The 135,420-nt window shown below is 53.1% G+C and overlaps 7 protein-coding genes across 15 annotated transcripts in view; 4 read left to right on the forward strand and 3 right to left on the reverse strand.

Moving 5' to 3' along the window:
- Positions 1-1,836: 1,836 nt before the first annotated feature.
- Positions 1,837-7,673, reverse strand: TYW3 (tRNA-yW synthesizing protein 3 homolog). The gene is made up of 6 exons (XM_068163881.1): positions 7,450-7,673; positions 6,874-6,954; positions 6,042-6,140; positions 5,164-5,235; positions 4,395-4,528; positions 1,837-2,838 (listed from the first exon to the last, which is right to left on the reverse strand). Exons 1-6 carry the CDS (start codon positions 7,621-7,623, stop codon positions 2,619-2,621), a joined length of 780 nt encoding a protein of 259 aa, XP_068019982.1. The 5' UTR covers positions 7,624-7,673; the 3' UTR covers positions 1,837-2,618.
- An 82-nt stretch (positions 7,674-7,755) lies between these two features.
- On the forward strand, positions 7,756-17,432 carry CRYZ (crystallin zeta). 3 transcript variants are annotated; one of them, XM_068163880.1, is made up of 9 exons: positions 7,756-7,851; positions 9,122-9,246; positions 10,233-10,385; positions 13,261-13,424; positions 14,159-14,210; positions 15,425-15,574; positions 15,960-16,061; positions 16,150-16,245; positions 16,828-17,432. In XM_068163880.1, exons 2-9 carry the CDS (start codon positions 9,136-9,138, stop codon positions 16,987-16,989), a joined length of 990 nt encoding a protein of 329 aa, XP_068019981.1. In that variant the 5' UTR covers positions 7,756-7,851; positions 9,122-9,135; the 3' UTR covers positions 16,990-17,432. The 3 variants fall into 3 exon arrangements, with proteins under 3 accessions (XP_068019981.1, XP_068019979.1, XP_068019980.1); XM_068163878.1 differs by lacking the exon at positions 7,756-7,851 and adding an exon at positions 8,135-8,240; XM_068163879.1 differs by lacking the exon at positions 7,756-7,851 and adding an exon at positions 8,158-8,220.
- Positions 17,433-21,977: 4,545 nt separating this feature from the next.
- LOC137454014 (A-kinase anchor protein 12-like) lies at positions 21,978-50,598 on the forward strand. The gene is made up of 15 exons (XM_068163841.1): positions 21,978-21,993; positions 22,274-22,715; positions 25,921-26,014; positions 27,122-27,247; positions 28,173-28,244; positions 29,914-30,042; positions 30,374-30,577; positions 32,412-32,540; positions 33,826-33,909; positions 36,727-36,930; positions 37,040-37,220; positions 38,209-38,395; positions 39,753-39,859; positions 41,221-49,228; positions 49,365-50,598. The coding sequence occupies exons 1-14, from the start codon at positions 21,978-21,980 to the stop codon at positions 48,087-48,089; spliced, it is 8,844 nt and encodes a 2,947-aa protein (XP_068019942.1). The 3' UTR covers positions 48,090-49,228; positions 49,365-50,598.
- A 1,571-nt stretch (positions 50,599-52,169) lies between these two features.
- LOC137454027 (glutamate-rich protein 3-like) lies at positions 52,170-62,738 on the forward strand. Of its 4 annotated transcripts, XM_068163872.1 has the most exons (11): positions 52,170-52,289; positions 52,958-54,522; positions 54,854-55,066; positions 57,196-57,413; positions 57,523-57,703; positions 57,799-57,861; positions 58,495-58,707; positions 58,817-58,997; positions 59,986-60,172; positions 61,732-61,838; positions 62,383-62,738. In XM_068163872.1, exons 4-11 carry the CDS (start codon positions 57,349-57,351, stop codon positions 62,601-62,603), a joined length of 1,218 nt encoding a protein of 405 aa, XP_068019973.1. In that variant the 5' UTR covers positions 52,170-52,289; positions 52,958-54,522; positions 54,854-55,066; positions 57,196-57,348; the 3' UTR covers positions 62,604-62,738. The 4 variants fall into 4 exon arrangements, with proteins under 4 accessions (XP_068019973.1, XP_068019972.1, XP_068019975.1 ...); XM_068163871.1 differs by lacking the exons at positions 52,170-52,289; positions 52,958-54,522; positions 62,383-62,738 and having other exon boundaries at positions 54,739-55,066; positions 61,732-62,374; XM_068163874.1 differs by lacking the exons at positions 52,170-52,289; positions 52,958-54,522; positions 54,854-55,066; positions 57,196-57,413; positions 62,383-62,738 and adding an exon at positions 55,073-55,316 and having other exon boundaries at positions 61,732-62,374.
- Positions 62,739-70,514: 7,776 nt separating this feature from the next.
- Positions 70,515-110,439, forward strand: LOC137454015 (glutamate-rich protein 3-like). Its single transcript, XM_068163842.1, has 17 exons — positions 70,515-70,569; positions 70,932-71,069; positions 75,750-76,191; positions 79,352-79,445; positions 80,547-80,672; positions 81,598-81,669; positions 90,210-90,338; positions 90,670-90,882; positions 92,445-92,573; positions 94,985-95,197; positions 95,307-95,487; positions 96,480-96,666; positions 105,632-105,903; positions 106,622-106,759; positions 107,604-107,813; positions 108,388-108,525; positions 109,145-110,439. Exons 1-17 carry the CDS (start codon positions 70,515-70,517, stop codon positions 110,437-110,439), a joined length of 4,032 nt encoding a protein of 1,343 aa, XP_068019943.1.
- Positions 110,440-111,168: 729 nt separating this feature from the next.
- Positions 111,169-135,420, reverse strand: part of LOC137454025 (glutamate-rich protein 3-like) — a 29,699-nt gene continuing 5,447 nt past the window's right edge. Inside the window, exons 4-15 of one of the 4 annotated variants that reach the window (XM_068163867.1) lie at positions 135,046-135,117; positions 133,248-133,376; positions 132,713-132,916; positions 131,020-131,148; positions 129,649-129,732; positions 126,628-126,831; positions 126,338-126,518; positions 123,695-123,801; positions 113,027-113,176; positions 112,540-112,641; positions 112,356-112,451; positions 111,169-111,773 (exon numbers count right to left, since the gene is read on the reverse strand). In XM_068163867.1, the coding sequence (XP_068019968.1) occupies positions 111,612-111,773; positions 112,356-112,451; positions 112,540-112,641; positions 113,027-113,176; positions 123,695-123,801; positions 126,338-126,518; positions 126,628-126,831; positions 129,649-129,732; positions 131,020-131,148; positions 132,713-132,916; positions 133,248-133,376; positions 135,046-135,117 (1,620 nt within the window). In that variant the 3' untranslated portion in view covers positions 111,169-111,611. Of the gene's footprint in view, positions 111,774-112,355; positions 112,452-112,539; positions 112,642-113,026; positions 113,177-121,952; positions 123,802-125,158; positions 125,346-126,337; positions 126,519-126,627; positions 126,832-129,648; positions 129,733-131,019; positions 131,149-132,712; positions 132,917-133,247; positions 133,377-135,045; positions 135,118-135,420 lie in introns of those variants that run through there. The other 3 variants (XM_068163870.1, XM_068163869.1, XM_068163868.1) reach the window with 3 other exon arrangements.
- LOC137454004 (enolase-phosphatase E1-like) lies at positions 114,004-121,935 on the reverse strand. Its single transcript, XM_068163826.1, has 3 exons — positions 121,498-121,935; positions 116,196-121,329; positions 114,004-114,092 (listed from the first exon to the last, which is right to left on the reverse strand). The coding sequence occupies exons 1-3, from the start codon at positions 121,933-121,935 to the stop codon at positions 114,004-114,006; spliced, it is 5,661 nt and encodes a 1,886-aa protein (XP_068019927.1).

The raw sequence follows: 135,420 nt of genomic DNA on the forward strand, positions 1-135,420 counted from the left end.
GAGTGGTTGGAGTTATGAGGGATGGAGGAAGCAGATGGCCAATGTTAGGCTCACTATCCTAGGTTAAGGCTGTCACAAAATCTTTCTGCATTTGGTACCATTTTTTAAGAGAGGAACTCAGGGTGTTATCACAGACTGGTTTCTGACCAACTGTATTTCTAAGACTGCTGTTACAGACAGCCAAGGTTTGGGCAATTATTGCAGCGCTTGGGGTGCACTTCAAAAAAGGAACAGAAAGGTAAAAGAGAATGAAGCAGCTGCATTCAATGCCCTTTCCTCCCAACACATTAACCCCACAGCTCTGCCCCCTGAAAGCAGTCCTGGTTTATACACTAAGTAGTGTCTGTGATCCCTCTGCCACCTCAGGCAGGTGCACCTGCAGCTGGAGGTTAACCTCCTCTGAGTTCTGAAGCCAGCTTCAACTCAGGAACATGGAGTCTTTGGGCTGGGGTTGAAGTCTGGTGTGGTTTCTTTGCAGCTCTGCTTTGTAAGTGCTGAATTTTCTCTTCCCACATGTGGTGGAAGATTCATGGCACTGCAAAGCACGTGGAGACTGCTCACAGTCAACATCAAGCCACCCTGTGGCTTTCCAACAGACCAGAGTCAGATCTTCTAGGACTGCTTTAAATGCAATGTTCAGATGGTTCTGAAGAAACCCCTCTGAAATCTACCCTCTACAGCCCTTTAAAGGGATCACCTGCCCCTTCTGCAGACAGGATCCATCCTGGGTGGTGAGGGGAACCTGTGGGATGTTGGGAAGCCCTCAGCAGGAAGGGGCAAAGGGACAGCCAGCTGGTGGAAAGGAAGGTCTGCAAGGAATTCTTCCTGCCAAGACCTGACACAAGCCCCTGCTCCAGTGCTGCTCAGCAACATGTGGCAGAAGCCATGGCTTGTTGAGAGACCCTCAGCTGTCCCCACCTGCTGCTGTGGTAGCCTCATGATGCTCCACATGCTCCTGCCAGGTGACAGGGGCTTGCTGCCCACCCTCTGGCCAGCAGCCAGAGGTGATCTCTCCATGTTCAGTTAGTGATCAGAAGTGATCTCTCATGTTCAGTTAGACTTCAACAAGGGTTAGTCCCCCCAACTACACAGGAGGCCTGTCTGAGGGCATGGTGTAGAGTATGATTTTGGAAGGTTTCTTGTGGTGCTTTGTCACCTCCCAAGCTGATGTTCCTTTAGCTTCAAACTTTGTCACCAGTGCCTTGCTCCCTCCAGACAGGAGGAAAGTAGGAAAACCTTCCTGCTGTTGGCTCAGTTTGTGCTTGCAGCCAACAGCTACTGACAGCATCAACCACCCAGCACTGCACCTGACATGACCATGATCTTCTTACAAGCATGGAGGCATGTTGGCCTCTCACCTTCTCGTGCCCCAGCCAGGTGCTGATGTCTTTCAAGCCCCTGGCAGCAGGATGACAACAAGGACACCAAACTGTCCTGGCTGTAGGTCAGTAACACAGACAGGGCACACCAAAGGCTCAGGTTTATTTGTTCTGGCACATCTGCTCCTGGAAACAGGCCCAGCAGGTCCTTCAGAAGTAATTTAAGCCCTCACTTGCTTTTCCCTTTGGCTACCTCTTTGCATGTCAGATTTTTACAGTGGAATGAAAAAGTCCCCAGGAGAGATGCTTACAGAATGGACACAAGGATCTATCTGAACTGGGAGTTCTGCTACCAAAGCCATTTCCTCCAGCCAAGGCCTTGCCTGGCAGTGTTGGCCATGAGCAAGGGCACAGAACTCATCATCACTGAGGTTTAGAAACTCAGCCTTTCCCTGACAAATCCACCAGGAACACAGTGTGACTGTTCTAGTGGCACGACACAGGGGTGCACAATTGCTGCAGCTTTATGTTTTTATTGCATGTCAGTGGCTCACAGGCTGGTGAGGAAGCCCCTCACTGTACACTGGGGTTGACTTGCTGCCCCACTGCTGGGACCAAGGCTGGGTCCCACACAGAACATTGTGTGAGTGAGCTAAGGAACCATCAGACCAGAGCTGGCTGAGCAACACTGAACAGATGCTTGCTGGGAGAAGCAGAACACTGAGCACAGTGGGACTGAAGCCAGGAGCAGGGAGGTGCAAGAGAACAGCACCAGTGCTGTTGCCTGGCACAGGCTGGAAAGGTCCTGGAGGCCCCCAGATGAAGCCAGCAGAGAGCAGTAGGAGCTGCTGCTTTTCCATTCCAACCTCCAACCTCTCAGCTGACCAACGTTTGGCTGTGTGTTTTCTGAGAGGGACCACTGGAGTGGTGCATGCTGCTTTCAGAGGTCCTGCAGGGATTAAGAGCCCTCAGGAGTAAGAGCCCTTCCAGCAAAAATCAGAAGGGTTAAACCCAGTGCTGGAAGTGACACTTCCACAGGCCAAAGGCTGGGCCAAACCAGGCTGTGGTAAGTGGCAGAGTAAAAGATTGTTAACTCACTAGTGCTGTTAAAAAACCCTCACAACATTCTGAAGCTTTGTTCTCTGTGCTTCTGATGCTAAACCTGCTCACAGCTCTGTTTAATTCCCTTTTTCCTGGTGGATGTCCCTGAGAGTGCTGCTCCCTAGCACAGAGCAGCATTTGTGTCTCTTCCAAAGAGCACTGCAGTTATCACCAGGTTTTGCTTTCAGGTGACTTAGTCTATGTCAGGACTTCAGCAAAAATGTCAAAACTGTTTTCTGTGTCCTCCTCAGGCCTTGAGTCTTCACTGTGGTCCTCTGGAGGGGTGTGGACATCTTGCTCTTGGCTGGTCCTCCTCTTCCTCCTGTGAAGGTACACGGGATGACTCTTCTCCCTCCCTTCAGCAGAGCTGCTGACACTGGTGCTGGTTGCCAGAGCCAACTCTAAGCCTTTGTAGAACCTAGAAACAAACAACTGGGTAGCTGTTACTTCTGTAGGTTTGCTCAAGACATAAAAAACTCCCCTGAGAAATTAAAGCTTCTGCAGGGCAATGGAAATATGGTAAGGGAAGAGAATTGTTACTAGCATTGAAATTTCTAGCTAATACTGGTAGGAAAATGAGCAATGTCAGCAGGTGTCCCTGTGCAGAACATGCCAGCTCTCTCTACATCTGCATGTCAGAACTCAGTCAGTGATGTGCTCACAGGCAGAATAGAATAGAATAGAACAGAATAGACAGGGTTGGAAGAGACCTTGGAGATCATGGAGTCCAACCTCTCACCCAACACCATCTAATCAACTCAACCATGGCACCAAGCACCCCATCCTGTCTCTTCCTAAACGCCTCCAGTGATGGTGACTCCACCACCTCCCTGGGCAGCACATTCCCATGGCCAATCACTCTTTCTATGAAGAACTTCTTCCTAACATCCAGCCTAAACCTCCCCTGGCACAGCTTGAGACTATGTCCTCTTGTTTTGGTGCTGACTGCCTGGGAGAAGAGACCAACCCCCAGCTGGCTACAACCTCCCTTCAGGTAATCTTACAGAAACTATAAAATGGTTATCAGGTTGAAGGTCTGTTGAACCAAAGCATTATGATCAGATGGACTGCTACCAGGAGCAGCTACTTTCAACAGGGTATTTAATGGACTTATAAAAAGAATTAATCTATGTCAGAGTGTCTCCAGTATCCTTTTTGATCTACCTGAAAGGAGGTTGTAGCCAGGTGGGGCTTAGTCTCTTCTCCCAGCACCAGAACAAGAGGACACAGCCTGAAGCTGCACCAGGGAAGGTTTAGGCTCGAGGTGAGGAGAAAATTCTTCCCAGCAAGAGTAATTTGCCACTGGAATGTGCTGCCCAGGGAGGTGGTGGAATTACCATCCCTGGAGGTGCTCAACAAAGGCTTGGATGTGGCACTTGGAGCCATGGGTTAGTTGTCAGGAGGTGTTAGGTATTAGGTTATAAGTTGGACTTGATGATTTGTGAGGTCTTTTCCAACCTGGTTGATTCTATGATCCTTTGGCTCCTCTGCCTGTTCTGCTCTCTTCACATGGAGACACAAATAAAGACCCCCACGTGTGTGTAACCTGCCACCACCTTCACTAATCATCAGTTTTGGGAGCTATACAAAACATTAACTGGGTTTAAATGTGCACTGGATCTGCACACTCCTGAGATGGTTGCTGTGCTTAGAAGAACAAATATTGTTTTCATTAGAAACAGAAACTTGATCACAGAATCAACCAGCTTGGAAGAGACCTCCAAGATCATCAAGTCCAAAGCCCCACTCAGTGTCAAAGTTGGCAAACTCTTATTCCTTGTAGGGTTTTGATTAAACAGTTTGTAGTCTCCAGAGGTCAAAAAATAATTGGATTTGTATTTCAGACTTTGGGAGGGAGTTGTCTTTTTTTTCCCCTTGTTTGTTTGTTTCCCCCTCCCTTTTTTTTTTTTTCCTATAACCTCTCTGAGTTTTGAATTTAGATGGCACAAATAGGGCTGCTGTCCTCTTACAGACCTGTCAATCCTCCTTGTGTTTTCTTCCATCTTGCCATTAGCTATGTGCACCAGAAATTCAATGTATTCTTCAGAGACCAGCAATTTCCCCTGGTGGGTCAGTGGAACTTCCAAGCAATGAGTGCTCCGGACAGCCTAAAACACAGCCAGAAGGAGGAGGCTTTAGAATGCAATGAAGTGGATTTTGTTCTATAAAGGTGAGTTAAATAACAGGGAATTTTTATTACAGAAAACCAGTATTTCACAGGATCACAGAAATCTGGTTGGAAGAGACCTCAAAGATCATCCAGTCCAGCTCTTGACCCAGCACTGAGGGGCTGACACTAAACCATGTCTCTGAGTGCCAGGTCCACACACCACTTGAACACCCCCAGGGATGGTGACTCCCCCACTGCCCTGGGCAGCCCATTCCAGTGTTTGAGAACAGTTGGCTACACAGTTGGCTGGTTTGCTGTCAACTACAGCAGAAAAAGCTCTCTTTGCTGTTAGTCACATTACAGTTCACATCTTGGCTCACATACACACAAAATATTCAAGGTTAAGAGCAGCAACACTAGAAGAGAATAGAATAGAGAATAGAGAAGAGAATAGAATAGAGAAGAGAATAGAATAGAGAAGAGAATAGAATAGAGAAGAGAATAGAATAGAGAATAGACCAGACCAGGTTGGAAGAGACCTTCAAGATCATCGTGTCCAACCTATCATCCAACACCCACCACCTAATCAACTAAACCATTGCATTCCTTACAGGTAAGCAGCAAAGTCCTTACCATCATAACTTTTCCTCCTCTGCCAACTGTAATGCCAGAGTTCCTGAACCCAGAATTGATTGCCACTGAGTGCTGCAGAAAAAGGAAAGGCTTGAAACAGGTCTCTGGGACACTTTCACAAGCAGGAACAGTTATGGGTTGGTTGTGATGCAGTTTTTAAACCCAGCTGTGTGAAAAAATTCAAAGCCATCCCCCCAGATTATTGCAGTTACATTAAGAAGTTTTTCAAGATCAAGCCCAGGTAGTATCAGAAGTTGTGGATGGTTTTCAGTGAGCCCCAGCCAGTCTTGATCTATTAGTGCTGATGGGAACGTTCAGGTCTCTCTCTGGGCGCTGCACCATCTCTTCCTGAAGAGCTGGCACCATCTTTTCAGCTGATGACCAGTAGTGTGGCACTGTTAAAGGTGCAGCAGTGCTGTGAAAGAGGCTGATCAGCTCTCTCCCATGTTAATGAAGAACAAACCCATCAGGCATTACCCTCTAGAGACATTCTGGAGAAGCAGAGGGCAAAGGCAGTACTCAGTCAGCTGAAACACTGGGGCCAAACGGCATGGCTGGTGGCAAAATGATGTCTGAAAGTCATCACTTCAGGCAGCAACAGCAACCCAGGCTCACTGGGGAAAATGTTCAGCCAGCAGCCTGCTTCAGCTCAAACATCAAGTTGTAGGTGAGTCACTCTGAACAGCACAGCAAAGCCTCTGTAAGTCTACAGCAGTGTTTTCTCCATCAGCTTACTTTACTGCCCTAGTTATTAAACACACAGCACATATGGGACCATGCTGAAGTGCTAAAGCTTTCTCAGGAACCAGCATTTGCACTTTTCCAGCAAGGACCATAAGAGAACAACAATGGAACACTGTTACTTGATGCCATGTTACCAGGAGCTGGGCGTCCTGCAGCTCTTGACACAGCACGTGGAGGACAAACGGTTCAAACTTGAGCACGACGTCACCGGTGGATTTCTCTAGAGCTGCCAGCTGGAAAACACACCAGAAGAGTTACATGAATGCTGCAAGGGGGGAGAATTACTGAGGAGAGAAGAGGGAGAAAAGATCATCAAGTCCAACCTGTCACCACACATCTGCATTTAAGGGAAACAAAGGAATTCATTTTGGCTGCTTCTGCAATTGATGACCAAAACAACAGAGCAAGAAGGGCCACAGCTTACAGGACAGCTAAATGGGGTGCACACAAACTGACCCAGCTCTGACAGAGGTGTCACTGTGCTAATGTCACACTCCAGCTGAGCAGATAAAAAGCTGCAGAACTGAGGAGTACTGCTACACTAACAGCAACCTTTTAGGAAAGGAAGAAGACAGAAAAGCATCATTTCCACTAATTCTGAATAAGAAAAGGGCTCTAAAAAATAAGAATCACTCTGTCTTAGATTTTCAGAACTGGCTTCCTGAATGACAGGTTGTTTTTTCTGCTACAGAAACTTCTTGTTGAGCTGTTGTGGTCTGGAGGAAGGTATTATTCAAGTTTCACATTAACTGCATTCACAGGAAATTTGTCATCAGCTTAAGAGCATTCTCCTGAAAACAGCTCTTAAGAATTTATTGGGTAGGACTCCTAGAGAAAAGCTCATCTTGAAACTCAGGAAGAGAGATTAAAAAAATCCCTCTACACATGTCTCTGTATCTTCCATGACATGTTTTCCATGACATTGCATTCAGCAGAAATCAAAGCTGTGTCAGATTGTCCTCTTACCACGTCGTCTTTGGCACACGTTTCATGTGTCACCATGAGCCACCTGCAGTCTTTCTTCTGGATCTCACAGCTGTTCGTGTCCTAGGAAGGAAGACGAACTGTTAAAACTCCTGTGACAGGTAGGGGATGCTCCAGCTCGGTGCCTCAAAACGAACAGCATGGCTTGCAACACAAACACGTTTGGTTAACGCACAGAAACACTTTTTGCATCCAAGCGCTTTTAAACGGACCTGCCTGTGTTTATGTGTCAGACAAAGCTCTCGGGGTCCGGCACTTCAAATATTGATGACCCTGCCCCGAAAGCCTGGAACAGAGACACCTGGTGCTGCCGTCGGTCCGGGCGGCCTTCTGCCGGGATGGCTCCGGGGTCTCCCGGAGCTGCCAGGGCACTAAGCCCTCCGCCGGCGAGCGAGGCCAGACCCCGAGATCCACGCTGTACCGACACGGGTCTCCCTCGCCGAGACAGGCACCGCCGTCTCGGCTCGGCCAGCTAGAAGGGCCTCCGGAACCAAGGCTTCAACCGTGGTCCTCCAGAGTACCGCTACAGCGGCGGGAGCGCCGGTGCCCGGGACTCACCGCGGCGCTGCTTTGCATCAGGACGAGGCGGCCCGAGCAGGAGCTGGTGGTGCAGAAGCGGGCCCGCTCGTTCAGCAGCTGCACGACAGCGGCGGCACCTTCGTCCACCGCGCCCTTCCTGCTGGCGTCCGCCCGCGCCAGCCGCTGCGCCTTCTGCCGCTGGAAGGACGCCATTGAGCGGCAGTCACGCCGGCCCCGGCACTACAGCTGCCGGCCCCGGCACTACAGCTGCCGCCGCGCCAGCCCAACGGCGGCCCGCCAGGGCCAAACCTCCCCAGGCGCAACCGAGGGGCGGGGTGTCAGGGGCACCGTCACCGCCCCCCGGCTGCCACCGCCCCCGCTCGCCCTCCGCCGCCGCTCATCCCGGGCCCCTCTCCTCCTCCTCCTCCGCCGCCGCGGCAGGTAAGCGGTGGGCGCCAGGGCGTTCCGCTGGCCACCGGAACTCGCCTCTGCCCTGAGCAGCGTGTCGGGGCCGGCGCCGGTCCCCGGTGCGCAGGGCCGGGCTCCGCAGGCTGGGACGGACAGGGCCACCCTATTCCAGGCTGCCGCGGCCGCTGCGAGCCCCGGGGCTCTTGGGAGGCAGCGCTGGCCGGTAGGGCGGGGACTGGCGCGGAGGGAGGTGTCAGAGGGGCGACAAGGGGCGGGCCGTGACCCCAGGGACGTGCCCGGGCAGCGGCCGTCCCGGCACAGCTCGGGGGACTGCGGCTTGTTCTGTGCCCGGTTCGTCCCGCTCTGTGCTCCCTGCGGCCACGTTCCCTTCCGAATTTTCCGGTGAGCCTCCCAGGAGCCAGGTGAGGTTCCGCTCCCTTGGCCGTGCCCTGCTCCGCTTGCTCAGTGCCGCGCGGTGCAGCCGCTCGGAGCCGCTGTTTCTCCCCCAAGCAGCAGGAGCAGGGCACAGCGCTCTCGGGAGCTGCCCCAGGAGCACCTTCCACGGATGAACTGTTAGCCTGTGATTCTCTTAACATCCCTAACGTCACGCAAATGCTTGGCCTAGTTTGCGCCTTTTGTGTGACTTTGGAACAAACCCCCAAACCCCCCAAAGTGTAACTGGAGTCCTGCCTCCAGTTACTGGAGCCCCTGTCACAAGAGGGATATGGATGAGCTGGAAGGTGTCCAGAGAAGGGCCACGAGGATGAGCAGAGGGCTGGAGCACCTCTCCTGTGAGGACAGACTGAAGGAGTTGGGGCTGTTCAGTCTGCAGAAGAGAAGGCTCCCAGGAGACCTAATTGTGGCTTTCCAGTCTCTGAAGGGGGCTACAGGAAGGCTGGGGAGGGACTTCACAGGGTGTCAGGCAATGATAGGACTAGGGGGAATGAAATGAAGCCGGAGGTGGGGAGATTCAGGCTGGATGTGAGGAGGAAATTCTTCCCCATGAGAGTGGTGAAGCCCTGGAATGGGTTGTCCAGGGAGGTGGTCGGGGTGCCGTCCCTGGAGGTGTTTAAGCCCAGGCTGGATGAGGCTCTGGCCAGCCTGATGTAGTGTGGGGTGTCCCTGGCCATAGCAGGGGGGTTGGAACTAGATGATCCTTGTGGTCCCTTCCAACTCTGACTGATTCTATGATTCTAAATGGGGAGCAAGGCTCCATTTAATCAGTTGCTTGTTAGACAGTTGTGTGATTATTGTGAAGATACACAATAGGAAGGCAACATAAACATTGTGTTCCTCCCCCCAGACACTCTGATTGCCATGGCAGCCACCAGAAATGTGATGAGAGCTGTCAGGGTCTTTGAATTTGGGGGCCCTGAGGTGCTGAAACTCCAGTCAGATGTCGTGATCCCCAGTCCAAAGGAACACCAGGTATGTGTGAGCTGCACCAAGGCTACTGAATGACACCGGGGCACTCAGAGCAGGGTGAGGAGTACAGGACAAAAAGCTCCCTCTGGAATGTGTAGTTCCTGGTCAGTGCATTCCTACATCCTGAGTTGTACAAATGTGGCTCTTTAGTGTGATAGGGGCTGCAGTAAAGGAGCTCCTGGAAGTGGCTTCAGGTCAAGGCTGTGTTTTTGCTGACTCTGCTTAAGAATCCAGTTAAAATGCCATGATACTGCCCTGAGAATTCAAGTATTAATTCTTTATCACTACTGCTCAAGAAGCATCCTGAGCTCTTGACGGAGGTTCTTCTGCCCCTCTACTCTGCCCTAATGAAGCCTTATCTGGAGTATTGAGCTCCCCAGTTTGAGAGGGACAGCAAGCTACTGGAGAGGGTCCAGTGGACTGGAACAGGCAGGTGGGGGTTGGTCTCTTCTCCCAGGCAGCCAGCATCAGGACAAGAGGACACAGTCTCAAGCTGCCCCAGGGGAAGTTTAGGCTCAAGGTGAGGAGAAAGTTAGTCAGTCAGGTGATCTCTGAGGTCTTTTCCAAACTTACTGATTCTGTGATTCTATAATCTGTCTGATGAGGCAAGACTGAGAGGCATGGGGCTGTTTAGTCTGGAGAAGAGAAGGCTGAGAGGGGGTCTGATCAGTGTTTGCCAATACCTTAACACTGGGTGTCAAGAAGATGGGGCCAGTCCCTTTTCAGTGGTGCAAACTGGAAGACAGGAAGTTCCATCTGAGGATGGGGAGAAGCTTGTTGGCTTTGAGAGTGCTGGAGCCCTGCAGCAGGCTGCCCAGAGAAGTTCTGCAGTCTCCCTTCTCTGGAGACCTTCCAAACCCAGCTGGCCATTGTGATCCTGGGCAAGCTGCTGTGGCTGCCCCTGCTTTAACAGGAGGGTTGGAGTGGAGGATCTCCAGAGGTCCCTTGCAACCCCTGCCATGCTGGGATTCTGTGATCTTTTCTTTTAGGTGCTCATTAAAGTCTATGCCTGTGGGGTGAATCCCGTGGAGACCTACATTCGTTCTGGAACCTACGCTCGCAAGCCAGCTTTACCCTACACCCCTGGCACAGATGTGGCTGGGGTCATAGAGAGTGTTGGGGAGCATGTCACAGCCTTCAAGGTATCTATGCTTTACTCCATTATGGTTTGTTGGGTCCTCATGGTGTGAGTGCTGCTCCTGGTGCATTTCCTCTGCTCAGAGCAGTGGTGCTGGGCATAGGAAAGTTGTGCTGCAGAACTGCTCTTGTGGCGTCGCAGAAGCCTTTGGTGTGGGATGCTTCCTGTCTGAGGTGATGGTTTCATGCAGGAGTGAGAAATGAAAGGTTGGTTTGGAAATGGAAATAGCTTTAGAAAGCACCATAAATTGCACATTTGTCATTAAAAGTGTTAAAAATGCTTCCATTAACTCCAGTGTAGTCATTTCACTGAGATTTTTCCCCATCGCTGTCCCTGGAGGTGTTCAAGAAGCATGTGGCCATGGCACTTTGGGGCATGGTTTAGTGGCCATGGTGGTCTTAGGTTGAAGATTGGACCCAGTGATCTTAGAGGCCTTTTCCAACCCAAACAATTCAGTGATTCTCAGAGTGAAAGTCTTGGGCAGGAGAAGGCAGTTGTCAGTTTGCTAAAAGACATCAGGGAAGTTAACTTAGTTTTTACATCTGTTCTTGCCTTCAGATCACTAGGCTGATGGTCACAAAACAGCAGTTAAAATTGTGTTGAGGGTTCCTGACTTGGAAGTGATGTGTCTGTTGCAGGAGAAATGAGAATGTGGTCATCTGGAGAGAAGAATCCTGTTTATTCATACAGGCACTTGGTGCCATGGTTTAGTTGATTAGATGGTGTTGGGTGATAGGTTGGACTTGATGATCTCAAAGGTCTTTTCCAGCCTGGTTAAATTCTGTATATTTTCTTGTCAGTAGTTTTCCCTATCTGTTCTGTGTGCTTCTTGTTCCTGATGGCAGTTATGATGCTCTTTGCTTGAAGGAGAGGGACAGAGAGTTGATGAGCTTGGTGCATGCAGGAGAGGTGCCCTGAAAGCTCTGAGTAGCCCCTGCATTTGCACACTCATAGTGCTTGAGACACAGCCCTCTGCACTGTGGGTCATACTCTAGTTGCCTGAGGGTCTGTTAAGAGTGTTCCTCCAGCTGGAGGCCAGTCACTAGTGGTGTCCCCCAGGGATCAGTGCTGAGCCCAATCCTATTCAGTGTCTTTATTGATGATCTGGATGAGGGCATTGAGTCCACCATTAGTAAATTTGCAGATGACACAAAGCTGAGGCAGGAGTTGATCTGTTAGAGGATAGCAGAGCTCTGCAGAGTGACCTTGCCAGGCTGGACAGATGGGCAGAGTCCAGCAGGATGGCACTTAACAAGTGCAAGTGCTGGGTGCTGCACTTTGGTCACAATAACCCCAGGCAGTGCTACAGGCTGGGGTCAGAGTGGTTGGAGAGCAGCCAGGCAGAAAGGGACCTGGGGGTAGTGGTTGACAGCAGCTGAACACAAGCCAGCAATGTGCCCAGGTTCCAAGAAGGCCAATGGCATCCTGGCCTGCAGCAGGAAGAGTGTGGCCAGCAGGAGCAGGGAAGTCATTCTGCCCTGTGCTCAGCACTGGTTAGGCCACACCTTGAGTCCTGTGTCCAGTTCTGGGCTCCTCAGGTTAGGAAAGATGTTGAGGTGCTGGAAGGTGTCCAGAGAAGGGCAAGAAAGCTGGGGAGGGGTCTGGAGCACAGCCCTGTGAGGAGAGGCTGAGGGAGCTGGGGTTGCTTAGCCTGGAGAAGAGGAGGCTCAGGGGAGACCTTCTTGCTCTCTCCAACTCCCTGAAGGGAGGTTGTAGCCAGGTAGGGGTTGGTCTCTTCTCCCAGGTAAGCAGCACCAGAACAAGAGGACACAGTCTCAAGCTGTGCCGGGGGAGGTTCAGGCTGGAGTGCTGCCCAGGGAGGTGGTGGAGTCCCTGTCCCTGGAGGTGTTCAAAAAAGGCTTGGATGTGGCACTTGGAGCCATGGTTTAGTTGTCAGGAGGTGTTAGGTATCAGGTAATAGGCTGGACTTGATGATCTCTGAGGTCTTTTCCAACCTTATTGATTCTATGATTCTGTCCATGTGTGTTTGTAAAAGCTTTTCAGGTTTGGCACTTGGAATCTGTGGATGGAATTCTACAGTGCTCAGGTTCACGAAGGGGAATATTAATGAGGCAGTAGGTTTGTGTGCTAGGCTGTAGCTCAGGGGTTATAATTATGATGTGGCTTGTGCTGCAGTGATTGTATACATTAGCATTTAGAAAAATCTCCTCTGTGACAAATAGAACTGGTTATTTTTAATAGGAGAGCTGCTAGGAATAGCCCAAGCTCCTGTGAGCTGGTTCTCCATGTACATAACGAAAATGAATAGGAGAGAATAGCATAGAATTAACCAGGCTGGAAAAGACCTTTGAGATCATCAAGTCCAACCTATCATCCAGCACCATTTAATAACTAAACCATGGCACCAAGTGCCTCAGGCTCTTCCTAAACACCTGCAGGGATGATGACTCCACCACCTCCCTGGGCAGCACATTCCAATGGCCAATCTCTCTTGCTGGGAAGAATTTCTTCCTAACCTCCAGCCTAACCCTCCCCTGGCACAGCTTGAGACTGTGTCCTCTTGTTCTGGTGGTGGTTGCCTGGGAGAAGAGACCAACCCCCACCTGGCTACAACCACCCTTCAGGGAGTTGGAGAGAGCAAGGTCTCCCCTGAGCTTCCTTTTCTCCAGGCTAAGCAGCCCCAGCTCCCTCAGCCTCTCCTCACAGGGCTGTGCTCCAGACCCCTCCCCAGCCTTGTTGCCCTTCTCTGGACACCTTCAAGTGTCTCAATGTCCTTCTTAAATTGAGGAGCCCAGAACTGGACACAGGACTCAAGGTGTGGCCTAAGCAGTGCTGAACACAGGGGCAGAATGACTTCCCTGCTCCTGCTGGCCATAAGGCAGGTGATGAATTTGTCTCTTTCTTTCCCTCCTTTCCAGAAAGGTGACAAGGTTTTTACCACTGACACCATCTCTGGAGGATATGCAGAGTATGCAGTTGCTGCTGCTAACAGAGTCTTCCCTTTGCCAGACAAACTGGACTTCAAGCAGGGAGCAGCCCTTGCTGTCCCCTATTTCACTGCCTACCGGGCTCTGTGCCAAAAGTAAGGGGCCACGTCCAGGTTTGTGCATGTGGCTTCTCAGTATTGAAGCTGTTGAGGCCCATGTTTCTGTTCTGTAAAGAAGGTGCTGGTGGGGAGATCACGGAGTGGGAAGTGTTTGAAACACATTTGTTGTGCTGATGGAACCGTCAGATAATTGCTACCTAGAAGCTGGTGCCTGTGTTTTCCCTGTTATTTGTTTCTTCTTAAGTGAACAGACCTGGAGAGGCTGCTTTGGTTAAGTGCCATGTAATAAACCATGTAACTCTCTTTCAGTGCTCACGGGTGGTTTAGCTGGGGGAGAGAAGCAGTAATTAATTTCTGAATTAAAGAGGCAATGTGGTGCAGAGCAGACCCACCTCTTCCCTTCCCCAGCCTCTCCCTGCCAGAGAGACTCTGGGTACAACATAACAGTGAATGCTAGGCTGGGTGAGAGCTTAGCACTGGGGAGCTGGCTTAGTTTGGTAGAACAAATGACTGGAGCCAGTGGGGTTTGTGTTGGGATCTGTGACAGCTGAAGACCTGGAACTGAGGCTCAGTACCAGTCTGCTACCTGTTGACATAATTGCATAGTACTGACATTTTTGAGTGCTACAGTTGATTTTGCCTCCAAGGAGGCTGATTCTACCTGGTTAGCCATAACATACATTGGAACTGCTGGGTGACAGATGAGATTTGATGTCAGGATTTGCAGTCTGGGGCTTAATTAATGCCAGTGTTTTCTGTTCTCCATGCAGAGGGCGTGCCAGGGCAGGGGAGAGCGTGCTGGTGCATGGTGCCAGTGGAGGAGTAAGTACTGCCAGAGGGAAAGCTGTAAGAAGTGCTGCTGTGTCTCCTTGTGCCTGCAATGGGATTCATGGTTAATATCAATTAAGGGATTCACAACATTAGGTTTTTATTTCAGAACTGAGGTGGCTTTCCTTGGGGCAAACCCCACTATTCCAAATAACTCTGGAACTGCAACAGGTGATTGTGTAAGGCACTGAATACTGAGGTTCACATGAGAAAAGCCACCTTGCTGCAGTCAGAAGTTAATCCAGAAGCTTTATAACCCATCTCCTGAGGCACAACCTGAAAAGCTGTAACTTTAAAATGTGTGCAGGTTGTTGTCACTTCTTGGAGCACTGATCTGAGAGGTTCTTCCCTCTTAGCACAGAGACATACTGGAATGTGTCACTTCATTCCTGCATGCTGTGTGAAACTGAACATAGGGTTTGCTTTGCTTTTACAGGAGCAGCTAACTTCACATCTATTTCACACCACCTCCTAGTTTAATCAATCCTCACAGAATCCCAGAAGGCCAGGTTGGAAGGGACCCCCATGGATCATCTGGTCCAACCTTGCCAGGTGATAGTGTGGTTGAAATGAGGTGGCCCAGCACCCTGGCAAGCTGAGTCTGCCCAGCATAGGGGAATCCATCATTTCCCTTGGGAGATGATTCCAATGTCTGACTGTTCTCAGGGAGAAACATTTTCCTCTGCAGAAGTGGAAGACTGCTTCTGGAGTCCTTCATACTCTGCACCTTGTCACTCAGCTTCTGTCAATGCACCAAACAGCTGCTATAAATGGGCAAAGTTTCCTTAATTAGAAGGTGATTATGACAGCCTGGTGTGAGCAGCAATTGAGATCTCATTCTGTGACAGCAAAATGACAGCAGCATAGCCTCCTTGGATTTTTCCTTCAACTGGATGTAGTGTTGGACTAAGTGACCTTTAGATGTCCCTCTTTTTAAAGGCTATTTGGCAATTTTTAACACCCCAGCCTCTTACTGTGGCTAAAAAAGAATTGTTACCAGGCCAGCCTTTTAGGTGGGGATTTGTCAAGTTGTGGTAGAATATTTTCAATTTCAAATGCTGAGAAAGTCAGAGGGGGGAAAAAAGGACTTTCTTCTTCCTGCTTTCCCTCTCTCCTCCCTCTGTCTGCTTTCCCTCTCTCCTCCCTCTTCCTCCTTCTTCTTTTCTATTTTGTTTTGGGTTTTATTTTTCTTTTTCCCTTCTCCTCAGGTGGGAATAGCAACCTGTCAGATTGCCAGAGCTCGTGGTTTAAAGGTTTTGGGTACAGCAGGAACTGAACAAGGCATGAACACGGTTCTGAGGAACGGTGCCCACCAAGCATTTAACCACAGGGAAGCTAATTACATCAATAAAATCAAGGTAAGCATGCACCTAGGCTAGGTGAAGTGTTTTTCTTACTAACAGAACAGGTGGTTGTGGAAGGGTTTTAGAGCAGATTTATGCAGGAGCAATAATGCCCTGCCTCTTTCATTCTCACACAAGGAAAAGCTTTTCCAGGCTGGGAGAAGCTGAGCCTTCTGCACAGGCAGTGGCATCTGTGATTTAGAAGCTCTTGCATCCCAGCAAGATAGCATCAGTCAGCACATCAAAAATCTGCTGAAATTAAACTGCTTAGCTGTCAGCCTTGCACAAAGGTGCATTTAAAATGTAGGCTGTAGAGATGTCCATTATCTGTAGCACATGAAATAGAGTGGAACCCAAGCACTAACTGGGGTGGTTTTACAGCCTGTTGTGTCCTCTGCAGGAATACACAGGAATGGAAGGAGTTGATATCATCATAGAAATGCTCTCCAACATCAACCTGGCTACTGACTTGCAGCTGCTGTCCTGTGGAGGAAGGGTGATGGTGAGCACTTGCTGTCACTGACTTCACCTTGTGCATTTAGTGACACAATTCAGCCAGTAGAGCTTCTCTCTCAACTCCTTTGTAACAGATTGTGGGCTGCAGAGGTCCCATTGAGATCAATCCAAGGGACACCATGAGTAAAGAGTCCAGCATCATTGGAGTTGGTCTGTTTCTTGCAACTGAGGTAAGAAGCCTGTTTGTTGTAAAGAATGTTTTGTTGGGATGCCAACACCTCTCTGTTTCCTGTTAGAATCCTGTAGAATCATTTGCAGGGGTGACTGCAGAATTTCACTGTAAGGAAAGAGGCTCAGGGGAGAACCTTATTGCTGTCTACAACTCCCTGCAGGGAGGTTGTAGCCAGGTGGGCCTTGGTCTCTTCTCCCAGGCAAGCTGCACCAGAACAAGAGGACACAGTCTCAAGCTGCACCAGGGGAGGTTTAGGCTGGAGGTTAGGAAGAAATTCTTCCCAGCAAGAGAGATTGGCCACTGGAATGTGCTGCCCAGGGAGGTGGTGGAGTCCCCATCCCTGGAGGGGTTTAGGAAGAGCCTGGCTGAGGCACTTGGTGCCGTGGTTGAGTTGATTAGATGGTGTGGGGTGAGAGGTTGAACTCAATGATCTCTGAGGTCTTCTCTAACCTGGTTAATTCTATTCTATTCTTTCTTAACATGATAAAACCATTTTGGGTGGTGAAATTTGGTTTAACACTTGGCACAAGTAGCCAGTGCTGCTCTACAGTGTGGTAAATGTTGCCTTGATTGCACGCAGGAGGAGAGGCGTGAGTGTGCCACGGCAGTCTTTGATGGCATAGAGGCTGGCTGGCTGAAACCAGCTGTGGGCTCTGAATATCCCCTGGAGAAGGTGGTGAAGGCTCATGAAGACATCATTCACTGCAGTGGTGCTCGAGGGAAGATGGTGCTGCTTCCATGAAGTCCTTTGCCATTTGCTTTGTGGCTGCTGTAGCTGCACCTTTGCTTCCACCATTCATCGAATGGGTGTTACCAAGCATCCTTGGATCAGGTGTGACAGTGACAGCAAAGGCCACCTCAGGTGAATTAATTACATTAATGACCAACATTTGCTGATGATCAGGGTTGCACATACTTTTAAGTGATTTTGGCAGCTGCTTTTTTGTCTGATGTGTCTGCTGGTGTGGCTTTGAGGTGCGGGGAAACGAATATCTTGATCTTGTGCTCAATGTGAAGTGAGAGGGAGGCCACTGCAGGTAGTGCCACCTGGTTTGTAAGCACATACAGATAGAGCTGGCCATGTGTGTGCCCCTAGGATAGAACTATGTGCATTCTGTAGCCACAACATTAATCTTGTTCATCATTTGTCACATCATTTACTTGGAATAAAAGCTTTTACTGACAGCCTTGTGCACTTTCCAGTTCAAATGACAGCCAAAGAATCTCTCAAGTGTGAGCTGTTGGCAAGCAGAAGCAGTTCTGCTCTGCCTGCCTGAGTAGCTGGGGTGAAAGTGCTGCAGTTAACCCCAAGCCGCCATAACCCTGAAGTTAATATTTGCTACTTTGCAGCTGAGGATATTGGCAGGAGCAGCTGGTTCCTGGATGGGAAGTGGCTGGCTGGAGAGGACTGCAGTTCTTCCTGTGAGCTTTGTTGAATTTAAAGTCACCTGAAGCCCTGGCTGTGCTGAGAAGAGAGAGGCTGCACTGCTCCCATGGGTGCTGAGAAGTCTTGTTACTCCCTCCATGAGAGTGTGTGCATTGTTGACTTGTTCCAAATACAATCCCATCAAGGAAGGGCAATTCTCTGGGGTGTGTTGGCAGCCTGTGCCCTCAAAGTACTGTTTGTTGTTTCAGGCACTGCTTTTAATGGTGTGATTCTCTAATGAGCAGTGAAGTCATCACTTGCAGAAGGATTTTCTCAGCTTCAGAGGCAAGCTTTCCTGTTCCTTTGAGGAAAAGTGAGTCCTTACTGAACAGAAGCTCTTGAGAAGTATTTTTGTCTGTGGAGGCTGCTTGCTTTTTACCACTGAGGCTGGATTCAGTGATGTCACCATGTTGCAGACCAGCACACATGCTTTGAAGGCATGCACAGCTTCCTCAGGGTGCTGTCTGCATCACACTGCCCTGCTCTGAGGTGTGGTTTGTCTCTGGACAGGCATTCTTGTCTGCTGGCATTTGGCTTAGTCTAAGCTCAGCAAAGAATTGGCAGACTCTTTGGCAATGTCTGGATTTCTCCTCTCTGTTTGTGTTCCCTTGGTAAAATATTAAGGTAAGAGAGGGCCCCCATGATCTTCCTCATGAGAGGTTTGACAATCAGGTCTTAGCACTGTGGTTTAGTGCTTAACTGACCAGGATGTGGCTGGCTGTGGCTGGCAGAAATCAAATCCTGTCACTCAACTCCCTGGAGCCTGAAATGGATTCATTGACCTGCATGTCCTCTAGGAACAACTGGCTCCTTTCAGCAAACAGAGTGCTCTTCTGCTGAACCCTGGCTGATGTTACTGTTAGAGAGTAGAATTAACCAGGTTGTAAAAGACCTTCAAGATCAAGTCCAACCTTTCACCCCACATCATCTAATCAACTCAACCACGGCACCAAGTGCCTCAGCCAGGCTCTTCCTAAACACCTCTGGGGCTGGTGACTCCACCACCTCCCTGGGCAGCACATTCCAATGACAAATCTCTCTTTCTGTGAAGAACTTCTTCCTAACCTCCAGCCTAAACCTCTCCTGGCACAGCTTGAGACTGTGTCCTCTTGTTCTGGAGCTGCTTGCCTGGAAGAAGAGACCAAGCCCCACCTGGCTACAACCTCCCTTCAGGTAGCTGTAGACAGCAGTTCCTGCTGTTCCTGCTGAACCCTTGCTGGTGTTCAATTGCCTTTGTTGTACTTGGCAGACAAGTCCAAAACCAGACCAAAACCTGAGCCTGGTCTCTGGCTTTGCACAGAGGGTTTGTTGTTGAGTTCAAAGTTCAGGTTTGCAGTGGCAGGGCTTTGCCAGGCAAAGGTCTCTTTTAATGCCATGTTACTGTTTCTGGGGCTGCTGCTCAGCTGGGAATTGAAACCCCCAAGTGAATCACTGTTGTAGCATAGCACAAGCAGATACACATATATCTGCAAAGACAGAAACCCTGTCCCCAGCAGTCTTAAATCATCAGGATTTAAGTGAGGGTTTGCACATTGCCTGCTTGGAAATACTGAATTCTTTTAAATGTGGCCTTTGGGCAGAGGGCTTTCTATGACTGAGAGGCTTATGATTGACAGTGCCTCTTCTCTTGCCTAGTGCTGCCCCTATGCACTTGTTCCAAAGGCATGGAGTGACAGGATGAGGGGTGATGGCTTCCAACTGGAAGAAGCTGGAGGTAGATGACATATTAGGAGGAAATTCTTCCCCAGGAGGGTGGTGAGGCACTGGAACAGGTTGCCCAGGGAGGTTGTGGATGCCTCCTCCCTGGAAGTGTTCAAGGCCAGGCTGGATGGGACCTTGAGCAACCTGGTCTAGTAAAAGGTGTCCCTGCCCATGGCAGGGGAGTTGGACCAGGTGACCTTTAAGATGCCTTCAACCCAAAGCAGTCTGTGATTTGTGATTCTAATTCAGAGCAGCTCTTTGCATCACTGCTGCTGAAGGTAGTGCTTGCTCTGGGGCTTCTCACCAGAAGGTGTCAGAGTGGCTCTGCTGGTTTGGTGGCAGTGCTGCTTCTCCCTGCTCAGGCAGAGCCCAGCAGAGTCAGCACAGCCCGGCCTGCTGTGCAAGGAGATGGCACACAGCATGCAGCTCTTCTGTGGCTTTGGTGGTGCAGATGGAAGGGTTTGGTTTGCTTTTGGCAGCAGCTGTGTGAATGGCACCAACCAGGGAGTGCTGGGCAGGAAGATGTGGAGCTGCAGTGGTGCTGTGGGCAGCAGGGAGGTGTGTGAGGTGGGGAGCTGCAGTGGTGCTGGGGGCAGCAGGGAGGTGTGTGAGGTGGGGAGCTGCAGTGGTGCTGTGGGCAGCAGGGAGGTGTGTGAGGTGTGGAGCTGCAGTGGTGCTGGGGGCAGCAGGGAGGTGTGTGAGGTGGGGAGCTGCAGTGGTGCTGGGGGCAGCAGGGAGGTGTGTGAGGTGGGGAGCTGCAGTGGTGCTGTGGGCAGCAGGGAGGTGTGTGAGGTGGGGAGCTGCAGTGGTGCTGGGGGCAGCAGGGAGGTGTGTGAGGTGGGGAGCTGCAGTGGTGCTGGGGGCAGCAGGGAGGTGTCTCAGAGGATGAGTGTGTGGCTGCTGATGCTGTAGAAATGGGGCTGGGCTCCAGCTGGTGGGAGCATAAGGTCTGGTCAGCACTGTCATGCTGAGGGAGGGGGGCACTGGAGTACCCCTGACTTGGCTGTAGCAGTGCAGCCCTTCTGCATTAGTGCAAACCCACTTTAACTGTGATGTGAGGGGCAATGATTGGGATGCAGAGGGGGGCTGCAGGCTGTGTTCTCTGTCAGTCACTGGTGTCCAGTGCAGGAAGAATCACCCTGGCAAGGTGCCTGCTTCAGCTGCTGCAGCTTTATTTCTGAGAGCTGTTATTTGGCACATTTGGGGCTGGTCTTTTGGCTGTGTCTGATCTGTGCAAATCACTCATCCAGAGTGTCTGTCACCCCAAAGAGCCCTTGGTTCAGCTCTCCTTGTAGGATATGCTGTCCCCTCAACAGGGCAGGGAAGGATGCAGGGAGGGTGAGAATCCCAGACAATTGAATTAGAGTAATTAGAATCATAGAATCAATAAGGTTGGAAGAGATCTCAGAGATCATCAAGTCCAACCTATCCCCCAGCACCTCATGACTAACTAAACCATGGCACCAAGTGCCACGTCCAGTCCCCTCAGGGATGGTAACTCCACCACCTCCCTGGGCAGCACATTCCAACAGCTAACAACTCTCTCTGGGAAGAACTTTTTCCTCACCTCCAGTCTAAACTTCCCCTGGCACAGATTGAGACTGTGTCCTCTTGTTATGGTGCTGCTTGCCTGGGAGAAGAGACCAACCCCCTCCTGGCTACAGCCTCCCTTCAGGGAGTTGGAGAGAGCAAGAAGGTCTCCCCTGAGCCTCCTCTTCTCCAGGCTAAGCAACCCCAGCTCCCTCAGCCTCTCCTCCCAGGGCTGTGCTCCAGGCCTCTCCCCAGCCTCGTTGCCCTTCTCTGGACACCTTCAAGTGTCTCAATGTCCTTCTTAAATTGAGGAGCCCAGAACTGGACACAGGACTCAAGGTGTGGCCTAAGCAGTGCTGAGCACAGTTGCACAAACCCCTGTTAGCTATTTTATCCCTGGGAGGTTTGTCTTGATTTAAGCAGATGGGGTTTCTGAAGCAGCTGTTCCCAGTGAGGGTCTGCTTGGTGCTGCTGTGGGTGGTGGGAGAGAGTGCAGAGGCTCTCAGTACTGTGCTGGCCTCTGTGTGCAGGCAAGGTTTGGAATTCAGAGGGTGCTTCTGTGTGCACACACCATGGTCTGGGAACTCGTGCTGCAGAGGTTTCTGTCTTGAAAAGCAGCTGCTCATTGTTCCTATCAGTGTGTCCAAAAGAAATGCTGCCTGTGCTTTCCAGTCATTGAGAGCATCCTTCCTCCATTGCCATCATGTGGTCCCTGCATGTGCTCCTGACTTTGTGTGCTGCAGAGAGGTACAGTAAAGAGTTGCTGCCTTTACAAAAGAGAAATGAATATGAAGTGCAGGCAGATCATGGGAACAAAGACCCTGTGGGCAGTGGAAGCCCTTTGACACTGTGGAGCAAGTACAAGAGGTGGAAGGCAGTCCCTGTCCTTGAGTGCCTGCACTCAGTGCCTTGCGCTGTGGCCCCTGTGTGTCTGTGCTTCAGCCTGACCCACAGCAGCGAAGCGAGAGGGGAGCCAGGAGCATGGCTGGGCCATGGCATCTCCTTCCTTTCAGGACATACAGAGGGCACTGAGGTGCACACCTTGCTGCCTTCCTGCCGTTTGAACAGAAGGAATGGCAATTGGGGTGGGTATGTGAGAGCATAGTGCATCTCAGCACTTGCTGTGCTGCAGTGCTAAGTCCATGGGTCTGCGTTGGAGAAAAATCCCTTCTCCCTCCTTTTTACCTGTTATCTCCTTCTGCCCTCCCCCCCTTAATTCCCTTCCTCCTTTCTTTCTCTCCCCTTCCTTTCCCGTTTCTCTCCCCTTCTTTTTCTTTTCCGTTTTACTCCCCCCGTCTTTTCCCTTTCTCTCGCTTTTTTACCCGCGTTTCCTCCCCTTTTGCCCCTTTCCCTCTCCCTTCCCCTGGAGACACAGCAGCTCAGCGTGTTCCCTCCCTGCGGCCCGTCCTGACCGCGCGGAGCCGGGGCTCTGCCAGGCCACGGGCTGCGGCTGCAGGAAGCGGGCCCGGGCCGGAGAGCCGGGGCGCTTGCCCCGACGTTTTGCGTGCCCGGGCTGGTGCCCGTGTCCGGCTGCGGGCAGAGGCTGACAGCCGTGGCCGGCCGGGGAAGGAGCAGCTCGGGGCTGAGGGACCCCCGAGGTGGGTGGGTCTGGCCCCGGGGCCCTCCGTGACGTCACAAGTGGCGGGGGGAAACCCTCGGCGGCCATTGGCGGAGGGAGCCTCGGCCACGCCCCTCGGGTGTCCTAGCGACACTACGAGACGCGGTCTCTGTGCCTGGACGCTAGCTCCGAGCGCTTCCTCGTCGCCGTTCGCCCCCGGTCTCGCCGTCGCCATGAGCCGCCCGCAGTCGGGGTGAGTGGGGCGGCGGGGCAGGAGGGGACGTGGGGAGCGGGGCTGCCGGGCCGGGCCCTTCCCCGCGGCGTCGCCCTTCGTCCATCGCGCTCCCGCCTGAGCTGTCCTGCGGGCTGGTGCCGGGGGGGCGGTGGGTGGCACGGAGAGCCCGAGGGGAATCGCTGCCTCGGTGCCCGAGCGGTTTCCGTCCTGCCAGCAGCCCCCGGCCTGCCCGGGGTTCCGGAGCTGTGCCGCTGTGCTGCTCTGAAAGGCTGCCGGCCGCCTTCTGTCACAAGAGCGATGCAGAGTTAGCAGTGGTTGAGGCCACATCTCGGACACTAGGAGCACAAAAAGGAGACTGAGGGGCTGGAGCGGCTCCAGAGAAGGGCAGGAAAGCTGTGGAAGGCTGTGGAGGACGGCTCTGGTGAGGGGCGGCCGGGGGAACTGGGCTGTATGGAAGCCAGAGCAGCTTTGCTGGTGTCCCCAGCAGAAGCAGGGCAGGACACTACAGGTGGTTCAGGTGAGGAACAGTCTCCATGGGGCACAGGACTGTTTGTGTGGCTGGAGGGGCCATTCACATCCTCCAGCTGTGCAACACAACGGGCTGGATTTGTCAGTGACCGTTGAGAACTGAAGATCTGGGGCTCTCTTTGGTCATTTCCTTGGGGAGCAGCCACTGGTTTGATTGCACTGTAAGTTATTAATGGTGAAGCTCTGCTGTACAAAACTGATGTCAGGTGCCTGCTGTAGCTTTGTCTTGGGATCCTTGGGCATGAGCAAGAGTGGTCTTCAAACTGATGGTGGCTGGGAATAGTGTGCTGTCAAGTGGGAAAAGCAGGTGCTGGTGGCAATGCTCATGCAGTGACAATCCTGTGGGATAGAGAGCTGCAAGTGGACAGTGCCTTCATTGACATCCTCCTCATCAGCTCAGCATGTTGTGTGCTTTCCATACTCTGACACCCATCTGGATTTGAGAAAGAATTGGTTGGATGATCACATGCAAAGGGCTTGATGTCCAGATGGAGATGGGTGACAAGTGCTTGGAGGTTTAGGTTGAACATGAGGAAGAGTTTCCTTCCCTAAATGGGTTGTCCAGCTGGCCCATGCTGCCCAGGTCAGAGGTGGAGTCCCCATCACTGGAGGGCTTTCAAAGTCTTGTAGGTGTGGTGGTGGCCATGGTTTAGTGGTTAGTGGTGATCTGGCAGTGCTGGGTTAAGTATTGGACTCGATGATCTTAAAGGTCTTTTGCAACCCCAACGATTCTATGACTCTTTTCTCTCTGCTGGGAGAGGGAGGACTGGCCAGCTGGATTAAGCAGGAACACTGGCAGAAGCTCCAGATGAGCAAGGGCTTGCAGGACCAGCCCTTCTTACTGACTGCAGTGTGAGTTTGAGTTGGTGCCCAGGTGTGCTGTGAGGACTGTTTGTTGCAGCAACAGAGGTGCTCACCCATGCAGAGCTCAAGCTTCTCTCGCTGGGGTGGCTCTGACAAAGCCCACTGCCTCCACTTGCATTCTTTCCAATGGCTTCGTGGGTGCTGGGTCAGGCCCAGAACATTTCCTTGTTTCCTCCAAAGCCCTTCTGAACTTTGCACTTAATTCAGCATCTTTGAGGGCCGGCCTGTCCACATCTGGAACGGGAAGCTGAGGTTGCTGCTTCACTGGGCTCACCTGGGAGTTGCATTTTAAGCAGTGACATGGCCCATGAAATATTAGCTGGGAAGAAGTCCATGACAAGGAGTTGGATTGAGTTTCTCCTCTGCCTCTGTGCCCAGTTGCCAGGTGATACCATCAGTCAATGCTCACCACAACCATGTGATAAAGCATTTCATCTGCTGGTTTCACGTGTGAGTGCAGACACTGGAGTGAAAAGGTGGGGTGGAGAAGTTGCTGTAGTACCAGTGTTTGAGCAGCATGATTGGTAGGGCAAGGGAGATTGGGTAAAATGTAAGTTACTGTGGGTAAGCTAGCTGTGAGATGAGTGTGAAACCCCAGACACCATCCCTGTGGATCCCCAGTCCCTGGTGTTTTGGATTTGTGGTTTGTTGGTCCTTGTTCTTTCTTTCCCTGAGCACTTTTGTGTGTGGCAACCCAGTGGAGCTGTAGAGATTTCCCTTCAGCTCTAAGGAGGGTGTGGGATATGTGGTGGGGCAGTGGGAAGTATGCTGTAGAGCAAAGGTTCTGGGCCATCTCCCTCTTTGTTGAGGGGGGGATACCTCCAAGAGCTGGGTCTGCACCTGCTGGACTCAAGCAAGCATGCAGCTGCAAATGTTGTGTAGCAGTCTCCCAGTATTGGAGGGGGGCTACAGGAGAGCTGGAGAAGGACTTTTGACAAAGGCATGGAATGACAGGATAGAGTAGAATAGAACAGGATAGAGTAGAACAGGATAGAGTAGAACAGGATAGAATAGAATTAACTAGGTTGGAAAAGACCTTTGAGATCATTGAGTCCAACCTCTCACCCAACACCATCTAATCAACTCAGCCATGGCACCAAGTGCCTCAGCCAGGCTCTTCCTAAACACCTCCAGTGATGGTGACTCCACCACCTCCCTGGGCAGCACATCCCAATGGCCAATCTCTCTTTCTATGAAGAACTTTTCTTGACATGCAGCCTAAACCTCCCCTGGCACAGCTTGGGTCTGTGTCCTCTGAGGGTGATGGCTTCAAGATGGAACAAACTGGGTTTAGATTAGACATGAGGAAGAAATTCTTGCCCATGAGGGTGCTGAGGCACTGGGACAGGTTGCCCAGAGAAGCTGTGGAGGCTCCAAGCTTGGAAGTGTTCCAAGCCAGTCTGGATGGAGCCTTGAGCAACCTGGTCTAGTGGAAGGTGTCCCTGATGATGGTGGGGAAGGTTTGGAACTAGGTGATCTTTAAGTTTCCTTCCAACCCCATGCAATGTAGGATTCTATGTGGTACTGACCTGCTGAAGGTCAGAGCTTTTATCTGAGGAGGCTGTGGTGGGAGCTGGTGTTGGAGGAAAGCTTCAGGGCTGAGCCCTGGTGGAGCCTGTGCCTTGGTGGTGCTACACTGCTCGATGCAAAGCTGCTATATCTCACTGCTTGTTTCTGATACCAATCTTCTGGAGGCCTTAAGGGGTTACCTTCACATCATCTAGTGGGCATTTCTCTGGCAGAAGGCTGGGTGTGATCCATCCAGAGGGTTGAAGATGTGATGATGTGGGTGTCAAGAGGCTTCTGTGCATCTGCCTTGATTCTCTTTCAGGTTCATTCCTACCTACAACAGCCTGACAGACAAACACCTGGCTGGATATTTCAGCAACACCCGGATGAGACGACATCTGCAGAGATCAGGACTGGTGAGACTGAGAACTTTCCTTTTTCAGAGGGTTGCTTTGAATGCTGCACCAGCCATGCACCCAGGTCTGTGGTTTCTCTCCCAGCCATATGTGTTTTGATGGGTAAGAATGTGAGGAGCCAGGCAAACACGTGGGCTTGTGCTGTGCCAGAGCAAAGCCACACAGTCACACCACGGCCGGCTGTGTTTAATCACAGCACGTCCCCCTGTGTTATTCTTGACCCTGGGTCAGGTACCCATGAATGCAGGGCTCAGCCTGCTCTCTTTGGGGTCAGAGTTACAGGAGGACAGGTAAAACTGGGCTGGGAGCTTTGCTGCATGTGCCAAGTGGCTTTTGAAGACACTAGTGGCCTTTTCCCATGAGCTTGTAGTGTTAAGACAAGAGGAAATGAGGTGAAACTTGAGGAGGGGAGATTTAGACTGAATATCAGGAAGAAAGTCTTTCCAGTGAGGGTGGTGAGACAGTGAAACAGGTTGCCCAGGGAGGTGGTGGATTTCCCCTCCCTGGAGGTGTCCAAGAGGGGATTGGACGTGGCACTTGGTGCCATGGTTTAGTCATGGGGTCTGTGGTGACAGGTTGGACTTGATGATCTTTGAGGTCTCTGCCAACCTTGGTGATTCTGTGATTCTGGATGGTGAGAGCACACTGTAAGTAATATCCTCACACTCAGTTTGGATCCCATGCACCACAGATAGCATGCTGCAGTGCAACAGTCATCATGTGCATCTGCATGGAAGTGGGAGCAGTGGCTGACAAGGGCTGGTGGTTTATGTCTTGGAGAGCTTTGGCTGAGCCCTGAGCTTCTCAGAGTGGAGGCTCAGTCAGTGATTACATATGGCATGGTCACAGTGATGCCAGTCTGCTATAGCTCACATGCAGGCAGATGATCTTCAGGGAGAGGCTTTGATAAGTTCAGAGTGGTTTGCTGCTTTTGCTCCCTATTTCTTTCTGCTCATTGGAGTTGGCCTCTGCAGGATCTTTCTGTTTGTGAATGTGCAGAATCATGTTGGGCCTGTGAGAGGTTTTAGCCTGTGAAATGGGAGCACCTCTGAGCCTCCTGCTTGTTTCAATAGCTTCAGTGGTGTTTTTCAAATGTGCTTCTTGCAGATCTCAAGGAGTGGCAGAATAATCTCTGAGAAGGAATACCAGAGAAATGAAGTCAGGAAGAATCACCTGAGACACCTGAAGGAGACCCTGACTCGCACCATATTCTTTAAGATCCTTGACTTGAAGGTATGCATTCACTAAGGATGTCCAGGCCTCTTCAGATCCTTCCCTACTGACAGCCAGTGCCTGCTAGCTTGTCCCAGGCTGCTTTATGGAGCTGTGCCCTCACATTGCCCTGAAATGCTCTCCCCTGCTGAGAATCATAGACTCCTGGAATGCTTTGGGTTGGAAGGCACCTTAAAGATCATCCAGTTCCAACCCACTGCCATGGGCAAGGACACCTTTCCCTAGCCCAGGTTGCTCAAGGCCTCATCCAGCCTGGCTTTGAACACTTCCAGGGAGGGAGCATCCATGACCTCCCTGGGCAACCTGTGCCAGTGTCTCACCACCCTCACTGGAAAGAATTTCTTCCTAAGCTGTTCCCCAAATCCAGCTTCTTGTAGTTTGAAGCCATCACCCCTCATCCTGTCACTCCATGCCTTTGTCAAAAGTGCCTCTTCAGCTCTCCTGTAGGAAATGGGACAATTTCTCTGCTTGAAAAATGGAAGCCTCCACATGAAGCCTCCACTGGCCTCGAGTTGTTCACCGACAGTGTCATCAGGGCACAGGCTGTCCTGAATCCATTACTGCCCTTTGGTAGCCATCAGATTCTGGGGTGATGTTCACAGGGTTAGTCTGCTTACAAAAAAAATCTTATCAGAAGCAAATAGTTTGAACCAAATGTTATCTGAGTGCAAAATTTGGGCACATCTGCTGAATGGAGCTGGTGCCCACCCCTGCACACAGACTCCGTTCTTGCCTTGCCGTGCTGATGGACGCAGACGGGATGCCAAAGGGGTTGCATCAATCCTGGCTTCATAAGAGGGCTCAGGGAGGGTAACACCCAGGGAGCAGCAGGTGGGGGAGAGGCAGGACAGGGGCAAGTGTTCTGGCATTCAGTGCCATCTCATAATGTCCATTACCGAGACCTGCCTTTCCCTTACATTGGTAGCGTCGTCAGCAGCTGGAGTGGATGAAGAAGCCTGAGAGCTCAGTGAGGATGGAGAAGTGGCAGAAAATCAAGGTAAGGCTTGAGTGCTCTTGAGTAGTGGTGAGAGCTGGCAGCTGTGCTCTGTCATTTGACAGGGCTTCACTGAGCCACGTGTTCTGACTCTGACGTTTATGGAGGAAGTACAGGAAATAGGTAAGCAGAGGATCCTGGCCCAGCTTGCATCTCCCCCTTCCTCTGCCCAGCAGTCCAGGGACTTCCATTCATGCATCTCCTTCCTTTTGTTTTGGTTGTGCAGTGTCTTTGGTTGTGGGATTTCATTCTGAGTGATCCTTCCTTGCATTTCTGTGCAGTAATTAATGTCTCTGCTTCCTGATGGCTCTGTTGGATGCTCCATGGTTCTGCTTGTGAAGGCTGTCACTGACTGTCCTCCTTTGCAAGGCCTCTGTGGGTTTGCTTTTTCATACATTTTTCATGCTGCTTCTCAGTTTCCCAAACTGAAGCCCCACAGCCTATTGAATCTGTCATACCTGAGGCATTCCAGGCTTCTCAAGGCTGTTGCCATGTTTTGACCTTTCCCTGTTTTGAAACGGGGATCCAGAAGGGGATGAATAATTCAAGTCACACTTTGCAGTTCTCCTGGTAACTCTAGACACTGCTGCTGAGTGCTGCTGAGCCCTGAGCTGACATCTCCAGCTGTTTGCCTCCCCAGGTGATAGCTAGCAGAACCAGCATGCATGCAGTGACAAGAGGTTCTGCAGTCTTCACTTTGGTGTCATTTAGGTAGGGCTTGATGCTGTGGTTGTTGGAGTCCTGGGAAAGCAATGGTTCTTCTCCCCATGAAGTCACTTGGATTCACATGGGGAAAGTTGTTCTCATGGAAGGAGGCTGGACCTAGAGGACTGTTACAGTCCCTTCTGACCCAAACCAATCCATTGCTTTGTGCTCATGTGGCTGCCTCCTGTTACTGCTACGTAAGCTGCACCTCTGGTGCCCAGAGGCTCCAAGCCAGCAGGTGGACACAGGAAGCAGCATATTTCATACCCATAATATCCTGCACCCCGTAAGTCCATCTGCAAAGTCATTCTCTTCCTCTTCTTTCCCTCTCTTCCTTCCCATGGGAGATGGTGGGGGAGTGTCTCAAGGTCTCTTAGGCCTGGCTAGGCCTAATGCCAGGAGGAGAAGGGGAAGGGCAGTCTCAGACCTGGCCAGCCTGAGGCTAGCCTAGCAGTGGGGGAAGGAAGAGCCCTGGGGGTTTTGGGTACCCCCTCAGGTGGGGAAAAGGGAAGTGTTGGGAGGCTGTTGGGTGTGCTGGAGGGGACTCTGTATGCTTTTAGATGGTGCTGGCTGATAGGTTGCACTTGATGATCTCAGAGGTCTTTTCCAACCTGGGTAATTTTTTCTTTCCCCCCTTTTCCCGCCTTTTCCCCCTTCTATCCCTATCCTTCCTTGGGATTCTTTTCTCTCTGTGCTTTGTATCTTCTAAACACTTGCTGCTTTTCCACTTAAACTTCCCACCACTTTTGCAATCCATTTGTGTGAGTGTCATCCTTTTGCCCCTCTCAGGGGGCAAGACAGGATCAGCCTGGCCTATTTCTTATGCAGGAGCCTGCCGTGATGTCTTCTCCTTCCTTAACCAGCTGTTCCATGAGGTCCATCCAGGGAAGGGCAGACAGGAGGCAGGCTCAGATGTTGCTGTTAGAGGACCTAGCACCTCACAGAGACATAATTTATGCTCTTTCAGATGGAACACTCCAGAAAGCTCCTGGGAGGTGGCACCCCTGCCTACATGCCACATCCACCCAATTGCCGGAGAAATCACCATGGCCTCGATCTTTCAGTGCCTGGAGAGCCTGCTGGCCAGTCACACCTGGTGAGTCTCAGCACAGGCTCCAAGTGCTGCAGTGTGAGCACACAGAGCTGGCCCTTTGCTGGGAGTTCCATGGGACTGGAGGACTTTGGAATGGACCTTGACCTGCTGCCCCTGGCTGGCAGAGCCTGCATGAATTGTTCCCTTTTGCTGGGCATTGGCTCTGTGTGGTGCTGATCACCTCCCTTGCTCCAACAATATGATGGCTGCTCAGACTTGTTCTAGAAGCCTGTGTGTGTTCCTCAGTGTGAGCAGCAGCCAGAGGGTGATGAGGCCAAGGTGCTTGGGAGCTGGTTTTGCCAAGCCTCTTGAACCTGTTACACTCTTTTTGCAGGGGGAGAGGATTGGGGTGAAGGCAAAGGAGAATGTGAGTGACAGATGCCTGCCTCGCCTCTCTCTGGGTGGAGACTCACTGATGCCTGTGCCACATCCTCCTGGGCCAAAAGACCCCAAAAGTACAGCTGCTCTGAAAAATGGGATGCCCAGATGGAGGCAGGTCCATCCCATCACAGCCCCAGATGGGCAGCTTTCAACAAAGGTGAGCTCTCTCTGCCTGCTGCTGTCTGTGGAATCATGGAGTGAGTCACAGAATCATTTGGGTTGCAAAAGACCTTTGAGATCATCCAGCCCAACCATACTCTAATTGTGCCAGGGCTGGTGCTAAATCCATGTCCCTCAGCACCACTTCTGTGGCCCTTTGAAACACCTCCAGGGATGGGCATTCAAACACTTCCCTGGAGAGCCTGTTGCAGTGTTTTGAGAACCCTTTCAGTGAAGAAGTTTCTTCTAACATGCAGCCTAAACCTCCCCATGCTGCTACCTTGGTGTGCTGCTGAAGGATGTGTAGACCTGGTTTGCATAAAGATGGAATTTTTGAAAGAAGGAAAATGTACAACTATTCAAACCAGTAACTGCCACCCAGCTACCTCTAGGGAAACCTTTAGTGGTGGAGAAAAAAGGTTGCTTGTAGAAAGAGCCCCATAGCAAGTCTTAGAGTAAAGCCTTCCCTCTGAGCCTATCTAGCAGGAGTTCAGAGGGCTACATGAAATGCCTGTAGTGTATGAAAAGTCTTATCTCTCATGCCCTATCTGCAGCCAGTTTGGACTCCTGTGAAGGAAGTTACAGGAAAGCAGGATGATAAGAGCCATTACACATGGCCCCTGCAATTTTGGGCAATTCCATGCAATGGATTTTCAGCTCAAAGCATTTTTCTGCCCTTCTGCACATTGCAAACTACTTTGCAGTCTGGGCAGCTCGATGGCTGCCTTCAAAGACAGGATCCCTCTGCAGAGGGACCTGGACAGGCTGGACAGATGGGCAGAGCCCAATGAGATTGAACACAGCTGAGCGCCAGGTTCTACACATTGGTCACAAGAGCCCCATGCATCTACAGGCTGGGGTCAGAGTGGCTGGAGAGCAGCCGGGTGGAAAGGGACCTGGGGGTACTGCTTGATAGTAGGCTGAACAAGCTGTGCCAGGGGAGGTTTAGGCTGGATGTCAGGAAGAATTCCTTCCCAGCAAGAGAGATTGGCCATTGGAATGTGCTGCCCCGGGAGGTGGTGGAGTCCCCATCCCTGGAGGTGTTTAAGAAGAGCCTGGCTGAGGCACTTGGTGAAATGGCTGAGTTGATTTGATGGTGTTGGGTGAGAGGTTGGACTCAGTGATCTCAAAGGTCTTTTCCAAGCTGGTTGATTCTGTATTCTGTGTGCACAGCCATGATCTTTGTGTCCAGCTGCAAGCTGAATGCACTTTCTGTGTGTTCTGTGTTGGGAGACTTTTGGCTGTGCTATAGGGGACTCTGTGTGCTTTTAGATGGTGTTGGGTGATAGTTTGGACTTGATGATCTCAAAGGTCTTTTCCAAGCTGGTCTGGCCTGGTCTGGTCTATTCAATTCTATCCTATTCTGGTCTGGTCCATCCTATTCTATTCTATCCTATTCTATTTTATCCTATCCTATTCTATCCTATCCTATTCTATCCTATCCTATTCTATCCTATTCTATTCTATTCTATTCTATTCTATTCTATTCTATTCTATTCTATTCTAGTCTAGTCTTTGGGGTTCTTTTGTCCCTATGCTTTGTAGCTTCTGCAAAACACTTGCTGCTTTCCCATTTAAACTTGCCATCATTTTTTCAATCCATTTGTGTGAGTGTCATCCTTTTGCCCCTCTCAGGAACAAGAGAAGATCAGCCTGGCTTCAAACCAGGACAGCTCAATTCTTATTTGATTAGCAGCCTGCCATGATGTCTTCTCCTTCCTTAACCAGCTGTTCCATGAGGTCCATCCAGTGAAGGGCAAACAGGAGGCAGGCTCAGGTGTTGCTGTTAGAGGACCTAGCACCTCACAGAGACATAATTTATGCTCTTTCAGATGGAACACTTCAGAAAGCTCGTGGGAGGTGGCATCCCTGTCTACATGCCACACCCACCCAGTTGTGCAAGAAATCACCATGGTCTTCATCTTTCCGTGCCTGGAGAGCCTGCTGCTCAGTCACACCTGGTGAGTCTCACCACAGCCTTCATGTGCTGCAGTGAAGCACACAGAGCTGAAGGTGTGCAGGTGCTGCTTGGCCTGCAGCACTGACTGAAGAACTCTGAGGAGCCTACAAGATAGCTTGAGGAGGGATTTTTCACAAAGGCTTTCAGTGACAGGCTGAGGGGCAATGGCTTTGAGCTGGAAGAGGGAGAGTTAGACTGGAGACCAGGAAGAAATTCTTTCCAGTGAGAGTGGTGAGACACTCAACAGGCAATCGCCCAGGGAGGTCGTGGAGGCCTCCTGCCTGGAGGTGTTCAAGGCCAGCTTGGATGGGGGTTGGGTAAGCTGGTTTAGTGGAAGGTGTGCATGCCCATGGCAGGGGGATTGGAAGCAGATGATCTTACCAACATCTATAAAGAGCTGAAGGGTGAGTGTCGTGAAGGTGCCAGTCTCTTTGGTGGTGCCCAGTGATGGGGACAAGGAAGAGTGGGTACAAGCTAGAGCACAGGATGTTCCACCTCAATGCAGGGAGACACTTCTTGTCAGTGAGGGTGATGGAGCACTGGGACAGGCTGCCCAGGGAGGTTGTGAGTCTCCTTCTCTGGGAACTTTCCAAACCCACCTGGATGCCTTCCTGTGCAGCCTGCCCTAGGTGATCCCAATGTGCCAGGGGTGTTGGACTCGGGGATCTCTGGAGGTCCCTTCCAACCCAACCCATTCTGTCAGTCTATGATTAGGGCCTCACCCTTCAAGTCCTCTGGTTTTGGTTTGTGTTGCCTGTCAGCCTTCAGGTCCTCTGGTTGTTTCCTGTCTGCAGGATTGTGTCCCTGAAGAGAAATCTTGAGAAGCTGATGTTGCAGGAATGGCACATCAGAACCTAGGGGGGCGAAAAAAAGTGTTGCTCTGGGATAAATCTTTCTAACCTCTGTCCCTTTTCTCCCTTGTCTCCCCAGGCCAGGCTGGTGCCAGTATCTTGAGTATTGTCAGTGTAAACTGTGGCTTTAGGCAAGTTTCCCTGTGCAGTAGAATTCTGAAAGCCATGGAGGTCTTGCAGAAAAGAGCTGCAGGGCTGCAGTAAGACTCAAGGGCATCCCAGAAGGCTTTGGAGCTCTGCTTAGGAGCCTCTTGGCTTTCTGCTGACAGGCAGAGAAGGGATGTTAGTAGGCCCTTGAAATATAGTGATACTAAAGTCTAAGCTGAAAGGTCAGATAGATAGTGCAATTCTAACTGGTTCTCCACTTACTAATGATAATGGGTGCAGACTGAAGAGAGCCTTCAGTCTTGAGTGACCTTCTCCTCTCCAACGCAGAGGGCACCTGGCCCCGCAGCTCATTCCAGTGGTGGACATCGTTCCCATCCACACCAGTCCAAGGAGCCTGCCTGTTCTGAGGAGGTGAGTTAGCTCAGCTGAACACTTGCTTTGGGTTTTAGCATTTTAACTTGGCATTCTGAAGGGGGTGCAAGGAAAAGGGGAAACCAAGAAGTCAGGAAGTTGCAGAGCATGGTACAAAAGCAGGCACGCTTCTGTCATGCACTCTGTGTGTGTGCTGGAGGCACCAAAACACAGCCCAGGGCTGCTGTTTCTCTGGGTTCATGTCCAGAGAAGGGCAACAAGGCTGCTGAAGGGGCTGGAGAAGAGGTGTGGTGAGAAGCAGCTGAGGGAACTTGGGTTGTTTAGGCAGGAGAAAAGGAGGCTGAGGGGAAACCTTCTGGCTCTCTACGGCTCCCTGAAGGAGGCTGGAGCCAGGTGGGGGTCAGTCTCTTCTCCCTAGTGTCAGGTGACAGAATGAGAAGAAATGGCCTGAAATTACCCTAGGGGAGGTTTAGGTTGGCTACTGGGAATAATTTCTTTCCTGCAAGAGTGGTCAGGCTCTGGAAGAGGCTTCCCAGGGAGGTGGTGGAGTCACCACACCATCCCTGGAGGTGTTGAGGAGCTGTGTGGCCGTGGCACTTGGGGACAGGCTTTAATGGCCATGGTGGTGTTAGGTCAATGGTTGGACTCAGTGATCTTTGTGAGGTGTCCCTGCCCATGGCAGGGGGGTTGGAACTAGATGATCCTTGTGGTCCCTTCCAACCCTGGCTGATTCTATGATTCTCTGATCTCAGAGGTCTTTTCCAGCCAAGCCAATTCTATGCTTCTATGACATTTGCTTCAAGATTGCCCTGTAAAGACACAACAATAAAAGCTGTATTTATGGCCAAGAGTCATTTTCAGTGCTCCAGTTTTTGGATGCTCAGAGATGCCTGAAGGGATCTGGCTCTTTGGAGGCAGACTGCAACATTTCATTTCCTGAGGGTACCTGAGACTCACTCATCACTCCCAGCATCTTGATCAGTTGCTCTTGGCTTTTGTTTTGTGCTGCTGCTCTGCTCTGGAAGCTGCACACTGGGTTTCTGTAGCTTTTTCCTTTTGTAGGCTTCCTGGCAACCAAACACATCTGCAGGAAAGAGCCAGCACCACCTTTGCAACCTGCCACATCACAGCTGTGCAGTGGCAGGGTCTGCACCAAAGACTTCCAGCTCTAACCAGAAGTGCCATGCACGTGAGCATGGGGAGCCTTTGAGCACTGGGGTGAGGCCATGCTTTGTTCTGCAAATAAAATGTTAGGGACAGCTTTGGAGCACTGCTTGAGTGCTGTAGCTCTCAGAGCTGCTCCCTGCAAGCAACACCTTCTGCACAGTCATCAGCTTTGAGTCTCCTTTTTAACCTCCCTGTAGTTTTCAAGACATTGCCTCCTTGGTCTACCACCCAGCTCTTGGTCACAAGCAGGAAAAATGGGGGGACCTGCCTTTTGTAGCACAAAATTCCTCTGCATGCAAAATTCTCTCCCTCTAGGAAGATTTTCAGCAGTGTGGAGAGGGAGGCAGCCACCCAGTCCCTGCCAACAGCTCAGAATAGCTTTGCACAGTCTGAAAGTTTTCATCTGCAGATACCAAGGAGCAAACCAAAAGCCTGCTCAAAACAGGGATTGCCTTACTTCATTTAACTCATTGGTTATTTTTACCATTCCTCCTACTAAGCCACAGTAGCAGGTTCATAGAGCAAGAGCTTTCTGGGGTAGCCACAGATGGCCTTGATCAGTAGACAGTTACTTTGAGGTGAGGTTTGGACTTCTGTTCTAGAGGAGCAGGATGCCCTTGGCCCTTTGCTGGGAGTTCTGTGGGCCTGGAGGACTTTGGAATGGACCTTGACCTGCTGCCCCTGGCTGGCAGAGCCTGCATGAATTGTTCCCTTTTGCTGGGCATTGGCTCTGTGTGGTGATGATCACCTCCCTTGCTCCAAGAATATGATGGCTGCTCAGAGTGGAATGGAATAGAATGGAGTAGAATTGAATTGAATTAAGCAGGTTGGAAGAGACCTTTGAGATCATTGAGTCCAACCTATCATCCACCACCATCCAATCAACTAAACCATGGCACCAAGCACCCTATCCAGGCTCCTCCTAAGTACCTCCAGTGGTGGTGACTCCAGCATCTCCCTGGGCAGCACATTCCAATGGCCAACCTCTCTTTCTATGAAGAACTTCTTCCTAACATCCAGGCTGAACCTCCCCTGGCACAGCTTGAGGCTGTGTCCTCTTGTTCTGTTGGTGGTTGCCTGTGAGAAGAGACCAAGCCCCACCTGGCTAGAGCCTCCCTTCAGGTAGTGGGTAGGGGTGATTAAAATGGTTTCTTTAATGCTCACTGCTGCCAGAAGACTAAATCAGTGCCAGATTCTGAGGGCATGATTCAGAGCTTGGATCCAGAGCATGCAATGCATGCAAAGTCTTTCTCTAGAGGTGTCTCAATTTTCATGGCTCTAGTCCCCTCAGTTTCATCCCAGGGGAGGACTAAACCTCTACCAGAAGGGTTCTGAACCACTTCTTGTATGACTGATGCCAACTGACTTTAGGTTGTGGCTGCTCTGGAGTTTGCTTGCCAGCTGGGGGAAGGCAGCAGTGCTGTGGGGTGGTGCAGTACCCAGTCTGCTTGTGATCAGGACTGTCCATGCCCAGAAGCAATACATGGTTTAGTGTTCTGTGTCTTACAGTATGCTTCTTGCTTTGCAAATGGAAAGAAAGAGAAATGTTTCCATGAGCAGAACTGAAAGACTTGTTCTAGAAGCCTGTGTGTGTTCCTCAGCGTGAGCAGCAGCCAGAGGGTGATGAGGCCAAAGTGCTTGGGAGCTGGTTTTGCCAAGCCTCTTGAACCTGTTCCACTCTTTTTGCAGGGGGAGAGGATTGGGGTGAAGGAAAAGGAGAGTGTGAGGGATAGATGCCTGCCTCGCCTCCCTCTGGGTGGAGACTCACTGATGCCTGTGCCACATCCTCCTGGGCCAAAAGAGCCCAAAAGTACAGCTGCTCTGAAAAATGGGATGCCCAGATGGAGGCAGGTCTGTCCCATCACAGCCCCAGATGGGCAGCTTTCCACCAAGGTGAGCTCTCTCTGCCTGCTGCTGCTTAATTCTGTATTCTGTGTGCACAGCCCTGGTCTTTGTGTCCAGCTGCAAGCTGCATGCACTTTCTGTGTGTTTCCTGCTGCAGAGCTCTGGAGGACTCCACAGGCCCTCAGTACACCCCAACGTGTGTGTCACAATGGTCTTCCTGGGGAAGAATCTGCAGTTGGCACACCCTGACACCCAGCACAGGGATGAAGTCAGAGTGTATCAGCTGCACTGTGGAGGAAGAAACCATTGTGTCTACACAGGCATGCTACTGGAGAAAGGTAAGGGTGGTCAGAAAGTTCATCCTGGCAGCATCTTTCTTTATCTCTTGGTTTTTTGGGGGCTAAACCAGTGCTGTGGCAGTGAAATGACTTCAACAAGAAGGTTGGAAAAGACCTCAAAGATCCTCAAGTCCAAGCTGTCAGCCCAGACCTCATGACCAAGTGCCACAATCCCCTCTTGAACGCCTCCAGGGATGGGGACTCCACCACCTCCCTGGGCAGCACATCCCAATGGCTAACAACTCTCTCTGGGAAGAATTTCTTCCTCACCTCCAGCCTAAACCTCCCCAGGCACAGCTTGAGACTGTGTCCTCTTGTTCTGGTGCTGGGTGCCTGGGAGAAGAGACCAAGCCCCTCCTGGCCACAACCTCCCTTCAGGGAGGTGGGGAGAGCAAGAAGGTCTCCCCTGAGCCTCCTCCTCTCCAGGCTAAGCAAGCCCAGCTCCCTCAGCCTCTCCCCTCACAGGGCTTGTGCTTGAGGCCTCTCACCAAGATGTGCTCATCCAGGGCTTTTGTCGAATCTGCTTCCACACTCAAGCTGCCCCTACTGTCCCATGGGTGAAGTGAGGCTACAATGACTTCTGCAGACTATGGCAGAAAGGATTTAGAGAAGGGATTTAGCCAAATGCTCTGGTCCCTGTTCTGCTGTGGCAGTGAGTGGCCAAACTGAGCCTGTGTTACCTGCTTGCAGCTTGATACTGAGGGCTTGGGAAGGACACAGGACTCAAGGTGTGGCCTAAGCAGTGCTGAGCACAGGGCAGAATGACTTCCCTGCTCCTGCTGGCCACACTCTTCGTGCTGCAGGCCAGGATGGCCTTGGCCTTCTTGGCCACCTGGGCACTCTGCTGGCTCATGTTCAGCCTGCTCTCACCCAGGCCCCCCAGGTCCCTTTCTGCCTGGCTGCTCTCCAGTGGTGATGCAGAGGAGATAACAGCAATGGCAACGAGCAGAACCTTTTCCTCTGAACCCTTTCACTTCTGCACCTACAGAGGCCTTCCAGTTCACCTCCAGGAGGCACCATGGCTTCCCCTTCAGCCTCACCTTTTTTCTCAATGGGATGCAAGTGGACAGGCTGAGCTGCTGCTGTGAGTTCAAACTGCAGAAGCGCTCCAGGCTCGGGGGCAGCCGTGGATACTTTGGGTTTCTCCACGTGGAGGGAGCATCTCCTTGCTCCAGGTATGGTCACAAGGACTCAGCAGCCCACTTGTAACAGACTTTATCTCTAGTTTCCCCTATTTTCATCTTTACAGATTAAGCAGGTTGGAAAAGACCTCAGAGATCATTAAGTCCAACCTCTCACCCAACACCATCTGATCAACTCAACCATGGCACCAAGTGCCTCAGCCAGGCTCTTCCTAAACCCCTCCAGGGATGGGGACTCCACCACCTCCCTGGGCAGCACATTCCAGTGGCCAGTCTCTCTTGCTGGGAAGAATTTCTTCCTCACCTCCAGCCTAAACCTCCCCTGGCACAGCTTGAGACTGTGTCCTCTTGTTCTGGTGCTGGGTGCCTGGGAGAAGAGACCAACCCCCACCTGGCTACAACCTCCCTTCAGGGAGTTGTAGATGGCAACAAGGTCTCCCCTGAGCCTCTTCTTCTCCAGGCTAAGCAAGCCCAGCTCTGTAGCACCTGGTCTGTTTCTCAGCACCTCTTGAAATGTGCACAAGTGAGCTTGGCTTTCACAGGCCCACAGCAGAGCTGGTGGAGAGCAGGTCTGGTGAGGAGCAGCTGAGAGAACTGGGGTTGTTTAGTCTGGAGAAGAGGAGGCTGAGGGGAGACTGCACTGCTCCCTATACCACCTAGGTGGGGTGAGAGCCCACCTGGAGTACTGTGTCCAGGTCTGGAGCCTCTGTGACCGGTTGAGGCTGTCCCCTTAAGAAAGGGAATACGGTGGTGGGAAGTTGGTAAACGAAAAAGACAGATCTAAACTAATTTCATTGGTAGGTTGGGAGGAAGCACCTTCTGAACTGGGAGTGCAGGAGGGTATCCTGGGCATTCCAGCACTTTTATCTTCAGTCTTTCTTCCGCTCCTCCGCCGAGCAGCAGCTCTCTCTGTGCTGGGCTTCTGGCCAAGGCTTGGCCTTGAAAACCTGAGCCTTGAGGTCCCTTCCAGCCCTGACAATTCTGTGATTCTGAAGGAGGCAGGAGTGAGGTGGGGGTTGGTCACTTCTCTCTGGTATGATGTGATAGGACAAGAGGAATTGGCCTGGAGTTGTGCCAGTGCTCTTCAGAGGTGATGCTTGGTGTAGCTTGAAGCTGATGGACACTTGCTGGTTTGGATTTTACTCTGTTTGTGCTGCACTTGCCTCCTTTAAGCATGGACAGTGCAATCCTTCCTGAAGGAAGAAGTGCAGCACTTGAGAATGTCAAGGTGCTTCTCTGAGTTCTTCTCAGTCCTCTCATGGTCTGAGGGGCAATGCAGAGGCAGGAGCCTGGTTTCACTGCTGGCAATGAGCTGAAGAGCTCCCTGGGTCTGCTGCCTTTCCCAGCAGTGAGAAATGTGGCACTTCCCATTCCCCATCTTCTTTCACAGGTGTGATGTTGACTCCAGCCTGGACCAAAAGCCATCCCCTCCCAAGAAGAAAGCAGAGAAGAGCCATGAGGGAAAGCCTGTGGGGCCCTTGGGAGATGGAGTGCAGGGTGAGCCAAGTCAAGGCAGTGCTGAGCAGAAGTCAAGCAGAGCTGCAGTGTTGGTCATCTTAGCAAGTGCTGAAGAGAGTGAGGACAAAACAGAGACTGGAGAGGAGTTGAGAGAAGGAGAAAGGGGAAAAGTGTCTGATGATGAGAGCACAGAGAGACAGGAAGGCAGTGAGAAAAGTGGTCCAGTATTCCAGAGCACAGGCAGGGGAGGAAAAATGGGAGAGAGAAAGACACCTTCTGGTGTGGGATTGTGGGCCTGCAGTGCATGGCCTGGGGTGTCCTCTCTCAGGACAGCTCTTGTGTGAGATCTGTGGTGCTGCCTGTGTGCAGGCAAGAAGATCACTGAGGCTCCTTTGGGGCAAGCATCAGTGTGAGAGGCAAGAAAATGAGTAAAGAAGGTTTGGGAGCCAGAGGAGGATGGGAAGGCAAGAGGGGAGTGGGGCACAGTGAAGGGCCAAGAGTGCAGAAGGAGGATGGCAGCAGGTGGAGGAGCAGTAGAAGAGAAGGAAGAAATGGGCCTGGCTGTGGGTAGGCACAGAGCAAGTCTGAGGCATGCTTCTATGGGAGACAGGCCATCAGCATCAGGTGAATGGGCAGAAGGTGCTGGCCATTGGAAGAGGAGGTGGGAAAGCCTCCTGCTGTGTGATTAGAGCTGGATGGGAGGGAGAGGGGTGAAGTGTGGAGGGGAGGAGGCTGGGTGCTGGGGCAGAAGGGGAGGTGGGAAGAGCACACAGCAGCAAAATGTCAGGAAGATTTGGCACCAAGGTGAAGTACTGGGGGTTGGAGTGGATGATCTCTGGAGCCAACTGAGCCCCCAGAGCATGGCCTTGGTGTATTGTGTCCTGTCTGCTGTTGCCAGTGTTAGGCTTTGGCTGGTCCTGTTGACTCCAGGAGCTGGGTTTCACCCATCCTGTGATTATTATCAAGCCCAGAGATGATTTATTGCCTGCAGGAGAAGCTGTGTGCCAGGCTGGTGGCCTCTATCCAGTGTCAAAGCACTGGGCTCCAAAAGAAACCCCAGAGAGCATCAGAGGCAGCTGGTGAGGAGAAGCAGCACAGGAAGTTTTCTTCTCTCACCATGCTGATGTCCCTTGGTTGGCTGGGAGAGAATCATAGAATCAATGAGGTTGGAAAAGACCTCAGAGGTCATCAAGTCCAACCTGTCACAGCACATTCCAATGGCAGATTTCTCTTTCTGGGAAGAACTTTCTCCTCCCCTAGAGCCTGAACTTCCCCTGGCACAGCTTGAGACTGTGTCCTCTTGTTCTGGTGCTGTTAGGATCTTTAAGGACAGCTCAAGAGCCTCAGCCCCGACACTGCTCTCACAAAGTAATGCTCTGGTTATTTTTTGCTGGGAGCAGATGGAGCTCTCCTGGCAGAGGGAAGGAGAACACCTGATGAGCAGAAGGCAGCAGGCACCGAGGAGACGGGAGAAGAATTGGCCCTGCTGCCCAAGGAAGATGTGGTGGCTCTGCTGCAGGTGGAGGAAGCTGCCCCTGGGCAGAGCAGCGAGGCAGGAGAGCATGCGAGAGAAATGGGAGCGGAGCCTGATGTGGGAGTGCTGCCTGGAGAGAGTGAGGCAGCAGGGGAAGGGCAGGCCCCTGGGGCAGAGGAAGGGGCAGGGGCACAGGTGGGCAGGGAGGTGGGTGGAGCTGTGTTAGAGGGGAAAGAGGTGGCTGGGGAGGTCTCGGAGGGAGAAGAGGCTGTGGAGAAGACTGTGGGAATATCAGAGCCTCCAGAAAAGGAAGTGGTGGATGAGATGGGGGCAGAGGGTGCCGTGGAGGCGGTGGAGGGTGTGGTGGAGGTGGCAGAGGGTGAAGTGGAGGAGGCAGAGGGTGGGGTGGGGGAGGCAGAGGGTGTGGTGGAGGCGGCAGATGCACAAGGCGCCGTGGAGGAGGCAGATGCACAGGGCGCCGTGGAGGAGGCAGAGGGTGTCGTGGAGGCAGCAGAGGCATGGGGAGCTGTGGAGGAGGCGGAGGGGGCGGTGGAGGCGACAGAGGGCGCCGTGGAGGACGCAGAGGCAGAGGGCGCCATGGAGGACACAGAGGGAGAGGGTGTGGTGGAGGAGGTAGAGGGTGGGGTGGGGGAGGTAGAGGGTGGGGTGGGGGAGGCAGAGGCAGAGGGAGCTGTGGCGGAGGCGGAGGGGACGGTGGATGCGACAGAGGGTGCCGTGGAGGACGCAGAGGCAGAGGGCGCCGTGGAAGACACAGAGGGAGAGGGTGTGGTGGAGGAGGCAGAGGCAGAGGGTGCCGTGGAGGCAGATGGTGTGATGGAGGAGAGGGAGGCAGAGAGTCCTGTGGAGGTGGCTGAGGGTGTGGTAGAGGCGGCAGAGGCAGAGGGTGCTGTGGAGGCGGCAGAAGCAGATGGTGCAGTGGAGGAGGTGGAGGGTTTGGTGGAGGAGGCAGAGGGTGCCGTGGAGGCGACAGAGGGCGTCGTGGAGGAGGCAGAGACAGAGGGTGCGGTGGAGGCGGCAGAGGGTTTGGTGGGGGAAGAAGTGGGTGTGGTGGAGGAGGCAGAGGGTGTGGTGGAGGAGGCAGAGACAGAGGGTGCGGTGGAGGCACCAGAGGGCGCCGTGGAGGAGGCAGAGGGTGTCGTGGAGGCAGCAGAGGCATGGGGAGCTGTGGAGGAGGCAGAGGGTGCGGTGGAGGCACCAGAGGGCGCCGTGGAGGAGGCAGATGGTGTGATGGAGGAGAGGGAGGCAGAGAGTCCTGTGGAGGTGGCTGAGGTTGTGGTAGAGGCGGCAGAGGCAGAGGCAGAGGGGGCTGTGCAGGCGGCAGAAGCAGATGGTGCAGTGGAGGAGGTGGAGGGTTTAGTGGAGGAGGCAGAGGGTTTGGTGGAGGAGCCAGAGGGTGCCATAGAGGAGGCAGAGGCAGAGGGTTTAGTGGAGGAGGCAGAGGGTGCCGTGGAGGCAGCAGAGGCAGAAGGTGTGGTGGAGGAGGCAGAGGCAGAAGGTGCATTGAAGGAGGCAGAGGGTTTAGTGGAGGAGACAGATGGTTTGGTGGAGGAGGCAATGGGTGCCATGGAGGAGGTAGAGGCAGAGGGTGCCGTAGTGGAGGGAGAGGGTGCGGTGGAGGAGGCGGAGGGTGCAGTGGCGGAGGCAGACACAGAGGGCGCTGTGGAGAAGGAAGAGGCAGAAGGTGTGGTGCAGGAGGCAGAGGGTTTAGTGGAGGAGGCAGAGAGTTTGGTGGAGGAGGCAGAGGGTGCCATGGATGACGCAGAGGCTGAGGGCGCCGTGGAGGAGGCAGAGTCACAGGGTGAAGTGGAGGAGGCAGAGGGTGCGGTGGAGGCATCAGAGGGCGGCATGGAGGAGGCAGAGGCCGAGGCCACTGTGGAGGAGGCAGAGGCAGAGCGTGCCGTGGAGGAGGCATACGGTGTGATGGATGAGAGGGAGGCAGAGAGTCCTGTGGAGGTGGCTGAGGGTGTGGTAGAGGCGGCAGAGGCAGAGGGGGCTGTGGAGGCGGCAGAGACAGAAGGTGCATTGGAGGCGGCAGAGGGTTTGGTGGGGGAGGCAGAGGGTGCCATAGAGAAGGCAGAGGCAGAGGGTGACTTGGACGAGGCAGAGAGTGTGGTGGAGGAGGCAGAGGCAGATGGTGCAATGGAGGAGACAGAGACAGAGGGTGCGGTGGAGGCGGCAGAGGCAGAAGTTGTGGTGGAGGATGCAGAGGCACAGGGTGCTATGAAGCAGGCAGAGGGCGCCGTGGATAAGGAAGAGGGTGTCGTGGAGGAGGCAGAGGCAGAGGGCGCTGTGGAGGAGGCGGAGGGTGCGGTGGAGGCGACAGAGGGCGCCGTGGAGGAGGCAGACGAGACAGAGGGTGTGGTTGAGGCGGCAGAGGCAGATGGCGCGGTGGAGGAACCAGAGGGCGCCGTGGAGGAGGCAGAGGGTGTGGTGGAGGGTGCCGTGGAGGCACCTGAGGGCACTGTGGTGGAGGCAGAGTCCGAGGGCGCCGTGGAGGACGCAGAGGCAGAGGGTGCGGTGGAGGAGGCAGAGGGTGTGGTGGAGGAAGCAGAGGCAGATGTCGCGGTGGAGGCACCAGAGGGCGTTGCGGTGGAGGCACCAGAGGACGTCGCGGTGGAGGCACTAGAGGGCGCCGTGGAGGAGGCAGAGGCCGAGGCAGCCATGGGGGAGGCAGAGGCAGAGGGTGTGGTGGAGGCGGCAGAGGAAGAAGGTGTGGTGCAGGAGGCAGAGGCAGAAGGTGCATTGGAGGAGGCAGAGAGTTTAGTGGAGGAGGCAGATGGTTTGGTGGAGGAGGCAATGGGTACCATGGAGGAGGTAGAGGCAGAGGGTGCCGTGGAGGAGGCATACGGTGTGATGGATGAGAGGGAGGCAGAGAGTCCTGTGGAGGCAGCTGAGGGTGTGGTAGAGGCGGCAGAGGCAGAGAGGGCTGTGGAGGCGGCAGAAGCAGATGGTGCAATGGAGGAGGCATTGGGTGCGGTGGAGGAGGCAGAGGCAGATGGCACGGTGGAGGCACCAGAGGGCGCCGTGGAGGAGGCAGAGGCCAAGGGCGCCATGGAGGAGGCAGAGACAGATGGTGCCGTGGAGGCGGCAGAGGCAGAAGGTGTGGTGGAGAAGGCAGAGGCAGACGGCACGATGGAGGCACCAGAAGGCGCCGTGGAGGAGGCAGAGGCCGAGGACGCTGTGGAAGAGGCAGAGGGTGTCGTGAAGGAGGCAGAGGCAGAGGGCGCGGTGGAGGCAGCAGAGGGTGACGTGGAGGAGGCAGAGGCCGAGGGCGCTATGGAGGACGCAGAGGCAGAGGGTACGGTGGAGAAGGCAGAGGAAGAAGGTGTGGTGCAGGAGGCAGAGGCAGAAGGTGCATTGGAGGAGGCAGAGAATTTAGTGGAGGAGGCAGATGGTTTGGTGGAGGAGGCAATGGGTACCATGGAGGAGGTAGAGGCAGAGGATGCCGTGGAGGAGGCATACGGTGTGATGGATGAGAGGGAGGCAGAGAGTCCTGTGGAGGCAGCTGAGGGTGTGGTAGAGGCGGCAGAGGCAGACGGGGCTGTGGAGGCGGCAGAAGCAGATGGTGCAATGGAGGAGGCATTGGGTGCGGTGGAGGAGGCAGAGGCAGATGGCACGGTGGAGGCACCAGAGGGGGCCGTGGAGGAGGCAGAGGCTGAGGGCACCATGGAGGATGCAGAGACAGAAGGTGCCGTGGAGGCGGCAGAGGCAGAAGGTGTGGTGGAGGAGGCAGAGGCAGAGGGCGCGGTGGAGGAGGTGGAGGGCGCAGTGGCAGAGGCAGAGGGTGTGGTGGAGGAGGCAGAGGCAGATGGCGCGGTGGAGGCACCAGAGGGTGCCTTGGAGGAGGCAGAGGGTGTGCTGGAGGCAGCAGAGGCAGAAGGTGTGGTGGAGGCGGCAGAGGCAGAAGGTGCAGTGGAGGAGGCAGAGACAGAAGTTGTGGTGGAGGATGCAGAGGCACAGGGCACCGTCAATAAGGCAGAGGGTGTTGTGGAGGCGGCAGAGGCAGAGGGTGCTGTGGAGGAGGCAGAGGCAGAGGTTGCAGTGGAGGAGGCAGAAGCAGCGGGTGTGGTGGCGGAGGCAGAGGGTGAGGTGGAGGTGGCAGAGGCAGAAGGTGCGGTGGAGGATGCAGAGGCAGAGGGCCCCGTGGATAAGGCAGAGGGTGTGGTGGAGGCAGCAGACGGAGAGGGCACCGTGGAGGAGGCAGAGACAGAGGGCGCCATGGAGGAGGCAGAGACAGAGGGTACGGTGGAGGAGGCAGAGGCTGAGGGCCCGGTGTCGGACGCAGAGGAAGAAGGTGCCGTGGAGGAGGCAGAGGCAGATGGTGCGGTGCAGGCACCAGAGGGCGCGGCAGAGGCGGCAGAGGCCGAGGGCGCCGTGGAGGCACCAGAGGGCGCCGTGGAGGAGGCAAACGCAGAGGGTGCCGTGGAGGAGGCAGAGGGTGCGGTGGAGGGGGCAGAGTCAGATGGCACGGTGGAGGCACCAGAGAGCGCCGTGCAGGAGGCAGAGGCCGAGGGCGCCATGGAGGAGGCAGAGACAGATGGTGCCGTGGAGGCGGCAGAGGCAGAAGGTGTGGTGGAGGAGGCAGAGGCAGACGGCACGGTGGAGGCACCAGAGGGCGCCGTGGAGGAGGCAGAGGCCGAGGACACTGTGGAAGAGGCAGAGGGTGTCGTGAAGGAGGCAGAGGCAGAGGGCGCGGTGGAGGCAGCAGAGGGTGACGTGGAGGAGGCAGAGGCACAGGGTGAAGTGGAGGCAGCAGAGGGTGCGGTGGAGCAGGCAGACGCAGAGGGTGTGATGGACGAGGCGGAGGGTGTGGTGGAGGCGGCAGAGGCAGAAGGTCTGGTGGAGGAGGCAGAGGCAGAGGGTGCAATGGAGGAGGCAGAGGCAGATGGCGCGGTGGAGGCACCAGAGGGTGCCTTGGAGGAGGCAGAGGGTGTGGTGGAGGCAGCAGAGGCAGAGTGTGTGGTGGAGGAGGCAGAGACAGAAGTTGTGGTGGAGGATGCAGAGGCACAGGGCGCCGTCAATAAGGCAGAGGGTGTTGTGGAGGCGGCAGAGGCAGAGGGCGCTGTGGAGGAGGCAGACGCAGAGGGCACCGTGGAAGAGGCAGAGACAGAGGGTGTGGTGGGGGACAGAGAGGCAGATGGCGCGGTGGAGGCACCAGAGGGTGCCTTGGAGGAGGCAGAGGCCAAGAGTGCCGTGGAGGAGGCAGAGGGTGAGGTGGAGGAGGCAGAGGCAGAAGGTGCGTTGGAGGAGGCAGAGAGTTTAGTGGAGGAGGCAGATGGTTTGGTGGAGGAGGCAATGGGTACCATGGAGGAGGTAGAGGCAGAGGGTGCCGTGGAGGAGGCATACGGTGTGATGGATGAGAGGGAGGCAGAGAGTCCTGTGGAGGCAGCTGAGGGTGTGGTAGAGGCGGCAGAGGCAGAGGGTGCAATGGAGGAGGCAGAGGCAGATGGCGCGGTGGAGGCACCAGAGGGTGCCTTGGAGGAGGCAGAGGGTGTGGTGGAGGCAGCAGAGGCAGAGGGTGTGGTGGAGGCGGCAGAGGCAGAAGGTGCGGTGGAGGATGCAGAGGCAGAGGGCCCCGTGGATAAGGCAGAGGGTGTCGTGGAGGCGGCAGACGGAGAGGGCACCGTGGAGGAAGCAGAGACAGAGGGTACGGTGGAGGAGGCAGAGGCTGAGGGTGCAGTGGAGGAGGCAGAGGCCGAGGGCCCGGTGTCGGACGCAGAGGCAGAAGGTGTGATGGAAGAGGCAGAGGCAGAGGGTGCGGTGGAGGCGGCAGCGGAAGAAGGTGTTGTGGAGGAGGCAGAGTCAGAGGGTGTGGTGGGGAAGGCAGAGGCAGAGGGTGCCATGGAGGAGGCAGAGGGCGCCGTGGAGGAGGCAGAGGGTGCGCTGGTGGCGGCAGAGGCAGAAGGTGCCGTGGAGGAGGCAAACGCAGAGGGCGCCGTGGAGGAGGCAGAGGGTGCGGTGGAGGCATTAGAGGGTGCCGTGCAGGAGGCAGAGGCCGAGGGCACCATGGAGGAGGGAGAGACAGATGGTGCCGTGGAGGCGGCAGAGGCAGAAGGTGTGGTGGAGGAGGCAGAGGCAGAGGGCACGGTGGAGGCGGCAGAGGGCACCGTGGAGGCAGCAGAGGGTGCGTTGGAGGAGGCAGAGGCAGAGTGCTTGGTGGAGGAAGTAGAGGGTGCCATGAAGGAGGCAGAGGGTGTCATGGAGGAAGTAGAGGCAGGGGGTGCATTGGCGGAGGCAGAGGGCACGGTGGAGGAGGCGGAGGGTGCGGTGGAGGTGACAGAGGCAGAAGGTGCTGTGGAGACGGCAGAGGCACAGGGTGAAGTAGAGGCAGCAGAGGGTGTGGTGGAGGCAGCAGAGGCAGAGGGTGAAGTGGAGGAGGCAGAGGCTGAAGGTGCCATGGAGGCAGCAGAGGATGCGGTGGAGGCACCAGAGGGTGCCGTGGAGGAGGCAGAAGGTGCTGTGGAGGTGGCAGAGGCAGAAGGTGCGGTGGAGGAGGCAGAAGGTGTGGTGGAGGAGGCAGAGGATGATGGTGCGGTGGAGGAGGCAGAGGGTACGGTGGAGGCGGCAGAGGCAGAGGGTCTGGTGGAGGGGGAAAGGGTGGGGTGGAGGAGGCAGAGGCAGAGGGTGCGGTGGAGGAGGCAGAGGGTGCGGTGGAGGAGGCGGAGGGTGTGGTGGAGGAGGCGGAGGGTGCGGTGGAGGAGGCGGGGGCAGAGGGCGCCGTGGCGGAGGGGGTGGTGGATGGAGCATGGCTGTCTGTCCCGGGGCTGTGTGTGAGCAAGTGTAATGGGTTGGGGGCAGATCCCCTCCCCACCCCGGGCAGAAAGAACAACTCAGAGAAAGGGCTTGGAAAAGTGATGGAAAGTGTAAATAGACAAACAATAAACAAACAACACTGAAAGCTTTGCAGAGAGCCACAAGCGCTGTGACAAAGAGAGAAATCCCAGAACATGCCCAAGAACATCCCATCCCCACCTGGGGGTACACCCACACCCCCCAGGGCTCTTTCTTCCCCCCCCAACACAGCCTTGGGCCTGGGCAGGCCCAAGGGAGGCGGCTCACGCCATTTTACCGAGGCAGCAGCAGGGGAGGAAAGAGGAAGTGAAGACCCCGCATGGACATTTTACAGGGGAGCAGGGCATTATGGGAATGCAATACCTGGTCTCCTGTGACCACCCCCTGGGCTGGGCCCACCCCTTGGGACCTCCCAGGTGTGGTCTGTGCAGTGGCATCCGGGCCAGCACCCAGCCTAAACCACCACAGCAAGGCAGGGCTGGTGGCTGTCGTTGTGGTGGGTGGCCAGGCAGGGGCAGGGGCCGTGGCCAAGGGGCCAGCAGGAGAGGTAGAGCTGGCAGAGCAGGAGATGGGGCAGGAGGTGGCGGTGGCTACCGATGGCAGGGTGGATGACAGGGTGGGGGCACAGGAGGTGGTTAGAGGAACAGGACAGAGGGGGACTGGTGGGGTAGGGGTGGCAGAGGAGGTGTCAGCTGAGGGCAAGGCAGAGCAGGAGTGGGGCACAGCACAGCTCATGTCCCCAGGGCATGGGGGACTGTGTGGAGCCACATCCCCTGGGGAGCAGCCCGTGGCAGAAGCCTCCCTGAGCAGCCCTGCAGATGGAGATGAGGGAGTGGAGCTGGCTGCAGGAGGGCAGGGGCTGTGTCCAGCCAGCCAGCTGCAGCTGGCAGCTCCTGGGGCAGGGGCAGGCAAGGACGGGCTGCAGGAGAGGCCTGAGCAGATGGGAGGGAAAGCTGGGGGAGAACAGCCAGAGCCTTCTCTTCTCCCAACTCCCTCAGTCTGTCCTCAGAGCAGAGCAGCTCCAGCCCTCTGCTCATCCTCGTGGCCCTTCTCTGGACACCTTCCAGCACCTCCAGATCCTTCCTGCAACAGAGGCTCCAGAACTGGACACGGTGCTCCAGGTGGGGTCTCAGCAGAGTGGAGTACAGGGGGTGAATCACCTCCCTCGACCTGCTGGCTGTTCTTCTCTTGATGCATGCAGCCCAGGATGTGAGCAGACTGATCTCATCTGCTGTCTCTCCTGGCTCTTCCTGACAGCTCTCTTTGCAGGATGGGCCCAGGCAAGGTTGGATGGGAACCAGCCCCCACCCCATCCTTACCTGCTGCTGTGCTGCAGGCAGCTCATGGGTGCAGCATGGCTGTGGGGTGATGTGAGAGGTTTGGAGTTTGATTTGGAGCTCCTGTGTTGCTTTTGGTAAAGCCAAGTGTGAAGGAAAGCTTACGCTCTGTGTGAAAAACACTCCAAGGAAGTGGGTAAGGAAAACAAACCTCTGGAAGGGGAGGCTGAGGTTGGCCACCTAAATATCTCTTTATTCTCAGTGAGCAGGAAAGAGCCAAAGCCCAGGGCCCTGAGGAGCTGCAGCTGTGCTAGGGAGCTGAAAATGAGACACAGGATGTGTCTGGGACTGTGGAGAAGTCCAAAAGAAACCAGGTCAGGTTCAGGAGCTGGGAACAGGAACAGCTCAGGCTCCAAGGTGGCCTGGGTGGTGGTGTGGAGTTCCAGGATGCTCCTCCTCTCGATGGGCTCTTGACTGGCACCTACCAGTCAGAGCTGACAGCCCCTTAGTGCAGGCCAAGCTAAGGACATCTTGGCCTGGAGCTCTGGCCCTACAACAGATGCATTTTTCATCTTGTCACACTCCTAAAGGTGAAGATGGGAGCAGAGCATTTGTTACAGAACAGCTGCACACCACCAAAACCCCCAGCCCTCAAGGGGGCCAGCAGAGGAGGGCATGAGAGCAGAGCTCAGGCTGGGGACCTGGCACCACCAGCAGCTCAGTCTGTTCACTGTGGAGCTGAGGGTCAGGCTGGCACGGTGAGGACTCTTGCTGCTGGCTGATGGTGAGACTCTGGAGCTGGACAGTTGCTGCCCTCAGCTCTTCTCTTCAAAGCTGCCACTACTGCTGCAGGAGTGGAACCTCATGGTGCTCATGGGGTCCGACACGTAGCCTGCAAGAGGCAGGGGGAAAGTCAGGTGCAGCTCAGCACAGCAGCAACCCTGCCCCTCAGTTCCCTGCAGTGATGACATCAATAAAACCAGCTTGGGATAGACAGGCTCCCAGCCTAAACCTCCCCTGGTGGAAAAAAAGGACTTGTTCTTTCTTTCCCTTTCTCCTCCTCCTTCTTTCTTTCCTTTTCTCCTTCTTCTTTCTTTCCCTCTCTCCTCCCTCTTCCTTCTTTCCCTCTCTCCTCCCTCTTCCTTCTTTCCCTCTCTCCTCCTCCTCCTTTTCTGTTTTGTTTTGGTTTGGTTTTATTTTTCTTTTCCCCTTCTCCTCAGGTGGGAATAGCAACCTGTCAGACTGACAGAGCTCGTGGTTTAAAGGGTTTGGGTACAGCAGGAACTGAACAAGGCATGAACACGCTTCTGAGGAACGGTGCCCACCAAGCATTTAACCACAGGGAAGCTAAGTACATCAATAAAATCAAGGTAAGCATGCACCTAGGCTAGGTGAAGTGTTTTTCTTACTAACAGAACAGGTGGTTGTGGAAGGGTTTTAGAGCAGATTTATGCAGGAGCAATAATGCCCTGCCTCTTTCATTCTCACACAAGGAAAAGCTTTTCCAGGCTGGGAGAAGCTGAGCCTTCTGCACAGGCAGTGGCGTCTGTGATTTAGAAGCTCTTGCATCCCAGCAAGATAGCATCAGTCAGCACATCAAAAATCTGCTGAAATTAAACTGCTTAGCTGTCAGCCTTGCACAAAGGTGCATTTAAAATGTAGGCTGTAGAGATGTCCATTATCTGTAGCACATGAAATAGAGTGGAACCCAAGCACTAACTGGGGTGGTTTTACAGCCTGCTGTGTCCTCTGCAGGAATACACAGGAATGGAAGGAGTTGATAGCATCATAGAAATGCTCTCCAACGTCAACCTGGCTACTGACTTGCAGCTGCTGTCCTGTGGAGGAAGGGTGATGGTGAGCACTTGCTGTCACTGACTTCACCTTGTGCATTTAGTGACACAATTCAGCCAGTAGAGCTTCTCTCTCAACTCCTTTGTAACAGATTGTGGGCTGCAGAGGTCCCATTGAGATCAATCCAAGGGACACCATGAGTAAAGAGTCCAGCATCATTGGAGTTGGTCTGTTTCTTGCAACTGAGGTAAGAAGCCTGTTTGTTGTAAAGAATGTTTTGTTGGGATGCCAACACCTCTCTGTTTCCTGTTAGAATCCTGTAGAATCATTTGCAGGGGTGACTGCAGAATTTCACTGTAAGGAAAGAGGCTCAGGGGAGAACCTTATTGCTGTCTACAACTCCCTGAAGGGAGGTTGTAGCCAGGTGGGCCTTGGTCTCTTCTCCCAGGCAAGCAGCACCAGAACAAGAGGACACAGTCTCAAGCTGCACCAGGGGAGGTTTAGGCTGGAGGTTAGGAAGAAATTCTTCCCAGCAAGAGAGATTGGCCACTGGAATGTGCTGCCCAGGGAGGTGGTGGAGTCCCCATCCCTGGAGGGGTTTAGGAAGAGCCTGGCTGAGGCACTTGGTGCCGTGGTTGAGTTGATTAGATGGTGTGGGGTGAGAGGTTGAGCTCAATGATCTCTGAGGTCTTCTCTAACCTGGTTAATTCTATTCTATTCTTTCTTAACATGATAAAACCATTTTGGGTGGTGAAATTTGGTTTAACACTTGGCACAAGTAGCCAGTGCTGCTCTACAGTGTGGTAAATGTTGCCTTGATTGCACGCAGGAGGAGAGGCGTGAGTGTGCCACGGCAGTCTTTGATGGCATAGAGGCTGGCTGGCTGAAACCAGCTGTGGGCTCTGAATATCCCCTGGAGAAGGTGGTGAAGGCTCATGAAGACATCATTCACTGCAGTGGTGCTCGAGGGAAGATGGTGCTGCTTCCATGAAGTCCTTTGCCATTTGCTTTGTGGCTGCTGTAGCTGCACCTTTGCTTCCACCATTCATCGAATGGGTGTTACCAAGCATCCTTGGATCAGGTGTGACAGTGACAGCAAAGGCCACCTCAGGTGAATTAATTACATTAATGACCAACATTTGCTGATGATCAGGGTTGCACATACTTTTAAGTGATTTTGGCAGCTGCTTTTTTGTCTGATGTGTCTGCTGGTGTGGCTTTGAGGTGCGGGGAAGCAAATATCTTGATCTTGTGCTCAATGTGAAGTGAGAGGGAGGCCACTGCAGGTAGTGCCACCTGGTTTGTAAGCACATACAGATAGAGCTGGCCATGTGTGTGCCCCTAGGATAGAACTATGTGCATTCTGTAGCCACAACATTAATCTTGTTCATCATTTGTCACATCATTTACTTGGAATAAAAGCTTTTACTGACAGCCTTGTGCACTTTCCAGTTCAAAAGACAGCCAAAGAATCTCTCAAGTGTGAGCTGTTGGCAAGCAGAAGCAGTTCTGCTCTGCCTGCCTGAGTAGCTGGGGTGAAAGTGCTGCAGTTAACCCCAAGCCGCCATAACCCTGAAGTTAATATTTGCTACTTTGCAGCTGAGGATATTGGCAGGAGCAGCTGGTTCCTGGATGGGAAGTGGCTGGCTGGAGAGGACTGCAGTTGAGACAGTGTGCTCTTGTTCTGGTGCTGTTAGGATCTTTAAGGACAGCTCAAGAGCCTCAGCACTGACTCTGCTCTCACAAAGTAATGCTCTGGTTATTTTTTGCTGGGAGCAGATGGAGCTCTCCTGGCAGAGGGAAGGAGAACACCTGAGGAGCAGAAGGCAGCAGGCACCGAGGAGGCTGGAGAAGAAATGGTACTGCTGGGAGGTTTGCTGCCCAAGGAAGATGTGGTGGCTGTGCTGCAGGTGGAGGAAGCTGCCCCTGGGCAGAGCAGCAAGGCAGGAGAAGATGCCAGAGAAATGGGAGCACCACAACCATTTGTCTCCTTGGACTGAAGGAGATGGTCAGGGAAAGGAGCCTGCAGGTGCCAGCTCTCCTCTGCAGTGCTGGGACTTGGCACTGTGGCTGGAGGTGGTTAACATGGAAGGGGTGTGAGATGTTTGTCAGTGAATAAAGCCTTTACTGTTGCAGGTGTCTGTCAGGAGTCACTCTGGGAGCCTGGGGGTCTGTGCTGAGATGGCAGGAGAGGGGCTTGGGGTAAGGCTGGCCCAGCCCAGCACTGGCTGGCAGGCTCCTGTTTGGCTCCCTCCACCCCAAGGGCTCCCCAAGAGCCAGGCAGGCCACAGTGCCCTAGCAGCTGGGGGCTGCAGATGCTCAGCCCCTGCAAGGAGAGCCCCTGGCTGTGTGTTCCAATTGGGAATGGAGGCAAGAGGAGCAGGCCTTTGGGGGGTTGCTGCTGTCAGTTGTGGCACTGCCAGCGACGAGCAGGGTGAGCAATCTGGCAGTGCAGGCCTAGAGCCTGACATGGTGGTAGGCCATGCTCAGCAGAAATGCAGAGCCAGCTAGCAGTGGAGCAGAAGAGTGCTGTGCCTGCAGCATGGAACTAAACTAAGGCACTGGTAGCTCTACAGATGGAAAGTTCTCTTGGGACAACAGGACATGCACCTGCATCACCAAACCTTGCGTGTCATGAGTAGTTGGAGCACTAATCTGTACTGCTGCGATGGGAACCAAGGAAGCCATGCCAACGAGGCACTGCCAGTTGATAGAAGTTGTAGCAGTTCCCTTGCTACGCACTTCTGCCTTTCCTGTCTCTTCTGCTGCTACACTTTGCTGTGCTATAGCTGCACCACAGGCCTGCACCACAGGCCTGCACCACTGGTGCACTTGATGATCTCAGAGGTCTTTTCCAACCTGGGTAATTTTTTCTTTCCCCCCTTTTCCCGCCTTTTCCCCCTTCTATCCCTATCCTTCCTTGGGATTCTTTTCTCTCTGTGCTTTGTATCTTCTAAACACTTGCTGCTTTTCCACTTAAACTTCCCACCACTTTTGCAATCCATTTGTGTGAGTGTCATCCTTTTGCCCCTCTCAGGGGGCAAGAGAGGATCAGCCTGGCCTATTTCTTATGCAGGAGCCTGCCATGATGTCTTCTCCTTCCTTAACCAGCTGTTCCATGAGGTCCATCCAGGGAAGGGCAGACAGGAGGCAGGCTCAGATGTTGCTGTTAGAGGACCTAGCACCTCACAGAGACATAATTTATGCTCTTTCAGATGGAACACTCCAGAAAGCTCGTGGGAGGTGGCACCCCTGCCTACATGCCACGTCCACCCCACTGCCCAGGAAATCGCCATGGTCTCCATCTTTCAGTGCCTGGAGAGCCTGCTGGTCAGTCTCACCTGGTGAGTCTCAGCACAGGCTCCAAGTGCTGCAGTGTGAGCACACAGAGCTGGCCCTTTGCTGGGAGTTCCATGGGACTGGAGGACTTTGGAATGGACCTTGACCTGCTGCCCCTGGCTGGCAGAGCCTGCATGAATTGTTCCCTTTTGCTGGGCATTGGCTCTGTGTGGTGATGATCACCTCCCTTGCTCCAAGAATATGATGGCTGCTCAGACTTGTTCTAGGAGCCTGTGTGTGTTCCTCAGTGTGAGCAGCAGCCAGAGGGTGCTTAGGTCAAAGTGCTTGGGAGCTGGTTTTGCCAAGCCTCTTGAACCTGTTACCCTCTTTTTGCAGGGGGAGAGGATTGGGGTGAGAGCTGTGAAGGCTGAGGAGATTGGGACTGGTAGATGCCTGCCTCACCTCCCTCTGGGTGGTGACTGTGTGATGCCAGTGCCACATCCCCCCGGGCCAAAAGAGCCCAAAAGTGCAGCTGCAGTGAGACATGGGATGCCCAGATGGAGGCAGGTCCGTCCCATCACAGCCCCAGATGGGCAGCTTTCCACAAAGGTGAGCTCTCTCTGCCTGCTGCTGTCTGTGGAATCATGGAGTGAGTCACAGAATCATTTGGGTTGCAAAAGCTGGGGGAGAAGAGCCAGGCCTCCATCAAACCGTGAGAGAGGGAGGGGCAGGGGCTGTGCTGGAGAGTGCAGGGAGTGCTTCACGGCACAGGGAGCCCAGCAGGCAGAGCGCCGCCGCAGCCAGCCCGGGCGCCCCGCCAGACACCCTCGGGGGCCAGAGCAGCCACGGTCCCCAGGAGGTGAGTCCTGTCTGCAGCCAGGCTGGGGCACTGAGTGGGAAGGGACCCTCCAAGTCATCTTGTCCAAGCCCCTGCAGTCAGCAGGGACAGCTCCAACTAGAGCAGGCTGCCCAGGGCCACATCGAGTCTGCTCTTGAATGCCTCCAGGCATGGGTCCTCAGCCCTGGATGGAAAATTGGTTCAGGAGCGTATAGCATGGAAGTTATACACCACGGTCGAACAGGTAACCTGGCAATGTGAGGTGTGTCTTAAGGCTCACCCCAAAGTAAGAAGAGGAGTTAGACTGGGACAAATTAGCAAAGGAAATGATGCAGGACAAGAATGGCAAATTGATTATACTGAGCTGCCAAGAAAGGGGGGATACCGGTACCTGTTGGTACTCACTGGCACCTTCTCTGGCTGGCCAGAAGCATTTCCCTGTCGCACAAACAAAGCACGGGAGGTTACTAAGGCAGTGTTACAAGAGAGAATACCTCGTTTTGGGGTACCTGCTCGGACAGGGGACCTCATTTTGTGGCCAAGGTGGTACAACAAGTGACCAAAATGTTAGGGATTGATTGGCAACTCCACACCCCCTGCAATCCACATTCGAGTGGGCAAGTGGAGAAAATGAACCATTGAATCAAAAACCAGATAGTAAACATTGGACAGGAAGCAAACCTGCCTTGGCCACAAGCATTACCAACTGCCCTGTTGCCAATTCGAACTAAGCAAAGAATAAAGGAAGGGTTGAGCCCATTTGAAATCCTGCTTGGAAGACCTTATGTAGTAGGAACTCTGGACCCTTCTGAAGCAGGGCAATTCAGAGAGGAAATGTTGAACAAGTATGTTCAGCAAATTTATAAGAACCTGAGCATTGCTAACAAAGAGGTGATTGGAACCAATGTGAGAGGGTTAGACAGACCAGTGCATGATGTGGAACCTGGAGATTATGTCTAGGTCAGATCTCTTTCCGAGAACCCTCTGGAGCCCAAGTGGACCGGACCATATCAGGTGTTACTGACATCCTTCACAGCCATCAAAATCAAGGAGCAAGCTGCTTGGATTCACCACAGCAGAGTCAAGAAGACCTCAGCAAAAGAATGGAAACTCGAATCCCAGCGACCCCTGAAGCTCAAGCTGTATCGAGACTTGAGATTTGTTTGTTGGGTGTTACTATTGAGGGATGGGAAGGCAATGTGTACTTAAATGTTAGACAAGAACTGGCTTTGCAAACTCATCTCTCTAACTGTTGGATAGGCACTGAACTTCCTCGAGGCCAAATGAGGACCCCTTTATTTGGGGTAGCCTCAAGGAATTGGACTTGGGGGCCATCAGACTGGGTGACTACATCTGATAGTAACTTCCACAATTGTCAGCATGGGAAAGATAGTTCAGAAAGCCTGGGTCCAAAGTTTGACTTAAGAAAATACAGTATAGGAATATACTGTTGGCTGTAAGAAAGGGGGGAATGGATGAATAGAAAATTCTCATTAGCAGAACAACAGAGTTGATAAAGAACTTTCCGCTTGTTAGCTGAAATGCTGGAATGCAGGGAGGGGGAGAGGGGTTGGCAGACAGCCTTTGGATAGATCAGGAATAACAGGATTTGCCAGTGATGCACTTCTGTGAGTCTTGGACAAGATGCTCTTTTGTATAAGATAAAGGACACCTGCATGATGTATACTTCTGCTAGTTTTAGATAGACAAGCTTTGTATAGATAGGAAGCATCTGGACCTCTGTCACTATAGACAGATAACTTTTTGTATCAAAGTTTGCCCAAAACTCTCTGAAGACACACAGGTCTCTTGACATTATTCTGCCTATGTCAGGCACACCAGAACAGGAGCATGATACAAGAAACTGACTGAGTCTCTTGTGTGTCATTCTCTAAATCAGTGCAGGGGGAGAGGATTGGGGTGAGAGCTGTGAAGGCAGAGGAGATTTGGACTGGTAGATGCCTGCCTCACCTCCCTCTGGGTGGTGACTCTCTGATGCCAGTGCCACATCCCCCCGGGCTGAAGGAGCACAGAAGTGCAGCTGCAGTGAGGCATGGGATGCCCAGATGGAGGCAGGTTTGTCCCATCACAGCCCCAGATGGGCAGCTTTCCACCAAGGTGAGCTCTCTCTGCCTGCTGCTGCTTAATTCTGTATTCTGTGTGCACAGCCCTGGTCTTTGTGTCCAGCTGCAAGCTGCATGCACTTTCTGTGTGTTTCCTGCTGCAGAGCTCTGGAGGACTCCACAGGCCCTCAGTACACCCCAACGTGCTTGTCACCATGGTCTTCCTGGGGAAGAATCTGCACTTGGCTCACCCTGACACCCAGCACAGGGATGAGATCAAAGTGTATCAACAGCACTGTGGAGGAAGAAACCTATGTGTGTACACAGGCATGCTACTGGAGAAAGGTAAGGGTGGTCAGAAAGTTCATCCTGGCAGCATCTTTCTTTATCTCTTGGTTTTTTGGGGGCTAAAACAGTGATGTGGCAGTTTCTGTTCACAGGAGCGGATCATGGGACACCCCTGTGACTCATATCCCCCGGTGGCAAGAGAAGATGACGAGCTGGCAAGTGTCCTGTCCAAGCTTGGGAGTTCCGCACTGGCAGAATCCAGAGAATGGGAAAATAGCCTCCGCAGAGGGGGGCTGTGATGCCTTGAGCCGGCTAAAGAATGTTCCCATGATGTTGGTAGAACACCAGCAACTGCTTTAAGAAAGTATTTCCCCAGCGTTATCCCCAGTTATCCTTAGTTACCTCAAGCTACACCCTGTTGTTATCTCCCTAATTTCCACCTGTTCGCTCTGCCTTACATTTTTTATTCAAGTTTATGATGGATACTTTCAAAATTGTTACATTTCTCAGGATTGTTATACTTTAGCTAATTTGCTTATGCATAGGGAGGGGGAATTGTAGGTCGCTAGGACCCAGCGGGCGGAAGCTCTGGCGCTGTACGGGAAGCTAGGGCCCCTCCCCTGCTAGCCAATAGCCTTCAGCTCACGGTGCCAGCAGCCGGCAGTGACGCACACCTCAGTTATATAGTGCAGCGTCGTGCGCTAGCAAAGGCCATTTGCCGTCCAGCACATTGGTGTCTGCGAGCTGATGGACCGAGCGTCCTGGGGTTGGCCGCCGTGCCGTTCCTGCACCAGGTCGCCGCGCCTAGGACAGGCAACACTCTTTAACCTGTTACCCTCTTTGTGCAGGGGGAGAGGATTGGGGTGAGACCTATGAAGGCAAAGGAAAATGTGACTGCTAGATGCCTGCCTCAGCTCCCTCTGGGTGGTGACTCTGTAATGCCACTGCCACATCCCCCCGGGCCGAAGGAGCACAGAAGTGCAGCTGCATTGAGAAATGGGATGCCCAGATGGAGGCAGGTCTGTCCCATCACAGCCCCAGATGGGCAGCTTTCCACAAAGGTGAGCTCTCTGTGCCTGCTGCTGCTTAATTCTGTATTCTGTGTGCACAGCCCTGGTCTTTGTGTCCAGCTGCAAGCTGCATGCACTTTCTGTGTGTTTCCTGCTGCAGAGCTCTGGAGGACTCCACAGGCCCTCAGTACACCCCAACGTGTGTGTCACCATGGTCTTCCTGGGGAAGAAGCTGCAGTTGGCTCACCCTGACACCCAGCACAGGGATGAAATCAAAGTGTATCAACACCACTGTGGAGGAAGAAACCTATGTGTGTACACAGGCATGCTACTGGAGAAAGGTAAGGGTGGTCAGAAAGTTCATCCTGGCAGCATCTTTCTTTATCTCTTGGTTTTTTGGGGGCTAAACCAGTGCTGTGGCAGTGAAATGACTTCAACAAGAAGGTTGGAAAAGACCTCAAAGATCCTCAAGTCCAAGCTGTCAGCCCAGACCTCATGACCAAGTGCCACAATCCCCTCTTGAACGCCTCCAGGGATGGGGACTCCACCACCTCCCTGGGCAGCACATCCCAATGGCTAACAACTCTCTCTGGGAAGAATTTCTTCCTCACCTCCAGCCTAAACCTCCCCAGGCACAGCTTGAGACTGTGTCCTCTTGTTCTGGTGCTGGGTGCCTGGGAGAAGAGACCAAGCCCCTCCTGGCCACAACCTCCCTTCAGGGAGGTGGGGAGAGCAAGAAGGTCTCCCCTGAGCCTCCTCCTCTCCAGGCTAAGCAAGCCCAGCTCCCTCAGCCTCTCCCCTCACAGGGCTTGTGCTTGAGGCCTCTCACCAAGATGTGCTCATCCAGGGCTTTTGTAGAATCTGCTTCCACACTCAAGCTGCCCCTACTGTCCCATGGGTGAAGTGAGGCTACAATGACTTCTGCAGACTATGGCAGAAAGGATTCAGAGAAGGGATTTAGCCAAATGCTCTGGTCCCTGTTCTGCTGTGGCAGTGAGTGGCCAAACTGAGCCTGTGTTACCTGCTTGCAGCTTGATACTGAGGGCTTGGGAAGGACACAGGACTCAAGGTGTGGCCTAAGCAGTGCTGAGCACAGGGCAGAATGACTTCCCTGCTCCTGCTGGCCACACTCTTCGTGCTGCAGGCCAGGATGGCCTTGGCCTTCTTGGCCAGCTGGGCACCCTGCTGGCTCCTGTTCAGCCTGCTCTCACCCAGGCCCCCCAGGTCCCTTTCTGCCTGGCTGCTCTCCAGTGGTGATGCAGAGGAGATAACAGCAATGGCAACGAGCAGAACCTTTTCCTCTGAACCCTTTCACTTCTGCACCTACAGAGGCCTTCCAGTTCACCTCCAGGAGGCACCATGGCTTCCCCTTCAGCCTCACCTTTTTTCTCAATGGGATGCAAGTGGACAGGCTGAGCTGCTGCTGTGAGTTCAAACTGCAGAAGCGCTCCAGGCTGGGGGGCAGCCGTGGATACTTTGGGTTTCTCCACGTGGAGGGAGCATCTCCTTGCTCCAGGTATGGTCACAAGGACTCAGCAGCCCACTTGTAACAGACTTTATCTCTAGTTTCCCCTATTTTCATCTTTACAGATTAAGCAGGTTGGAAAAGACCTCAGAGATCATTAAGTCCAACCTCTCACCCAACACCATCTGATCAACTCAACCATGGCACCAAGTGCCTCAGCCAGGCTCTTCCTAAACCCCTCCAGGGATGGGGACTCCACCACCTCCCTGGGCAGCACATTCCAGTGGCCAGTCTCTCTTGCTGGGAAGAATTTCTTCCTCACCTTCAGCCTAAACCTCCCCTGGCACAGCTTGAGACTGTGTCCTCTTGTTCTGGTGCTGGGTGCCTGGGAGAAGAGACCAACCCCCACCTGGCTACAACCTCCCTGCAGGGAGTTGTAGATGGCAAGAAGGTCTCCCCTGAGCCTCTTCTTCTCCAGGCTAAGCAAGCCCAGCTCTGTAGCACCTGGTCTGTTTCTCAGCACCTCTTGAAATGTGCACAGGTGAGCTTGGCTTTCACAGGCCCACAGCAGAGCTGGTGGAGAGCAGGTCTGGTGAGGAGCAGCTGAGAGAACTGGGGTTGTTTAGTGTGGAGAAGAGGAGGCTGAGGGGAGACTTCATTGCTCCCTATACCACCTAGGTGGGGTGAGAGCCCACCTGGAGTACTGTGTCCAGGTCTGGAGCCTCTATTACAGGAAGGATCTGGAGGTGCTGGAAGGTGTCCAGAGAAGGGCCATGAGGATGAGCAGAGGGCTGGAGCTGCTCTGCTCTGAGGCCAGACTGAGGGAGTTGGGGCTGTTCAGTCTGGAGAAGAGAAGGCTCTGAGGAGACCTCATTGTGGCCTTCCAGTCTCTGAAGGGGGCTACAAGAAAGCTGGAAAGGGTTTTGTTTAGGGGGTTGGGTAGTGATAGGACTGGGGGGGATGGAACAAAACTGGAAATGGGTAGATTCAGACAGGATGTGAGAAAGAAGTTGTTCCCCAGGAGGGTGGTGAGAGCCTGGCACAGGTTGCCCAGGGAGGTGGTGGAAGCCTCCTGCCTGGAGGTGTTTGCAGCCAGGCTGGAGGTGGCTGTGAGCAACCTGCTGTAGTGTGAGGTGTCCCTGGCCATGGCAGGGGGATTGGAACTGGCTGAGCCTTGAGCTCCCTTCCAGCCCTGACAATTCTGTGATTCTGAAGGAGGCAGGAGTGAGGTGGGGGTTGGTCACTTCTCTCTGGTATGATGTGATAGGACAAGAGGAATTGGCCTGGAATTGTGCCAGTGCTCTTCAGAGGTGATGCTTGGTGTAGCTTGAAGCTGATGGACACTTGCTGGTTTGGATTTTACTCTGTTTGTGCTTCACTTGCCTCCTTTAAGCATGGACAGTGCAATCCTTCCTGAAGGAAGAAGTGCAGCACTTGAGAATGTCAAGGTGCTTCTCTGAGTTGTTCTCAGTCCTCTCATGGTCTGAGGGGCAATGCAGAGGCAGGAGCCTGGTTTCACTGCTGGCAATGAGCTGAAGAGCTCCCTGGGTCTGCTGCCTTTCCCAGCAGTGAGAAATGTGGCACTTCCCATTCCCCATCTTCTTTCACAGGTGTGATGTTGACTCCAGCCTGGACCAAAAGCCATCCCCTCCCAAGAAGAAAGCAGAGGAGAGCCATGAGGGAAAGCCTGTGGGGCCCTTGGGAGATGGAGTGCAGGGTGAGCCAAGTCAAGGCAGTGCTGAGCAGAAGTCAAGCAGAGCTGCAGTGTTGGTCATCTTAGCAAGTGCTGAAGAGAGTGAGGACAAAACAGAGACTGGAGAGGAGTTGAGAGAAGGAGAAAGGGGAAAAGTGTCTGATGATGAGAGGACAGAGAGACAGGAAGGCAGTGAGAAAAGTGGTCCAGTATTCCAGAGCACAGGCAGGGGAGGAAAAATGGGAGAGAGAAAGACACCTTCTGGTGTGGGATTGTGGGCCTGCAGTGCATGGCCTGGGGTGTCCTCTCTCAGGACAGCTCTTGTGTGAGATCTGTGGTGCTGCCTGTGTGCAGGCAAGAAGATCACTGAGGCTCCTTTGGGGCAAGCATCAGTGTGAGAGGCAAGAAAATGAGTAAAGAAGGTTTGGGAGCCAGAGGAGGATGGGAAGGCAAGAGGGGAGTGGGGCACAGTGAAGGGCCAAGAGTGCAGAAGGAGGATGGCAGCAGGTGGAGGAGCAGTAGAAGAGAAGGCTCTGGTAATGCTCTGGTTATTTTTTGCTGGGAGCAGATGGAGCTCTCCTGGCAGAGGGAAGGAGAACACCTGAGGAGCGGAAGGCAGCAGGCACCGAGGAGGCTGGAGAAGAAATGGCACTGCTGGGAGGTTTGCTGCCCAAGGAAGATGTGGTGGCTGTGCTGCAGGTGGAGGAAGCTGCCCCTGGGCAGAGCAGCGAGGCAGGAGAAGATGCCAGAGAAATGGGAGCACCACAACCATTTGTCTCCTTGGACTGAAGGAGATTGTCAGGGAAAGGAGCCTGCAGGTGCCAGCTCTCCTCTGCAGTGCTGGGACGTGGCACTGTGGCTGGAGGTGGTTAACATGGAAGGGGTGTGACATGTTTGTCAGTGAATAAAGCCTTTACTGTTGCAGGTGTCTGTCAGGAGTCACTCTGGGAGCCTGGGGGTCTGTGCTGAGATGGCAGGAGAGGGGCTTGGGGTAAGGCTGGCCCAGCCCAGCACTGGCTGGCAGGCTCCTGTTTGGCTCCCTCCACCCCAAGAGCCAGGCAGGCCACAGTGCCCAGCCCTAGCAGCTGGGGGCTGCAGATGCTCAGCCCCTGCAAGGAGAGCCCCTGGCTGTGTGTTCCAATTGGGAATGGAGGCAAGAGGAGCAGGCCTTTGGGGGGTTGCTGCTGTCAGTTGTGGCACTGCCAGCGACGAGCAGGGTGAGCAATCTGGCAGTGCAGGCCTAGAGCCTGACATGGTGGTAGGCCATGCTCAGCAGAAATGCAGAGCCAGCTAGCAGTGGAGCAGAAGAGTGCTGTGCCTGCAGCATGGAACTAAACCAAGGCACTGGTAGCTCTACAGATGGAAAGTTCTCTTGGGACAACAGGACATGCACCTGCATCACCAAACCTTGCGTGTCATGAGTAGTTGGAGCACTAATCTGTACTGGTGCGCTGGGAACCAAGGAAGCCATGCCAACGAGGCACTGCCAGTTGATAGAAGTTGTAGCAGTTCCCTTGCTACGCACTTCTGCCTTTCCTGTCTCTTCTGCTGCTACACTTTGCTGTGCTATAGCTGCACCACAGGCCTGCACCACAGGCCTGCACCACTGGTGCACTTGATGATCTCAGAGGTCTTTTCCAACCTGGGTAATTTTTTCTTTCCCCCCTTTTCCCGCCTTTTCCCCCTTCTATCCCTATCCTTCCTTGGGATTCTTTTCTCTCTGTGCTTTGTATCTTCTAAACACTTGCTGCTTTTCCACTTAAACTTCCCATCACTTTTGCAATCCATTTGTGTGAGTGTCATCCTTTTGCCCCTCTCAGGGGGCAAGACAGGATCAGCCTGGCCTATTTCTTATGCAGGAGCCTGCCATGATGTCTTCTCCTTCCTTAACCAGCTGTTCCATGAGGTCCATCCAGTGAAGGGAGACAGGAGGCAGGCTCAGATGTTGCTGTTAGAGGACCTAGCACCTCACAGAGACATAATTTATGCTCTTTCAGATGGAACACTCCAGAAAGCTCCTGGGAGGTGGCACCCCTGCCTACATGCCACATCCACCCCACTGCCCAGGAAATCGCCATGGTCTCCATCTTTCAGTGCCTGGAGAGCCTGCTGGTCAGTCACACCTGGTGACTTGCTTGGCCTGCAGCACCGACTGAAGAAGTCTGAGGAGCCTACAAAAAAGCTTGAGGAGGGATTTTTCACAAAGGCTTTCAGTGACAGGCTGAGGGGCAATGGCTTTGAGCTGGAAGAGGGGAGAGTTAGACTGGAGACCAGGAAGAAATTCTTCTTGGATCCAGAGCATGCAATGCATGCAAAGTCTTTCTCTAGAGGTGTCTCAATTTTCATGGCTCTAGTCCCCTCAATTTCATCGCGGGGGAGGACTAAACCTCTACCAGAAGGGTTCTGAACCACTTCTTGTATGATTGCTGCCAACTGACTTTAGGTTGTGGCTGCTCTGGAATTTGCTTGCCAGCTGGGGGAAGGCAGCAGTGCTGTGGGGTGGTGCAGTACCCAGTCTGCTTGTGATCAGGACTGTCCATGGCCAGAAGCAATACATGGTTTAGTGTTCTGTGTCTTACAGTATGCTTCTTGCTTTGCAAATGGAAAGAAAGAGAAATGTTTCCATGAGCAGAACTGAAAGACTTGTTCTAGAAGCCTGTGTGTGTTCCTCAGCGTGAGCAGCAGCCAGAGGGTGATGAGGCCAAAGTGCTTGGGAGCTGGTTTTGCCAAGCCTCTTTTGTAGGTCGCTAGGACCCAGCGGGCGGAAGCTCTGGCGCTGTACGGGAAGCTAGGGCCCCTCCCCTGCTAGCCAATAGCCTTCAGCTCACGGTGCCAGCAGCCGGCAGTGACGCACACCTCAGTTATATAGTGCAGCGTCGTGCGCTAGCAAAGGCCATTTGCCGTCCAGCACATTGGTGTCTGCGAGCTGATGGACCGAGCGTCCTGGGGTTGGCCGCCGTGCCGTTCCTGCACCAGGTCGCCGCGCCTACGACAGGCAACAAGTGGTGCTGAAACCCGGAATTCGCCTGGAACCGGGTGAACGGCGGCCGGAGCGGCTGGAGCAGCCCGGCGGGGAGGACGCTCCCGGAGCAACAAGGAGGATGGAAGCCCTTGTGAAGGTCGTGTCGCAGTTACATGAGCAGTGGGGTGTTGGTTGTGAACCCGAAGATTTTATTGTCGCAGTCGCGAGGCTGTTACAGCTTGGGGCCATAACGCAGCCGGGGGACATTCTCCACCCAGAAGCGTGGAAGAAATGTACTGAAGCACTAGCCGAGGAGACGATGTCCTCAGGCTGTGGGAAGGAGCTTAGGTGGTGGGGGAAAGTTGTGCGGGCTCTGCAGAGGGCCAGGCAGAAGGGGATCTGGAGGGCGATAGGAGACTGTTTGTCGGCCATCCCGAGGCGGGGAGTCGGGGCATCCACGCGGACTTCGCGCCCCCCAGACGATGGCAATTCTGCCGAGCCTGAGGAATTGCGGGAGGGTGATGCGCCCCCCGAATCCCCGAGCCCCGACCCGCTCGCGGAGGGACAGAGTCAAGCCAAATCCTTCTGGGGTGAGTTAGCCGAGGAGGCCTGGGGTGCCGCGGGGAAATCGGAGTCTGAGGGCGTCTGGGCCAGAGCACCGCCATATGTGCCCCAAGATGGCGTCAAACGAAAAGGGGAAGGGCGGCGCGAGCATGCCCCCGGCGGGAAGCTAGGAAGGGCGGAGCGGCCCGCCCGTGAGGGAAGTGGGCGGGGCCAGAGCGTGAGCGAGGGGTGGCAAGCCAATCAGAGAGACCATTTGGAAGAACTCCCTCACAGGGCAAACCCCCCGCCGAGCACAAGGCAGAGAGAGCCAAGGGGGAGGGAACGGTCCGCCGGCGAGGGAGGTGGGCGGGGCCAGAGCGTGAGCGAGGGGTGGCAAGCCAATCAGAGAGACCATTTGGAAGAACGCCCTCACAGGGCAAACCCCCCGCCGAGCACAAGGCGGAGAGAGCCAAGGGGGAGGGAACAGCCCGCCCGCGAGGGAGGTGGGCGGGGCCAGGGCCCACCACAAGAGTCTTGGCATTGAGAAGCAGCCGGTCAGTCGAGTTCCGACCCTGGGTCAGACACTAGCCGGGCCGAGTGGCTCGCAACTGGGCTTTCACGCTGGAAACTGGAAGATGCCCCCGTGGTGGGTGGAGTTGGGGGATTGACCCGAGCTCGGGAGAGCGCTCAGTTGGTAAAAGCATCTCCCTTTTTCCATATGTCATGTCAGGAGTCCCACCCCTGCTGGGAAGGGACGCTCTAGCCCTATTAAAAGCCAGGGTAACAAATTTCTTCTAAGGGCCACTGCCGCACACCCACTTCCACCAATGAAACTGACGTGGAATAAAACCAGTGAAAGCCGTGAGTTTCTGTTCACAGGAGCGGATCATGGGACACCCCTGTGACTCATATCCCCCGGTGGCAAGAGAAGATGACGAGCTGGCAAGTGTCCTGTCCAAGCCTGGGAGTTCCGCACTGGCAGAATCCAGAGAATGGGAAAACAGCCTCCGCAGAGGGGGGCTGTGATGCCTTGAGCCGGCTAAAGAATGTTCCCATGATGTTGGTAGAACACCAGCAACTGCTTCAAGAAAGTATTTCCCCAGTGTTATCCCCAGTTATCCTTAGTTACCTCAAGCTACACCCTGTTGTTATCTCCCTAATTTCCACCTGTTCGCTCTGCCTTACATTTTTTATTCAAGTTTATGATGGATACTTTCAAAATTGTTACATTTCTCAGGATTGTTATACTTTAGCTAATTTGCTTATGCATAGGGAGGGGGAATTGTAGGTCGCTAGGACCCAGCGGGCGGAAGCTCTGGCGCTGTACGGGAAGCTAGGGCCCCTCCCCTGCTAGCCAATAGCCTTCAGCTCACGGTGCCAGCAGCCGGCAGTGACGCACACCTCAGTTATATAGTGCAGCGTCGTGCGCTAGCAAAGGCCATTTGCCGTCCAGCACATTGGTGTCTGCGAGCTGATGGACCGAGCGGCCTGGGGTTGGCCGCCGTGCCGTTCCTGCACCAGGTCGCCGCGCCTAGGACAGGCAACACTCTTTAACCTGTTACCCTCTTTGTGCAGGGGGAGAGGATTGGGGTGAGACCTATGAAGGCAAAGGAAAATGTGACTGCTAGATGCCTGCCTCAGCTCCCTCTGGGTGGTGACTCTCTGATGCCAGTGCCACATCCTCCTGGGCCAAAAGAGCCCAAAAGTGCAGCTGCATTGAGAAATGGGATGCCCAGATGGAGGCAGGTCTGTCCCATCACAGCCCCAGATGGGCAGCTTTCCACAAAGGTGAGCTCTCTGTGCCTGCTGCTGCTTAATTCTGTATTCTGTGTGCACAGCCCTGGTCTTTGTGTCCAGCTGCAAGCTGCATGCACTTTCTGTGTGTTTCCTGCTGCAGAGCACTGGAGGACTCCACAGGCCCTCAGTACACCCCAATGTGCTTGTCACCATGGACTTCCTAGGGAAGAAGCTGCACTTGGCTCACCCTGACACCCAGCACAGGGATGAGATCAAAGTCTATCAACAGCACTGTGGAGGAGGAAACCTTTGTGTCTACACAGGCATGCTACTGGAGAAAGGTAAGGGTGGTCAGAATGTTCATCCTGGCAGCATCTTTCTTTATCTCTTGGTTTTTTGGGGGCTAAACCAGTGTTGTGGCAGTGAAATGACTTCAACAAGAAGGTTGGAAAAGACCTCAAAGATCCTCAAGTGCAAGCTGTCAGCCCAGACCTCATGACCAAGTGCCACATCCAATCCCCTCTTGAACGCCTCACGGGATGGGGACTCCACCACCTCCCTGGGCAGCACATCCCAATGGCTAACAACTCTCTCTGGGAAGAATTTCTTCCTCACCTCCAGCCTAAACCTCCCCAGGCACAGCTTGAGACTGTGTCCTCTTGTTGTGGTGCTGCTTGCCTGGGAGAAGAGACCAAGCCCCTCCTGGCCACAACCTCCCTTCAGGGAGGTGGGGAGAGCAAGAAGGTCTCCCCTGAGCCTCCTGCTCTCCAGGCTAAGCAAGCCCAGCTCCCTCAGCTTCTCCCCTCACAGGGCTTGTGCTTGAGGCCTCTCACCAAGATGTGCTCATCCAGGGGTTTTGTCGAATCTGCTTCCACACTCAAGCTGCCCCTACTGTCCCATGGGTGAAGTGAGGCTACAATGACTTCTGCAGACTATGGCAGAAAGGATTCAGAGAAGGGATTTAGCCAAATGCTCTGGTCCCTGTTCTGCTGTGGCAGTGAGTGGCCAAACTGAGCCTGTGTTACCTGCTTGCAGCTTGATACTGAGGGCTTGGGAAGGACACAGGATTCAAGGTGTGGCCTAAGCAGTGCTGAGCACAGGGCAGAATGACTTCCCTGCTCCTGCTGGCCACACTCTTCGTGCTGCAGGCCAGGATGGTCTTGGCCTTCTTGGCCAGCTGGGCACCCTGCTGGCTCCTGTTCAGCCTGCTCTCACCCAGGCCCCCCAGGTCCCTTTCTGCCTGGCTGCTCTCCAGTGGCGATGCAGAGGAGATAACAGCAATGGCAACGAGCAGAACCTTTTCCTCTGAACCCTTTCACTTCTGCACCTACAGAGGCCTTCCAGTTCACCTCCAGGAGGCACCATGGCTTCCCCTTCAGCCTCACCTTTTTTCTCAATGGGATGCAAGTGGACAGGCTGAGCTGCTGCTGTGAGTTCAAACTGCAGAAGCGCTCCAGGCTGGGGGGCAGCCGTGGATACTTTGGGTTTCTCCACGTGGAGGGAGCATCTCCTTGCTCCAGGTATGGTCACAAGGACTCAGCAGCCCACTTGTAACAGACTTTATCTCTAGTTTCCCCTATTTTCATCTTTACAGATTAAGCAGGTTGGAAAAGACCTCAGAGATCATTAAGTCCAACCTCTCACCCAACACCATCTGATCAACTCAACCATGGCACCAAGTGCCTCAGCCAGGCTCTTCCTAAACACCTCCAGGGATGGTGACTCCACCACCTCCCTGGGCAGCACATTCCAGTGGCCAGTCTCTCTTGCTGGGAAGAATTTCTTCCTCACCTCCAGCCTAAACCTCCCTTGGCACAGCTTGAGACTGTGTCCTCTTGTTCTGGTGCTGGGTGCCTGGGAGAAGAGACCAACCCCCACCTGGCTACAACCTCCCTGCAGGGAGTTGTAGATGGCAAGAAGGTCTCCCCTGAGCCTCTTCTTCTCCAGGCTAAGCAAGCCCAGCTCTGTAGCACCTGGTCTGTTTCTCAGCACCTCTTGAAATGTGCACAAGTGAGCTTGGCTTTCACAGGCCCACAGCAGAGCTGGTGGAGAGCAGGTCTGGTGAGGAGCAGCTGAGAGAACTGGGGTTGTTTAGTCTGGAGAAGAGGAGGCTGAGGGGAGACTGCACTGCTTCCTATACCACCTAGGTGGGGTGAGAGCCCACCTGGAGTACTGTGTCCAGGTCTGGAGCCTCTGTGACCGGTTGAGGCTGTCCCCTTAAGAAAGGGAATACGGTGGTGGGAAGTTGGTAAACGAAAAAGACAGATCTAAACTAATTTCATTGGTAGATTGGGAGGAAGCACCTTCTGAACTGGGAGTGCAGGAGGGTATCCTGGGCATTCCAGCACTTTTATCTTCTGTCTTTCTTCCGCTCCTCCGCCGAGCAGCAGCTCTCTCTGTGCTGGGCTTCTGGCCAAGGCTTGGCCTTGAAAACCTGAGCCTTGAGGTCCCTTCCAGCCCTGACAATTCTGTGATTCTGAAGGAGGCAGGAGTGAGGTGGGGGTTGGTCACTTCTCTCTGGTATGATGTGATAGGACAAGAGGAATTGGCCTGGAATTGTGCCAGTGCTCTTCAGAGGTGATGCTTGGTGTAGCTTGAAGCTGATGGACACTTGCTGGTTTGGATTTTGCTCTGTTTGTGCTTCACTTGCCTCCTTTAAGCATGGACAGTGCAATCCTTCCTGAAGGAAGAAGTGCAGCACTTGAGAATGTCAAGGTGCTTCTCTGAGTTGTTCTCAGTCCTCTTATGGTCTGAGGGGCAATGCAGAGGCAGGAGCCTGGTTTCACTGCTGGCAATGAGCTGAAGAGCTCCCTGGGTCTGCTGCCTTTCCCAGCAGTGAGAAATGTGGCACTTCCCATTCCCCATCTTCTTTCACAGGTGTGATGTTGACTCCAGCCTGGACCAAAAGCCATCCCCTCCCAAGAGGAAAGTAGAGGAGAGCCATGAGGGAAAGCCTGTGGAGCCCTTGGGAGATGGGAGTGCAGGGTGAGCCAAGTCAAGGCAGTGCTGAGCAGAAGTCAAGCAGAGCTGCAGTGTTGGTCATCTTAGCAAGTGCTGAAGAGAGTGAGGACAAAACAGAGACTGGAGAGGAGTTGAGAGAAGGAGAAAGGGGAAAAGTGTCTGATGATGAGAGCACAGAGAGACAGGAAGGCAGTGAGAAAAGTGGTCCAGTATTCCAGAGCACAGGCAGGGGAGGAAAAATGGGAGAGAGAAAGACACCTTCTGGTGTGGGATTGTGGGCCTGCAGTGCATGGCCTGGGGTGTCCTCTCTCAGGACAGCTCTTGTGTGAGATCTGTGGTGCTGCCTGTGTGCAGGCAAGAAGATCACTGAGGCTCCTTTGGGGCAAGCATCAGTGTGAGAGGCAAGAAAATGAGTAAAGAAGGTTTGGGAGCCAGAGGAGGATGGGAAGGCAAGAGGGGAGTGGGGCACAGTGAAGGGCCAAGAGTGCAGAAGGAGAATGGCAGCAGGTGGAGGAGCAGTAGAAGAGAAGGAAGAAATGGGCCTGGCTGTGGGTAGGCACAGAGCAAGTCTGAGGCATGCTTCTATGGGAGACAGGCCATCAGCATCAGGTGAATGGTCAGAAGGTGCTGGCCATTGGAAGAGGAGGTGGGAAAGCCTCCTGCTGTGTGATTGGACCTGGATGGGAGGGAGAGGGGTGAAGTGTGGAGGGGAGGAGGCTGGGTGCTGGGGCGGAAGGGGAGGTGGGAAGAGCACACAGCAGCAAAATGTCAGGAAGATTTGGCACCAAGCTGAAGTACTGGGGGTTGGAGTGGATGATCTCTGGAGGTCCCTTCCAAGCCCTGACATCCTGTGAGCTGGCCAAAGATGGCTGTGGTGTCTGTCACTCATGCTGGCACCTGTCACTGACCTGCAGCCAAGGCCACTGGAAGAGCAAGTGTGGGCCAGCCAGAGCAGACCTTGCTGAGCTGTTCAGCTGCAGAGTCCTTGCAAAGCATTGTGACAGAAGTGGAGAGCAGCAGTGAGGAGTGTGCTGGGAGTGAGGAAGAAGAAGGTGAGTAGAGTGGCTCTGCAGAGGGTGGCTGGCTGGGCCACAGGAGTGTGGCTGTTTCCCTTCACAGCAGGGCATGGTGCAGCATGGGCAGAGCAGCTGCTGCAGTCCCCTGTGCTGCAGGGAGCCAACTGAGCCCCCAGAGCACTGGGCTCCAAAAGTACACCCAGAGAGCATCAGAGGGAGCTCAAAACTCAGGCAGCTGGTGAGGAGAAGCAGCACAGGAAGTTTTCTTCTCTCACCATGCTGATGTCCCTTGGTTGGCTGGGAGAGAATCATAGAATCAATGAAGTTGGAAAAGACCTCAGAGGTCATCAAGTCCAACCTGTCACCCAATCCCTCCTGACCACTAAAACCATGGCTCCAAGTGCCACATCCAAGCCTTTCTTGAGCACCTTCAGGGATGGTGACTCCACCACCTCCCTGGGCAGCACATTCCAGTGGCCAATTTCTGGGAAGAGCTTTCTCCTCTCCTAGAGCCTGAACTTCCTCTGGCGCAGCTTGAGACAGTGTCCTCTCGTTCTGGTGCTGTTAGGATCTTTAAGGACAGCTCAAGAGCCTCAGCCCCGACACTGCTCTCACAAAGTAATGCTCTGGTTATTTTTTACTGGGAGCAGATGGATCCCTCCTGGCAGAGGGAAGGAGAACACCTGAGGAGCAGAACGCAGCAGGCCAAGTGGTACAAGAAGGGCAGATTGAAGGGGAGCTGGAGCAGAAAAGTCTTGCTGCTGAGAGAAGATGTGTGCACTGAAGAGGCTGGAGAAGAAATGGCACTGCTGGCAGGTTTGCTGCACAAGTAAGGTAAGAGAGGGCCCCCATGGTCTTCCTCATGAGAAGTTTGACAATCAGGTCTTAGCACTGTGGTTTAGTGCTTAACTGACCAGGATGTGGCTGGCTGTGGCTGGCAGAAATCAAATCCTGTCACTCAACTCCCTGGAGCCTGAAATGGATTCATTGACCTGCATGTCCTCTAGGAACAACTGGCTCCTTTCAGCAAACAGAGTGCTCTTCTGCTGAACCCTGGCTGATGTTACTATTATAGAGTAGAACTAACCAGGTTGTAAAAGACCTTCAAGATCAAGTCCAACCTTTCACCCCACATCATCTGATCAACTCAACCATGGCACCAAGTGCCTCACCCAGGCTCTTCCTAAACACCTCTGGGGCTGGTGACTCCACCACCTCCCTGGGCAGCACATTCCAATGACAAATCTCTCTTTCTGTGAAGAACTTCTTCCTAACCTCCAGCCTAAACCTCTCCTGGCACAGCTTGAGACTGTGTCCTCTTGTTCTGGAGCTGCTTGCCTGGGAGAAGACACCAAGCCCCACCTGGCTACAACCTCCCTTCAGGTAGCTGTAGACAGCAGTTCCTGCTGTTCCTGCTGAACCCTTGCTGGTGTTCAAATGCCTTTGTTGTACTTGGCAGACAAGTCCAAAACCAGACCAAAACCTGAGCCTGGTCCCTGGCTTTGCACAGAGGGTTTGGTGTTGAGTTCAAAGTTCAGGTTTGCAGTGGCAGGGCTTTGCCAGGCAAAGGTCTCTTTTAATGCCATGTTACTGTTTCTGGCTGCTGCTCAGCTGGGAATTGAAACCCCCAAGTGAATCGCTGTTGTAGCATAGCACAAGCAGATACACATATATCTGCAAAGACAGAAACCCTGTCCCCAGCAGTCTTAAATCATCAGGATTTAAGTGAGGGTTTGCACATTGCCTGCTTGGAAATACTGAATTCTTTTAAATGTGGCCTTTGGGCAGAGGGCTTTCTATGACTGAGAGGCTTATGATTGACAGTGCCTCTTCTCTTGCCTAGTGCTGCCCCTATGCACTTGTTCCAAAGGCATGGAGTGACAGGATGAGGGGTGATGGCTTCCAACTGGAAGAAGCTGGAGGTAGATGACATATTAGGAGGAAATTCTTCCCCAGGAGGGTGGTGAGGCACTGGAACAGGTTGCCCGGGGAGGTTGTGGATGCCTCCTCCCTGGAAGTGTTCAAGGCCAGGCTGGATGGGACCTTGAGCAACCTGGTCTAGTAAAAGGTGTCCCTGCCCAGGGCAGGGGAGTTGGACCAGGTGACCTTTAAGATGCCTTCAACCCAAAGCAGTCTGTGATTTGTGATTCTAATTCAGAGCAGCTCTTTGCATCACTGCTGCTGAAGGTAGTGCTTGCTCTGGGGCTTCTCACCAGAAGGTGTCAGAGTGGCTCTGCTGGTTTGGTGGCAGTGCTGCTTCTCCCTGCTCAGGCAGAGCCCAGCAGAGTCAGCACAGCCCGGCCTGCTGGGCAAGGAGATGTCACACAGCATGCAGCTCTTCTGTGGCTTTGGTGGTGCAGATGGAAGGGTTTGGTTTGCTTTTGGCAGCAGCGGTGTGAATGGCACCAACCAGGGAGTGCTGGGCAGGAAGATGTGGAGCTGCAGTGGTGCTGGGGGCAGCAGGGAGGTGTGTGAGGTGGGGAGCTGCAGTGGTGCTGGGGGCAGCAGGGAGGTGTGTGAGGTGGGGAGCTGCAGTGGTGCTGGGGGCAGCAGGGAGGTGTGTGAGGTGGGGAGCTGCAGTGGTGCTGGGGGCAGCAGGGAGGTGTGTGAGGTGGGGAGCTGCAGTGGTGCTGGGGGCAGCAGGGAGGTGTGTGAGGTGGGGAGCTGCAGTGGTGCTGGGGGCAGCAGGAAGGTGTCTCAGAGGATGAGTGTGTGGCTGCTGATGCTGTAGAAATGGGGCTGGGCTCCAGCTGGTGGGAGCATAAGGTCTGGTCAGCACTGTCATGCTGAGGGAGGGGGGCACTGGAGTACCCCTGACTTGGCTGTAGCAGTGCAGCCCTTGTGCATTAGTGCAAACCCACTTTAACTGTGAGGTGAGGGGGAATGATTGGGATGCAGAGGGGTGCTGCAGGCTGTGTTCTCTGTCAGTCACTGGTGTCCAGTGCAGGAAGAATCACCCTGGCAAGGTGCCTGCTTCAGCTGCTGCAGCTTTATTTCTGAGAGCTGTTATTTGGCACATTTGGGGCTGGTCTTTTGGCTGTGTCTGATCTGTGCAAATCACTCATCCAGAGTGTCTGTCACCCCAAAGAGCCCTTGGTTCAGCTCTCCTTGTAGGATATGCTGTCCCCTCAACAGGGCAGGGAAGGATGGAGGGAGGGTGAGAATCCCAGACAATTGAATTAGAGTAATTAGGATCATAGAATCAATAAGGTTGGAAGAGCTCTCAGAGATCATCAAGTCCAACGTATCCCCCAGCACCTCATGACTAACTAAACCATGGCACCAAGTGCCACGTCCAGTCCCCTCAGGGATGGTAACTCCACCACCTCCCTGGGCAGCACATTCCAACAGCTAACAACTCTCTGTGAAGAACTTTTTCCTCACCTCCAGTCTAAACTTCCCCTGGCACAGCTTGAGACTGTGTCCTCTTGTTCTGGTGCTGCTTGCCTGGGAGAAGAGACCAACCCCCTCCTGGCTACAGCCTCCCTGCAGGGAGTTGGAGAGAGCATGAAGGTCTCCCCTGAGCCTCCTCTTCTCCAGGCTAAGCAACCCCAGCTCCCTCAGCCTCTCCCCACAGGGCTGTGCTCCAGGCTTCTCCCCAGCCTCGTTGCCCTTCTCTGGACAACTTCAAGTGTCTCAATGTCCTTCTTAAACTGAGGAGCCCAGAGCTGGACACAGGACTCAAGGTGTGGCCTAAGCAGTGGTGAGTACAGGGGCACAAACCCCTGTTAGCTATTTTATCCCTGGGAGGTTTGTCTTGGTTTAAGCAGATGGGGTTTCTGAAGCAGCTGTTCCCAGTGAGGGTCTGCTTGGTGCTGCTGTGGGTGGTGGGAGAGAGTGCAGAGGCTCTCAGTACTGTGCTGGCCTCTGTGTGCAGGCAAGGTTTGGAATTCAGAGGGTGCTTCTGTGTGCACACACCATGGTCTGGAAACTCGTGCTGCAGAGGTTTCTGTCTTGAAAAGCAGCTGCTCATTGTTCCTATCAGTGTGTCCAAAAGAAATGCTGCCTGTGCTTTCCAGTCATTGAGAGCATCCTTCCTCCATTGCCATCATGTGGTCCCTGCATGTGCTCCTGACTTTGTGTGCTGCAGAGAGGTACAGTAAAGAGTTGCTGCCTTTACAAAAGAGAAATGAATATGAAGTGCAGGCAGATCATGGGAACAAAGACCCTGTGGGCAGTGGAAGCCCTTTGACACTGTGGAGCAAGTACAAGAGGTGGAAGGCAGTCCCTGTCCTTGAGTGCCTGCACTCAGTGCCTTGCGCTGTGGCCCCTGTGTGTCTGTGCTTCAGCCTGACCCACAGCAGCGAAGCGAGAGGGGAGCCAGGAGCATGGCTGGGCCATGGCATCTCCTTCCTTTCAGGACATACAGAGGGCACTGAGGTGCACACCTTGCTGCCTTCCTGCCGTTTGAACAGAAGGAATGGCAATTGGGGTGGGTATGTGAGAGCATTGTGCATCTCAGCACTTGCTGTGCTGCAGTGCTAAGTCCATGGGTCTGCGTTGGAGAAAAATCCCTTCTCCCTCCTTTTTACCTGTTATCTCCTTCTGCCCTCCCCCCCTTAATTCCCTTCCTCCTTTCTTTCTCTCCCCTTCCTTTCCCGTTTCTCTCCCCTTCTTTTTCTTTTCCGTTTTACTCCCCCCGTCTTTTCCCTTTCTCTCGCTTTTTTACCCGCGTTTCCTCCCCTTTTGCCCCTTTCCCTCTCCCTTCCCCTGGAGACACAGCAGCTCAGCGTGTTCCCTCCCTGCGGCCCGTCCTGACCGCGCGGAGCCGGGGCTCTGCCAGGCCACGGGCTGCGGCTGCAGGAAGCGGGCCCGGGCCGGAGAGCCGGGGGGCTTGCCCCGACGTTTTGCGTGCCCGGGCTGGTGCCCGTGTCCGGCTGCGGGCAGAGGCTGACAGCCGTGGCCGGCCGGGGAAGGAGCAGCTCGGGGCTGAGGGACCCCCGAGGTGGGTGGGTCTGGCCCCGGGGCCCTCCGTGACGTCACAAGTGGCAGGGGGAACCCTTCAGCGGCCATTGGCGGAGGGAGCCTCGGCCACGCCCCTCGGGTGTCCTAGCGACACTACGAGACGCGGTCTCTGTGCCTGGACGCTAGCTCCGAGCTGTTCCTCGTCGCCGTTCGCCCCCGGTCTCGCCGTCGCCATGAGCCGCCCGCAGTCGGGGTGAGTGGGGCGGCGGGGCAGGAGGGGACGTGGGGAGCGGGGCTGCCGGGCCGGGCCCTTCCCCGCGGCGTCGCCCTTCGTCCATCGCGCTCCCGCCTGAGCTGTCCTGCGGGCTGGTGCCGGGGGGGCGGTGGGTGGCACGGAGAGCCCGAGGGGAATCGCTGCCTCGGTGCCCGAGCGGTTTCCGTCCTGCCAGCAGCCCCCGGCCTGCCCGGGGTTCCGGAGCTGTGCCGCTGTGCTGCTCTGAAAGGCTGCCGGCCGCCTTCTGTCACAAGAGCGATGCAGAGTTAGCAGTGGTTGAGGCCACATCTCGGACACTAGGAGCACAAAAAGGAGACTGAGGGGCTGGAGCGGCTCCAGAGAAGGGCAGGAAAGCTGTGGAAGGCTGTGGAGGACGGCTCTGGTGAGGGGCGGCCGGGGGAACTGGGCTGTATGGAAGCCAGAGCAGCTTTGCTGGTGTCCCCAGCAGAAGCAGGGCAGGACACTACAGGTGGTTCAGGTGAGGAACAGTCTCCATGGGGCACAGGACTGTTTGTGTGGCTGGAGGGGCCATTCACATCCTCCAGCTGTGCAACACAACGGGCTGGATTTGTCAGTGACCGTTGAGAACTGAAGATCTGGGGCTCTCTTTGGTCATTTCCTTGGGGAGCAGCCACTGGTTTGATTGCACTGTAAGTTATTAATGGTGAAGCTCTGCTGTACAAAACTGATGTCAGGTGCCTGCTGTAGCTTTGTCTTGGGATCCTTGGGCATGAGCAAGAGTGGTCTTCAAACTGATGGTGGCTGGGAATAGTGTGCTGTCAAGTGGGAAAAGCAGGTGCTGGTGGCAATGCTCATGCAGTGACAATCCTGTGGGATAGAGAGCTGCAAGTGGACAGTGCCTTCATTGACATCCTCCTCATCAGCTCAGCATGTTGTGTGCTTTCCATACTCTGACACCCATCTGGATTTGAGAAAGAATTGGTTGGATGATCACATGCAAAGGGCTTGATGTCCAGATGGAGATGGGTGACAAGTGCTTGGAGGTTTAGGTTGAACATGAGGAAGAGTTTCCTTCCCTAAATGGGTTGTCCAGCTGGCCCATGCTGCCCAGGTCAGAGGTGGAGTCCCCATCACTGGAGGGCTTTCAAAGTCTTGTAGGTGTGGTGGTGGCCATGGTTTAGTGGTTAGTGGTGATCTGGCAGTGCTGGGTTAAGTATTGGACTCGATGATCTTAAAGGTCTTTTGCAACCCCAACGATTCTATGATTCTTTTCTCTCTGCTGGGAGAGGGAGAACTGGCCAGCTGGATTAAGCAGGAACACTGGCAGAAGCTCCAGATGAGCAAGGGCTTGCAGGACCAGCCCTTCTTACTGACTGCAGTGTGAGTTTGAGTTGGTGCCCAGGTGTGCTGTGAGGACTGTTTGTTGCACCAACAGAGGTGCTCACCCATGCAGAGCTCAAGCTTCTCTCGCTGGGGTGGCTCTGACAAAGCCCACTGCCTCCACTTGCATTCTTTCCAATGGCTTCGTGGGTGCTGGGTCAGGCCCAGAACATTTCCTTGTTTCCTCCAAAGCCCTTCTGAAGTTTGCACTTAATTCAGCATTTTTGAGGGCCGGCCTGTCCACATCTGGAACGGGAAGCTGAGGTTGCTGCTTCACTGGGCTCACCTGGGAGTTGCATTTTAAGCAGTGACATGGCCCATGAAATATTAGCTGGGAAGAAGTCCATGACAAGGAGTTGGATTGAGTTTCTCCTCTGCCTCTGTGCCCAGTTGCCAGGTGATACCATCAGTCAATGCTCACCACAACCATGTGATAAAGCATTTCCTCTGCTGGTTTCACGTGTGAGTGCAGACACTGGAGTGAAAAGGTGGGGTGGAGAAGTTGCTGTAGTACCAGTGTTTGAGCAGCATGATTGGTAGGGCAAGGGAGATGGGGTAAAATGTAAGTTACTGTGGGTAAGCTAGCTGTGAGATGAGTGTGAAACCCCAGACACCATCCCTGTGGATCCCCAGTCCCTGGTGTTTTGGATTTGTGGTTTGTTGTTCCTTGTTCTTTTTTTCCCTGAGCACTTTTGTGTGTGGCAACCCAGTGGAGCTGTAGAGATTTCCCTTCAGCTCTAAGGAGGGTGTGGGATATGTGGTGGGGCAGTGGGAAGTATGCTGTAGAGCAAAGGTTCTGGGCCATCTCCCTCTTTGTTGAGGGGGGGATACCTCCAAGAGCTGGGTCTGCACCTGCTGGACTCAAGCAAGCATGCAGCTGCAAATGTTGTGTAGCAGTCTTCCAGTATTGGAGGGGGGCTACAGGAGAGCTGGAGAAGGACTTTTGACAAAGGCATGGAATGACAGGATAGAGTAGAATAGAATTAACTAGGTTGGAAAAGACCTTTGAGATCATTGAGTCCAACCTCTCACCCAACACCATCTAATCAACTCAGCCATGGCACCAAGTGCCTCAGCCAGTCTCTTCCTAAACATCTCCAGTGATGGTGACTCCACCACCTCCCTGGGCAGCACATCCCAATGGCCAATCTCTCTTTCTATGAAGAACTTTTCCTAACATGCAGCCTAAACCTCCCCTGGCACAGCTTGGGTCTGTGTCCTCTGAGGGTGATGGCTTCAAGATGGAACAAACTGGGTTTAGATTAGACATGAGGAAGAAATTCTTGCCCATGAGGGTGCTGAGGCACTGGGACAGGTTGCCCAGAGAAGCTGTGGAGGCTCCAAGCTTGGAAGTGTTCCAAGCCAGTCTGGATGGAGCCTTGAGCAGCCTGGTCTAGTGGAAGGTGTCCCTGATGATGGTGGGGAAGGTTTGGAACTAGGTGATCTTTAAGTTTCCTTCCAACCCCATGCAGTGTAGGATTCTATGTGGTACTGACCTGCTGAAGGTCAGAGCTTTTATCTGAGGAGGCTGTGGTGGGAGCTGGTGTTGGAGGAAAGCTTCAGGGCTGAGCCCTGGTGGAGCCTGTGCCTTGGTGGTGCTACACTGCTCGATGCAAAGCTGCTATATCTCACTGCTTGTTTCTGATACCAATCTTCTGGAGGCCTTAAGGGGTTACCTTCACATCATCTAGTGGGCATTTCTCTGGCAGAAGGCTGGGTGTGATCCATCCAGAGGGTTGAAGATGTGATGATGTGGCTGGCAAGAGGCTTCTATGCATCTGCCTTGATTCTCTTTCAGGTTCATTCCTACCTACAACAGCCTTACAGACAAACACCTGGCTGGATATTTCAGCAACACCCGGATAAGACGACATCTGCAGAGATCAGGACTGGTGAGACTGAGAACTTTCTTTTTCAGAGGGTTGCTTTGAATGCTGCACCAGCCATGCACCCAGGTCTGTGGTTTCTCTCCCAGCCATATGTGTTTTGATGGGTAAGAATGTGAGGAGCCAGGCAAACACGTGGGCTTGTGCTGTGCCAGAGCAAAGCCACACAGTCACACCACGGCCGGCTGTGTTTAATCACAGCACGTCCCCCTGTGTTATTCTTGACCCTGGGTCAGGTACCCATGAATGCAGGGCTCAGCCTGCTCTCTTTGGGGTCAGAGTTACAGGAGGACAGGTAAAACTGGGCTGGGAGCTTTGCTGCATGTGCCAAGTGGCTTTTGAAGACACTACTGGCCTTTTCCCATGGGCTTATAGTGTTAAGAGGAAATGAGTTGAAACTTGAGGAGGGGAGATTTAGACTGAATATCAGGAAGAAAGTCTTTCCAGTGAGGGTGGTGAGACACTGAAACAGGTTGCCCAGAGAGGTGGTGGATTTCCCCTCCCTGGCGGTGTCCAAGAGGGGATTGGACATGGCACTTGGTGCCTTGGTTTAGTCATGGGGTCTGTGGTGACAGGTTGGACTTGATGATCTTTGAGGTCTCTGCCAACCTTGGTGATTCTGTGATTCTGGATGGTGAGAGCACACTGTAAGTAATATCCTCACACTCAGTTTGGATCCCATGCACCACAGATAGCATGCTGCAGTGCAACAGTCATCATGTGCATCTGCATGAAAGTGGGAGCAGTGGCTGACAAGGGCTGGTGGTTTATGTCTTGGAGAGCTTTGGCTGAGCCCTGAGCTTCTCAGAGTGGAGGCCCAGTCAGTGATTACATATGGCATGGTCACAGTGATGCCAGTCTGCTATAGCTCACATGCAGGCAGATGATCTTCAGGGAGAGGCTTTGATAAGTTCAGAGTGGTTTGCTGCTTTTGCTCCCTATTTCTTTCTGCTCATTGGAGTTGGCCTCTGCAGGATCTTTCTGTTTGTGAATGTGCAGAATCATGTTGGGCCTGTGAGAGGTTTTAGCCTGTGAAATGGGAGCACCTCTGAGCCTCCTGCTTGTTTCAATAGCTTCAGTGTTGTTTTTCAAATGTGCTTCTTGCAGATCTCAAGGAGTGGCAGAATAATCTCTGAGAAGGAATACCAGAGAAATGAAGTCAGGAAGAATCACCTGAGACACCTGAAGGAGACCCTGACTCGCACCATATTCTTTAAGATCCTTGACTTGAAGGTATGCATTCACTAAGGATGTCCAGGCCTCTTCAGATCCTTCCCTACTGACAGCCAGTGCCTGCTAGCTTGTCCCAGGCTGCTTTATGGAGCTGTGCCCTCACATTGCCCTGAAATGCTCTCCCCTGCTGAGAATCATAGACTCCTGGAATGCTTTGGGTTGGAAGGCACCTTAAAGATCATCCAGTTCCAACCCACTGCCATGGGCAAGGACACCTTTCCCTAGCCCAGGTTGCTCAAGGCCTCATCCAGCCTGGCTTTGAACACTTCCAGGGAGGGAGCATCCATGACCTCCCTGGGCAACCTGTGCCAGTGTCTCACCACCCTCACTGGAAAGAATTTCTTCCTAAGCTGTTCCCCAAATCCAGCTTCTTGTAGTTTGAAGCCATCACCCCTCATCCTGTCACTCCATGCCTTTGTCAAAAGTGCCTCTTCAGCTCTCCTGTAGGAAATGGGACAATTTCTCTGCTTGAAAAATGGAAGCCTCCACATGAAGCCTCCACTGGCCTCGAGTTGTTCACCGACAGTGTCATTAGGGCACAGGCTGTCCTGAATCCATTACTGCCCTTTGGTAGCCATCAGATTCTGGGGTGATGTTCACAGGGTTAGTCTGCTTACAAAAAAAATCTTATCAGAAGCAAATAGTTTGAACCAAATGTTATCTGAGTGCAAAATTTGGGCACATCTGCTGAATGGAGCTGGTGCCCACCCCTGCACACAGACTCCGTTCTTGCCTTGCCGTGCTGATGGACGCAGACGGGATGCCAAAGGGGTTGCATCAATCCTGGTTTCATAAGAGGGCTCAGGGAGGGTAACACCCAGGGAGCAGCAGGTGGGGGAGAGGCAGGACAGGGGCAAGTGTTCTGGCATTCAGTGCCATCTCATAATGTCCATTACCGAGACCTGCCTTTCCCTTACATTGGTAGCGTCGTCAGCAGCTGGAGTTGATGAAGAAGCCTGAAAGCTCAGTGAGGATGGAGAAGTGGCAGAAAATCAAGGTAAGGCTTGAGTGCTCTTGAGTAGTGGTGAGAGCTGGCAGCTGTGCTCTCTGTCATTTGACAGGGCTTCACTGAGCCACGTGTTCTGACTCTGACGTTTATGGAGGAAGTACAGGAAATAGGTAAGCAGAGGATCCTGGCCCAGCTTGCATCTCCCCCTTCCTCTGCCCAGCAGTCCAGGGACTTCCATTCATGCATCTCCTTCCTTTTGTTTTGGTTGTGCAGTGTCTTTGGTTGTGGGATTTCATTCTGAGTGATCCTTCCTTGCATTTCTGTGCAGTAATTAATGTCTCTGCTTCCTGATGGCTCTGTTGGATGCTCCATGGTTCTGCTTGTGAAGGCTGTCACTGACTGTCCTCCTTTTCAAGGCCTCTGTGGGTTTGCTTTTTCATACATTTTTCATGCTGCTTCTCAGTTTCCCAAACTGAAGCCCCACAGCCTATTGAATCTGTCATACCTGAGGCATTCCAGGCTTCTCAAGGCTGTTGCCATGTTTTGACCTTTCCCTGTTTTGAAATGGGGATCCAGAAGGGGATGAATAATTCAAGTCACACTTTGCAGTTCTCCTGGTAATTCTAGACACTGCTTCTGACTGCTGCTGGGCCCTGAGCTGACATCTCCAGCTGTTTGCCTCCCCAGGTGATAGCTAGCAGAACCAGCATGCATGCAGTGACAAGAGGTTCTGCAGTCTTCACTTTGGTGTCATTTAGGTAGGGCTTGATGCTGTGGTTGTTGGAGTCCTGGGAAAGCAATGGTTCTTCTCCCCATGAAGTCACTTGGATTCACATGGGGAAAGTTGTTCTCATGGAAGGAGGCTGGACCTAGAGGACTGTTAAAGTCCCTTCTGACCCAAACCAATCCATTACTTTGTGCTCAATGTGGCTGCCTCCTGTTACTGCTACGTAAGCTGCACCTCTGGTGCCCAGAGGCTCCAAGCCAGCAGGTGGACACAGGAAGCAGCATATTTCATACCCATAATATCCTGCACCCCATAAGTCCATCTGCAAAGTCATTCTCTTCCTCTTCTTTCCCTCTCTTCCTTCCCATGGGAGATGGTGGGGGAGTGTCTCAAGGTCTCTTAGGCCTGGCTAGGCCTAATGCCAGGAGGCGAAGGGGAAGGTGAGACCGGTTGATGCTGTCCCCTTAAGAAAGGGAATATGGTGGACGGAAGTTGTTAAACAAAAAGAAGGATCTAAACTAATTGCATTGGTAAAGTGGGAGGAAGCGCCTTCTGAACTGGGAGTGCAGGAGGGTATCCTGGGCATTCCAGCACTTTTCTATCAGTCTTGCTTCCGCTCCTCCGCAGGGCAGCAGCTCTCTGTCCTGGGCTTTCGGCCAAGGCTTTGGTCTTGAAACCGATAAGCTACCAAGGCCTGTATTGACTGCTTTCCAATTAACACAAACTGCTTCTTCCTTTTTTTTTTCTCTTTCTCTCCCTTTGTAACCCACTCTGGGGAAAAAGGGGAGAGAGGGGGAGAGCGGAGGTGGGGAACCCCCTCAGCAGAGGGGGGAACTCTCATTTCTGTGTTACTTTGTTGTATATCTTTGTATATATTGCAAATGTTGTAAATTTGTATATGTTCCCCTGCATATCCTACATTGCTTTGTAAATATACAGCTCCACTGCTTTGCTAATTCAGCTGTGAGGTTTCTTTCTTTTCCTTCCATTTTCTTTCCCTTTACTTTACAGGGGGGAGGGAGGAGGCTTTTGGGTCTTACCCTTCCAACCCTTCGACATTTTTTTTCTTGGCTTACCCAACGTGGGGCAGATAATTAGTTCAATTTATTACTTGATTGATTTAGTGTTTTCTAGCTGAATCAGCAAAAATGAAGGTGTTGTGGTTTGTGGAGCGATTATTCTTTTCAATTTTTGGGGCTCTGGTTTACAGATATTGTTTGGGTTTGAGTTTGGATTACCTGGGTAAATATTTGGTGCAGAAAATTTATATGTGGGTTATGTATAGAGTTAGACTGTGGTATGGAAAATGTATTAATTTCTTACGGCCACCGAGATACAGGAATGTTACCTCCACCACTCTCCCAATTGAGATAAAGGGTTTTAAGATTCCGCCTGAGGAGAGAGTAACTTTAGGTGATGCCTGGGATCCAAAGGTGATTTATTTCATGTGTATAATTCTGCTGCTGGTGATAACTAATGTGTATTCTCTGTATTCCTGTCGTCGGGAGAAGAAGCTGTCCAGGGCGTATTTTGTTATTAAAACTAGATCAAAAAGAAAACGCCATGGCTCTGGATCAGTCCCAGAGTCATCTAGTGATGAAGAATGTGCAGAATCTTTGTCAGTTAAAAAGGGCTAAAAAGTTAATTGGTAAAGCATCTCTAAATGACTTTGCTGATTCTGGCAAGCTGCCAAGGGCGTCGGCTGGTATCAACATGGCGCCTACTCCTTCTCCTCCTTCTTCTTCTCCGTCGGTCATTAACGGAGCAACGTCTCTTCCGCCCACTCCCTCGGTGGGACCGGAAGTCACTGCCCCAGCAGCTGATTTATCTCAGGACCTGTCAGCTTCTATTAAGGTGGCTGTAAATCCAAACACAGCTCCAGTTAAGGTGGCTGTTTTAAAGACTAGAGGTACAAAGACCAAAGATGATGGAGAAGAAGAGCTGGAGACTGATCCTGGTGAGGGGCCCTCTACTCTAAGAAATCCTGCTGAGGAGGAAGAGAAGGTTTGGTTTAAAGATCTAGCTAACCTAGTGAGATCAAAGCAGGATAGAGATGAAGTTAGGAAAGGAGCTGGCAAAGGTGGTTCTCATCTTAAAGAGATCCTTGAGAAAATGACAGCGGGATTATATGGACAGAAAGTTCAGGGAGAGGAAGAGGAAGATGATATTTTAGAGTGTTCGTCACCACGTGAGGAATTGCGAAATGTCCGTAAAGATTTCACCAGGGCAGATAAGGAGTCAGTTCTAGCTTGGCTTAGTAGATGTTATGATACAGGTGCTGCAGCTCTAACAGTTGGAGACAAGTCAGCAGCTCAGTTAGGAACTCTCTCAAGGGACAATGGAATAGATAGACATCTAGGCAGGGCTCTCGGTAAGGTTAATCTGTGGATACGCCTTTTAATGGCGGTTGCCCTGAGATACCCTTCCCGAGACGATCTTCCATGGAATCCTAAACCCTGGACTACCATAGATGAGGGAATTAAGTGCTTGAGAGAATTTGCTGTTAGAGAGCTACTCTATGGTGAACATGAAACTCTGAATCCTGATGACATTCCTGTGGGTATTGGTCTTGCTAAAAAGATCATCAAACTTGCTCCTTCCAATTATGCAAACATTCTGGCAAGCAGAATTGTGTCAAGAAATTATGGTGGAGCTTCTCGTACGGTTGGCCAATTCAGTGATCAAATGAGACAATTGGAGGATAGCATGACACGTGTTTCTTTGGTTTCAGCCATTAAAACTATGTCTGGAGATATACAGAATTGCATAAGAGAGTTAAAAGATGAATTTAGAAATTCCATATCCCAATTGGCACAAAGGGATAATTTCAGTTCTTCCTCCAGGTGGGTACAAGTTTCATCTGTGAGGAATACACGTCCTCCAAGGAGGTCATTCCAAAACAGACCACCAAGGCAATGACGTAGAACTATTTGGATAACTCTGCGTAATCAGTTTGGTGAGAACATGAACCGCTGGGATGGCCAACCAACTTCTAATCTTTTCAGGAGACTGAGGGAATTGCAAAGTGGCAGAACCCGAGGTAGCAATACCAGAAGGGTAGCTGTTACTTCCACAGTTCCCCAGAACAACCCTAGTAGCTCCAACAGTGGCTCCAGTTATAACATGCAAAGTTATAACCCTGCACACTATGTGCAATGCACATGTGCGCATGTTCCCCATAACTAGGGGTGCCCTGCCTCCCACCAGGGGGAGGAGAGGGATAACAGAGATAATAGAATCTATTGGGATGTGTACATCCAGTGGCCTGGCACTTCACAATTTCGGAAGTACAGGGCCTTGGTTGACACAGGAGCTCAGTGCACCATAATGCCATCAAATTATCAGGGATCAGAGTCTATAACTATTCTGGGAGTCACTGGTGGATCTCAAGAGTTAAGTAAGGTAGAGGTTAATATAAGTTTAACTGGTAAACAATGGAGGAAGCATACAGTTGTGACCGGACCTGACGCACCTTGTATTTTGGGAATTGATTTTCTGAGAGGAGGGCGTTTCAAAGACCCTAGAGGTTACAAATGGGCTTTTGGAGTAGCTTCTATAGAAATTGATGGACAAAAGTTGAAGCTGTCTGCTAGACCTGAGCTTTCTGATGAATCTGCAGTTGTGGGACAACATAAGATACAGGACATTAAATTGCCGGTTGCTTCTCAGACTGTGCATCACAGACAATACAGAACCAACCGTGACTCTTTGTTGCCCATTCAGAATCTGATTCGTCAGTTGGAGAGTCAGAAAGTCGTCAGCAAAACACATTCACCTTTCAACAGTCCAGTGTGGCCTGTGCGGAAGCAGAATGGAGACTGGCGTCTGACAGTAGACTACCGAGCCCTAAATGAAGTGACACCACCTATGAGTGCAGCAGTACCAGACATGATGGAGCTTCAGTATGAGCTGGAATCCAAAGAGGCCAAATGGTATGCTACCATAGACATTGCTAATGCATTTTTCTCTATTCCCATAGCAGAGGAATGCAGGTCTCAGTTTGCTTTCACCTGGAGAGGAATCCAGTACACTTTCAACAGATTGCCAATGGGCTGGATCCACAGCTCAAGCATCTGTCATGCAGTGATCCACAATGCTCTGGAGGAAGGCGGTGCTCCAGAACACATCTAGTTCATCGATGATATTATCGTCTGGGGTAAAACTGCTGAGGAAGTCTTCGAGAAAGGTAACAAAATCATTGACATTCTTCTGAATGCAGGTTTTGCCATCAAGCGAGACAAGGTGAAAGGACCTACCACAGAAATTCGGTTTCTGGGAGTGCAGTGGCAGGATGGACGCCGACACATTCCAGTGGATGTGGTAAATAGAGTCTCCACCATGGCAAATCCCACAAGCAAGCAAGAGACCCTACGTTTCTTGGGGATAGCGGGATTTTGGAGACTGCATATTCCTGGATACAGTCAGATTGTGAAACGTTTGTATGATGTGACTCGAAAGAGAAACCATTTCCACTGGGGACCTGAACAACAAGCAGCCTTTGACCAGATAAAGCAAGAGGTAGTTCAAGCAATGGGTCTGGGACCAGTCCGAGATGGTCCAGACATTAAGAACATTTTGTACACGGCTGCAAGTGACAATGGTCCAACCTGGTGCTTGTGGCAAAAAGCTCCAGGTGAGACACGTGGACGACCTCTTGGTTTCTGGAGTCGAGGTTACAGAGGTTCAGAGGCTAATTATACTCCAACAGAGAAAGAAATCTTAGCTGCCTATGAAGGAGTAAAAGCATCTTCTGAGGTGATTGGAACTGAATCACAACTTCTCTTAGCTCCCAGATTACCAGTTTTGAATTGGATGTTCAAAGGCAAAGGCTCCATACCATATCATGCCACAGACTCAACATGGTCTAAGTGAATGGCTCTGATAACACAGAGAGCTCGAATGGGAAATCTTGAAAGGCCTGGTCTAGTGGAGGTGATCTCAAGTTGGCCTGAAGGTATCAACTGTGCTAAACCTCCAGAGGAGAAAGTAACTCGTGCTGAGGAAGCTCCTCCTTATAATGATCTTTCTGATGATGAAAAGAAATACGCTTTGTTCACAGACGGTTCCTGTCGTCTTGTTGGGAACAAGCGAAGGTGGAAGTCTGCAGTGTGGAGTCCAACACGCCGAGTTGCAGAGGCGAAAGATGGAGAAGGAGAATCCAGTCAGTTCGCAGAGGTAAAAGCTGTCCAGCTAGCTCTCGACGTGGCTGAACGTGAGAGATGGCCAAAGCTTTATCTCTACACCGACTCATGGATGGTAGCCAGTGCTCTATGGGGTTGGCTAAAGAACTGGAAGAAGAGTGGTTGGCAGAGGAAAGGAAAACCCATTTGGGCAGCAGACCTGTGGCAGGACATTGCTGATTGAATTGAGAGAATTCCAGTGAAAATGAGATACATCGATGCTCACATTCCTAAGAGCAAAGCTACTGAGGAACAGCAACACAATCATCAGGCAGATCTAGCTGCAAGAGTTTCTCAAGTAGACATGGACTGTAATCTTGATCTCGACTGGAAGCACCGAGGTGAGATATTCTTAGCTCGGTGGGCTCATGATTCGTCAGGACATCAAGGCAGAGATGCAACATACCAATGGGCTCGTGACAGATCCATAGACATTTCCATGGATGCTATCCCACAAGTCATCCATGACTGTGACATTTGTGCTGCTATTAAGCAGGCAAAACGACTTAAGCCCTTGTGGAATGGTGACAGATGGTCCAAGTACAAGTATGGTGAAGCTTGGCAGATTGACTACATCGCTCTACCATGTTCTCGTTCTGGTATGTTCTCTACTATGGTAGAGGCAAACACTGGATGGTTGGAAACTTACCCAGTTCCACATGCAACTGCACGCAACACCATTCTCGGTCTGGAGAGACAGATCCTGTGGAGACACGGAACGCCAGAGAGGATTGAGTCAGACAACGGAACTCATTTCAAGAACAACCTTGTAAAGAACTGGGCAAAAGAGCACGGTATTGAGTGGATATTCCATATTCCCTACTATGCACCAGCTTCAGGGAAGATTGAACGCTACAACGGTTTGTTGAAGACCACTCCTAAAGCCATGGGGGGTGGATCTTTGAAAAACTGGGAAAAACATTTAGCACAAGCAACCTGGCTGGTAAATAGTAGAGGTTCAGTGAACCGAGCTGGACCTGCACATTCAGATTTGCTACGGAAAGTAGAAGGTGATAGAGTTCCTGTTGTTACAGAAAAGAATCTGTTAGGTAAAACTGTTGGGGTATTTTCACCCTCAGGAGAGGCTAAACCTGTCCGAGGGGTGGTTTCAGCTGAAGGTCCGGGTCACACTTATTGGGTAATGCAAGAGAATGGTGAAATTCAGTGTATTCCGCAAAGAAATTTAACTTTAGCTGAAAGTGGTTAATTTCAGACTGTTGTACAGCTACATCGCGTCCAGAGGAAGAATCAACGAGGAATCTACGGTGTACGAACCCTGAGATCCCTGAGAGCCCTGAGTCAACTAAGAGACCCTGAGATTCCCTGTTTCCTTTTTCTTTGCTTCGTCGACGAAGAAACGAACTGTTTTACATTTTTCTCATTTTCTGATTTTCTTGGACTTTTGAATCATCTACGTCTGAGCATAGCCGGAATGGACTAGGAACTTTACTTACGAACTGTAAATATCATCTTGGATTGGATGGACAGTGTGAACAGCCAATGAAATTGTTTAGAAGGGGTGGACTGTGACCGGTTGATGCTGTCCCCTTAAGAAAGGGAATATGGTGGATGTAAGTTGTTAAACAAAAAGAAGGATCTAAACTAATTTCATTGGTAAAGTGGGAGGAAGCACCTTCTGAACTGGGAGTGCAGGAGGGTATCCTGGGCATTCCAGCACTTTTCTATCAGTCTTGCTTCCGCTCCTCCGCAGGGCAGCAGCTCTCTGTCCCGGGCTTTCGGCCAAGGCTTTGGTCTTGAAACCGATAAGCTACCAAGGCCTGTATTAACTGCTTTCCAATTAACACAAACTGCTTCTAACTTTTTTTTTCTCTTTCTCTCCCTTTCTAACCCACTCTGGGGAAAAGGGGGAGAGAGGGGGAGAGCGGAGGTGGGGAACCCCCTCAGCAGAGGGGGGAACTCTCATTTCTGTGTTACTTTGTTGTATATCTTTGTATATATTGTAAATTTGTATATATTCCCCTGCATTGCTTTGTAAATATACAGTTCCACTGCTTTGCTAATTCAGCTGTGAGTTTTTTTTCCTTTCCCTTCAATTTTCTTTCCCTTTACTTTGCAGGGGGGAGGGAGGAGGCTTTTGGGTCTTACCCTTCCAACCCTACGACAGAAGGGCAGTCTCAGACCTGGCCAGCCTGAGGCTTGCCTAGCAGTGGGGGAAGGAAGAGCCCTGGGGGTTTTGGGTACCCCCTCAGGTGGGGAAAAGGGAAGTGTTGGGAGACTGTTGGGTGTGCTGGAGGGGACTCTGTATGCTTTTAGATGGTGCTGGCTGATAGGTTGCACTTGATGATCTCAGAGGTCTTTTCCAACCTGGGTAATTTTTTCTTTCCCCCCTTTTCCCGCCTTTTCCCCCTTCTATCCCTATCCTTCCTTGGGATTCTTTTCTCACTGTGCTTTGTATCTTCTAAACACTTGCTGCTTTTCCACTTAAACTTCCCATCACTTTTGCAATCCATTTGTGTGAGTGTCATCCTTTTGCCCCTCTCAGGGGGCAAGACAGGATCAGCCTGGCCTATTTCTTATGCAGGAGCCTGCCATGATGTCTTCTCCTTCCTTAACCAGCTGTTCCATGAGGTCCATCCAGTGAAGGGCAGACAGGAGGCAGGCTCAGATGTTGCTGTTAGAGGACCTAGCACCTCACAGAGACATAATTTATGCTCTTTCAGATGGAACACTCCAGAAAGCTCGTGGGAGGTGGCACCCCTGCCTACATGCCACATCCACCCCACTGCCCAAGAAATCGCCATGGTCTCCAACTTTCAGTGACTGGAGAGCCTGCTGGTCAGTCTCACCTGGTGAGTCTCAGCACAGGCTCCAAATGCTGCAGTATGAGCACACAGAGCTGGCCCTTTGCTGGGAGTTCCATGGGACTGGAGGACTTTGGAATGGACCTTGACCTGCTGCCCCTGGCTGGCAGAGCCTGCATGAATTGTTCCCTTTTGCTGGGCATTGGCTCTGTGTGGTGCTGATCACCTCCCTTGCTCCAAGAATATGATGGCTGCTCAGACTTGTTCTAGAAGCCTGTGTGTGTTCCTCAGTGTGCGCAGCAGCCAGAGGGTGCTTAGGTCAAAGTGCTTGGGTGCTGGTTTTGCCAAGCCTCTTGAACCTGTTACCCTCTTTTTGCAGGGGGAGAGGATTGGGGTGAGAGCTGTGAAGGCAAAGGAGATTGGGACTGGTAGATGCCTGTCTCACCTCCCTCTGGGTGGTGACTCCGTAATGCCAGTGCCACATCCTCCCGGGCCAAAAGAGCCCAAAAGTGCAGCTGCAGTGAGACATGGGATGCCCAGATGGAGGCAGGTCCGTCCCATCACAGCCCCAGATGGGCAGCTTTCCACAAAGGTGAGCTCTCTCTGCCTGCTGCTGTCTGTGGAATCATGGAGTGAGTCACAGAATCATTTGGGTTGCAAAAGACCTTTGAGATCATCCAGCCCAACCATACTCTAATTGTGCCAAGGCTGGTGCTAAATCCATGTCCCTCAGCACCACTTCTGTGCCCCTTTGAAACGCCTCCAGGGATGGGCATTCAAACACTTCCCTGGAGAGCCTGTTGCAGTGTTTTGAGAACCCTTTCAGTGAAGAAGTTTCTTCTAACATGCAGCCTAAACCTCCCCATGCTGCTACCTTGGTGTGCTGCTGAAGGATGTGTAGACCTGGTTTGCATAAAGATGGAATTTTTGAAAGAAGGAAAATGTACAACTATTCAAACCAGTAACTGCCACCCAGCTACCTCTAGGGAAACCTTTAGTGGTGGAGAAAAAAGGTTGCTTGTAGAAAGAGCCCCATAGCAAGTCTTAGAGTAAAGCCTTCCCTCTGAGCCTATCTAGCAGGAGTTCAGAGGGCTACATGAAATGCCTCCAGTGTATGAAAAGTCTTATCTCTCATGCCCTATCTGCAGCCAGTTTGGACTCCTGTGAAGGAAGTTACAGGAAAGCAGGATGATAAGAGCCATTACACATGGCCCCTGCAATTTTGGGCAATTCTATGCAATGGATTTTCAGCTCAAAGCATTTTTCTGCCCTTCTGCACATTGCAAACTACTTTGCAGTGTGGGCAGCTCGATGGCTGCCTTCAAAGACAGGATCCCTCTGCAGAGGGACCTGGACAGGCTGGACAGATGGGCAGAGCCCAATGAGATTGAACACAGCTGAGCGCCAGGTTCTACACATTGGTCACAAGAGCCCCATGCATCTACAGGCTGGGGTCAGAGTGGCTGGAGAGCAGCCGGGTGGAAAGGGACCTGGGGGTACTGCTTGATAGTAGGCTGAACAAGCTGTGCCAGGGGAGGTTTAGGCTGGATGTCAGGAAGAATTCCTTCCCAGCAAGAGAGATTGGCCATTGGAATGTGCTGCCCCGGGAGGTGGTGGAGTCCCCATCCCTGGAGGTGTTTAAGAAGAGCCTGGCTGAGGCACTTGGTGAAATGGCTGAGTTGATTTGATGGTGTTGGGTGAGAGGTTGGACTCAATGATCTCAAAGGTCTTTTCTAAGCTGGTCTGGCCTGGTCTGGTCTATTCAATTCTATCCTATTCTGGTCTGGTCTATCCTATTCTATGCTATTCCTATTCCTATTCTATTCTATTCCAGTCTTTGGGGTTCTTTTGTCCCTATGCTTTGTAGCTTCTGCAAAACACTTGCTGCTTTCCCATTTAAACTTGCCATCACTTTTGCAATCCATTTGTGTGAGTGTCATCCTTTTGCCCCTCTCAGGAACAAGAGAAGATCAGCCTGGCTTCAAACCAGGACAGCTCAATTCTTATTTGATTAGCAGCCTGCCATGATGTCTTCTCCTTCCTTAACCAGCTGTTCCATGAGGTCCATCCAGTGAAGGGCAGACAGTAGGCAAGCTCAGATGTTGCTGTTAGAGGACCTAGCACCTCACAGAGACATAATTTATGCTCTTTCAGATGGAACACTTCAGAAAGCTTGTGGGAGGTGGCTTCCCTGTCTACATGCCACATCCACCCAGTTGTGCAAGAAATCACCATGGTCTTCATCTTTCCGTGCCTGGAGAGCCTGCTGCTCAGTCACACCTGGTGAGTCTCACCACAGCCTTCATGTGCTGCAGTGAAGCACACAGAGCTGAAGGTGTGCAGGTGCTGCTTGGCCTGCAGCACTGACTGAAGAACTCTGAGGAGCCTACAAGATAGCTTGAGGAGGGATTTTTCACAAAGGCTTTCAGTGACAGGCTGAGGGGCAATGGCTTTGAGCTGGAAGAGGGAGAGTTAGACTGGAGACCAGGAAGAAATTCTTTCCAGTGAGAGTGGTGAGACACTCAACAGGCAATCGCCCAGGGAGGTCGTGGAGGCCTCCTGCCTGGAGGTGTTCAAGGCCAGCTTGGATGGGGGTTGGGTGAGCTGGTTTAGTGGAAGGTGTGCATGCCCATGGCAGGGGGATTGGAAGCAGATGATCTTACCAACATCTATAAAGAGCTGAAGGGTGAGTGTCATGAAGGTGCCAGTCTCTTTGGTGGTGCCCAGTGATGGGGACAAGGAAGAGTGGGTACAAGCTAGAGCACAGGATGTTCCACCTCAATGCAGGGAGACACTTCTTGTCAGGGTGATGGAGCACTGGAACAGGCTGCCCAGGGAGGTTGTAAGTCTCCTTCTCTGGGAACTTTCCAAACCCACCTGGATGCCTTCCTGTGCAGCCTGCCCTAGGTGATCCCAATGTGCCAGGGGTGTTGGACTCGGGGATCTCTGGAGGTCCCTTCCAACCCAACCCATTCTGTCAGTCTATGATTAGGGCCTCACCCTTCAAGTCCTCTGGTTTTGGTTTGTGTTGCCTGTCGCCCTTCAGGTCCTCTGGTTGTTTCCTGTCTGCAGGATTGTGTCCCTGAAGAGAAATCTTGAGAAGCTGATGTTGCAGGAATGGCACATCAGAACCTAGGGGGGCGAAAAAAAGTGTTGCTCTGTGACAAATCTTTCTAACCTCTGTCCCTTTTCTCCCTTGTCTCCCCAGGCCAGGCTGGTGCCAGTATCTTGAGTATTGTCAGTGTAAACTGTGGCTTTAGGCAAGTTTACCTGTGCAGTAGAATTCTGAAAGCCATGGAGGTCTTGCAGAAAAGAGCTGCAGGGCTGCAGTAAGACTCAAGGTCATCCCAGAAGGCTTTGGAGCTCTGCTTAGGAGCCTCTTCGCTGTCTGCCAAGCCAATTCTATGGTTCTATGACATTTGCTTCAAGATTGCCCTGTAAAGACACAACAATAAAAGCTGTATTTATGGCCAAGAGTCATTTTCAGTGCTCCAGTTTTTGGATGCTCAGAGATGCCTGAAGGGATCTGGCTCTTTGGAGGCAGACTGCAACATGTCATTTCCTGAGGGTACCTGAGACTCACTCATCACTCCCAGCATCTTGATCAGTTGCTCTTGGCTTTTGTTTTGTGCTGCTGCTCTGCTCTGGAAGCTGCACACTGGGTTTCTGTAGCTTTTTCCTTTTGTAGGCTTCCTGGCAACCAAACACATCTGCAGGAAAGAGCCAGCACCACCTTTGCAACCTGCCACATCACAGCTGTGTAGTGGCAGGGTCTGCACCAAAGACTTCCAGCTCTAACCAGAAGTGCCATGCACGTGAGCATGGGGAGCCTTTGAGCACTGGGGTGAGGCCATGCTTTGTTCTGCAAATAAAATGTTAGGGACAGCTTTGGAGCACTGCTTGAGTGCTGTAGCTCTCAGAGCTGCTCCCTGCAAGCAACACCTTCTGCACAGTCATCAGCTTTGAGTCTCCTTTTTAACCTCCCTGTAGTTTTCAAGACATTGCCTCCTTGGTCTACCACCCAGCTCTTGGTCACAAGCAGGAAAAATGGGGGGACCTGCCTTTTGTAGCACAAAATTCCTCTGCATGCAAAATTCTCTCCCTCTAGGAAGATTTTCAGCAGTGTGGAGAGGGAGGCAGCCACCCAGTCCCTGCCAACAGCTCAGAATAGCTTTGCACAGTCTGAAAGTTTTCATCTGCAGATACCAAGGAGCAAACCAAAAGCCTGCTCAAAACAGGGATTGCCTTACTTCATTTAACTCATTGGTTATTTTTACCATTCCTCCTACTAAGCCACAGTAGCAGGTTCATAGAGCAAGAGCTTTCTGGGGTAGCCACAGATGGCCTTGATCAGTAGACAGTTACTTTGAGGTGAGGTTTGGACTTCTCTTCTAGAGGAGCAGGATGCCCTTGGCCCTTTGCTGGGAGTTCTGTGGGCCTGGAGGATTTTGGAATGGACCTTGACCTGCTGCCCCTGGCTGGCAGAGCCTGCATGAATTGTTCCCTTTTCCTGGGCATTGGCTCTGTGTGGTGCTGATCACCTCCCTTGCTCCAAGAATGTGATGGCTGCTCAGACTTGTTCTAGAAGCCTGTGTGTGTTCCTCAGTGTGAGCAGCAGCCAGAGGGTGCTTAGGTCAAAGTGCTTGGGAGCTGGTTTTGCCAAGCCTCTTGAAACTGTTACACTCTTTGTGCAGGGGGAGAGGATTGGGGTGAGAGCTGTGAAGGCAAAGGAGATTGGGACTGGTAGATGCCTGCCTCACCTCCCTCTGGGTGGTGACTCTCTGATGCCAGTGCCACATCCCCCCGGGCCGAAGGAGCACAGAAGTGCAGCTGCAGTGAGGCATGGGATGCCCAGATGGAGGCAGGTCCGTCCCATCACAGCCCCAGATGGGCAGCTTTCCACAAAGGTGAGCTCTGTCTGCCTGCTGCTGCTTAATTCTGTATTCTGTGTGCACAGCCCTGGTCTTTGTGTCCAGCTGCAAGCTGCATGCACTTTCTGTGTGTTTCCTGCTGCAGAGCTCTGGAGGACTCCACAGGCCCTCAGTATACACCAATGTGCTTGTCACCATGGTCTTCCTAGGGAAGAAGCTGCACTTGGCTCACCCTGACACCCAGCACAGGGATGAGATCAAAGTCTATCAGCAGCACTGTGGAGGAAGAAACCTTTGTGTGTACAGAGGCATGCTACTGGAGAAAGGTAAGGGTGGTCAGAAAGTTCATCCTGGCAGCATCTTTCTTTATCTCTTGGTTTTTTGGGGGCTAAACCAGTGCTGTGGCAGTGAAATGACTTCAACAAGAAGGTTGGAAAAGACCTCAAAGATCCTCAAGTCCAAGCTGTCAGCCCAGACCTCATGACCAAGTGCCACATCCAATCCCCTCTTGAACGCCTCCAGGGATGGGGACTCCACCACCTCCCTGGGCAGCACATCCCAATGGCTAACAACTCTCTCTGGGAAGAATTTCTTCCTCGCCTCCAGCCTAAACCTCCCCTGGCACAGCTTGAGACTGTGTCCTCTTGTTCTGGTGCTGCTTGCCTGGGAGAAGAGACCAAGCCCCTCCTGGCCACAACCTCCCTTCAGGGAGGTGGGGAGAGCAAGAAGGTCTCCCCTGAGCCTCCTCCTCTCCAGGCTAAGCAAGCCCAGCTCCCTCAGCCTCTCCCCTCACAGGGCTTGTGCTTGAGGCCTCTCACCAAGATGTGCTCATCCAGGGGTTTTGTCGAATCTGCTTCCACACTCAAGCTGCCCCTACTGTCCCATGGGTGAAGTGAGGCTACAATGACTTCTGCAGACTATGGCAGAAAGGATTCAGAGAAGGGATTTAGCCAAATGCTCTGGTCCCTGTTCTGCTGTGGCGGTGAGTGGCCAAACTGAGCCTGTGTTACCTGCTTGCAGCTTGATACTGAGGGCTTGGGAAGGACACAGGACTCAAGGTGTGGCCTAAGCAGTGCTGAGCACAGGGCAGAATGACTTCCCTGCTCCTGCTGGCCACACTCTTCGTGCTGCAGGCCAGGATGGCCTTGGCCTTCTTGGCCAGCTGGGCACCCTGCTGGCTCCTGTTCAGCCTGCTCTCACCCAGGCCCCCCAGGTCCCTTTCTGCCTGGCTGCTCTCCAGTGGTGATGCAGAGGAGATAACAGCAATGGCAACGAGCAGAACCTTTTCCTCTGAACCCTTTCACTTCTGCACCTACAGAGGCCTTCCAGTTCACCTCCAGGAGGCACCATGGCTTCCCCTTCAGCCTCACCTTTTTTCTCAATGGGATGCAAGTGGACAGGCTGAGCTGCTGCTGTGAGTTCAAACTGCAGAAGCGCTCCAGGCTGGGGGGCAGCCGTGGATACTTTGGGTTTCTCCACGTGGAGGGAGCATCTCCTTGCTCCAGGTATGGTCACAAGGACTCAGCAGCCCACTTGTAACAGACTTTATCTCTAGTTTCCCCTATTTTCATCTTTACAGATTAAGCAGGTTGGAAAAGACCTCAGAGATCATTAAGTCCAACCTCTCACCCAACACCATCTGATCAACTCAACCATGGCACCAAGTGCCTCAGCCAGGCTCTTCCTAAACACCTCCAGGGATGGGGACTCCACCACCTCCCTGGACAGCACATTCCAGTGGCCAGTCTCTCTTGCTGGGAAGAATTTCTTCCTCACCTCCAGCCTAAACCTCCCCTTGCACAGCTTGAGACTGTGTCCTCTTGTTCTGGTGCTGGTTGCCTGGGAGAAGAGACCAACCCCCACCTGGCTACAACCTCCCTGCAGGGAGTTGTAGATGGCAAGAAGGTCTCCCCTGAGCCTCTTCTTCTCCAGGCTAAGCAAGCCCAGCTCTGTAGCACCTGGTCTGTTTCTCAGCACCTCTTGAAATGTGCACAAGTGAGCTTGGCTTTCACAGGCCCACAGCAGAGCTGGTGGAGAGCAGGTCTGGTGAGGAGCAGCTGAGAGAACTGGGGTTGTTTAGTGTGACCGGTTGACGCTGTCCCCTTAAGAAAGGGAATATGGTGGACGGAAGTTGATAAACGAAAAGAAAGATCTAAACTAATTTCATTGGTAAAGTGGGAGGAAGCACCTTCTGAACTGGGAGTGCAGGAGGGTATCCTGGGCATTCCAGCACTTTTCTATCAGTCTTGCTTCCGCTCCTCCGTAGGGCAGCAGCTCTCTGTCCTGGGCTTTCGGCCAAGGCTTTGGCCTTGAAAACTGATAAAGGCCTGTATTAACTGCTTTCCAATTAACACAAAACGGCTTCTAACCTTTTCTCTTTCTCATTCTTCTTCTAACCTGCTCTGGGGAAGAGGGGGAGAGCGGAGGTGGGGAACCCCATCAGCAGAGGGGGGAACTCTCATTTCTGTGTTACTTTATTGTGTATCTTTGTATATATTGTAAATATTGTAAATTTGTATATATTTCCCTGCATATCCTACATTGCTTTGTAAATATACAGCTCCACTGCTTTGCTAATTCAGCTGTGAGTTTTTTTTCTTTTCCTTCAATTTTCTTTCCCTTTACATTACAGGGGGGAGGGAGGAGGCTCTTGGACCTTACCCTTCCAACCCCACGACACTTTTTTTTTTTTCTTGGCTTACCCAACGTGGGGCAGATAATTAGTTTAATTTATTACTTGATTGATTTAGTGTTTTCTAGCTGAATTAGCAAACATGAAGGTGTTGTGGTTTGTGGAGCGATTATTCTTTTCAATTTTTGGGGCTCTGGTTTACAGATATTGTTTGGGTTTGAGTTTGGATTACCTGGGTAAATATTTGGTACGGACAATTTATATGTGGGTTATGTGTAGAGTTAGACTATGGTATGGAAAATGCGTGGATTTCCTCTGGCCAGTGAGATACAGAAATGTTACCTCCACCACTCTCCCAATTGAGATAAAGGGTTTTAAGATTCCACCGGAGGAGAGAGTAACTTTAGGTGATGCCTGGGATCCAAAGGTGATTTATTTCATGTGTATAATCCTGCTCTCAGTGATAATTAACGTGTATCTGCTGGTCTCTTTGCGGCGAGTGAGAACGGTGTCCAGGGTGTATTTTGTTATTAAAACTAGATCAAAAAGAAAACGCCGTGGCTCTGGATCAGTCCCAGAGTCATCTAGTGATGAGGAAGGTGGAGACTTTCTGTCAGTTAAAAAGAGGACTAAAAATTAATTGGTAAAGCAGCTCTAAATGACTTTGCTGCTGATTCTGGCAAGCTGTCAAGGGCGGCGGCTGGTATCAACATGGAGCTTACTCCTTCTCCTCCTCCTTCTTCTCTGTCGGCCATTAACGGAGCAACGTCACTTCCGCCCACTCCCTCGGTGGGACCGGAAGTCACTGCCCCAGCAGCTGATTTATCTCAGGACCTGTCAGCTTCCATTAAGGTGGCTGTAAATTCAAACACAGCTCCAGTTAAGGTGGCTGCTTTAAAGACTAGAGGTGGAAAGGCCAAAGATGGAGAAGAAGAGCTGGAGACTGATCCTGGTGAGGGGCCCTCTACTCTAAGAAATCCTGCTGAGGAGGAAGAGAAGGTTTGGTTTAAAGATCTAGCTAACCTAGTGAGATCAAAGCAGGATAGAGATGAAATTAGGAAAGGAGCTGGCAAAGGTGGTTCTCAGCTTAAAGAGATCCTTGAGAAAATGACAGCAGGATTATATGGACAAAAAGTTCAGGGAGAGGAAGAGGAAGATGATATTTTAGAGTGTTCGTCACCACGTGAGGAATTGCGAAATGTCCGTAAAGATTTCACCAGGGCAGATAAGGAGCCAGTTCTAGCTTGGCTTAGTAGGTGTTATGATACAGGTGCTGCAGCTCTAACAGTTGGAGACAAGTCAGCAGCTCAGTTAGGAACTCTCTCGAGGGATAATGGAATAGTTAGACATCTAGGCAGGGCTCTCGGTAAGGTTAATCTGTGGATACGCCTTTTAATGGCGGTTGCCCTGAGATATCCTTCCCGAGATGATCTCCCATGGAATCCTAAACCCTGGACTACCATAGATGAGGGAATTAAGTGCTTGAGAGAATTTGCTGTTAGAGAGCTACTCTATGGTGAACATGAAACTCTGAATCCTGATGACATTCCTGTGGGTATTGGTCTTGCTAAAAAGATCATCAAACTTGCTCCTTCTAATTATGCAAACATTCTGGCAAGCAGAATTGTGTCAAGAAATTATGGTGGAGCTTCTCCTACAGTTGGCCAATTCAGTGATCAAATGAGACAATTGGAGGATAGCATGACACGTGTTTCTTTGGTTTCAGCCATTGAAACTCTGTCTGGAAAAATTGAGTGTTGCATGAAGGATCTGAAAGTTTCCATATACCAATTGGCACAGAAGGATAATTTCAGTTCTTCCTCCAGGTGGATACAAGTTTCATCTGTGAGGAATACACGTCCTCCAAGGAGGTCATTCCAAAACAGGTCATTCCAAAACAGACCACCAAGGCAATGACGTAGAACTATTTGGATAACTCTGCGTAATCAGTTTGGTGAGAACATGAACCGCTGGGATGGCCAACCAACTTCTAATCTTTTCAGGAGACTGAGGGAATTGCAAAGTGGCAGAACCCGAGGTAGCAATACCAGAAGGGTAGCTGTTACTTCCACAGTTCCCCAGAACAACCCTAGTAGCTCCAACAGTGGCTCCAGTTATAACATGCAAAGTTATAACCCTGCACACTATGTGCAATGCACATGTGCGCATGTTCCCCATAACTAGGGGCGCCCTGCCTCCCACCAGGGGGAGGAGAGGGATAACAGAGATAACAGAATCTATTGGGATGTGTACATCCAGTGGCCTGGCACTTCACAATTTCGGAAGTACAGGGCCTTGGTTGACACAGGAGCTCAGTGCACCATAATGCCATCAAATTATCAGGGATCAGAGTCTATAACTATTCTGGGAGTCACTGGTGGATCTCAAGAGTTAAGTAAGGTGGAGGTTAATATAAGTTTAACTGGTAAACAATGGAGGAAGCATACAGTTGTGACCGGACCTGACGCACCTTGTATTTTGGGAATTGATTTTCTGAGAGGAGGGCGTTTCAAAGACCCTAGAGGTTACAAATGGGCTTTTGGAGTAGCTTCTATAGAAATTGATGGACAAAAGTTGAAGCTGTCTGCTAGATCTGAGCTTTCTGATGAATCTGCAGTTGTGGGACAACATAAGATACAGGACATTAAATTGCCGGTTGCTTCTCAGACTGTGCATCACAGACAATACAGAACCAACCGTGACTCTTTGTTGCCCATTCAGAATCTGATTCGTCAGTTGGAAAGTCAGAAAGTCGTCAGCAAAACTCATTCACCTTTCAACAGTCCAGTGTGGCCTGTGCGGAAGCAGAATGAAGACTGGCGTCTGACAGTAGACTACCGAGCCCTAAATGAAGTGACACCACCTATGAGTGCAGCAGTACCAGACATGATGGAGCTTCAGTATGAGCTGGAATCCAAAGAGGCCAAATGGTATGCTACCATAGACATTGCTAATGCATTTTTCTCTATTCCCATAGCAGAGGAGTGCAGGCCTCAGTTTGCTTTCACCTGGAGAGGAATCCAGTACACTTTCAACAGATTGCCAGTGGGCTGGATCCACAGCTCAAGCATCTGTCATGCAGTGATCCACAATGCTCTGGAGAAAGGCGGTGCTCCAGAACACATCTAGTTCATCGATGATATCATCGTCTGGGGCAAAACTGCTGAGGAAGTCTTCGAGAAAGGTAACAAAATCATTGACATTCTTCTGAACACAGGTTTTGCCATCAAGCGAGACAAGGTGAAAGGACCTACCACAGAGATTCAGTTTCTGGGAGTGCGGTGGCAAGATGGACGCCGACACATTCCAGTGGATGTGGTAAATAGAGTCTCCACCATGGCAAATCCCACAAGCAAGCAAGAGACCCTACGTTTCTTGGGGATAGCGGGATTTTGGAGACTGCACATTCCTGGATACAGTCAGATTGTGAAACCTCTGTATGATGTGACTCGAAAGAGAAACCATTTCCACTGGGGACCTGAACAACAAGCAGCCTTTGACCAGATAAAGCAAGAGGTAGTTCAAGCAATGGGTCTGGGACCAGTCCGAGATGGTCCAGACATTAAGAACATTTTGTACACGGCTGCAAGTGACAATGGTCCAACCTGGTGCTTGTGGCAAAAAGCTCCAGGTGAGACACGTGGACGACCTCTTTGTTTCTGGAGTCGAGGTTACAGAGGTTCAGAGGCTAATTATACTCAAACAGAGAAAGAAATTTTAGCTGCCTATGAAGGAGTAAAAGCATCTTCTGAGGTGATTGGAACTGAATCACAACTTCTCTTAGCTCCCAGATTACCAGTTTTGAATTGGATGTTCAAAGGCAAAGGATCCACACCACATCATGCCACAGACTCAACATGGTCTAAGTGGATGGCTCTGATAACACAGAGAGCTCGAATGGGAAATCTTGAAAGGCCTGGTCTAGTGGAGGTGATCTCAAGTTGGCCTGAAGGTATCAACTGTGCTAAACCTCCAGAGGAGAAAGTAACTCGTGCTGAGGAAGCTCCTCCTTACAATGACCTTTCTGATGATGAAAAGAAATATGCTTTGTTCACAGACGGTTCCTGTCGTCTTGTTGGGAACAAGCGAAGGTGGAAGTCTGCAGTGTGGAGTCCAACACGCCGAGTTGCAGAGGCGAAAGATGGAGAAGGAGAATCCAGTCAGTTCGCAGAGGTAAAAGCTGTCCAGCTAGCTCTCGACGTGGCTAAACGTGAGAGATGGCCAAAGCTTTATCTCTACACCGACTCATGGATGGTAGCCAGTGCTCTATGGGGTTGGCTAAAGAACTGGAAGAAGAGTGGTTGGCAGAGGAAAGGAAAACCCATTTGGGCAGCAGACCTGTGGCAGGACATTGCTGATCGAATCGAGAGAATTCCAGTGAAAGTGAGACACATCGATGCTCACATTCCTAAGAGCAAAGCTACTGAGGAACAGCAACACAACCATCAGGCAGATCTAGCTGCAAGAGTTTCTCAAGTAGACATGGACTGTAATCTTGATCTCGACTGGAAGCACCGAGGTGAGATGTTCTTAGCTCGGTGGGCTCATGATTCGTCAGGACATCAAGGCAGAGATGCAACATACCAATGGGCTCGTGACAGATCCATAGACATTTCCATGGATGCTATCCCACAAGTCATCCATGACTGTGACATTTGTGCTGCTATTAAGCAGGCAAAACGACTTAAGCCCTTGTGGAATGGTGACAGATGGTCCAAGTACAAGTATGGTGAAGCTTGGCAGATTGACTACATCACTCTACCATGTTCTCGTTCTGGTATGTTCTCTACTATGGTAGAGGCAAACACTGGATGGTTGGAAACTTACCCAGTTCCACATGCAACTGCACGCAACACCATTCTCGGTCTGGAGAGACAGATCCTGTGGAGACACGGAACTCCAGAGAGGATTGAGTCAGACAACGGAACTCATTTCAAGAACAACCTTGTAAAGAGCTGGGCAAAAGAGCACGGTATTGAGTGGATATTCCATATTCCCTACTATGCACCAGCTTCAGGGAAGATTGAACGCTACAACGGTTTGTTGAAGACCACTCCTAAAGCCATGGGGGGTGGATCTTTGAAAAACTGGGAAAAACATTTAGCACAAGCAACCTGGCTGGTAAATAGTAGAGGTTCAGTGAACCGAGCTGGACCTGCACATTCAGATTTGCTACGGAAAGTAGAAGGTGATAGAGTTCCTGTTGTTACAGAAAAGAATCTGTTAGGTAAAACTGTTTGGGTATTTTCACCCTCAGGAGAGGCTAAACCTGTCCGAGGGGTGGTTTCAGCTGAAGGTCCGGGTCACACTTATTGGGTAACGCAAAAGAATGGTGAAATTCAGTGTATTCCGCAAAGAAATTTAACTTTAGCTGAAAGTGGTTAATTTCAGACTGTTGTACAGCTACATCGTGTCCAGAGGAAGAATCAACGAGGAATCTACGGTGTACGAACCCTGAGAGCCCTGAGTCAACTAAGAGACCCTGAGATTCCCTGTTTCCTTTTTCTTTGCTTCGTCGACGAAGAAACGAACTGTTTTACATTTTTCTCATTTTCTGCTTTTCTTAGACTTTTGAATCATCTACGTCTGAGCATAGCCAGAATGGACTAGGAACTTTACTTACGAACTGTAAATATCATCTTGGATTGGATGGACAGTGTGAACAGCCAATGAAAGGGTGGACTGTGGCCGGTTGATGCTGTCCCCTTAAGAAAGGGAATATGGTGGATGTAAGTTGTTAAACAAAAAGAAGGATCTAAACTAATTTCATTGGTAAAGTGGGAGGAAGCACCTTCTGAACTGGGAGTGCAGGAGGGTATCCTGGGCATTCCAGCACTTTTCTATCAGTCTTGCTTCCGCTCCTCCGCAGGGCAGCAGCTCTCTGTCCTGGGCTTTCGGCCAAGGCTTTGGCCTTGAAAACTGATAAAGGCCTGTGTTAACTGTTTTCCAATTAACACAAAACGGCTTCTAACCTTTTCTCTTTCTCTCTCTCCTTCTAACCTGCTCTGGGGAAGTGGGGGAGAGCAGAGGTGGGGAACCCCCTCAGCAGGGGGGGGAACTCTCATTTCTGTGTTACTTTATTGTGTATCTTTGTATATATTGTAAATATTGTAAATTTGTATATATTTCCCTGTATATCCTACATTGCTTTGTAAATATACAGCTCCACTGCTTTGCTAATTCAGCTGTGAGTTTTTTTTTTCCCTTTCCCTTCAATTTTCTTTCCCTTTACTTTGCAGGGGGGAGGGAGGAGGCTTTTGGGCCTTACCCTTCCAACCCCATGACATTTAGTCTGGAGAAGAGGAGGCTGAGGGGAGACTTCGTTGCTCTCTATACCACTTAGGTGGGGTGAGAGCCCACCCTGGAGTACTGTGTCCAGGTCTGGAGCCTCTATTACAGGAAGGATCTGGAGGTGCTGGAAGGTGTCCAGAGAAGGGCCATGAGAATGAGCAGAGGGCTGGAGCTGCTCTGCTCTGAGGCCAGACTGAGGGAGTTGGGGCTGTTCAGTCTGGAGAAGAGAAGGCTCTGAGGAGACCTCATTGTGACCTTCTAGTCTCTGAAGGGGGCTACAAGAAAGCTGGAAAGGGTTTTTTTTAGGGGGTTGGGTAGTGATAGGACTGGGGGGGATGGAACAAAACTGGAAATGGGTAGATTCAGACTGGATGTGAGGAAGAAGTTGTTCCCCAGGAGGGTGGTGAGAGCCTGGCACAGGTTGCCCAGGGAGGTGGTGGAAGCCTCCTGCCTGGAGGTGTTTGCAGCCAGGCTGGAGGTGGCTGTGAGCAACCTGCTGTAGTGTGAGGTGTCCCTGGCCATGGCAGGGGGGTTGGAACTGGCTGAGCCTTGAGGTCCCTTCCAGCCCTAACAATTCTGTGATCCTGAAGGAGGCAGGAGTGAGGTGGGGGTTGGTCACTTCTCTCTGGTATGATGTGATAGGACAAAAGGAATTGGCCTGGAATTGTGCCAGTGCTCTTCACAGGTGATGCTTGGTGTAGCTTGAAGCTGATGGACACTCGCTGGTTTGGATTTTACTCTGTTTGTGCTTCAGTTGCCTCCTTTAAGCATGGACAGTGCAGTCCTTCCTGAAGGAAGAAGTGCAGCTGTCGAGGGTTGGAGGGAAGGCCTCAAGCATTCTTCCCCCTCTTGTAAGTAAAGGGAAGGAAATTGAAGGGAAAAAAACCCCACAGCTGGATTAGCAAAGGATTGTGCTGTATTTACACAGCAGTTTAGGGAGTGCAGGTTTATATACAGAATTTATAATATGTACATTATATACAGAAATATACAACAAAGTGACACAGAAATGAGATTCCCTTCCCCCTGTCTGGAAGAAGGGTTCTCCCTCATACCCCTTTCTCTCCCCTTTTTCCCCAAAGAGGGTTAGAAAGAGAGAAAACAGAGCAAATGTTAATTAAAAGAAGTTAGTCAGGCCTTGTGGTTATCAGTTCCAAGGTCAGTCTGGCTGAAAGCCCAGAAGCTGCGAGGTGCAAAGGGGGAGAAAAAGAAGTGCAGGACTGCCCAGGAGTCTCTCCTGTACTCCCAGTCCAAAGCTGCTTTCCACCAATCTACCAATGAAATCAGTTTAGATCTGTCTTTCGTTCATAAACATTCAGCCACAGTGTCCCCTTTCTTAAAGGGACAGTCTCAAATGGTCACAGCAGCACTTGAGAATGTCAAGGTCCTCCTCTTGAGTTGTTCTCAGTCCTCTCATGGTCTGAGGGGCAATGCAGAGGCAGGAGCCTGGTTTCACTGCTGGTAATGAGCTGAAGAGCTCCCTGGGTCTGCTGCCTTTCCCAGCAGTGAGAAATGTGGCACTTCCCATTCCCCATCTTCTTTCACAGGTGTGCTGTTGACTTGAGTCTGGACCAAAAGCCATTCCTTCCCAAGAAGAAAGTAGAGGAGAACCATGAGGGAAAGCCTGTGGAGCCCTTGGGAGATGGAGTGCAGAGTGAGCCAAGTCAAGGCAGTGCTGAGCAGAAGTCAAGCAGAGCTGCAGTGTTGGTCATCTTACCAAGTCCTGGAGAGAGTGAGGACAAAACAGAGACTGGAGAGGAGTTGAGAGAAGAAGAAAGGGGAAAAGTGTCTGACAGAGAGGAAGGCAGTGAGAAAAATGGTACAGTATTCCAGAACACAGGCAGGGGAGGAAAAATGGGAGAGAGAAAGACACCTTCTGGTGTGGGATTGTGGGCCTGCAGTGCATGGCCTGGGGTGTCCTCTCCCAGGACAGCTCTTGTGTGAGATCTGTGGTGCTGCCTGTGTGCAGGGAAGAAAATCACTGAGGTTCCTTTGGGGCAAGCATCAGTGTGAGAGGCAAGAAAATGAGTAAAGAAGGTTTGGGAGCCAGAGGAGGATGGGAAGGCAAGAGGGGAGTGGGGCACAGTGAGGGGCCAAGAGTGCAGAGGGAGAATGGCAGCAGGTGGAGGAGCAGTAGAAGAGAAGGAAGAAATGGGCCTGGCTGTGGGTAGGCACAGAGCAAGTCTGAGGCATGCTTCTATGGGAGACAGGCCATCAGCATCAGGTGAATGGGCAGAAGGTGCTGGCCATTGGAAGAGGAGGTGGGAAAGCCTCCTGCTGTGTGATTAGAGCTGGATGGGAGGGAGAGGGGTGAAGTGTGGAGGGGAGGAGGCTGGGTGCTGGGGCAGAAGGGGAGGTGGGAAGAGCACACAGCAGCAAAATGTCAGGAAGATTTGGCACCAAGGTGAAGTACTGGGGGTTGGAGTGGATGATCTCTGGAGGTCCCTTCCAAGCCCTGACATCCTGTGAGCCTGTGAGCTGGCCAAAGATGGCTGTGGTGTCTGTCACTCATGCTGGCACCTGTCACTGACCTGCAGCCAAGGCCACTGGAAGAGCAAGTGTGGGCCAGCCAGAGCAGACCTTGCTGAGCTGTTCAGCTGCAGAGTCCTTGCAAAGCATTGTGACAGAAGTGGAGAGCAGCAGTGAGGAGTGTGCTGGGAGTGAGGAAGAAGAAGGTGAGTAGAGTGGCTCTGCAGAGGGTGGCTGGCTGGGCCACAGGAGCGTGGCTGTTTCCCTTCACAGCAGGGCACGGTGCAGCATGGGCAGAGCAGCTGCTGCAGTCCCCTGTGCTGCAGGGAGCCATCTGAGCCCCCAGAGCACAGGGCTCCAAAAGTACACCCAGAGAGCATCAGAGGGAGCTCAAAACTCAGGCAGCTGGTGAGGAGAAGCAGCACAGGAAGCTTTCTTCTCTCACCATGCTGATGTCCCTTGGTTGGCTGGGAGAGAATCATAGAATCAATGAAGTTGGAAAAGACCTCAGAGGTCATCAAGTCCAACCTGTCACCCAACTCCTCCTGACCGCTAGACCATGGCTCCATATGCCACGTCCAAGACCTTTGTGAACACCTCCAGGGATGGTGACTCCACCACCTCCCTGGGCAGCACATCCCAATGGCCAGTTCCTCTTTCTGAGAAGAACTTTCTTCTCACCTAGAGCCTAAACTTCTCCTGGCACAGCTTGAGACTGTGTTCTCTTGTTCTGGTGCTGGATGCCTGGGAGAAGAGACCAACCCCAACCTGGCTACAACCTTCCTTCAGGGAGTTGTGGACAGCAATAAGGTCTCCCCTGAGCCTCCTCTTCTCCAGCCAAAACACCCCCAGCTCCCTCAGCCAACATGATGAAGGTTTTTGTGATGATGTGCTCCTGTGATTCCTCTCTGTGGCCTGAGATTTGTCTCCTGCTTCACAAAAGGCTGAGCCAAGGGGAGATTAATGAAGTTAACCTCTGCTTGCTTAAGGAGAACTTTCTCAGCTGTGAATTCCACTGCCTGTCTCTCAGTCAGAGTCTTTGATTTGTAGTGGATGAAGAAGCTTCTGAGGCAGAGGAAGAAATGAACAAAGGAGGAGAGACTGCAGATCATATGAATGGGATGTCAAGGCCCTCCTCAGGAGATGACTGTGAACACCAGAGGGAAGCCTCAGCACAGAAGGCAGTGCAGGGCTCTGAGGGGGGCTCTCTGGAGGCAAGCACTGGATGCTCTGGGAGTGACTCTGAGGATGATAAGCAAGGTTGGTTTCTTCATCAGGAGGCTGAGAGGAGTCAACCTGATGCATCTTTTCTGCTCTGTGCATGTGCAGTGTGGCTCTGGAGCCTGCAGAGGAAAAGCCATGCAGCTGCTGCAGAACTGGAGCAGAGGCTGGGGCTGTTGAGTCTGGAGAGGGGAAGACTGAGAGGGGATTTCCTCAATGTCTATCAATATCTGAGGGCTGGGGGTCAGGAGGGAGGGGACAGGCTCTGCTCAGCTGCACCCTGGGATGGGATAGGGGGCAATGGATATAAAGTAGAGCACAGGAGGTTCCACCTCCGCACAAGGAGGAACTTCTTCAGTGTGAGGGTGACCGAGCCCTGGGTCAGGCTGCCCTGGGAGGTTGTGGAGTCTCCTTCTCTGGAGCCTTCCAAAAGCCATCTGGATGTGTCCCTGTGTGAGCTGAGCTAGAGTGTATGGTCCTGCTGTGGCAGGGGGGATGGAGTGGATGATCTCTGGAGGTCCCTTCCAAGCCCTGACATCCTGTGAGCCTGTGAGCTGGCCAAAGATGGCTGTGGTGTCTGTCACTCATGCTGGCACCTGTCACTGACCTGCAGCCAAGGCCACTGGAAGAGCAAGTGTGGGCCAGCCAGAGCAGACCTTGCTGAGCTGTTCAGCTGCAGAGTCCTTGCAAAGCATTGTGACAGAAGTGGAGAGCAGCAGTGAGGAGTGTGCTGGGAGTGAGGAAGAAGAAGGTGAGTAGAGTGGCTCTGCAGAGGGTGGCTGGCTGGGCCACAGGAGTGTGGCTGTTTCCCTTCACAGCAGGGCACGGTGCAGCATGGGCAGAGCAGCTGCTGCAGTCCCCTGTGCTGCAGGGAGCCAACTGAGCCCCCAGAGCACTGGGCTCCAAAAGTACACCCAGAGAGCAGCAGAGGGAGCTCAAAACTCAGGCAGCTGGTGAGGAGAAGCAGCACAGGAAGATTTCTTCTCTCACCGTGCTGATGTCCCTTGGTTGGCTGGGAGAGAATCATAGAATCAATGAGGTTGGAAAAGACCTCAGAGGTCATCAAGTCCAACCTGTCACCCAACCCCTCCTGACCACTAAACCATGGCTCCAAGTGCCACATCCAAGCCTTTCTTGAGCACCTTCAGGGATGGTGACTCCACCACCTCCCTGGGCAGCACATTCCAGTGGCCAAATTCTCTTTCTGGGAAGAGCTTTCTCCTCCCCTAGAGCCTGAACTTCCCCTGGCACAGCTTGAGACAGTGTCCTCTTGTTCTGGTGCTGTTAGGATCTTTAAGGACAGCTCAAGAGCCTCAGCCCCGACACTGCTCTCACAAAGTAATGCTCTGGTTATTTTTTGCTGGGAGCAGATGGAGCTCTCCTGGGAGAGGGAAGGAGAACACCTGATGAGCAGAAGGCAGCAGGCACCGAGGAGACGGGAGAAGAATTGGCCCTGCTGCCCAAGGAAGATGTGGTGGCTCTGCTGCAGGTGGAGGAAGCTGCCCCTGGGCAGAGCAGCGAGGCAGGAGAGCATGCGAGAGAAATGGGAGCGGAGCCTGATGTGGGAGTGCTGCCTGGAGAGAGTGAGGCAGCAGGGGAAGGGCAGGCCCCTGGGGCAGAGGAAGGGGCAGGGGCACAGGTGGGCAGGGAGGTGGGTGGAGCTGTGTTAGAGGGGAAAGAGGTGGCTGGGGAGGTCTCGGAGGGAGAAGAGGCTGTGGAGAAGACTGTGGGAATATCAGAGCCTCCAGAAAAGGAAGCGGTGGATGAGATGGGGGCAGAGGGTGCCGTGGAGGTGGCGGAGGGTGTGGTGGAGGTGGCAGAGGGTGAAGTGGAGGAGGCAGAGGGTGGGGTGGGGGAGGCAGAGGCAGAGGGTGCTGTGGAGGAAGTAGAGGGTGCGGTGGAGGCGGCAGAGGCAGAGGGTGAAGAGGAGGCAGAGGGTGGGGTGGGGGAGGCAGAGGCAGAGGGTGAAGAGGAGGAGGCAGAGGGTGGGGTGGAGGCAGCAGAGGCAGAGGGAGCTGTGGAGGAGGTGGAGGGGGCGGTGGAGGCGACAGAGGGTGTCGTGGGGGACGCAGAGACAGAGGGTGCGGTGAAGGAGGCAGAGGCAGAGGGTGCTGTGGAAGCGGCAGAGGCAGATGGTGCGGTGGAGGAGGCGGAGGCAGAGGGTGAAGAGGAGGAGGCAGACGGTGCGGTGGAGGTGGCAGAGGGTGCCGTGGAGGAGGGGGTGGTGGATGGATCACGGCTGCCTGTCCCGGGGCTGTGTGTGAGCAAGGCAGGGCTGGTGGGTGGCCAGGCAGGGGCAGGGGCTGTGGCCAAGGGGCCAGCAGGAGAGCCAGAGCTGGCAGAGCAGGAGATGGGACAGGAGGTGGCGGTGGCTACGGATGGCAGGGTGGATGACAGGGTGGGGGCACAGGAGATGGTTAGAGGAACAGGACAGAGGGGGACTGGTGGGGTAGGGGTGGCAGAGGAGGTGTCAGCTGAGGGCAAGGCAGAGCAGGAGTGGGGCACAGCACAGCTCATGTCCCCAGGGCATGGGGGACTGTGTGGAGCCACATCCCCTGGGGAGCAGCCCGTGGCAGAAGTCTCCCTGAGCAGCCCTGCAGATGGAGATGAGGGAGTGGAGCTGGCTGCAGGAGGGCAGGGGCTGTGTCCAGACAGCCAGCTGTAGCTGGCAGCTCCTGAATGCCGTGGGTTGAGGGGAAGTCCCGGCGGCCTTCTCCCCCCAACAAAGTGAAGGGAAAAAAAAATTGACCACAGGTAACCACAGCCGGATGAGCAAAAAGGGATGCTGTATTTACAAGCACGTTTAGGAGATGAAGGGATTCTCAGGGTCTCTTAGTTGACTCAGGGCTCTCAGGGTTCGTGCACTGTAGATTCCTTGTAGATTCTTCCTCTGGACGCGATGTAGCTGTACAACAGTTTAAAATTAAACTCTTTCAGCTAAAGTTAAATTTCTTTGTGGTATACACTGAATTTCACCACTCTCTTGCATTACCAAATAAGTGTGACCTGGACCTTCAGCTGAAACCACCCCAGGGACAGGTCTAGCCTCTCTTGAGGGAGAAAATACCCAAACAGTTTTACCTAACAGATTCTTTTCTCTAACAACAGGAACTCTATCACCTTCTACTTTCCGTAGCAAATCTGAATGTGCAGGTCCAGCTCGGTTCACTGAACATCTGCTATTTACCAGCCAGGTTGCTTGTGCTAAATGTTTTTCCCAGTTTCTCAAAGATCCACCCCCCATGGCTTTAGGAGTGGTCTTCAACAAACCGTGGTAGCGTTCAATCTTCCCTGAAGCTGGTGCATAGTAGGGAATATGGAATATCCACTCAATACCGTGGTCTTTGGCCCAGAGATTCTTTGGCTGTCTTTTGAACTGGAAAGTGCACAAGGCTGTCAGTAAAAGCTTTTATTCCAAGTAAATGATGTGACAAATGATGAACAAGATTAATGTTGTGGCTACAGAATGCACATAGTTCTATCCTAGGGGCACACACATGGCCAGCTCTATCTGTATGTGCTTACAAACCAGGTGGCACTATCTGCAGTGGCCTCCCTCTCACTTCACATTGAGCACAAGATCAAGATATTCGTTTCCCCGCACCTCAAAGCCACACCAGCAGACACATCAGACAAAAAAGCAGCTGCCAAAATCACTTGAAAGTATGTGCAACCCTGATCATCAGCAAATGTTGGTCATTAATGTAATTAATTCACCTGAGGTGGCCTTTGCTGTCACTGTCACACCTGATCCAAGGATGCTTGGTAACACCCATTCGATGAATGGTGGAAGCAAAGGTGCAGCTACAGCAGCCACAAAGCAAATGGCAAAGGACTTCATGGAAGCAGCACCATCTTCCCTCGAGCACCACTGCAGTGAATGATGTCTTCATGAGCCTTCACCACCTTCTCCAGGGGATATTCAGAGCCCACAGCTGGTTTCAGCCAGCCAGCCTCTATGCCATCAAAGACTGCCGTGGCACACTCACGCCTCTCCTCCTGCGTGCAATCAAGGCAACATTTACCACACTGTAGAGCAGCACTGGCTACTTGTGCCAAGTGTTAAACCAAATTTCACCACCCAAAATGGTTTTATCATGTTAAGAAAGAATAGAATAGAATTAACCAGGTTAGAGAAGACCTCAGAGATCATTGAGTTCAACCTCTCACCCCACACCATCTAATCAACTCAACCACGGCACCAAGTGCCTCAGCCAGGCTCTTCCTAAACCCCTCCAGGGATGGGGACTCCACCACCTCCCTGGGCAGCACATTCCAGTGGCCAATCTCTCTTGCTGGGAAGAATTTCTTCCTAACCTCCAGCCTAAACCTCCCCTGGTGCAGCTTGAGACTGTGTCCTCTTGTTCTGGTGCAGCTTGCCTGGGAGAAGAGACCAAGGCCTACCTGGCTACAACCTCCCTTCAGGGAGTTGTAGACAGCAATAAGGTTCTCCCCTGAGCCTCTTTCCTTACAGTGAAATTCTGCAGTCACCCCTGCAAATGATTCTACAGGATTCTAACAGGAAACAGAGAGGTGTTGGCATCCCAACAAAACATTCTTTACAACAAACAGGCTTCTTACCTCAGTTGCAAGAAACAGACCAACTCCAATGATGCTGGACTCTTTACTCATGGTGTCCCTTGGATTGATCTCAATGGGACCTCTGCAGCCCACAATCTGTTACAAAGGAGTTGAGAGAGAAGCTCTACTGGCTGAATTGTGTCACTAAATGCACAAGGTGAAGTCAGTGACAGCAAGTGCTCACCATCACCCTTCCTCCACAGGACAGCAGCTGCAAGTCAGTAGCCAGGTTGACGTTGGAGAGCATTTCTATGATGATACCAACTCCTTCCATTCCTGTGTATTCCTGCAGAGGACACAGCAGGCTGTAAAACCACCCCAGTTAGTGCTTGGGTTCCACTCTATTTCATGTGCTACAGATAATGGACATCTCTACAGCCTACATTTTAAATGCACCTTTGTGCAAGGCTGACAGCTAAGCAGTTTAATTTCAGCAGATTTTTGATGTGCTGACTGATGCTATCTTGCTGGGATGCAAGAGCTTCTAAATCACAGATGCCACTGCCTGTGCAGAAGGCTCAGCTTCTCCCAGCCTGGAAAAGCTTTTCCTTGTGTGAGAATGAAAGAGGCAGGGCATTATTGCTCCTGCATAAATCTGCTCTAAAACCCTTCCACAACCACCTGTTCTGTTAGTAAGAAAAACACTTCACCTAGCATAGGTGCATGCTTACCTTGATTTTATTGATGTACTTAGCTTCCCTGTGGTTAAATGCTTGGTGGGCACTGTTCCTCAGAAGCGTGTTCATGCCTTGTTCAGTTCCTGCTGTACCCAAACCCTTTAAACCACGAGCTCTGTCAATCTGACAGGTTGCTATTCCCACCTGAGGAGAAGGGGAAAAGAAAAATAAAACCAAAGCAAACCAAAACAGAAAAGAAGGAGGAGGAGAGAGGGAAAGAAGGGAGAAGGAGGAGAGAGGGCAAGAAGGGAGAGGAAGGAGAGAGGGAAAGAAGGGAGAGGGAGGAGAGAGAGAGGGAAAGAAGGAAGAGGGAGGAGAGAGGGAAAGAAGGAAGAGGGAGGAGAGAAGGAAAGAAGGAAGAGGGAGGAGAGAGGGAAAGAAGGAAGAGGGAGGAGAGAGGGAAAGAAGGAAGAGGGAGGAGAGAGGGAAAGAAGGAAGAGGGAGGAGAGAGGGAAAGAAGGAAGAGGGAGGAGAGAGGGAAAGAAGGAAGAGGGAGGAGAGAGGGAAAGAAAGAAGGACGAGGAGAAAAGGAAAGAAAGAAGGAGGAGGAGAAAAGGAAAGAAAGAAGGAGGAGGAGAAAGGGAAAGAAAGAAGAAGGAGGAGAAAGGTAAAGAAAGAAGGAGGAGAAAAGGAAAGAAAGAAAGAGGAGGAGAAAGGGAAAGAAAGAAGAAGTCCTTTTTTTCCACCAGGGGAGGTTTAGGCTGGGAGCCTGTCTATCCCAAGCTGGTTTTATTGATGTCATCACTGCAGGGAACTGAGGGGCAGGGTTGCTGCTGTGCTGAGCTGCACCTGACTTTCCCCCTGCCTCTTGCAGGCTACGTGTCGGACCCCATGAGCACCATGAGGTTCCAGCTCCAGAGTCTCACCATCAGCCAGCAGCAAGAGTCCTCACCGTGCCAGCCTGACCCTCAGCTCCACAGTGAACAGACTGAGCTGCTGGTGGTGCCAGGTCCCCAGCCTGAGCTCTGCTCTCATGCCCTCCTCTGCTGGCCCCCTTGAGGGCTGGGGGTTTTGGTGGTGTGCAGCTGTTCTGTAACAAATGCTCTGCTCCCATCTTCACCTTTAGGAGTGTGACAAGATGAAAAATGCATCTGTTGTAGGGCCAGAGCTCCAGGCCAAGATGTCCTTAGCTTGGCCTGCACTAAGGGGCTGTCAGCTCTGACTGGTAGGTGCCAGTCAAGAGCCCATCGAGAGGAGGAGCATCCTGGAACTCCACACCACCACCCAGGCCACCTTGGAGCCTGAGCTGTTCCTGTTCCCAGCTCCTGAACCTGACCTGGTTTCTTTTGGACTTCTCCACAGTCCCAGACACATCCTGTGTCTCATTTTCAGCTCCCTAGCACAGCTGCAGCTCCTCAGGGCCCTGGGCTTTGGCTCTTTCCTGCTCACTGAGAATAAAGAGATATTTAGGTGGCCAACCTCAGCCTCCCCTTCCAGAGGTTTGTTTTCCTTACCCACTTCCTTGGAGTGTTTTTCACACAGAGCGTAAGCTTTCCTTCACACTTGGCTTTACCAAAAGCAACACAGGAGCTCCAAATCAAACTCCAAACCTCTCACATCACCCCACAGCCATGCTGCACCCATGAGCTGCCTGCAGCACAGCAGCAGGTAAGGATGGGGTGGGGGCTGGTTCCCATCCAACCTTGCCTGGGCCCATCCTGCAAAGAGAGCTGTCAGGAAGAGCCAGGAGAGACAGCAGATGAGATCAGTCTGCTCACATCCTGGGCTGCATGCATCAAGAGAAGAACAGCCAGCAGGTCGAGGGAGGTGATTCACCCCCTGTACTCCACTCTGCTGAGACCCCACCTGGAGCACCGTGTCCAGTTCTGGAGCCTCTGTTGCAGGAAGGATCTGGAGGTGCTGGAAGGTGTCCAGAGAAGGGCCACGAGGATGAGCAGAGGGCTGGAGCTGCTCTGCTCTGAGGACAGACTGAGGGAGTTGGGAGAAGAGAAGGCTCTGGCTGTTCTCCCCCAGCTTTCCCTCCCATCTGCTCAGGCCTCTCCTGCAGCCCGTCCTTGCCTGCCCCTGCCCCAGGAGCTGCCAGCTGCAGCTGGCTGGCTGGACACAGCCCCTGCCCTCCTGCAGCCAGCTCCACTCCCTCATCTCCATCTGCAGGGCTGCTCAGGGAAGCTTCTGCCACGGGCTGCTCCCCAGGGGATGTGGCTCCACACAGTCCCCCATGCCCTGGGGACATGAGCTGTGCTGTGCCCCACTCCTGCTCTGCCTTGCCCTCAGCTGACACCTCCTCTGCCACCCCTACCCCACCAGTCCCCCTCTGTCCTGTTCCTCTAACCACCTCCTGTGCCCCCACCCTGTCATCCACCCTGCCATCGGTAGCCACCGCCACCTCCTGTCCCATCTCCTGCTCTGCCAGCTCTGCCTCTCCTGCTGGCCCCTTGGCCACGGCCCCTGCCCCTGCCTGGCCACCCACCACAACGACAGCCACCAGCCCTGCCTTGCTGTGGTGGTTTAGGCTGGGTGCTGGCCCGGATGCCACTGCACAGACCACACCTGGGAGGTCCCAAGGGGTGGGCCCAGCCCAGGGGGTGGTCACAGGAGACCAGGTATTGCATTCCCATAATGCCCTGCTCCCCTGTAAAATGTCCATGCGGGGTCTTCACTTCCTCTTTCCTCCCCTGCTGCTGCCTCGGTAAAATGGCGTGAGCCGCCTCCCTTGGGCCTGCCCAGGCCCAAGGCTGTGTTGAGGGGGGAAGAAAGAGCCCTGGGGGGTGTGGGTGTACCCCCAGGTGGGGATGGGATGTTCTTGGGCATGTTCTGGGATTTCTCTCTTTGTCACAGCGCTTGTGGCTCTCTGCAAAGCTTTCAGTGTTGTTTGTTTATTGTTTGTCTATTTACACTTTCCATCACTTTTCCAAGCCCTTTCTCTGAGTTGTTCTTTCTGCCCGGGGTGGGGAGGGGATCTGCCCCCAACCCATTACACTTGCTCACACACAGCCCCGGGACAGACAGCCATGCTCCATCCACCACCCCCTCCACCACGGTGCCCTCTGCCCCCGCCTCCTCCACCGCACCCTCCGCCTCCTCCACCACACCCTCCGCCTCCTCCACCGCACCCTCTGCCTCCTCCTCCGCACCCTCTGCCCCTGCCTCCTCCACCCCACCCTTTCCCCCTCCACCGCACCCTCTGCCTCCTCCACCGCACCCTCTGCCTCCTCCTCCGCACCCTCTGCCTCTGCCTCCTCCACCAGACCCTCTGCCTCTGCCGCCTCCACCGTACCCTCTGCCTCCTCCACCGCACCTTCTGCCTCCTCCACCGCACCTTCTTCCTCTGCCACCTCCACAGCACCTTCTGCCTCCTCCACGGCACCCTCTGGTGCCTCCACCGCATCCTCTGCTGCCTCCATGGCACCTTCAGCCTCTGCCTGCTCCACTTCACCCTCTGCCTCTGTTGCCTCCACCACACCCTCTGCTGCCTCTACTTCACCCTGTGCCTCTGCCGTCTCCACAGCACCTTCTGCCTCTGTCGCCTCCACCGCACCCTCCGCCTCCTCCACCGTGCCCTCTGCCTCCGCCAATGCACCCCCTGCCTCTACTTCCTCCATGGCACCCTCTGCCTCCTTCATGGCACCCTCTACTTCCTCCACCAAGCACTCTGCCTCTGCCTCCTCCAACACACCCTCTGCTGCCTCCACCGTGCCCTCTGCCTCTGCCTCCTTCACGACACCCTCTGCCTCTTCCACAGTGTCCTCAGCCTCTGCCTCCTCCACGGCGCCCTCTGGTGCCTCCACCGTGCCGTCTGCCTCTGCCTCCTCCACCACACCTTCTGCCTCTGCTGCCTCCACGGCACCATCTGTCTCTCCCTCCTCCATGGTGCCCTCGGCCTCTGCCTCCTGCACGGCGCCCTCTAATGCCTCCACCGCACCCTCTGCCTCCTCCACGGCACCCTCTGCGTTTGCCTCCTCCACGGCACCTTCTGCCTCTGCTGCCAACAGCGCACCCTCTGCCTCCTCCACGGCGCCCTCTGCCTCCTCCATGGCACCCTCTGCCTCTGCCTTCCCCACCACACCCTCTGACTCTGCCTCCTCCACAACACCTTCTTCCGCTGCCGCCTCCACCGCACCCTCTGCCTCTGCCTCTTCCATCACACCTTCTGCCTCTGCGTCCGACACCGGGCCCTCGGCCTCTGCCTCCTCCACTGCACCCTCAGCCTCTGCCTCCTCCACGGCACCTTCTTCCTCTGCGTCTGACACCGGGCCCTCGGCCTCTGCCTCCTCCACTGCACCCTCAGCCTCTGCCTCCTCCACCGTACCCTCTGTCTCTGCTTCCTCCACGGTGCCCTCTCCGTCTGCCGCCTCCACGACACCCTCTGCCTTATCCACGGGGCCCTCTGCCTCTGCATCCTCCACCGCACCTTCTGCCTCTGCTGCCTCCACCACACCCTCTGCCTCCTCCAAGGCACCCTCTGGTGCCTCCACCGCGCCATCTGCCTCTGCCTCCTCCACAGCGCCCTCTGCCTCTGCCGCCTCCACAACACCCTCTGCCTTATTGACAGTGCCCTGTGCCTCTGCATCCTCCACCACAACTTCTGTCTCTGCCTCCTCCACCACACACTCTGCCTCTGCTGCCTCCACCACACCCTCTGCCTCTGCTGCCTCCACCACACCCTCTGCCTCCTCCAAGGCACCCTCTGGTGCCTCCACCGCGCCATCTGCCTCTGCCTCCTCCACCAGACCTTCTGCCTCTGCCGCCTCCACCACACCCTCCGCCTCGTCCATCACACCCTCTGCGTCTGCCTGCTCCACCGCACCCTCTGCTGCCTCCACTTCACCCTGTGCCTCTGCCTCCTCCACGTCACCCTCTGCTGCCTCCACCGCGCCCTCTGCCTCTGCCTCCTTCACGACACCCTCTGCCTCTTCCACAGTGTCCTCGGCCTCTGCCTCCTCCACGGCGCCCTCTGGTGCCTCCACCGTGCCGTCTGCCTCTGCCTCCTCCACCACACCTTCTGCCTCTGCCGCCTCCACGGCACCATCTGTCTCTGCCTCCTCCTCCATGGCACCCTCGGCCTCTGCCTCCTGCACGGCACTCTCTGGTGCCTCCACCGTGCCATCTGACTCTGCCCCCTCCACCGCACCCTCTGCCTCCTCCACGGCACCCTCTGCGTTTGCCTCCTCCACGGCGCCCTCTGGTGCCTCCACGGCGCCCTCGGCCTCTGCCGCCTCTGCCGCGCCCTCTGGTGCCTGCACTGCGCCATCTGCCTCTGCCTCCTCCACGGCACCTTCTTCCTCTGCGTCCGACACCGGGCCCTCAGCCTCTGCCTCCTCCACCGTACCCTCTGTCTCTGCCTCCTCCACGGTGCCCTCTCCGTCTGCCGCCTCCACCACACCCTCTGCCTTATCCACGGGGCCCTCTGCCTCTGCATCCTCCACCACACCTTCTGCCTCTGCCACCTCCACCTCACCCTCTGCCTCCGCCACCACACCCGCTGCTTCTGCCTCCTCCACTGCAACCTCTGCCTCTGCCTCCTCCACAGCGCCCTCTGCTTCTGCCGCCTCCACAACACCCTCTGCCTTATTGACGGTGCCCTGTGCCTCTGTATCCTCCACCACAACTTCTGTCTCTGCCTCCTGCACTGCACCTTCTGCCTCTGCCGCCTCCACCACACCTTCTGCCTCTGCTGCCTCCACCACACCCTCTGCCTCCTCCAAGGCACCCTCTGGTGCCTCCACCGCGCCATCTGCCTCTGCCTCCTCCACCACACCCTCTGCCTCTGCCACTGCGCCCTCCACCTCCTCCACCGCGCCCTCAGCCTCTGCCTCCTCCACGGCGCCCTCTGGTGCCTCCACCGTGCCATCTGCCTCTGCCTCCTCCACCGCACCCAATGCCTCCTCCATTGCACCATCTGCTTCTGCCGCCTCCACAGCCCCCTCTGCCTCTGCCGCCTCTACCACACCCTCAGCTGCCTCCACAGGACTCTCTGCCTCCCTCTCATCCATCACACCGTATGCCTCCTCCACGGCATCCTCTGCCTCTACCTCCTCCATGGTACCCATTGCCTCCTCCACCAAACCATCTGCCTCCTCCACTAAACTCTCTGCCTCCTCCAATGCACCTTCTGCCTCTGCCTCCTGCACCACACCTTCTTCCTCTGCCTCCTCCACCACACCCTCGGTCTCTGCCTCCTCCACGGCGCCCTCTGGTGCCTCCACCGTGCCATCTGCCTCTGCCTCCTCCACCGCACCCTCTGCCTCCTCCACGGCACCTTCTTCCTCTGCCGCCTCCACCACACCCTCTGTCCCTGCCTCCTCCATGGTGCCCTTTGTCTCTGCCTCCTCCACGGTGCCCTCTCCATCTGCCGCCTCCACGACACCCTCTGCCTTATCCACGGGGCCCTCTGCCTCTGCATCCTCCACCACACCTTCTGCCTCTGCCACCTCCACCTCACCCTCTGCCTCCTCCACGGCGCTCTCGGCCTCTGCCTCCTCCAAGGCACCGTCTGGTGCCTCCACCGCGCCATCTGCCTCTGTGTCCCCCACCACACCCTCTGTCTCTGCCTCTTCCACGGTGCCCTCTGCGTCTGCCTCCTCCACAGCGCCCTCTGCCTCTGCCGTCTCCACAACACCCTCTGCCTTATTGACAGTGCCCTGTGCCTCTGCATCCTCCACCACAACTTCTGTCTCTGCCTCCTCCACCGCACCTTTTGCCTCTGCCGCCTCCACCACACCCTCCGCCTCGTCCATCGCACCCTCTGCGCCTGCCTGCTCCACCGCACCCTCTGCTGCCTCCACTTCACCCTGTGCCTCTGCCTCCTCCACGTCACCCTCTGCTGCCTCCACCGCGCCCTCTGCCTCTGCCTCCTTCACGACACCCTCTGCCTCTTCCACAGCGCCCTCGGCCTCTGCCTCCTCCACGGCGCCCTCTGGTGCCTCCACCGTGCCATCTGCCTCTGCCTCCTCCACCACACCTTCTGCCTCTGCCGCCTCCACGGTACCATCTGTCTCTGCCTCCTCCATGGCGCCCTTGGCCTCTGCCTCCTCCACGGCGCCCTCTGGTGCCTCCACCGTGCCATCTGCCTCTGCCTCCTCCACCGCACCCAATGCCTCCTCCATTGCACCATCTGCTTCTGCCGCCTCCACAGCTGCCTCTGCCGCCTCTACCACACCCTCAGCTGCCTCCACAGGACTCTCTGCCTCCCTCTCATCCATCACACCGTATGCCTCCTCCACGGCACCCTCTGCCTCTACCTCCTCCATGGTACCCATTGCCTCCTCCACCAAACCATCTGCCTCCTCCACTAAACTCTCTGCCTCCTCCAATGCACCTTCTGCCTCTGCCTTCTGCACCACACCTTCTTCCTCTGACGCCTCCACCACACCCTCTGCCTCCTCCACCGCACCCTCTGCCTCTGCGTCCTCCACGGCGCCCTCGGACTCTGCCTCCACCACAGCGCCCTCAGGTGCCTCCACGGCACCCTCTGTCTCTACTGCCTCCACCACACCCTCTGCCTCCTCCACGGCGCCCTCTGGTTTCTCCACCGCACCATCTGCCTCTGCCACCTCAACCACACCCTCTGTCTCGTCTGCCTCCTCCACGGCGCCCTCTGTCGCCTCCACCGCACCCTCCGCCTCCTCCACAGCGCCCTCTGCCTCTGCCTCCTCCACGACACCCTCTTCCTTATCCACGGCGCCCTCTGCCTGCTTCATAGCACCCTGTGCCTCTGCATCCTCCACCACAACTTCTGCCTCTGCCGCCTCCACCGCACCCTCTGTCTCTGTCTCCTCCATTGCACCATCTGCCTCTGCCTCCTCCACCACACTCTCTGCCTCGTCCAAGTCACCCTCTGCCTCTGCCTTCTCTATGGCACCCTCTGCCTCCCCCACCAAACCCTCTGCCGCCTCCAATGCACCTTCTGTCTCTGCCGCCTCCACAGCCCCCTCTGCCTCTGCCGCCTCTACCACACCCTCAGCCACCTCCACAGGACTCTCTGCCTCCCTCTCCTCCATCACACCGTATGCCTCCTCCACGGCACGCTCTGCCTCTGCCTCCTCCACAGCGGCCTCGGCCTCTGCCTCCTCCATGCCGCCCTCTGATGCCTCCACCGCACCCTCTGCCTCCTCCACTTCACCCTGTGCCTCTGCCTCCTCCATGGCGTCCTCTGGTGCCTCCACCGCACCCTCTGTCTCTGCCTCCTCCACCACACCCTCTGCCTCCTCCACCACACCCACTTCCTCCCCCACCAAACCCTCTGCCGCCTCCACCGCACCCTCTGTCTCTGCCTCCTCCACGGCGCCCTCTGCGTCTGCCTCCTCCACGACGCCCTCTGTCGCCTCCACGGCACCCTCTGCCTCCTCCACCAAACCCTCCACCTCCTCCACTGCACCATCTGCTTCTGCCGCCTCCACAGCCCGCTCTGCCTCTGCGGCCTCTACCACACCCTCAGCCACCTCCACAGGAATCTCTGCCTCCCTCTCCTCCATCACACCATCTGCCTCCACGGCACCCTCTGCCTCTGCCTCCTCCACCACACCCTCTCCCTCTGTGTCTTCCACGGCGCCCTCTGCCTCTGCGTCCTCCACGGCGCCCTCTGTCGCCTCCACCGTCCCCTCCGCCTCCGCCACAGCTCCCTCTGCCTCTGCCGCCTCCACCACACCCTCTGCCTCCTCCACCGCACCCTCTGCCTCTGCCTCCCCCACCCCACCCTCTACCTCCCCCACCCCACCCTCTACCTCCTCCACCACACCCTCTCCCTCTGTGTCCTCCATGGCGCCCTCTGCCTCTGCCTCCTCCACGGCGCCCTGTGCATCTGCCTCCTCCACGGCGCCTTGTGCATCTGCCTCCTCCACCACACCCTCTGCCTCCCCCACCCCACCCTCTGCCTCCTCCACTTCACCCTCTGCCACCTCCACCACACCCTCCACCGCCTCCACGGCACCCTCTGCCCCCATCTCATCCACCACTTCCTTTTCTGGAGGCTCTGATATTCCCACAGTCTTCTCCACAGCCTCTTCTCCCTCTGAGACCTCCCCAGCCACCTCTTTCCCCTCTAACACAGCTCCACCCACCTCCCTGCCCACCTGTGCCCCTGCCCCTTCCTCTGCCCCAGGGGCCTGCCCTTCCCCTGCTGCCTCACTCTCTCCAGGCAGCACTCCCACATCAGGCTCCGCTCCCATTTCTCTCGCATGCTCTCCTGCCTCGCTGCTCTGCCCAGGGGCAGCTTCCTCCACCTGCAGCAGAGCCACCACATCTTCCTTGGGCAGCAGGGCCAATTCTTCTCCCGTCTCCTCGGTGCCTGCTGCCTTCTGCTCATCAGGTGTTCTCCTTCCCTCTGCCAGGAGAGCTCCATCTGCTCCCAGCAAAAAATAACCAGAGCATTACTTTGTGAGAGCAGTGTCGGGGCTGAGGCTCTTGAGCTGTCCTTAAAGATCCTAACAGCACCAGAACAAGAGCACACTGTCTCAAGCTGTGCCAGGGGAAGTTCAGGCTCTAGGGGAGGAGAAAGTTCTTCCCAGAAAGAGAAATCTGCCATTGGAATGTGCTGTGACAGGTTGGACTTGATGACCTCTGAGGTCTTTTCCAACCTCATTGATTCTATGATTCTCTCCCAGCCAACCAAGGGACATCAGAATGGTGAGAGGAGAAAACTTCCTGTGCTGCTTCTCCTCACCAGCTGCCTCTGATGCTCTCTGGGGTTTCTTTTGGAGCCCAGTGCTTTGACACTGGATAGAGGCCACCAGCCTGGCACACAGCTTCTCCTGCAGGCAATAAATCATCTCTGGGCTTGATAATAATCACAGGATGGGTGAAACCCAGCTCCTGGAGTCAACAGGACCAGCCAAAGCCTAACACTGGCAACAGCAGACAGGACACAATACACCAAGGCCATGCTCTGGGGGCTCAGTTGGCTCCAGAGATCATCCACTCCAACCCCCAGTACTTCACCTTGGTGCCAAATCTTCCTGACATTTTGCTGCTGTGTGCTCTTCCCACCTCCCCTTCTGCCCCAGCACCCAGCCTCCTCCCCTCCACACTTCACCCCTCTCCCTCCCATCCAGCTCTAATCACACAGCAGGAGGCTTTCCCACCTCCTCTTCCAATGGCCAGCACCTTCTGCCCATTCACCTGATGCTGATGGCCTGTCTCCCATAGAAGCATGCCTCAGACTTGCTCTGTGCCTACCCACAGCCAGGCCCATTTCTTCCTTCTCTTCTACTGCTCCTCCACCTGCTGCCATCCTCCTTCTGCACTCTTGGCCCTTCACTGTGCCCCACTCCCCTCTTGCCTTCCCATCCTCCTCTGGCTCCCAAACCTTCTTTACTCATTTTCTTGCCTCTCACTCTGATGCTTGCCCCAAAGGAGCCTCAGTGATCTTCTTGCCTGCACACAGGCAGCACCACAGATCTCACACAAGAGCTGTCTTGAGAGAGGACACCCCAGGCCATGCACTGCAGGCCCACAATCCCACACCAGAAGGTGTCTTTCTCTCTCCCATTTTTCCTCCCCTGCCTGTGCTCTGGAATACTGGACCACTTTTCTCACTGCCTTCCTGTCTCTCTGTGCTCTCATCATCAGACACTTTTCCCCTTTCTCCTTCTCTCAACTCCTCTCCAGTCTCTGTTTTGTCCTCACTCTCTTCAGCACTTGCTAAGATGACCAACACTGCAGCTCTGCTTGACTTCTGCTCAGCACTGCCTTGACTTGGCTCACCCTGCACTCCATCTCCCAAGGGCCCCACAGGCTTTCCCTCATGGCTCTTCTCTGCTTTCTTCTTGGGAGGGGATGGCTTTTGGTCCAGGCTGGAGTCAACATCACACCTGTGAAAGAAGATGGGGATTGGGAAGTGCCACATTTCTCACTGCTGGGAAAGGCAGCAGACCCAGGGAGCTCTTCAGCTCATTGCCAGCAGTGAAACCAGGCTCCTGCCTCTGCATTGCCCCTCAGACCATGAGAGGACTGAGAACAACTCAGAGAAGCACCTTGACATTCTCAAGTGCTGCACTTCTTCCTTCAGGAAGGATTGCACTGTCCATGCTTAAAGGAGGCAAGTGAAGCACAAACAGAGTAAAATCCAAACCAGCAAGTGTCCATCAGCTTCAAGCTACACCAAGCATCACCTCTGAAGAGCACTGGCACAATTCCAGGCCAATTCCTCTTGTCCTATCACATCATACCAGAGAGAAGTGACCAACCCCCACCTCACTCCTGCCTCCTTCAGAATCACAGAATTGTCAGGGCTGGAAGGGAGCTCAAGGCTCAGGTTTTCAAGGCCAAGCCTTGGCCAGAAGCCCAGCACAGAGAGAGCTGCTGCTCGGCGGAGGAGCGGAAGAAAGACTGAAGATAAAAGTGCTGGAATGCCCAGGATACCCTCCTGCACTCCCAGTTCAGAAGGTGCTTCCTCCCAACCTACCAATGAAATTAGTTTAGATCTGTCTTCTTCGTTTACCAACTTCCCACCACCGTATTCCCTTTCTTAAGGGGACAGCCTCAACCGGTCACAGAGGCTCCAGACCTGGACACAGTACTCCAGGTGGGCTCTCACCCCACCTAGGTGGTATAGGGAGCAGTGCAGTCTCCCCTCAGCCTCCTCTTCTCCAGACTAAACAACCCCAGTTCTCTCAGCTGCTCCTCACCAGACCTGCTCTCCACCAGCTCTGCTGTGGGCCTGTGAAAGCCAAGCTCACTTGTGCACATTTCAAGAGGTGCTGAGAAACAGACCAGGTGCTACAGAGCTGGGCTTGCTTAGCCTGGAGAAGAAGAGGCTCAGGGGAGACCTTCTTGCCATCTACAACTCCCTGCAGGGAGGTTGTAGCCAGGTGGGGGTTGGTCTCTTCTCCCAGGCACCCAGCACCAGAACAAGAGGACACAGTCTCAAGCTGTGCCAGGGGAGGTTTAGGCTGGAGGTGAGGAAGAAATTCTTCCCAGCAAGAGAGACTGGCCACTGGAATGTGCTGCCCAGGGAGGTGGTGGAGTCCCCATCCCTGGAGGTGTTTAGGAAGAGCCTGGCTGAGGCACTTGGTGCCATGGTTGAGTTGATCAGATGGTGTTGGGTGAGAGGTTGGACTTAATGATCTCTGAGGTCTTTTCCAACCTGCTTAATCTGTAAAGATGAAAATAGGGGAAACTAGAGATAAAGTCTGTTACAAGTGGGCTGCTGAGTCCTTGTGACCATACCTGGAGCAAGGAGATGCTCCCTCCACGTGGAGAAACCCAAAGTATCCACGGCTGCCCCCCAGCCTGGAGCGCTTCTGCAGTTTGAACTCACAGCAGCAGCTCAGCCTGTCCACTTGCATCCCATTGAGAAAAAAGGTGAGGCTGAAGGGGAAGCCATGGTGCCTCCTGGAGGTGAACTGGAAGGCCTCTGTAGGTGCAGAAGTGAAAGGGTTCAGAGGAAAAGGTTCTGCTCGTTGCCATTGCTGTTATCTCCTCTGCATCACCACTGGAGAGCAGCCAGGCAGAAAGGGACCTGGGGGGCCTGGGTGAGAGCAGGCTGAACAGGAGCCAGCAGGGTGCCCAGCTGGCCAAGAAGGCCAAGGCCATCCTGGCCTGCAGCACGAAGAGTGTGGCCAGCAGGAGCAGGGAAGTCATTCTGCCCTGTGCTCAGCACTGCTTAGGCCACACCTTGAGTCCTGTGTCCTTCCCAAGCCCTCAGTATCAAGCTGCAAGCAGGTAACACAGGCTCAGTTTGGCCACTCACTGCCACAGCAGAACAGGGACCAGAGCATTTGGCTAAATCCCTTCTCTAAATCCTTTCTGCCATAGTCTGCAGAAGTCATTGTAGCCTCACTTCACCCATGGGACAGTAGGGGCAGCTTGAGTGTGGAAGCAGATTCGACAAAAGCCCTGGATGAGCACATCTTGGTGAGAGGCCTCAAGCACAAGCCCTGTGAGGGGAGAGGCTGAGGGAGCTGGGCTTGCTTAGCCTGGAGAGGAGGAGGCTCAGGGGAGACCTTCTTGCTCTCCCCACCTCCCTGAAGGGAGGTTGTGGCCAGGAGGGGCTTGGTCTCTTCTCCCAGGCACCCAGCACCAGAACAAGAGGACACAGTCTCAAGCTGTGCCTGGGGAGGTTTAAGCTGGAGGTGAGGAAGAAATTCTTCCCAGAGAGAGTTGTTAGCCATTGGGATGTGCTGCCCAGGGAGGTGGTGGAGTCCCCATCCCTGGAGGCGTTCAAGAGGGGATTGGATGTGGCACTTGGTCATGAGGTCTGGGCTGACAGCTTGGACTTGAGGATCTTTGAGGTCTTTTCCAACCTTCTTGTTGAAGTCATTTCACTGCCACAACACTGGTTTAGCCCCCAAAAAACCAAGAGATAAAGAAAGATGCTGCCAGGATGAACTTTCTGACCACCCTTACCTTTCTCCAGTAGCATGCCTGTGTAGACACAATGGTTTCTTCCTCCACAGTGCAGCTGATACACTCTGACTTCATCCCTGTGCTGGGTGTCAGGGTGTGCCAACTGCAGATTCTTCCCCAGGAAGACCATTGTGATGAGCACATTGGGGTGTACTGAGGGCCTGTGGAGTCCTCCAGAGCTCTGCAGCAGGAAACACACAGAAAGTGCATGCAGCTTGCAGCTGGACACAAAGACCAGGGCTGTGCACACAGAATACAGAATTAAGCAGCAGCAGGCAGAGAGAGCTCACCTTGGTGGAAAGCTGCCCATCTGGGGCTGTGATGGGACGGACCTGCCTCCATCTGGGCATCCCATTTTTCAGAGCAGCTGCACTTTTGGGCTCTTTTGGCCCAGGAGGATGTGGCACAGGCATCAGTGAGTCTCCACCCAGAGGGAGGCGAGGCAGGCATCTATCCCTCACACTCTCCTTTGCCTTCACCCCAATCCTCTCCCCCTGCAAAAAGAGTGGAACAGGTTCAAGAGGCTTGGCAAAACCAGCTCCCAAGCACTTTGACCTAAGCACCCTCTGGCTGCTGCTCACACTGAGGAACACACACAGGCTTCTAGAACAAGTCTTTCAGTTCTGCTCATGGAAACATTTCTCTTTCTTTCCATTTGCAAAGCAAGAAGCATACTCTAAGACACAGAACACTAAACCATGTATTGCTTCTGGCCATGGACAGTCCTGATCACAAGCAGACTGGGTACTGCACCACCCCACAGCACTGCTGCCTTCCCCCAGCTGGCAAGCAAACTCCAGAGCAGCCACAACCTAAAGTCAGTTGGCATCAGTCATACAAGAAGTGGTTCAGAACCCTTCTGGTAGAGGTTTAGTCCTCCCCTGGGATGAAACTGAGGGGACTAGAGCCATGAAAATTGAGACACCTCTAGAGAAAGACTTTGCATGCATTGCATGCTCTGGATCCAAGCTCTGAATCATGCCCTCAGAATCTGGCACTGATTTAGTCTTCTGGCAGCAGTGAGCATTAAAGAAACCATTTTAATCACCCCTACCCACTACCTGAAGGGAGGCTCTAGCCAGGTGGGGCTTGGTCTCTTCTCACAGGCAACCACCAACAGAACAAGAGGACACAGCCTCAAGCTGTGCCAGGGGAGGTTCAGCCTGGATGTTAGGAAGAAGTTCTTCATAGAAAGAGAGGTTGGCCATTGGAATGTGCTGCCCAGGGAGATGCTGGAGTCACCACCACTGGAGGTACTTAGGAGGAGCCTGGATAGGGTGCTTGGTGCCATGGTTTAGTTGATTGGATGGTGGTGGATGATAGGTTGGACTCAATGATCTCAAAGGTCTCTTCCAACCTGCTTAATTCAATTCAATTCTATTCCATTCTATTCCATTCCACTCTGAGCAGCCATCATATTCTTGGAGCAAGGGAGGTGATCATCACCACACAGAGCCAATGCCCAGCAAAAGGGAACAATTCATGGAGGCTCTGCCAGCCAGGGGCAGCAGGTCAAGGTCCATTCCAAAATCCTCCAGGCCCACAGAACTCCCAGCAAAGGGCCAAGGGCATCCTGCTCCTCTAGAACAGAAGTCCAAACCTCACCTCAAAGTAACTGTCTACTGATCAAGGCCATCTGTGGCTACCCCAGAAAGCTCTTGCTCTATGAACCTGCTACTGTGGCTTAGTAGGAGGAATGGTAAAAATAACCAATGAGTTAAATGAAGTAAGGCAATCCCTGTTTTGAGCAGGCTTTTGGTTTGCTCCTTGGTATCTGCAGATGAAAACTTTCAGACTGTGCAAAGCTATTCTGAGCTGTTGGCAGGGACTGGGTGGCTGCCTCCCTCTCCACACTGCTGAAAATCTTCCTAGAGGGAGAGAATTTTGCATGCAGAGGAATTTTGTGCTACAAAAGGCAGGTCCCCCCATTTTTCCTGCTTGTGACCAAGAGCTGGGTGGTAGACCAAGGAGGCAATGTCTTGAAAACTACAGGGAGGTTAAAAAGGAGACTCAAAGCTGATGACTGTGCAGAAGGTGTTGCTTGCAGGGAGCAGCTCTGAGAGCTACAGCACTCAAGCAGTGCTCCAAAGCTGTCCCTAACATTTTATTTGCAGAACAAAGCATGGCCTCACCCCAGTGCTCAAAGGCTCCCCATGCTCACGTGCATGGCACTTCTGGTTAGAGCTGGAAGTCTTTGGTGCAGACCCTGCCACTGCACAGCTGTGATGTGGCAGGTTGCAAAGGTGGTGCTGGCTCTTTCCTGCAGATGTGTTTGGTTGCCAGGAAGCCTACAAAAGGAAAAAGCTACAGAAACCCAGTGTGCAGCTTCCAGAGCAGAGCAGCAGCACAAAACAAAAGCCAAGAGCAACTGATCAAGATGCTGGGAGTGATGAGTGAGTCTCAGGTACCCTCAGGAAATGACATGTTGCAGTCTGCCTCCAAAGAGCCAGATCCCTTCAGGCATCTCTGAGCATCCAAAAACTGGAGCACTGAAAATGACTCTTGGCCATAAATACAGCTTTTATTGTTGCGTCTTTACAGGGCAATCTTGAAGCAAATGTCATAGAACCATAGAATTGGCTTGGCTGGAAAAGACCTCTGAGATCAGAGAATCATAGAATCAGCCAGGGTTGGAAGGGACCACAAGGATCATCTAGTTCCAACCCCCCTGCCATGGGCAGGGACACCTCACAAAGATCACTGAGTCCAACCATTGACCTAACACCACCATGGCCATTAAAGCCTGTCCCCAAGTGCCACGGCCACACAGCTCCTCAACACCTCCAGGGATGGTGTGGTGACTCCACCACCTCCCTGGGAAGCCTCTTCCAGAGCCTGACCACTCTTGCAGGAAAGAAATTATTCCCAGTAGCCAACCTAAACCTCCCCTAGGGTAATTTCAGGCCATTTCTTCTCATTCTGTCACCTGACACTAGGGAGAAGAGACTGACCCCCACCTGGCTCCAGCCTCCTTCAGGGAGCCGTAGAGAGCCAGAAGGTTTCCCCTCAGCCTCCTTTTCTCCTGCCTAAACAACCCAAGTTCCCTCAGCTGCTTCTCACCACACCTCTTCTCCAGCCCCTTCAGCAGCCTTGTTGCCCTTCTCTGGACATGAACCCAGAGAAACAGCAGCCCTGGGCTGTGTTTTGGTGCCTCCAGCACACACACAGAGTGCATGACAGAAGCGTGCCTGCTTTTGTACCATGCTCTGCAACTTCCTGACTTCTTGGTTTCCCCTTTTCCTTGCACCCCCTTCAGAATGCCAAGTTAAAATGCTAAAACCCAAAGCAAGTGTTCAGCTGAGCTAACTCACCTCCTCAGAACAGGCAGGCTCCTTGGATTGGTGTGGATGGGAACGATGTCCACCACTGGAATGAGCTGCGGGGCCAGGTGCCCTCTGCGTTGGAGAGGAGAAGGTCACTCAAGACTGAAGGCTCTCTTCAGTCTGCACCCATTATCATTAGTAAGTGGAGAACCAGTTAGAATTGCACTATCTATCTGACCTTTCAGCTTAGACTTTAGTATCACTATATTTCAAGGGCCTACTAACATCCCTTCTCTGCCTGTCAGCAGAAAGCCAAGAGGCTCCTAAGCAGAGCTCCAAAGCCTTCTGGGATGCCCTTGAGTCTTACTGCAGCCCTGCAGCTCTTTTCTGCAAGACCTCCATGGCTTTCAGAATTCTACTGCACAGGGAAACTTGCCTAAAGCCACAGTTTACACTGACAATACTCAAGATACTGGCACCAGCCTGGCCTGGGGAGACAAGGGAGAAAAGGGACAGAGGTTAGAAAGATTTATCCCAGAGCAACACTTTTTTTCGCCCCCCTAGGTTCTGATGTGCCATTCCTGCAACATCAGCTTCTCAAGATTTCTCTTCAGGGACACAATCCTGCAGACAGGAAACAACCAGAGGACCTGAAGGCTGACAGGCAACACAAACCAAAACCAGAGGACTTGAAGGGTGAGGCCCTAATCATAGACTGACAGAATGGGTTGGGTTGGAAGGGACCTCCAGAGATCCCCGAGTCCAACACCCCTGGCACATTGGGATCACCTAGGGCAGGCTGCACAGGAAGGCATCCAGGTGGGTTTGGAAAGTTCCCAGAGAAGGAGACTCACAACCTCCCTGGGCAGCCTGTTCCAGTGCTGCATCACCCTCACTGACAAGAAGTGTCTCCCTGCATTGAGGTGGAACATCCTGTGCTCTAGCTTGTACCCACTCTTCCTTGTCCCCATCACTGGGCACCACCAAAAAGAGACTGGCACCTTCATGACACTCAGCCTTCAGCTCTTTATAGATGTTGGTAAGATCATCTGCTTCCAATCCCCCTGCCATGGGCATGGACACCTTCCACTAAACCAGCTCACCCAACCCCCATCCAAGCTGGCCTTGAACACCTCCAGGCAGGAGGCCTCCACGACCTCCCTGGGCAATTGCCTGTTGAGTGTCTCACCACTCTCACTGGAAAGAATTTCTTCCTGGTCTCCAGTCTAACTCTCCCTCTTCCAGCTCAAAGCCATTGCCCCTCAGCCTGCCACTGAAAGCCTTTGTGAAAAATCCCTCCTCAAGCTATCTTGTAGGCTCCTCAGAGTTCTTCAGTCAGTGCTGCAGGCCAAGCAGCACCTGCACACCTTCAGCTCTGTGTGCTTCACTGCAGCACATGAAGGCTGTGGTGAGACTCACCAGGTGAGACTGAGCAGCAGGCTCTCCAGGCACGGAAAGATGAAGACCATGGTGATTTCTTGCACAACTGGGTGGGTGTGGCATGTAGATAGGGATGCCACCTCCCACGAGCTTTCTGAAGTGTTCCATCTGAAAGAGCATAAATTATGTCTCTGTGAGGTGCTAGGTCCTCTAACAGCAACATCTGAGCCTGCCTCCTGTCTGCCCTTCACTGGATGGACCTCATGGAACAGCTGGTTAAGGAAGGAGAAGACATCATGGCAGGCTGCTAATCAAATAAGAATTGAGCTGTCCTGGTTTGAAGCCAGGCTGATCTTCTCTTGTTCCTGAGAGGGGCAAAAGGATGACACTCACACAAATGGATTGAAAAAATGATGGCAAGTTTAAATGGGAAAGCAGCAAGTGTTTTGCAGAAGCTACAAAGCATAGGGACCAAAGAACCCCAAAGACTGGAATAGAACAGAATAGGATAGAATAGAATAGGAATAGGAACAGGAATAGGAATAGGATAGGATAGAATAGAATAGACCAGACCAGGCCAGAGCAGCTTAGAAAAGACCTTTGAGATCACTGAGTCCAACCTCTCACCCAACACCATCTGATCAACTCAGCCATGGCACCAAGTGCCTCAGCCAGGCTCTTCCTAAACACCTCCAGGGATGGGGACTCCACCACCTCCCGGGGCAGCACATTCCAATGGCCAATCTCTCTTGCTGGGAAGGAATTCTTCCTGACATCCAGCCTAAACCTCCCCTGGCACAGCTTGTTCAGCCTACTATCAAGCAGTACCCCCAGGTCCCTTTCTGCCTGGCTGCTCTCCAGCCACTCTGACCCCAGCCTGTAGATGCATGGGGCTCTTGTGACCAATGTGTAGAACCTGGCGCTCAGATGTGTTCAATCTCATTGGGCTCTGCCCATCTGTCCAGCCTGTCCAGGTCCCTCTGCAGAGGGATCCTGTCTTTGAAGGCAGCCATCGAGCTGCCCAGACTGCAAAGTAGTTTGCAATGTGCAGAAGGGCAGAAAAATGCTTTGAGCTGAAAATCCATTGCATGGAATTGCCCAAAATTGCAGGGGCCATGTGTAATGGCTCTTATCATCCTGCTTTCCTGAAACTTCCTACACAGGAGTCCAAACTGGCTGCAGATAGGGCATGAGAGATAAGACTTTTCATACACTACAGGCATTTCATGTAGCCCTCTGAACTCCTGCTAGATAGGCTCAGAGGGAAGGCTTTACTCTAAGACTTGCTATGGGGCTCTTTCTTCAAGCAACCTTTTTTCTCCACCACTAAAGGTTTCCCTAGAGGTAGCTGGGTGGCAGTTACTGGTTTGAATAGTTGTACATTTTCCTTCTTTCAAAAATTCCATCTTTATGCAAACCAGGTCTACACATCCTTCAGCAGCACACCAAGGTAGCAGCATGGGGAGGTTTAGGCTGCATGTTAGAAGAAACTTCTTCACTGAAAGAGTTCTCAAAACACTGCAACAGGCTCTCCAGGGAAGTGTTTGAATGCCCATCCCTGGAGGTGTTTCAAAGGGCCACAGAAGTGGTGCTGAGGGACATGGATTTAGCACCAGCCCTGGCACAATTAGAGTATGGTTGGGCTGGATGATCTCAAAGGTCTTTTGCAACCCAAATGATTCTGTGACTCACTCCATGATTCCACAGACAGCAGCAGGCAGAGAGAGCTCACCTTTGTTGAAAGCTGCCCATCTGGGGCTGTGATGGGATGGACCTGCCTCCATCTGGGCATCCCATTTTTCAGAGCAGCTGTACTTTTGGGGTCTTTTGGCCCAGGAGGATGTGGCACTGGCATTACGGAGTCACCACCCAGAGGGAGGCGAGGCAGGCATCTGTCACTCACATTCTCCTTTGCCTTCACCCCAATCCTCTCCCCCTGCAAAAAGAGTGTAACAGGTTCAAGAGGCTTGGCAAAACCAGCTCCCAAGCACTTTGACCTAAGCACCCACTGGCTGCTGCTCACACTGAGGAACACACACAGGCTTCTAGAACAAGTCTGAGCAGCCATCACATTCTTGGAGCAAGGGAGGTGATCATCACCACACAGAGCCAATGCCCAGCAAAAGGGAACAATTCATGCAGGCTCTGCCAGCCAGGGGCAGCAGGTCAAGGTCCATTCCAAAGTCCTCCAGTCCCATGGAACTCCCAGCAAAGGGCCAGCTCTGTGTGCTCACACTGCAGCACTTGGAGCCTGTGCTGAGACTCACCAGGTGTGACTGGCCAGCAGGCTCTCCAGGCACTGAAAGATCGAGGCCATGGTGATTTCTCCGGCAATTGGGTGGATGTGGCATGAAGGCAGGGGTGCCACCTCCCAGGAGCTTTCTGGAGTGTTCCATCTGAAAGAGCATAAATTATGTCTCTGTGAGGTGCTAGGTCCTCTAACAGCAACATCTGAGCCTGCCTCCTGTCTGCCCTTCCCTGGATGGACCTCATGGAACAGCTGGTTAAGGAAGGAGAAGACATCATGGCAGGCTCCTGCATAAGAAATAGGCCAGGCTGATCCTCTCTTGCCCCCTGAGAGGGGCAAAATGATGACACTCACACAAATGGATTGTAAAAGTGGTGGGAAGTTTAAGTGGAAAAGCAGCAAGTGTTTAGAAGATACAAAGCACAGAGAGAAAAGAATCCCAAGGAAGGATAGGGATAGAAGGGGGAAAAGGCGGGAAAAGGGGGGAAAGAAAAAATTACCCAGGTTGGAAAAGACCTCTGAGATCATCAAGTCCAACCTATCAGCCAGCACCATCTAAAAGCATACAGAGTCCCCTCCAGCACACCCAACAGCCTCCCAACACTTCCCTTTTCCCCACCTGAGGGGGTACCCAAAACCCCCAGGGCTCTTCCTTCCCCCACTGCTAGGCTAGCCTCAGGCTGGCCAGGTCTGAGACTGCCCTTCCCCTTCTCCTCCTGGCATTAGGCCTAGCCAGGCCTAAGAGACCTTGAGACACTCCCCCACCATCTCCCATGGGAAGGAAGAGAGGGAAAGAAGAGGAAGAGAATGACTTTGCAGATGGACTTACGGGGTGCAGGATATTATGGGTATGAAATATGCTGCTTCCTGTGTCCACCTGCTGGCTTGGAGCCTCTGGGCACCAGAGGTGCAGCTTACGTAGCAGTAACAGGAGGCAGCCACATGAGCACAAAGCAATGGATTGGTTTGGGTCAGAAGGGACTTTAACAGTCCTCTAGGTCCAGCCTCCTTCCATGAGAACAACTTTCCCCATGTGAATCCAAGTGACTTCATGGGGAGAAGAACCATTGCTTTCCCAGGACTCCAACAACCACAGCATCAAGCCCTACCTAAATGACACCAAAGTGAAGACTGCAGAACCTCTTGTCACTGCATGCATGCTGGTTCTGCTAGCTATCACCTGGGGAGGCAAACAGCTGGAGATGTCAGCTCAGGGCCCAGCAGCACTCAGAAGCAGTGTCTAGAGTTACCAGGAGAACTGCAAAGTGTGACTTGAATTATTCATCCCCTTCTGGATCCCCATTTCAAAACAGGGAAAGGTCAAAACATGGCAACAGCCTTGAGAAGCCTGGAATGCCTCAGGTATGACAGATTCAATAGGCTGTGGGGCTTCAGTTTGGGAAACTGAGAAGCAGCATGAAAAATGTATGAAAAAGCAAACCCACAGAGGCCTTGCAAAGGAGGACAGTCAGTGACAGCCTTCACAAGCAGAACCATGGAGCATCCAACAGAGCCATCAGGAAGCAGAGACATTAATTACTGCACAGAAATGCAAGGAAGGATCACTCAGAATGAAATCCCACAACCAAAGACACTGCACAACCAAAACAAAAGGAAGGAGATGCATGAATGGAAGTCCCTGGACTGCTGGGCAGAGGAAGGGGGAGATGCAAGCTGGGCCAGGATCCTCTGCTTACCTATTTCCTGTACTTCCTCCATAAACGTCAGAGTCAGAACACGTGGCTCAGTGAAGCCCTGTCAAATGACAGAGCACAGCTGCCAGCTCTCACCACTACTCAAGAGCACTCAAGCCTTACCTTGAGTTTCTGCCACTTCTCCATCCTCACTGAGCTCTCAGGCTTCTTCATCCACTCCAGCTGCTGACGACGCTACCAATGTAAGGGAAAGGCAGGTCTCGGTAATGGACATTATGAGATGGCACTGAATGCCAGAACACTTGCCCCTGTCCTGCCTCTCCCCCACCTGCTGCTCCCTGGGTGTTACCCTCCCTGAGCCCTCTTATGAAACCAGGATTGATGCAACCCCTTTGGCATCCCGTCTGCGTCCATCAGCACGGCAAGGCAAGAACGGAGTCTGTGTGCAGGGGTGGGCACCAGCTCCATTCAGCAGATGTGCCCAAATTTTGCACTCAGATAACATTTGGTTCAAACTATTTGCTTCTGATAAGATTT

This window comes from Melanerpes formicivorus, unplaced genomic scaffold (genome assembly GCF_026170545.1).
Source record: "Melanerpes formicivorus ecotype bairdi unplaced genomic scaffold, bMelFor1.0.p_v2 SCAF_75, whole genome shotgun sequence".
NCBI classification, from domain to species: domain Eukaryota; kingdom Metazoa; phylum Chordata; class Aves; order Piciformes; family Picidae; genus Melanerpes; species Melanerpes formicivorus.

Excerpts from the sequence above, each read along its gene's own strand:
- TYW3 (XM_068163881.1), bottom strand. The coding sequence starts at position 7,623 with ATGGCGTCCTTCCAGCGGCAGAAGGCGCAGCGGCTGGCGCGGGCGGAC. Across the intron at positions 5,236-6,041 it reads TGCAGGACGCCCAGCTCCTG|CACTCAGTGGCAATCAATTC; the intron begins GTAACATGGCAT and ends CTTTTTCTGCAG. Across the intron at positions 4,529-5,163 it reads GAGGAGGAAAAGTTATGATG|GCTGTCCGGAGCACTCATTG; the intron begins GTAAGGACTTTG and ends GCTGTGTTTTAG.
- CRYZ (XM_068163880.1), top strand. The coding sequence starts at position 9,136 with ATGGCAGCCACCAGAAATGTGATGAGAGCTGTCAGGGTCTTTGAATTT. Across the intron at positions 14,211-15,424 it reads TGCATGGTGCCAGTGGAGGA|GTGGGAATAGCAACCTGTCA; the intron begins GTAAGTACTGCC and ends CCTTCTCCTCAG. Across the intron at positions 16,246-16,827 it reads GTCTGTTTCTTGCAACTGAG|GAGGAGAGGCGTGAGTGTGC; the intron begins GTAAGAAGCCTG and ends GATTGCACGCAG.
- LOC137454014 (XM_068163841.1), top strand. Across the intron at positions 32,541-33,825 it reads CTGCTGCTCAGTCACACCTG|AGGGCACCTGGCCCCGCAGC; the intron begins GTGAGTCTCACC and ends TCTCCAACGCAG. Across the intron at positions 33,910-36,726 it reads AGCCTGCCTGTTCTGAGGAG|GGGGAGAGGATTGGGGTGAA; the intron begins GTGAGTTAGCTC and ends CTCTTTTTGCAG.
- LOC137454027 (XM_068163871.1), top strand. The coding sequence starts at position 57,349 with ATGGGATGCCCAGATGGAGGCAGGTTTGTCCCATCACAGCCCCAGATG. Across the intron at positions 57,862-58,494 it reads CAAGAGAAGATGACGAGCTG|GGGGAGAGGATTGGGGTGAG; the intron begins GCAAGTGTCCTG and ends CTCTTTGTGCAG. Across the intron at positions 60,173-61,731 it reads GGAGCATCTCCTTGCTCCAG|GTGTGATGTTGACTCCAGCC; the intron begins GTATGGTCACAA and ends CTTCTTTCACAG.
- LOC137454015 (XM_068163842.1), top strand. The coding sequence starts at position 70,515 with ATGGCAGCAGGTGGAGGAGCAGTAGAAGAGAAGGAAGAAATGGGCCTG. Across the intron at positions 71,070-75,749 it reads TGGGAGTGAGGAAGAAGAAG|ACACAGCAGCTCAGCGTGTT; the intron begins GTGAGTAGAGTG and ends CTTCCCCTGGAG. Across the intron at positions 90,339-90,669 it reads CTGCTGGTCAGTCTCACCTG|GGGGAGAGGATTGGGGTGAG; the intron begins GTGAGTCTCAGC and ends CTCTTTTTGCAG.
- LOC137454004 (XM_068163826.1), bottom strand. The coding sequence starts at position 121,935 with ATGGGGGCAGAGGGTGCCGTGGAGGCGGTGGAGGGTGTGGTGGAGGTG. Across the intron at positions 121,330-121,497 it reads GTGTGGTGGAGGAGGCAGAG|GGTGCCGTGGAGGCGACAGA; the intron begins GCAGAGGGTGCC and ends GAGGAGGCAGAG. Across the intron at positions 114,093-116,195 it reads TGCGGAGGAGGAGGCAGAGG|GTGAAGATGGGAGCAGAGCA; the intron begins GTGCGGTGGAGG and ends ACACTCCTAAAG.